The sequence below is a fragment of the Sebastes umbrosus genome, chromosome 20 (assembly GCF_015220745.1).
Source record: "Sebastes umbrosus isolate fSebUmb1 chromosome 20, fSebUmb1.pri, whole genome shotgun sequence".
Taxonomy (NCBI): domain Eukaryota; kingdom Metazoa; phylum Chordata; class Actinopteri; order Perciformes; family Sebastidae; genus Sebastes; species Sebastes umbrosus.
Window position 1 is genome coordinate 11,949,480 of NC_051288.1, and position 143,247 is coordinate 12,092,726.

General features: G+C 40.8%; 8 protein-coding genes across 11 annotated transcripts; 6 read left to right on the plus strand and 2 right to left on the minus strand.

The window, feature by feature from the left end:
• Positions 1–974: 974 nt before the first annotated feature.
• On the plus strand, positions 975–36,580 carry rab11fip3 (RAB11 family interacting protein 3 (class II)). 3 transcript variants are annotated; one of them, XM_037754431.1, is made up of 14 exons: positions 975–3,738; positions 12,254–12,347; positions 17,430–17,506; positions 21,086–21,258; positions 25,770–25,970; positions 28,632–28,769; positions 29,751–29,786; positions 29,913–30,006; positions 30,252–30,496; positions 30,990–31,071; positions 31,170–31,307; positions 31,484–31,639; positions 31,791–31,931; positions 32,738–36,580. In XM_037754431.1, exons 1-14 carry the CDS (start codon positions 3,631–3,633, stop codon positions 32,849–32,851), a joined length of 1,797 nt encoding a protein of 598 aa, XP_037610359.1. In that variant the 5' UTR covers positions 975–3,630; the 3' UTR covers positions 32,852–36,580. The 3 variants fall into 3 exon arrangements, with proteins under 3 accessions (XP_037610359.1, XP_037610360.1, XP_037610361.1); XM_037754432.1 differs by lacking the exon at positions 28,632–28,769 and having other exon boundaries at positions 977–3,738; XM_037754433.1 differs by lacking the exons at positions 975–3,738; positions 12,254–12,347; positions 17,430–17,506 and adding an exon at positions 20,050–20,375.
• Positions 36,581–39,262: 2,682 nt separating this feature from the next.
• Positions 39,263–47,425, plus strand: telo2 (TEL2, telomere maintenance 2, homolog (S. cerevisiae)). The gene is made up of 21 exons (XM_037754737.1): positions 39,263–39,401; positions 40,616–40,987; positions 41,069–41,346; positions 41,463–41,531; positions 41,635–41,782; positions 41,894–41,996; positions 42,079–42,147; positions 42,252–42,393; positions 42,533–42,669; positions 42,806–42,891; positions 43,727–43,813; positions 43,898–43,986; positions 44,074–44,165; positions 44,358–44,474; positions 44,609–44,680; positions 44,802–44,972; positions 45,055–45,146; positions 45,257–45,356; positions 45,525–45,589; positions 45,881–45,996; positions 46,577–47,425. Exons 2-21 carry the CDS (start codon positions 40,647–40,649, stop codon positions 46,696–46,698), a joined length of 2,496 nt encoding a protein of 831 aa, XP_037610665.1. The 5' UTR covers positions 39,263–39,401; positions 40,616–40,646; the 3' UTR covers positions 46,699–47,425.
• A 673-nt stretch (positions 47,426–48,098) lies between these two features.
• Positions 48,099–76,443, plus strand: ift140 (intraflagellar transport 140 homolog (Chlamydomonas)). Of its 2 annotated transcripts, XM_037754734.1 has the most exons (31): positions 48,099–48,256; positions 49,391–49,558; positions 50,156–50,377; positions 50,676–50,797; positions 50,936–51,066; positions 51,428–51,603; positions 52,293–52,384; positions 52,465–52,571; positions 52,782–52,924; positions 53,048–53,251; positions 53,406–53,478; positions 53,596–53,687; positions 53,772–53,899; positions 54,060–54,177; positions 54,998–55,119; positions 55,211–55,343; positions 55,561–55,692; positions 56,236–56,480; positions 70,266–70,443; positions 70,833–71,023; positions 71,129–71,224; positions 71,341–71,473; positions 72,043–72,186; positions 72,353–72,481; positions 72,659–72,841; positions 72,938–73,141; positions 74,033–74,245; positions 74,521–74,687; positions 74,810–74,951; positions 75,243–75,505; positions 75,713–76,443. In XM_037754734.1, the coding sequence occupies exons 2-30, from the start codon at positions 49,409–49,411 to the stop codon at positions 75,417–75,419; spliced, it is 4,347 nt and encodes a 1,448-aa protein (XP_037610662.1). In that variant the 5' UTR covers positions 48,099–48,256; positions 49,391–49,408; the 3' UTR covers positions 75,420–75,505; positions 75,713–76,443. The 2 variants fall into 2 exon arrangements, with proteins under 2 accessions (XP_037610662.1, XP_037610664.1); XM_037754736.1 differs by lacking the exons at positions 48,099–48,256; positions 49,391–49,558 and having other exon boundaries at positions 50,248–50,377; positions 50,657–50,797.
• tmem204 (transmembrane protein 204) lies at positions 59,955–69,570 on the minus strand. The gene is made up of 3 exons (XM_037754738.1): positions 68,215–69,570; positions 67,289–67,444; positions 59,955–61,300 (listed from the first exon to the last, which is right to left on the minus strand). Exons 1-3 carry the CDS (start codon positions 68,492–68,494, stop codon positions 61,056–61,058), a joined length of 681 nt encoding a protein of 226 aa, XP_037610666.1. The 5' UTR covers positions 68,495–69,570; the 3' UTR covers positions 59,955–61,055.
• A 2,420-nt stretch (positions 76,444–78,863) lies between the features above and the next one.
• Positions 78,864–85,574, plus strand: ccdc78 (coiled-coil domain containing 78). The gene is made up of 14 exons (XM_037754238.1): positions 78,864–79,017; positions 79,191–79,322; positions 79,854–79,940; positions 80,880–81,236; positions 81,837–81,887; positions 82,005–82,093; positions 82,383–82,461; positions 82,575–82,700; positions 82,789–82,985; positions 84,044–84,225; positions 84,912–84,948; positions 85,042–85,108; positions 85,239–85,339; positions 85,428–85,574. Exons 1-14 carry the CDS (start codon positions 78,946–78,948, stop codon positions 85,513–85,515), a joined length of 1,665 nt encoding a protein of 554 aa, XP_037610166.1. The 5' UTR covers positions 78,864–78,945; the 3' UTR covers positions 85,516–85,574.
• Positions 85,575–97,523: 11,949 nt separating this feature from the next.
• On the minus strand, positions 97,524–102,785 carry metrn (meteorin, glial cell differentiation regulator). The gene is made up of 4 exons (XM_037756051.1): positions 102,462–102,785; positions 101,332–101,765; positions 99,832–99,891; positions 97,524–99,231 (listed from the first exon to the last, which is right to left on the minus strand). Exons 1-4 carry the CDS (start codon positions 102,566–102,568, stop codon positions 98,918–98,920), a joined length of 915 nt encoding a protein of 304 aa, XP_037611979.1. The 5' UTR covers positions 102,569–102,785; the 3' UTR covers positions 97,524–98,917.
• A 20,617-nt stretch (positions 102,786–123,402) lies between these two features.
• Positions 123,403–134,556, plus strand: stub1 (STIP1 homology and U-Box containing protein 1). Its single transcript, XM_037754948.1, has 8 exons — positions 123,403–123,537; positions 126,751–126,991; positions 128,470–128,668; positions 129,577–129,742; positions 129,884–129,959; positions 130,076–130,132; positions 131,119–131,235; positions 132,634–134,556. The coding sequence occupies exons 2-8, from the start codon at positions 126,878–126,880 to the stop codon at positions 132,757–132,759; spliced, it is 855 nt and encodes a 284-aa protein (XP_037610876.1). The 5' UTR covers positions 123,403–123,537; positions 126,751–126,877; the 3' UTR covers positions 132,760–134,556.
• Positions 134,557–136,197: 1,641 nt separating this feature from the next.
• crp1 (C-reactive protein 1) lies at positions 136,198–137,799 on the plus strand. The gene is made up of 3 exons (XM_037754949.1): positions 136,198–136,314; positions 136,429–136,498; positions 136,945–137,799. The coding sequence occupies exons 1-3, from the start codon at positions 136,312–136,314 to the stop codon at positions 137,553–137,555; spliced, it is 684 nt and encodes a 227-aa protein (XP_037610877.1). The 5' UTR covers positions 136,198–136,311; the 3' UTR covers positions 137,556–137,799.
• The last annotated feature ends 5,448 nt before the right edge of the window (positions 137,800–143,247 follow it).

A 143,247-nucleotide genomic window follows, 5' to 3' on the forward strand; every position in this document is an offset into this window, starting at 1 on the left:
AATAAAATAGGGGATTAATAAAATAATACAACTTTATGACTTAAAGACAATAAAATAATAAGCATTCTTAATCAATTTTGTTAAACAAAACTGTTTGATTTTTCTGACTTTATTTTTTTAAATGTTGCATTTTTTTTGTGAAATATTGGTTACTTATGTAGATTATAATTTGTTCTAAGAGATCAGGAGCCACAAAGTTGGGTCCTGAAGAAAATAAATACCTCTGTAAAACAGATGGGGGCGCCAAAACATCACAATTGCAGCCATCTAACAATTACTATTTTCTCAAAAATAATAAATCTCCTCTTGTCCAGTGGTTTATATATTATTTACATCAACTGCTGAGTAGTTAATGCTTTGCAGAAACAGTCATTTAATTGGTAGACCAGTGATTTCACAGACAAACTGTGCTGAAGTGACCCTGAACTTTACCCTCTGTGTGAAGGGGGGGTGCTTACTTAAAATATATGCATATGATAATATAATATAATATATATAATATATGCATGTGAGTGCAGAACAGTGTTTTGAATATTATCCAGCAAGACACCTCAGTTAGTTCAGTGACCCTGAACTTTAACATCTGAGTGAAGGGAGGTGCTTACTTAAAATATATGCATATGAGTGCAGAACAATGTTTTGTATATATATATATATATGTGTGTTTTTTGTTTTTTGAGTTTATCTTTGTTTTAATGTTTGATGTGAAATTTGTTCAGTGTAATAACAACTGAAAAATAAATAAATAAAAAGTTTAAAAAAAAAAAAATATATATATATATTTTTTTTTTTTTTTTTAATCATTTTTTATATATATATATATATGCATATGATGCAGAACAATGTTTTTAATGGGTTTTGTGCACAAACACATCATAAGGTCCATTGATGGCAGCATATGAAGCCAGATACTGCGGGGTGTTTTGTACGCTTGCGTGCAACGTCAGTGGTGTGTATGCGGCTGAGGAGGAGGAGGAGGGAGGATGGGACACTGCTGATGCTGATGCGAGAGCTTTCAGTGTCTGTGATCAACATCGGTGGACTGACTGCCTGCTCAAACGATGGAGCTTTTTGCTCTTATCTTACACCTCTTTAGTTGTCACCGTTGGCTTCGTGCGACTGTGACTTGATGGTGTTTTTTTTGAGGACATAACAGAAGGATAACAAGAAGAAGAATCTCAGCGGTTTCGTCTCGTCACTCGTCGTCTTCTGGCCTGTCCTTGTGGACTGACACAGGTGGATTGTCTGCTTGGAAAAAACGGCCATCGAAATGAAGACATAATGGTGGACTATTATCTCCGTAGTCTCCTCTCTTAAACGGAGGAGTATCAACACCATCATCTGGTAACAGAGAGGAGGTAGAAGCTGGACTGGTAGCTAGCTAATAGGCTAATTTCGCTAGCTAGTCAGTTAGCAGCTTCTCAGTGGGATGCTGGAAGGAGGAGTTAACATCAGTTGCTAGCTTTAATCACTGTGAGGTTTGACTGTGGGTGTTATATTTAGTAAACCAGCTTATAATGATATATTTAACCTCATATCTGGAGGTGAAGGTGAGGTTTTGACTGGCCACGTTGCTGGTAAATGAGCTTGTGATGGATCCGATTTGGATAATCAGCTAAGAAAAGCTAATGTTGACCAAACTGGTGTGACTTGCTTGCCAGACGTTTTTTGTTGTCAGTTCATGACTTTATTTGCCAGCTTTTCAGGCTTCAGAGTGAAGCATGTTGTTGACTTTGGATGTGCTGAAGCTGTTTGTGGCAACAACAACCAGGAGAGGAGCTGTCATGGCACATGAGAGGCACATAGGAGGTCAAAACACAGCTTTAACATCAAGATATTAGTATGCATTTAGACACTGTTGTCAAGATGTGGATGTCAACTGACTGAAGTTAAAACAACAAATACTATTTGTTAATCTGTTGCCTGACTGACATTAAAACTACCCCTACTAGTTTACTTATTATTTTTCCTTGACAATGCTTCTAGGAATCCCACATTTGAAGGTGTCATTGTAAGATGTGTAATGCCATTTAAAAACATGGCATTAAAGCTGAAGAACTGGATCTCTACGGCAGCAGTGAGATAATACAGCCAGCTTTTCTGAGGGTTTTATGTAAAGTGGATCAAGCCAATATAAATGGAACCGACAGTCCTGTCTGGCCCTTTGGGGCACACCACACAGTGGGAGCCAGAACAGCCATTTCCTCTCGGATTTCACACGCTGGATTCAGACAATGGAGGTGTGCTCTGTCAAAACAAGGGTGGCCAGACAGGTTTCAGAAACCAGGATCAAACATCGGAACAGAGTGAGGAAGAAAATCCTTTCCAGGACCAGCCGGTAGAGTTGGACGACCTCATACGTATCGTTGATTCTCGTGTAGATCAGTCCAGTATTTCCAAAGCTTCTCTCCATGGTACTCATATAGAGGAATTGTCCTTTACAGAAAACCACTGAGCAAACTAGTGAACTGAGTGACTTCACTTTGTCATGGCTGTTTTCTCCCAAACTCACTGATGTGGTTGGGAAAAGCTCTGCCCATGAGGAACTCACGCAAGAAGGCCCTCTTGAGACCTCAAATGACCTCAGTAGTCAGGCTGAGCTAATAAGCCTCAGTGTACCGGTCTCTCCGTCGAAGGTTTCCAACACAGGGGATCCACTTTTGTTGGTAGATCTCCCCTCAAGTGAACACTCTTGTCTCCCCCCAGAGTCCTCGGGTGAGTGGAACCCACAGGGTGGTCAGCGAGGAGCTGGTAGACCTGTCCACAAGACCAGCAGGTGGGTCTCCCTCCCTCGCAGAGCAGGGAGGACATTGTCACCTGAAAACCCGAGACAAAGGTTTATTCCCTGATCAAGTGACTGTACCCTGGAGCACTACCCTGCAAGTTTACCTGAGAACTGCCTCACGCAATAAACACGTCAGCAGCACGCCACTGGAGTGTTTCGAAGGATCTGTGCCTTTGTTGGATTTAGAGGTCCCAGATTGTGACAGCAAGTCTGAGCCCTGTGCCCTGCCAGTCCTCCCTCTCTTATCTGCACAGGTGTGCCATTAGATTTATCAACACAGGAGTTCGGAGGTGGAACATGAAGGAGCTGCTGTAAATAGAGATGTGACTTCAGAGCAACCGGGGTGAGAATGACTCATTTGCTCTGGGTTTGTCAGCTTGAACCTTCATCACTGACAGTGCCTCTGGCTGAAAGATGCCTCCATCCGAGGTGATTTCACCAGTGAGAGCTGCTCTGTGGGAAATGAGTCAAATGAGGATTTGATGGAAGACAATATTTGTTCTGAAGCCAAAAATCAAGGGAATGAGGCAATGGCTTTGGATCTGTGCTTGACTACCGACGAGGTCCGCGGCGAGGAAACGTGGGACTTGAAACCTCGGGATGATGTACAGAACGGAAGTGTTCCCGATCCAAACGACCGAACAGAGGGAAGAGGAGAGTAACCAGCTCGAAGGATCCGATTGTCATGAGGTGGCTGTCTTTTGATTTTTTCTGTCCAGGACTTGCACACTTCTTCTCCCGAGGCGGATGGACTAGTGAGCAAACTGTGGAGACAATTTCTCTCTCTAAGATGGTGGTAGATGACTCACTGCCAATGGTCTCGGCTGTGAATACGAGGGAGGAAGATGTCTCCCCCACTAAAAGACGTATTCGACGCTTTGGACCAAGACGGAGATGGCTTTGTTCGTATCGAGGAGTTTATGGAGTTTGCTGCCGCCTATGGGGCCGATCAGGTGATGATTATTTTCCTGTTGACGTCCCTTCTCGTTTCCAGCTCGCAGCCACTGGATAATGCATGCTGAGTGAAGTTCTGTGTAAAACCATATAAAGCTCCATATACATAAATGATTTATCATTGATTTTGTGCTGAACCTCAGAGTGCTTCTTGCAAAAAGCCTGCTTAATTCAATCAACTGAAATCCATCTGGCTGATGTCGCTTTGCTATCAGTATTTCAAGTTGTTTAGCATCTAAATCTAAATCTACAGTATGTTGTTTCTAAAACAGGGGCCCTGATTATGAGTTTTTAATTAACTACAACAGGTTTATGTTGCCCCAGAGGTAACACAACCTCTGCTTTGGTGCTTGTTGTGTTTCCTACAAATTAGCTCCTAACATTCAGTGTACTACATGTGGCAGCATATTATTAAAACCATGCCTGGATTAGTTTGACATGTAATTTTTGGTGAGTGTTCAAGAGCCCGGATTTGGATTATCATCCGGATAAGTCTGCCAAGCATATTGGCTGTAATGAATTCTCTCCGGCCCCGGCACTCCTCCATATGTCAAATGACAAACACTCATTTGCATATCCTGCGGTTTGGGGATAATCTCTTGAGAAATGGTTTATGCTCCTCCTCACCCCACCCATGACCCTCACCCATTTGTTTGCTCATGGCCCAGCCTTTTGGGGAATAGTTTCACAGTTACTTGCAAATCAAGAGACAAGAAACAACACCTAAAAAGGAAACCTACTAAATTCCAAGGTGTCACATAATGACATTAAGTTGATTAAATAAGTCTTACTTAGTGAACAGCTATGAGCAGTAAAAGGGAAGAGAGTCTGTTTGCTTCTCATCACTCCATTTGAATTTGTCCTTTTTTGACCCTGTGTAAAGTCCTTGACTACACTGTATTACCCAGATCCTTTGAGCCCAGGTGTTGGTCTTCAACCAAAAGTGAATTTCAGAGTATAAACACTTACACACAGATCTCAAACGCTCCAGAGTAAAAAGAATGACATCAGTTTCTTTTCCTGTCAGACGAGCTTGTCTGTTTAAATGTTTTACAAGAATCAGACTGAGCTCAAGCAAGATGTGATCACACCATTTGCAAATAACCAGTAAAAGGGCGGATGCAAAGGATGATGTAACCTAACCGGTAGAAGAAATTAACATAAGCCCTCATGAGCTTGTATGAGATATCTTGTTCAACTCATGTATTGGTCTCTTTTTGTATTCAGTGAAGCAATAAGAATAATGTCACTTGCAGTAGTTTATAATCCATTTTAAAATGTGTCCCTTCTTGTTTTTAAATTTTGATTTTATAAATGGAGCGGATACAGGCAAACATTTTTAAAGGTATAGTACGTACGCATTGTCGGTTCCTGTTTGTAAACACACTGCATTCAAAGTTGGCCACACCTCCACAGCTTAACGAAAGGGAGAGAGAGAGAGAGAGAGAGAGAGAGAACAGCGATAGTCAAGTGAGCAATGGAGTGACTGAAGAGAGAGAGCGGCGTTAGTGAGAACAAAGCAGCAAATCGGAGAAATTAAATATTATTTTCTGATTGTTTCCTGGCGGTTCCGTTCTAAAACACACAACTAACTCTGCACAACCCTGCGGGAAGATTGCAGAGTTGCCGAATTTTGAATGAATGCAGACTTCCTGTCCGCTGGCTGTGGCTCAGCGCTGCTCTCGTCAAACTACAGATACTCACCGATCATAGCTGCACTCACTGCACAGAGAGGAGCAGGGGGATCACTGGAACACATGCACGTAACACAACCAATCTCATCTGGTGAAATACGGCTGTTTTGTATCTAACAGAGTAAAGGTTGGACTTGTAAGTCGGTATCAGAAGCCGATGGGCGTGACAAAGTGGTGGCATTTGACCACCTGAACGGGCTGCACACCCAGCGCGCTGTTATTGACTGGGGGTTACATCCCCACGTGGGGCCCAAAGGCTGTTTTCAGAAGTGATGATTGAGAGGGATTCTTTTTGTATCAGTCTATACATTGATTTTTAGGTTAATTCCTCGCACATTTATACCTTTTGATTTAGAACATATTAACCAATTTAAACTCTTTTTGATGACCGTTGAACGAGGCCTTTGGGTGAGGACGGGTACTTGTTGATACTCCACGCACACACAGAGTGTGACGCTGGCTCACTAATGCTTTTTAATCCTTCTCTCCCAGTTCAAAGCACCTCTGTCGCCCCCCGGATCTGTCCCATGTGTAGCCCTAGGTATCTGTGGCTCCCCAGGCATGGATTGTGAAGGATTAAGAGTAAAATGTATTTTCCTGAGTCAGAGGGCCTCCATGGTTTGGGTGCCATCCACCAACTGCCCATGAGCTTTTGTCATGTTAGTTTAATGTGAATCAATTCCACCTGTTTTTTTTGCTAGGCAGTGCTAAAGGTGAGACATTTACATGACACTGGGAGTTGATTTTATTTCATAGGTGTGGTCAGTTTTACTGTTATTCCATACTGTTTTGGTTTCTGGTGGAGTTTTCCGCCGCTGCACCTCCCAACTATCTAGATTCCAGCAGTTTCCTTTGGATCTTTATTTCTTAAAGGTTTTCCTTGGACTGCTAACCAGATTGTGCAGATTGATTACTTGTGTGCCTTTCTTTGTGTTTAGGCTATCAGATATCTGGTTCGCAAGAGCTAATTTGTGCCCTTACCGGAACCGTTCTCAGATTTCTGTCTTTTTCGTGATCTGAGAGGGAGACAAAGCCTTTGGCGTGTTTTTTGCCTTTTTCATTTACAATAAGTAAGCATGCAGCAGACAGACTTATCTTCAGAATTTGTGGAATGTTATATAATGCATGTAGCCTTTCAGTGGATTTGGCATTCATTAGCCGAGCTCAAGGACCAGTGGGAAAGTCAGGTCTGATCTAACAAGGCCGACGCGCAGCTGAAGTCAGAGTGCTGATTGTTTCTGTTCTGTTGCTGAGGTAGCAAATGGTTTACTCTTTTCATATCAGTTTGCAGTAGATGTTGTGCTTTTCATATTTGAATAAGCTTTGCCCTGATATGCCCTGTATTTCTGTCTTCTTGGGATAAAAGTGGTTTGAATAACTTCCATGCCTGAGTGGCTCAGATTAGTGAAATTGTACTGTGGACCATGGTGGTAAAACAAGTATTTTAGCAGTGTGGTTGAGAAAACCACTGTTTAATAGGTCATACTAATTCATAAGTACATCCATAAATAACACTTTAAAACAATAAAAAAGTTTTGCCAGTAGGGATGCACGCCAAGTGAACGTGTTGTTAAGCGGCTCAGGATGGCACAGGGAGTTTTTTTTTAGCTGGAATTATTTCTGCTTTCTGCTTTCCATGTTTCCTGCCGAGCTTATATACAACAGGCATTCTTCAGTAAGATTTTGTATTTGTAATTATATTGTCATCATAGTTTAGTGGAGGGCTAGGAGCAGTCCTTGCATGTGTATTATTGTGCACCACTTTGCAAATATCCCCAGCAACCTGTCAGGCACAGCAGGAAGGTATTCATGAGGTATTTGCATGCGTGTTCAGCTGTATGCTAAGAATACAAATGTTTCCTCCAGAATTATTCCAGGATGGGATAGTGGCCAGGTGCATACACACACATGCGTCATTGTGTGTGGTTTGAATATGAGCATCATATAATGTAGAATCTTAAAGCAGAATACAAAATATTATGGGGTGGGAATCACCAGAGGCCCCATGATGCGATATGCTGAGTATTGCGATGATATATTGCGATTTATTACCGTTTTTGAACTGCAAATGATGCAGTTTGTCTTCATTTACTTTATCTAATAAGATACAGCTTTCACTCTGTTCATCTCAGAGTTTTTTATTCACATATCTTGAGGTCAGAGGTCAAGAGACCCCTTTGAAAATGGCCAAGCCAGTTTTTCCTCGCCAAAATTTAGCGTAACTTTAGACGGTTATTTAACGTTCTTCCTGACAAGCTAACATGATATACCGATCGATTCCTTAGGTTTTCTGGTTTCATATGATTCCAGTATCTTCACTACGTCTAGCTTTAAGACGGAGCCCGCCTACAACCTCTGAAAGACAGCGGCAGTCAGATTGTTAAGAGGTTAATAATTATAATAAAAGGTCGTTACTTGACATTCTTGTATCGATAATATTGCCACGCAAAATATCGTGATACTAAGCTGTATCGATTTTCCCCCTACCCCTACAAAAGATAGTGTATTATATATCAACTTTTAAACATATTTCAACCACAAACCCGCAACAAGCGCTGCCTCTACCACTTTTCTGGGTGAGACATCTTTTTCAGGAGAACCCTTTTTGACGTAGACGTACCATTAGAAGGTTGATTTACCCACCTTTAGATGTCAAGTCAGTGTCTAAACCATCATGATTTACTGTAGTTTAGTGGGATGTCATGACTGTGTTAGGAACACTATACGACCTACTGTTTTAAATGCAGGTACTATTCTACCTTTTGATGAATACCAGAAAGAAATTGTCCTCAATTGTGAAATGTCCTGCAGGCATGTGCCAAATCTGAGAGTTCAGTGATTGAAAAGATCTTTCTAACTGGTTTCACTCACTGGTTTTGACCCCAATTCTACACAAAAGCCATACTGAACTGCATTGTGGTCGTGTCTCTCTTGTCAGTCGACACTCCCAACCCCACTTTGGCCAGCCAGCCACCCTCCCCTCACCCGCTGCTTTATGTACTGCCCCTCTAATCCACAATGACATGTCCCATGCCCTGAAACGTCCCCTCTCTTGAGTTCACTTTTTATGTGTTAATGTTATATTTCCCAAGATCATTCTGCCTTTATTTTTCTTCATCATCTTTTGCCAACCCACTAGGCTCATGATCATGGCTATCAGAGTTTTGTTTGAGGAACGGTTGTGAAATCCCCTCCAGGAAAGACTCTCACCAAAGGGTATTCTTCTCCATGGGGTTATGCACAACAGCGGTCTGTGTGGAGGCGGTCAGGCGTTCCCCGGCACTGATTAGACACAAATAGAGGAAACAGAAAAACCACAGAGTGCCTTCGATGCTCCGCTAAGCAGCGGAGCTGACAGAGTGGCCTTTGAGTTTAGTATTTGTCTGCCTTTCCATTGTCAAAATAGAATTATTGCATAAAAATGATTGTCTATCTAATACCGCAAATTACATTTTTAAAACAACAAAAGACAAAGAGACAAAGAAATGGCTCCCAAAGAAATAAGAAATAAGTATTTAAATAAATACTTGTCCAGAAAGTACCATTTATAAAATTGTTTAAAAGAAAAGTGTGTAGCATTTAGGGCAGAAATGGAATATGATATTAATAAGTCTGTTTTCTTATAGTGTATAAGCATGAGAAAATAAGAATCCTTGTGTTTTTGTAACCTAAAGGCCGTTACACACCGGGACCTTTTTGTTTTTGTGCGATTAATTTGCACGTCCATATATATTTTTTCGAGGGCTGTCAAAGTTAACACATTAACGCAACTTGTGCTCTTACAATCGTAGCGGTCTCAGTTTTAAAGCTAGAGTGAAGATACTGGCATCATATGAAACTAGAAAAAAACTAAGGAATTCATTGGTACTCAACCATGTCCTATTAAGGAGGCTAAATAATGCTCCAAACTTATGCAACATTTTGGCGAGGAAAAAACTGGCATGGCTTTATTCAAAGGGGTCCCTTGACCTCTGACCTCAAGATATGTGAATGAAAATGGGTTCTATGGGTACCCATGAGTCTCCCCTTTACAGACATGCCCACTTTATGATAATCACATGCAGTTTGAAGCAAGTCATAGTCAAGTCAGCACACTGACAGCTGTTGTTGCCTGTTGATAAGAGTATTAAATACTTGACAAATCTCCCTTTAAGGTAAATTTTTGAACAGATAAAAAATGTGCGATTAATTGCAATTAACTATGGTCAATAATGCGATTAATCGTGATTAATATTTATATCGATTGACAGCCCTAATTTGTTCTTATTGTTTTTGTCATGAATACTTTCACACAGAACGTGAATATTACGCGGTGAAAAAGCGGCATAGAGGCTTCGTTGTTTGAACCACCTTCCATTCTTACCTTTCAACAATAAAACATATAATATTTTCAGGCCAGTGTTGTTTATTCCTCACTGTGTAAAGGTATTTGGAATGAACCATTTATATCTAAGCCGTTTATATCTACATCTTCACAGAGCCGGCCGCGATGTTTCTACAGTAGCCCAGAATGGACAAACCAAACACTGGCTCTAGATAGGGCCATTTACGTTTTAAAGTTTTTTGCGTCGGCCACCGTAGTTCTCCTACACGCTTGGCACACGGGACAGTTGGTTGCAATCTGCAACCTCACTGCTAGATGCCGCCAAATCGTACACACTGCACCTTTAAGAAGACATTTTTAGCTTGCCTAAACTTTATGCCAGTAAATTCCGTAATTATATGTTGCAAAACCACCCATGAAAGAAAACAATAGAGGCGGTCAGCTGTACAAAGTCAAAACAAGAATGGATACATAAACTGATAATCCAGTGCACAGTGTTTGCAACAACATTAAATTAATTAAGTAAAAAGGTGGCCAGTTTAACAGCTGCGGAGGGGCTTTCCCAGGGTCTTGGGGCAAAAATACAAGCAAACTGAAATTATATTCACCTGTAGTTTTTAGGTTAGACCTAGGAATAGCCAACAGGATCTGCTCACAAGACCTGAGGGGCCTGGCACTGCTGTACAGATGTAGGCCATGGACTGCTTCCACATTATAGTAGTGCTCTCTGGTTTGTTTTGGCTCTTCATCCTGCTTGTTCAGTCGTATGTTATTATAGTATACTGGCCCAGTGTCTTACTGCAGACGCAGTAACTAATAATAATCCACTGCTTATTATAGCAGTTATGTAAAAATGTTCATAGATTCATAGTTAGTTTCCTATCGCACGTCAGGTTCACACCTCGCCCGGCTGAGGTGTCTCTGAATAGCTTCATGGAACAACATTATATTCTGTTAACTGCGATGCGCCATTGTGAAACTAAAAGATGTATTCTTAACGCCCACCACTGACCTCAGCCACACAGTTCACCAACCCTTCTTCAGCCTACAGTATCAACCGTGTGGAAAGGTTTAGCATAGCAGAGATGGAAGTTGGATGAGCCTCGAATCCACATGCTAAACTTAACATCAGAGTGTGAACCACCCTCAGTTAGATCAGCCACTCCTCTCCTCCTCTCTCTAAGTACAGCTGGGCTTAATTCACCAAACCCAGATCATAAGCCACGGGGGGTTGTCGCACTCCAGTTTATTAGAAGTTTCAGCCTTCTCAGCCTCCTGAGTCAGAGCTCAGCGTTGCTAAGCAGATCAACTTGTTTTTATGTGTAACCGATATAAAAACGTAGTGTAGAAGAGAGAGGCCCGCACACAGAATGGAAGTCTCTGTGAAACGACCACGTTCACATTGTGTGCTTCGTTTGCTCGAGGAATAAAGCGAGCTGAAACCACAGAAACCTCACCCGCCATACTCTCAGGCTCCTTCCCAGCTAGTTTTGTCAGTGATACACGCCTTAAAATTATACTGTAATAATGGGGTTAGTATAAGTTTGTGACGGATGACATTTGACTTAGTCTATTATTTGTGTGAATAGATTTCGTTCGCTCGGCGCCACCAGTAACTCATATCTAGTTCCCAGCTCTCTTTGGGAGCTAGATAACTAGTAAGAATTAAATGGGGCAATGTGCCAAGGAATTTGTACAGGTGAAGGCTCAGATCAGATTTAGTTTCACAAACACTAGGAGTCAATTTTCAATAAAAAAAAAACATGTTGCTCCAAGGTGCACTGTTGTTGTTTTTTATGCTCTGACGTCCTGTAGTTACTGAAGGGCACATCGCCCTGTTGCCAGGTTACCGACTGTAAGAATATACAGCATGTAGGTGCACTTATGTAACCCATCGAACAGCTGAGTGCAGCAAAGTTTCTGTGCACAAAAAGGCTTGCCTCACATTTTATACTGTACATGCATGCATTTTAATTACTTTAAAAAGTGTCTGTGTGGTGAAAACACTTCGTCTGCAACTGTAACGCTTTCAGTAACATTTTTATTTCTTCTATATAATAAAGTTTATACCCTTTGCACACTTTAAAATCCTGGTAAACTCACTATTGCCCGGAATCCAATAAAGTCAGAAAAACACTTGACGTCTGCAAAAGCTGATTTTCTTCAGAAGGTCAGAAGTTGGTTTTATTGCTGACTTTTTGCTCCTGTAATCATAATCTTTGGAGTACATGTAATTCAGCAGTTCTTAGTCGTTTTATGTAGCTTATGTTCAGCTCAAGTACCGGCTTGATGTTTTGCATGTGCTTTTCCATTGAAGTCAGTATGCAAACTTTGCAGTCAAGTCATTTTCCCGCTTGTGGGGAAAACTCCCCCTTACATAATTTCTGACATAATCTTAAAGCATCCATGCAGATCAAATGACAGGGTTATGGGACAGGGATTTTCTTCTGTTGCTATGATGAATATAATGTTTTGAATGTCACTTCTATCTTTCAGGTGAAGGATCTGACCAAGTTTTTGGATCCCAGCGGACTGGGAGTGATCAGCTTTGAAGACTTCCACCGTGGAATCACTGCAATCAGCAATGGAGGTGAGTCATGAGTTTTAACTCTCTTATATGTAACATGTCTTTAATTGTTTTTCCCTTTTAAGCTCTTCATCTACTGTTCCCTTTTTGTGGACTCAGTTGGCCCTGTTGCGTAAGACTCTGGGGGTTCTACATTTAACGATCCGTGAAAACTACCAACATAAAAACGTCCCACTTTTTTACATGTGTAATAAATACAGTAAGCTTTTATTGGACATATTTATACTTGCATCACAAATCAAAGAGCTGCGACACATGGTGAACTCCATGTTCTACTTACTGATGCTGGTATTTTATCTGGCTGTAGTACTCCATGTGTAAGAGCACATTTTCTCTTCTGTTCTTCTTTTCTATTTTATTTTTGGCTAACCTGCCATTAACCTAATTCTCTGCAGCGAGTTTTTGCACCTACATTTAGTCTCCAGCATCTGGCTCTATCTATCTGCATCCCCCACAGCGCCAAATATTGTTGTCAACACAGTATGTTCACATCCATCGCTCAGCTGACTTGAGGGATTTTGAAAGGAAAGGCAGAAGACTGACCCAAATTCTTGCTAACTGGACTCAAAATGCTGTTATTCTGTCTTTAACCACTTTGCTGCCCTCTTGTTCCACTTTATAGGCTTTTACAGCTGTAAGTTGTAAAGACTCAGCAATGTATTTCTCTCCTAAAATGGGAACAATTTATAAGCCTGTCTTGACAGTTATGTCACCTCAGCACAGCAGTAAATCTAATCTAATCTAACTCTTGAATGATGATTGACTTTAAATGAGGACTATTTTCAATGGTCATAACAGTAAAGTGAAGTGTACATGATGGATTTAGACTCCACAAAGTGACATCATTACAAAGAGTTTCAGCCCCTTCGGCAGTTTTTACAGCACACGCTGGTTGTGTTGACACACCGCACAGGTTGTGGTGACGTCATCTCAACCCGCCCAGCGTATTGATTGGAAGCACTCTTTCCCACTCTCTTTCTGGGTTGCACAGCTCCCGTTACTCTTGCCATTAATAAGTCATGCGCTGGAAAGCATGAGATGCACAGGCACATGGGCTTGTTGGCGAGGTTTCAGAGCGGGGAGTGGCAGAGAGATGAGGTTTGTGTCAGAGAGTCCTATTCACCTAAATTATTTACTGCCCTCTCTCTCGTTCTCTGCCCCGGCCTCTCTGTTTCACCCTCGTCACGAGTTGCAAAGCTGTGTGTTGTAAAGTCAGATTACAGAGACCTGCCTATGACAAGCTGTGCATATATATCACCAAAAAACATAGGCGATCTGAAATAATTGTCTTAATAGACATAAACAAATACTACGGCTGTCAATCAATTAAAATATTTAATTGCGATTAATCGCATGATTGTCCATGATTAGTCGCGATTAATTGCAAATTAATTTTTGTATCTGATCAAAATGCATCTTAAAGGGAGATTTGTCAGGTATTTAGTACTCTTATCAACATGGGAGTGGGTAAATATGCTGCTTTATGCAAATGTATGTATATATTTATCTTTGGAAATCAATTAGCAACGCAAAACAATGACAAATATTGTCCAGAAACCCTCACAGGTACTGAATTTAGCATAAAAGTGTGTCAGTGTGCTGACTTGACTATGACTTGCCCCAAACTGCATTTGATTATCATAAAGTGGGCATGTCTGTAAAGGAGAGACTCGTGGGTACCCAGAGAACCCATTTCATTCACATATTTTGAAGTCAGAGGTCAAGGGACCCCTTTGAAAATGGCCATGCCAGTTTTTTCTCGCCAAACTTTTGTGCACGTTTGGAGCGTTATTTAACACTCTTCCCAGCAAGCTAGTATGACGTGGTTGGTTTCCATGGTTACCAATGGATTCCTAAGGTTTTCTAGTTTCATATGATGTCAGTATCTTCACTTTAGCTTTAAAACCGAGACCGCTATAGCCTCCCAAATATTGATTAGGTTAATGCGTTAAAGAAATTAGTGGCGTTTAAAACGAATTTACCTTAACGCATTATTATCGGGTTAACTTTGACAGCCCTAATAAATACATACAATTTATTAATCCATCTATCCATTATCTGTAACCGCTTATTCTATTCAGGGTCGCGGGGGGCTGGAGCTGATCACAGCTGACATCGGGTGAAGGCTGGGTACAGACCTGGACAGGTCGCAAAACTATCACAGGGCTGACACATAGAGACACCCATTCACCCTACAATTTAATAATGAATAAATACATTTTAAAATAAATGCAAAATAAATACATTTAAAAGTTCATAAAAACAAATAAATAAAAGGGAAATTAAATAAAAGAGTAGATAGATAGGGGAATTGATACATAGGTAAATAAAAAAGAAGCTAATTAAAACAGAAATATCAATTTCTGTCACATTTTATCAATAAATTATTGCCTACATTAATTTGAGTATATTTATTTATTTAAAGAGTAATTTATTTATTTATTCATTTTTGATTTTGACAGGTTCCGTCCTCCATATCATTGAAGTTGTTTTGGTTTGTTTTGGTGGCTAACCCACACATCATGTAACCATGACGCCATGGGTCAGAATCCAGCCGGGGATCTATTGTCTTATGTTCCCGTTACTCACTGTCCTGTCTTTTCTGCCTCCCCGTCTGTGTTTTTCTGTGTGATGAGCAATGTGGAGAATGAATCATATATTTTCTGCTGGAAGACACTTTCCCATTAGTGTGTGAAGAACAGACCTCTACTGTAACTTCCCAGGTCACTCACACACTACTGACAGAATTCCACTGTGCTTGTAAAGGTGGAGTGTACTCTTTAGATGTCATGTTCTCTACCACAGTTTTCTCCACCACCTCTGCTGTAATCAGAGGGCAAAACCTGCTCTTCCAACTCCCAGCCTGTGGTCTAGTTTCATAATAAATGTCCTCGCACTCCACCTTCTTTTTTTTAATTTCATTTCTGCACCACTTGTTACTGGCAAGGGTTACCTTTAATAAAGGCAGGCCCACAGGCGATGGAAATGCCTTGCCCCCTGTAGTGGCTATGGCATGTCTGGAACAACAAAAGTTGGTCCAGAAAATATCTCTGTCGTCTGATATTTTGACATTACGCCAGGAGACTGCAGGTGCAAACAGAAGCCAGCTTCTCTTTTCACTTAAACGGCCTTCAATGTGTACGAGTCTCGAAGAGCAACGGGTTACGCAAGACCAGGGGGCACAAAAAACCCTTGGGTCTGCTGTCGGGAACACTGCTTGTGTTCTATTCTCCCAGTAGGGTGCTATTCACAGCTCTGTTTACTAGATACAGGAGCCATGGTGGCTCCATCTTGTTGGTTCGTCTCAGGTTACACTGCTTGTCTACGGGTGCTCTCAACAGAGGCCTTTATTGACAGATTTGAATTGGATATGGGTTGCTCTTGTCCTTTTTTTGTTGTTTTGTTTTGCCCATACACTTATTACATGACATTCTATAGCCCTTGAAATGAGAGTGTATAAGTTACACAATGTTTACTGTCGCATCACGCTTAGATTGCTGACTGTAAATATGCTAGAGTAGGGCAACGAGGACACACACGCTAAACTGTGCTGATTTCTTCCTTGAACAAATGCGTATCAGTTTGTCAAACACATTATTTACCATCGATCTGTTAGGAGTGGAGTCACATTTCTTCCTTAAATATAATAAAGAGAAATGGAAGACTTATATATATCTGCAGTTAAAATTGCCCTGTTTCATGGTTAACAATAAACTCATGTTAATTTAAATGAGAAATTAAGAATTACACAAAACATTGTAATCTATTATTAAATTAATATCTGGGCTGTCAAAGTTGACTCGATAATAACACGTTAACACAAATTAGTTTTAACTGCACCAATTTCTTGGTGGTGCAATTTTTAATTAATCTCTTAAAAATTGGGCCGCCTATCTCTCGGAGGTTTGTCATGGGCTCAAAATCTAGAGTGAAGGGCGCCCCGATAGCTCAGTTGTGAAGGGGGTTAAATAACGCTCCAAACACGCTGAATGTTGGTGAGGAAAAACTGGAATGGCTTTTTTCAAGGGTTCCCTTGACTTCTGTCCTCAAGATATGTGAATGAAAATGGGTTCTATGGTTACCCACCCCACGACTTTATGCTAATCCTATGCAGTATTTGGCAAGTCATAGTCAAGTCAGCACACTGACACACTGACAGCTGTTGTTGCCTGTTGGGCTTCAGTTTGCCATATTATGATTTGAGCATATTTTTTATGCTAAATGCAGAACCTGTGAGGGTTTCTGGACAATATTTGTCATTGTTTTGTGTTGTTAATTGATTTCCAATAATAAATATATACATATATTTGCATAAGAGTATTAAATACTAGACAAATCTCCCTTTAAGGTACATTTTGAACAGATAAAAAAATGTGTAATTAATTTGCGATTAATCATGATTAACTATTTTAATTAATTGACAGCCCTAATTAATATATAAAACATTCAGTGATAATGAAATTAGATTAAACAGTATATTACTATTATGCTGTATCAGGTGTATCAGATAAGTCTGAAATTAAAGTCACAGGCCTACATTAGCAGGCATCAGTAGGATGAAGAGCCTGGTCTACCCTGTCGCCTTTGTCACATCATAGATCATCTTAATGAGTTTGGCAGACATTTAAATGAACATTTTAATACTGTTAACCACAGAGTGGGACATGAATAAAGTAATATCCAAGATCATTATCATTATGTGTATTTCAGAATGAATACTTAGAGGCTCCTGGAAATTTAATTGTGCACTTCACAATGCAAAGGCATATTTTAATAATGCATCTGAATTATCAAGCATTAAAATCTTGATTGTAGGGGTTTTAATTTTTAGTCCAATGTTTTATAAATAAAAAGAAAATGAATAACTGTAACAATGGATTGTTCTGGTCTGTTAGTACTATCATAATACATTTTTATAATTCAGGAGCTGTGACTCCTTCTGTTTTCATAATGGCTGTTTGTTTGCACATGGGCATTGGTACTGTACACACCAGTGTTCTGTTTGTCGAGCCTCCTTTACTGTTTGACTTTATGTGTTTGTTCTGTGCACATTAAAAACCCGCCTTCTTCCTCTCATATCTACAGGTCCGGAGCCGCAGCTCTACAATGTAAACTATAGTCCGGGCGATGGAGCTGTGGGCTGTCCAGAGGAGTACGATGAGGTGAGTGTATACAGTAGTAGTTGGTAGTTGTGTATGTGGTCCAGTTGTGCCTTTCGGTTCCCATCGGCGCACACGGCAGCACAGCGCGAAGGTCACAGGCTGAACTCCCCGTGCACTCTTCACTCTTCCCACTGTAATTCACAGAGTGGCTTGCAGAGCTATCATTACCAACTCTGTGAATGTTCCACAGCCTGAACACCCTGGTTTGGCTGACACTAAATAGCATCTGGCTGGCTAGGCTTTTGAGTATTCTCTGACAAATATTGAATTAGCTGGAATGTGGAGTTTTTTTCACATGTGTGTTTTTACAGTTGTGGTTAGCATATCTGGGATTCCTGTCTCCTCTTGTGCACGGAACTTGTATATTTAACCATCATTGTTGCTGGCCTCCGCAAAATGTTTCTGCTATTGTGTGCACTTTGAGCACTGCTGGACTATGGCTGTTGTTTTAGTGGCTTTACACTGCACAGTATCAGCTCCCTCTCTTGGTATGGTTTAGAAGTGCAGGCCCAATGTAGTCAAGAGTGCAAATGGGTCCACTTCAATCCATTTCATGGGCTTCATGAGTCGATAATTTCATGATAAAATCAGGCATCCGTGTGAAATACTTTGGTGGAACGAGCAATGCATTCCTGTGGATTTTTATTGAGACTAGTAAATCTAATACAAGCGACACTAACACCATGCCTGATGTTACTGTACATTCTCGTTGGGTTTAATGACGGCCCCCAAAGCTCCAGGACACAGTCAAGGCCTTGTTTAAAGTTGTTCGTCACAGAAAATGGAGACATTTCATATATTATAATGGATAGGGTACCATCAAGTTGAGGGTGAAATTAAGATAATTGGAGTTTACGGTAACTGCTTAATGATCCGTATATTAAATTGCATGTGTCCAAAATAGTAAACTGATAAATAGATCTTCCTCTCCTGCATTTTCTAATAGATCCTGAATGATGCATCTGTTGAGGTTAGTTATGTTTAGTTACATATGATCATTCAATAAACCGTGAAAGGGATTTTTTTTTTTTAACCCAAAGAGACCCAACATAGACCAGATTTGTCTTTTTTAAGGGGGACAGGGGTCTGTAGGAGGAGAAAGCAGGTCAAATAGAAGTGATGTATATAATCTGAAAGCTGGGAACCTGAAGATTAATTTGAGATGCTCAGCTCAGCACGGTGTGTCAAGTTGTTCTAGTCATTAATCAGAAGTAAACATGAATTAATTTATTAATATAAATTGTGAAAGTGTATAAGGGTTTGGAACATTGTGATAGAAGTATATGATGGTCATTCCCATGCTCTATTATGTCTCATGAGTGGTTGAAGCAATTTCTGGGTTGATACCATTTCTTACACAGATTTTGTGCTAAATTTAACCATTTTTTACTACCTGAGAATTGATTAAAAATGATCAATAATCCATTCAAAATATCACATTAAGACACCAAGACCTTGAGGAACACCATAGACAAATTCATACTGTGATTTGGTATCAATCATTTGGCGATTTCAGCAATGATTGCATTTTTCTCTTTGACTGTTTAGGGACCCCAGTATGCAGAAATATTCAATACACAATTTTTAGAATAGTTGAAAATAACACATTCGTACTGTATGATTTTTGCCCAAAACTGCATGTGATTATCATAAAATGGACATGTCTGTAAAGAGGAGACTCGTGGGTACCCATAGAACCCATTTTCATCCACATATCTCGAGGTCAGAGGTCAGGGAACCCCTTTGAAAATGGCCATGCCAGTTTTTCTTCGGCAAAATTTAGCGCAAGTTTGTAGCATTATTTAGCCTCCTTCACGACGAGCTAGTATGACATTGTTGGTACCAAAACTTTAGGTTTTCTAGCTTCATATGATAGTAGTATCTTCACTCTAGCTCTAAAACTGAATCTGCAACAGCTGTTTTATTCAAATATTACCAAAACTAACTAAAAAAAAGGCCATTAACAATGTGTATGGTCCAGTGAAGTGTCTTTGCTGTTTACTGGAACCCGTGAGCAGAGTTTTGGGGAAGTTTGTGTTTATGTTTGAAGTAGACGCCACACCTGTGCCCATGGCCTTGTTTTTCCCTCCGAGTTTCTGGCAGAAAAAGGGTTCCTCTCTCTCAATGGCTGCGCTGTTCTAGCCCTGTTTGCTCTCAAAACAGGCAAGGTGAGGCTGTTCGGCCGAGGCCTGGCATGAGAGAAAAGCAACGCCCCATCCGCCCCGTTTTTCCTTTTACTAAATATTTTCTGCCGTTGCTAAATTTCACATTTCCATCTCACATTTTTTGATTCTTAAATAGAACCATGTCACGACAGTACTACAGGTTAATATTCACCTACTCTGCCTGTCAGAGTTTAACAGCATGTTAGTTTTTCTGTTGGCACATAGTCAGACAGTTATGACTTTGGTTGTTGTGATGTATAGCCCTCCTTCACTGTGCAGTGTGCAGCACTGAAGAACATGGCTTAATGATTTAAACGGTCACACTGAGCCAGGAAGCGGAGCTCCCAGGAGCCAGGAAAGATTAAACAGTTATTCAGCTGATCGTGTGGTGTTTTAAACTCAGGTCTGCCGGGTACAACGCTGGTGGATTGAGCATTACAGCTGCTACTCTTTGGACTTTGCCTCTGTCTCCTCCCATCTGACCACCCACTGGAGCTGAACGACGTGTTACAGTATTTTCCTTTTTTTTTTTTTTTTTCAAACGTGCTCTCTCTCCCAGAGTGGAGGTGAGGAAACATTAGTAGTTATTAGCTCTCATGGCAGGCCGGCTGTCCTGTCAGTGAGACCGTCCAGAGAGAATGGTTCTGGGCATGGTGGATAGCCCTCTGGGCCCTGTTGCTTCTCCTGACGCTGCATTTATAATGGTACGTTCTGCTCTCCAACGTGACTCACCTGTCTTGCCTTCATTATTGCTTTGCAGCTCTGACACCTGATAGCTTCAGATGTTTTTCTTCTTTTTGGCATAGATGGGGGGTTTTGTGCTTGAGCATTTGGTATTTGTCACTTGGAAAGCCTGAAGCTTGCTAATTGTGATTGAACTTGTTGCTTAGAGGTGTTGATGCAGCAGGTTTTGCTTTGGAACAGCCATCTGAATCACAGCAGACAGTCTCTGAAGTCTGTTTATGCTCTATGATTTGTTTGGTCGTTGGCGTCGGTAACTAACTGGCTGGACCTGAAGATCCAAAATAGGCCGTCTTTGAAATCTGTGTTTTTTTCACACTGTTTGATGAACCTATAGGTGTGCTGTCTGCCTCTTTGCTTCACGTTATCGCAAATAATCCTGATTTGAAAATACACCTGATGCCATTTAAAAGCCAGAACCAGATGTAATCAATGCAAAGTCTTGTTTATCATTATCATGATGTTTAAAGATTGTTGAGCACTACTTGTTTGTTTGTGCAGTGTTGCTGTAGTGGAGCAAAGTTTTCAATTTTTAATCAGAAAATACAGCATATACACTCTGTTCATGTTGTTACCATGGTGAATTATTCAGATCAGTATGGATTTGTCCTGTTTACTGCTTCATAGGCATGCTGTAATGTGTTTATTCAACATTCCGTTTCTGTTACCGCAGCAAAATGAGGTGACAGACAGCGCGTACCTGGGCTCCGAGAGCACTTACAGCGAGTGCGAGACCTTCACAGATGAGGACACGGGGGCCCTCGTGCCCCCCGAGATGCACGAGGAAGTGGAGACGGACAGCGGCATCGAGGCCACGCTGCACGACCCTGAAGACGGCGGAAATAGGTCGGTATAAATGTCACCTGGAACCATATACACACACAATGTCAATTTGCATGTCAACACGCTGATATTTCCTGGATACATAAACGTCCTCTGCTGTGTTTGATGCTGTGAAGGCGAATTGCGAATGACTTCCTTCCGTGACACATCATCAACTGTAATCCACTTGTCATGAGATCAACGTCATAATGCTGTTCGTAATCGCTGCTGCTGGCTGCGGAATTTACCGTAAATGTGTGTCAAATCTCCAGCCAAGGGTTAGCCTCGGAGTTGCCCAGCGCTGACCTTTCACACAGAGCACGTGGTTCGCGAGTCTTGCCGGCCCAGCGCTGGATCACTTGGGTTCTATTTGGGTCACCAGACAGACAGCTTAAACAGAGGCAATAGACAGCCACCACTTTATTGACCTTAAACTCCTCTGGACACACTGGTGGGTAGAAAGTCAGTCACAGCATCTTTACTCTTCTTCTGTGTTATGTTTCCTCCGTCAATTGAATGCAGCTCCTCATGTACTCCGTGTGTCGTCACAGGCAGTTTGAGGCAACACTTCACACAGTCAAGAGACATCGACAGTTGATGTTTTTCTGTACGTCTGAACAGGAAAGCTCATTTAGAGATAACTTGAAATGTGCACAGAGTGAGACCTTGAACACAGAAAAAAGCCCTTCCACCATTCTTAACTCGAGTGTGAGTGGATCATCATTTGTGTCGGCTGAAAAGAGACTTGAGATCTGCTCATCCTCTCTGAAGTCTCAGTTAATGGCATAAACTATTCATGATCACAGTGAGTGAAATATATTTAATGTTAATAACCCTTTGACAGCCGGATGTGTTTTGTCAGGAACCACTTGGGTTCTTTTCAGGGCTGCACGGTTTAGAAAAAATATCTAATTGCGATTAGTTTGACTGATATTGCAATATGATTTGCGATATTAGAGGAAATGATTATTTTTACACCATTATTCTCATTGTCATTGGAAAAACATATTGAAATGATTATAGTGTGATTTTTTTTCGGGGATCTGTACCAAAGAAAGATGTTTTCTTAAGTCTGTAGAATATGATGTGTAGGCCAGGACATCTCTGCAGTGCAGCACCAAATTATGTAATTTAAAATGGTATTTTGACACACATTTTACCTTTAACAAATATTGTGATTTTAACAAATGCTGCGATTTGAAAATTGCAGTAGGCCATATTGCGATTTCAATAAAATTTTGATTAATTGCGCAGCCCTAGCTCTTGTCATAGTTTTGTCACAACGTTATTCATTTGTCTTTTTGGCTCACGGTTGCTTTGGACTGGAGTCGGATTATTTTATTCTTTTCTTATAATGTTTAGTGGAGGTTAATATGATTAGCTTTGTGCACTGGAAAGTCCCCAGTTATCCCAGGCCCCCCCTCACTGCCCGCAAAGCAGTCAAAATAACAAAGGTTATCCTCTTTACTGACTACTATTGAATTCCAAAATCTGACTGGTGTGATAAGTTTGTGTGTGTGTCACAAGTCTTTTGAAAATGTATATATTTAAATCAGAAAGGGTTGGCATTATTAGGATTATTAGTATTGACTCTTTGGTAAAAGTAAGCTCTATTTAATTCTACCGACAAATTAGCACCACTACATTTGATAAGAACAGTAGTAGTGAGTCATTTTGGACCAGAAAAACAGTAACAAACTGTCTCTGTGCTGCTTTGATCCATTATTTGCATCAGGAAAGTATGATGAGTAGTAGATTTGGTATATTTTAGGGTGCAGATCAAACCCTGATCATGAACCCAATTTCTCTGTTTTTGATTGGTTTTGCAACTTTATCCTGATTTGAATTCCCTCCATTCTCTCTTAGAGTTAAAGACAGCTAGTTGTTTATCAGATGAGGTCTATATGTCTGCGCACGAATGTTCTTGTTGATATAGTATTGGGGGTAAACACGAGGGAGGAAGTGCACTGAGAACTGACTGAGGCCTTATCTGCTGACGCTGTGACCCATCTGTCCGGCTTGAAGGCGGCTTGGTGGTGGTCTGCCTGACATGGATGTGTTTGGACTTCCCATTCCATGATTGAGCCTTGAATTCCAGGAAGTGTTGAGTTAGCGCTTTTTTTTTTGCTGTTTTTCCCCTCTTTCTTTTTGTGGCGTTGGCGGATCTCATTCTCTGCCTCTCCACTTATTCATACCATCGGGAACCTAACACTATGACCTTTATATTCTCTCATTTTGCGCTAAGTCACCCCTCTGTTAATGGAGATATGTTCCTATGAAAAATATGGGCATGTTTGTCATGCACAAACCTTTAAGGGGTTTTCCAAATCCCAAACAGTGTTGTACTTACAGTGATTTAACATTGATTGTGAGTAAATGCAACCAAAAGGTCAGTATGTAAACAGAGATTTTGCCATCTGTTTGCCCAGCTAACTGTAACCATATTCAGGGTAGGAGTATATGCTATGCACTGGACTGGGGATTAAGAATCTAACAGGATTAGCCTCCCCCACCCCTCCTCTGTCCTACCCGTGTCCCCACACACACATTTGGCCCTTGGACGGTCAGCAGGACTGTCTGTTGGCCGTTTGCTTAGCCTCAAATCTGATTAACCCACTCCTAGGCCACCCTCTCTGGTAGTCTTTTGGGTGGCACAGACGATGCAACATCAGTCATGTGGCACCTATTGGCAGCTCATTAGAACCACAGACTTTTCAAAAAGCAGACCCTTTTTTTTTGTTTTCTCCTAACTGGAGAGCGGTGTTTTTTTGTTTTAAATCGGCGTAACCTGTGAAACTTCAGAATTCCACTCTGGTTGTCCGGTGTTTTGACTCCGGCTGCTCCACGGCTCACACGCCAGGGCAGCGGAGGGCGTTCAAAGATGCGTTCCCTCTCGTCGCCGTCCATCTGCGTGAGGGACCTCAATATGGGGCCAAGTAGTAAGAGTCTGAGTAAAGGGTAAGTGACTCCGAAATCAGTTGTGTTACTATTTAACCAACCCAATGTTTGCACAGGACATTGCTGCTGCTGAAACTGCATTGTTGTCTGGTTAACAGAGACTGAGGATGACGTGTAACACTATATGATTTTAGGTTTTCACTCCGTAAATGAAGGTGTTGTTATCGCTTTGAATCAGGCAGATGAATGTCATTTGTCTTGTAAACAAGCCACATGGGCTTTGTCATTGTGCGCTGAGAAGGCAAAGCTTTTCTGCTGATCTGGACATCCTCGTCCTGTGTGTGCTCAAGGCATCTGTCGGACAACAGGAAAGGCCAGCTTTCCAGCTTTCCTGTTTAAGGAATACCAAAGACTTTATTTACCGAAAACTTCACAATTCACAGCGAAGACTTCCAGATCCACCGCAGTAGAGTTTTGTTGAGTTGTGTAAGATAATCAGCCAATTATGAAAGCCACAGTCACAGCCCTTTCTGTCAGCGCAGTTAGGGAACATCTTTTAAGCTTGACCCGAAGGTTCGTCTCACGTGTTCTCAAGTGTTCCCATTGTGGTGTTGCATTACCAGCCAGACACAAGGCACTCTGTTTCAGCCAAAGCAGACTTTGGGATTAATGTGAATTAACAGATTACCTTTGAAGACAAGTGATCGTCAAACTTGTCCAGATTGCCGCTCTTTCTGGGGGAAGATTAATTGTTCTTGTTTAGGATTTACAGTAGCCTTGGCTCTAGTCATTTCCAGGCTTCTGGGTCCAACACACCAGCAACTTTTAATCCAGATAAATCACGATATGATTTTATAAACATTTTGCAATATGCTGAGTATTGCGATAAGATATACTGCGATATATATATCGATTTATTACCTTTTTCAACTGCAAATTAAGCAGTTTGTCAACATCTGTTTTATCTAATAAAATACGGTTTTCACTCTGTTCATCTCAGAGTTCATTCACATATCTTGAGGTCAGAGGTTAAGGGACCCCCTTTGAAAATGGTCATGCCAACTTTTCCTCGCTAAAATTTAGTGTAACTTTGGAGCATTATTTAGAGTTCTTACCAACAAGCTAACATGACATGGTTGGTATCAATCGATTCCTTAGGTTTTCTAGTTTCATATACCAGTATCTTCTGAGCCCTCTACAACCTCTGAAAGAAAGAATAGCGTCCGGGCTCGCCAGTGGACTGTCGGATTGTTAAAAGGTTAATAGTTTATATAATAACAGATCGATACTTGACGTCTGTGTATCGATACAATATTGCCACACAAAATATCGCTATACTATGCTGTATCTATTTTTTCCCCCGCCCCAATAGCATGTCTATTTTCTTTGAATGAAGTCAAAAGTCGGGCCTTGTTTGGTTTAGCTGAGATTGAGGTTTTGTAAATGGATGGTTACGTGGATGTTTATACCCAGTCGGACGTTCATTTTTATCCCATCTAAACTTGACACATTTCCCTCTATTTTTGTCTCTGGCCTGAAGTTAACTACGTTGTTGCTGTTGTTGTATACACAAGTGAGCACACACACACACACACACACACACTAACCACAGTAATCCGTTCTCATGTGCCCCTCAGGTTTTCCCTGAACTCCGAGCACCATAACCACTCGCTGGTGACGGTCATCGGCGGAGAGGAGGAGCACTTTGAGGACTTTGGGGAAAGCAACACCTCCGAGTTGTTACTGGAGAGCAGCGTGGAGGGGACCGAGGTGGGGGGCGAGTCCCCTCTCGCACAGCCGCCTGAGCAGATCAATGGCTCCTCACTGCTCTCTCCCAGGTATGAGCTTGTCTTCCCTACACAACTAAACAAAGTTTAAACTTTTTTACTCTAATCCTGTATGACGTCATTTTGAAATGTAGACAGCCTGAAGATTATTTAATGCGAATATCATTTTCGCCAGACTTTCTTTTTTATCAACCCCGTCCCGATAAGAGGTGTGACAGTGATGCATTCTCAGCTGTATTGTCCAGGTCTAAATGTTCCTATTTACATTCTTCAGAGCAAATGTTTCTCTTTCAACAAAAGACACTGAGGTCAAACGTTGATAAGAGGTATCTGGAGACGTCCTTCCCGCCCTTATCTGCCTCCTTTTCTTGCGAAGGGCGAAGATAAAGGAAGTGTACACCAAGTTCATTCCTTGAGTCTGTTGCAAAATATTGAATGATGTGGATATTGGGCTAAATCCTGTCTCTAAAAACTGTGCCTCCTTTCATTTGCCCTTGTTGTGTGATCCCTGAGTAGTCTTGAGTAAATGTTTTACTCTCACACTGTTTAAGTCTTAAGAGTGGCGCATGTTGCCAAGCTTTCTGGGACAGACAGAAGGTGAATGTTTTGTTGCAGACACCCTGAGAATATCTAACAAGCTTTGCCTCTGGGCTGCAGATAGAGGTTGACTTTAGCAGTGTGATGTGTCCGACAAACATGAAAATACAGTCAAATGTCTACACATACACACACACTCCTCTCTATGGCACCAGCCTTTTGTGTTCTAGCCTTTTCCCAGTCATGTTTTTCCAGCCCTCCTCCTCTGTTTTCATCAGAGGCTAAAAGCCGGATAATGCGTAATTCCCACTTGGGTGATATTTCCGTGATTTGCCTTGCCAGGAAGCTCTTAACAACTAACTGCCTACTAGTTTGTTTTGCCCATTGACAATACGGAAATAAGCTGGTTTTACTGGATTGGCACTAATAGTAATAATAGAGGTACAACCTTATTGTTTAGGATTTTTTAGGAATCTGTTTGGATACATAAAAGTAAAAAAGGATGTACAAAATGATAAAACAAATACAGGCTATTTATGCATCCTCAAATCAATAATCAAACTGTATTTGTGTAGCACCTTTCACACAGGTTAGTGCAGTTGAAAGTGCTTCACATGAAGCACTTTCAACTGCACTAACCTGTGTGAAAGGTGCTGCACAAATACATGACTGATGACTGAACAGCCGAAAATAGGAGAAGTGTGGAAGAACAAAAACAATTTAACAATTTGATAATCTGAGACCAATGAAAGCGAGACAATAAAATGATAAAAAGGTAATAAAATATCATTAAAAACAGTAATAGTTGTAAAACAGTGTGAAGTAATAACTAGATTAATGAAATAACAATAAAATATAATAAAATTATACAAAGTAGATACAATAAGATAAGTGATTAATAAAACTACAATTAAATATAATACAATTATACAAATTAAATACAAAAAATAAGTGATTAATAAAATAATAATAAAATATAATACAATTATACAAATTAAATACAATAAAATAAGTGATTTATAAAAAACAAGAAAGTATAATAAAATTATACAAATTAAATAAAATAAAATAAGTGATTAATAAAATAACAAGAACATATAATACAATTTTACAACTTAAATACTGTAAAATAAGTGAACAAAATAATTAATAAAAATCTTAATCAAAGCTCTGGCTGAATAGGTAGGTTTTAAGTTTAAGTTTATTTCAAATGATAGTTGAGAACCATAAATAATGAATTAATTAAATGTAATCAGTGAATTACATACTGCATGTGAAAGATAACATGGCATACAAGTTGGTGGTGGTTAGGCTTAAAAAAAAAAATCATATCCAAAAAAAAAAATAACTGCTTCCCACAGACTTCTCCCACTCGGTGTGAATGCGTCACTGTGTTTTGAGCCAACCGTGCTCATTGTTGGCGCATGTAGCAGTGCTGCCTACACACACGCCCCCACATTTATCTATCTACATATCACAGCGCTTTGACTACACGAAAACACGGCTGGGTTGCCTCTGTTCTACACAAAAACACGCATCGCTGTGAGCAATATTTAACAGAGTCATCCTTCACGCTGTCAGGGAGAAAAAAACGGCGCAGTACAACAGCGCATATGACCACCAAGTGACACTCATTCAAAGTCTGCCCCGCCATGTTTTCTGCCTACATAAACAGGAACCTGTGCCAGCGCGCTGCATAATTCAGACCCTGACTCGCTCCCTGAATGAACAATCAGCTGGCAGAGGTTATGTGAGGAGAGGGCACAGACAGTGAAATGATCAGCTGTGTGTTTTCCTTTGTTGTTTTTATTTATTTGACTTAACTGTAACCATTCTGTAGGTTTTCTGAGCTCGCGGCGAAGATGCCAAGGTTGAATAAACAATAATGTTTGGCAGCGGGGAAAGAAAATCTCATTAGTTCTTTCTCTGAGAATGTTTTGTCTCCTTACACTATCCGAAAAAACAAATCACAGCCACACTGCAGTCTGTCTCACGTCTCCTTCTCACTCACACTTTGCTCTTTCAAACTTCTCCTGTGGTTGGATTTCACTAACACCGCCCTGCACCGCCCCCCCAGAGGTGCTCCTGTCCCACCTCAGCGCACCCCCCCTTCTTTGTCCGTCACTCACCACTACTTCCTCCTCCTTCTTCCTCCCCTGTTTTCCTCTATTCCAGTGCACCTGCTCCTCTCCCTGACTGCTTTCAGAGCTTCCTCAGGGAGGAGGCGCTGGACTTTTTCTGTAGCCAGTGTCACAAACAAATAAGTCGTCTCGAGGACCTCTCCACGCGCCTCAATTTCCTAGAGATGACTAGGTAACTAGTCATTCACAACCCACTCCGACTACAAGCTGTGTGAATGTGTTTGCAGTGCTGATTAGATCACAGTATCATGCATGTTCTCATGATGTGTGCATGCTGTGTTGGACTGGCAACAACATGGTGTTATGTTACATTACAGATTGTACTCTCACACATCCATTGTGGTTCATTTTGTGGGTGTGTTTTAAGCCCACTCTTCCAAATCCTCTCTTTTTGTGTGCGAGTTGCAGTGTGTTAATATTTCACATTTAGTATTTAATCATTGATGGAAAAACTCTCTGTGGATATGAAGCACTTTTTAGACGGCGACAGCCAGCTTCCTGCCCATTCTTACCATTTGTACAAATTATGATTTGTCACTCATGCATAATAAACATTTTGCGCATCTGAAAATAAGCTTGATTGTACAAATATAAAACAATAACCCCAGGTATCACAGGTGAGTATTTTCTGCTTCTCCATGTCATTGTCCTCATGCTTCATTTGAGTTGTTGCAGAATGACTGCCGGTAGTGGAGTAAAGCTTTCCAAAGAGCCTGCTTTTATCGTAACAGACTTGCTGATCCAGGATTACTGACCCGTAGCTGTATTACAGAAACTTAGTAATCCTATTTGATGTGTTCAGTAACTGAATTTGCAAAAAGGGCATGATTCAGAAATTTATAAATCTTTAAAACTTTAGTTTTTTTTTAAGTTTCTGTAATGCTGGTCACAGGTCAAGACTGATCCTAAATCAGCACTTGTTAGACACTGTTAATACATGCTGTTGTGTTTGTGTTGCTGTGATGTGATGTGTGATTATCTTGTAGCTTTAGTTTCAATGAAGTGATTTATCAGTAAAGAACCACCTCAACATTTTCTGTGGGGCTCCTCTACTAGCAGAGAGAGGGACGAATACCAGGAGATGGTGTCTCTTTCCTTTATCCTTTTTCCCTCTTCCTGACCCTTTTTCCTGTTGTTCTGTCTCCCCATCCAGCGCTGGCAAGAGGCTGTCCAGCAAGAAAGTAGCAAGGTAAGCCAAACAGCTGCTCTGGTTTCAGTGTGATTGTTATAGATGGTTATGTTTGGCATACAAAAAACAGCAATTTGTCAAATGGGAACTGGCTCTAATGATTTTTTTTTTTTCCCCTCACTGCAGACATCTCCTCCAGAACAGCTCGATGACGCTGGACACTATGAGCGACTTGACGCGGGACATCCTGGAGCTCGCCGACAACGACATCACAGACAAGGTGAGAGCTCGTCTGTCAGTTAAGGTTCATCTTTTTCAGCAACACCTGCTTTTTCACATCCCTCTGGTTACGGACATTCATACCTGCGAGCTTTCCACAGTTTCCACCTGTTACAGTAGTTGTTAAAGCAAGAGGGGAGCATTTCATATTGGCATTTCAGCAGATACATCAGTACTGTTAATGCATTATAGTTGATTACTCTTACATGTGTCACTGACCTTTTTAAAACGTGCGCTTTTTCCTAGGTGCTCCTCCTGGAGCGTCGAGTGGCGGAGCTGGAAAAGGAGTCGGAGTCGTCGGGGGAGCAGCACACGCGGCTACGCCAGGAGAACCTTCACCTGGTGCACCGGGCCAACGCCCTGGAGGAGCAGCTGAAGGAGCAGGAGCTCCAAGCCGACGAGCAGCTAGAGAAGGAGACCCGCCGTCACAAGGAGGCCCTGATCAAGCTGGAGAGGGAGAGGGGGCTGGAGCTAGAAAACCTGCAGGCCAGGTGAGCAGAAAAGACTGCTTATGTTTACAATATCTTTGATGGAAGCATTAAGAGTCTGCACATGCTGCCTGGTTTATTAAGCACAGTTTTGTCCCTGTGTATATCATTTTGATGAGTAACAAATGCCTATAAACAACAAGAAATAAGATCTAATTGCCACCAGCTATTTAAATGTTTTTGATACTTTTAACTGGATATTTACAACAAAATCAGTCAGTGTTTGATACCCTGAGAAGTTTGTACTTTTTGGTGTTTATTGTATTGGATTTAATGGTATATCAAAAACATATTTGTTCATCATGATGTCAGTGGTTCACATGTTGTTTGTTGGATGGATCATGGCTCTACACTGCCACCCTCTGGCACTAATCTGCCACTGAATGTAAGCTGTTTCCCTGTGGTATGGCATTGTTTACTATCAACAAACAGCGTCAGTTATTACTTCGTTGCTGTACTGTAGGTTTCTGATGTGAATTTGCGTTTTGTTTCTCAGGCTGCAGCAGCTGGACGAGGAGAACAGCGAGCTGAGGTCCTGCGTTCCTTGTCTTCGAGCAAACATCGAGAGGCTAGAGGAGGTGAGAGCGACGATGACTCATCTCCTTGGTTTGCCTTCGTTGTTCCATTTCTCATCTCACTCCTCTTCATCCTCACCTTTTGTTTTTTAATTTTCCAGGAGAAGAGGAAGCTGCAGGATGAGACGGAAGCCATGTGCGACAAGCTAGAGGAGGAGACGGAGTCCCGTAGGAAGATGGCTGACAAGCTGAGCCACGAGCGCCACCAGAGCCAGAAGGAGAAGGAGTGCACACAGGAGGTGGGTCTGGTTTCTCTATGTACAAAATAAACAGCACTCGGCGTACAAAATACAACAGAGCGTCGAGTTTGACAACATCTCAGTCATGTGTCTAATGTTCCTGTCTAAATGAACCAAGTGTTTTTGCTTCCTAATAACTTTACTAAGTGATGTCTCTTGATTTGTTTGTACCTCAGCTCATTGAAGACTTGCGTAAACAGCTGGAGCACCTACAGCTCTACAAACTGGAGGCCGAAGCGAAGAGAGGGCGCACACCTGGAGCAGGGCTGCAGGAATATCAGACCCGCACCCGCGAGGCCGAGCTGGAGCAAGAGATCAAACGACTCAAACAGGTAGCACGCACATTCTGAGCATCCTCAATTTTCTGCTACGTTTTCTCTTTCTATCACTCTAACCAGACTGTTTTGAAAAACGGAAGAATGATGTAGGATCCGGCCTTGTAACTGTTTTTATGATGCGTTATGTTCGACTTAACCCCTCCAGGACAACCGCACCCTGAAGGAGCAGAACGACGAGTTAAACGGCCAGATCATCAACCTGAGCATCCAGGGAGCCAAGAACTTGATGTCGGCCTCCTTCTCCGACTCTCTAGCTGCTGAGATCAACAACGTGTCTCGTGTAGAGGTAGGTTTTAGAAAACAGGAAAGACGCCGTGAAACACATTCCTCGTCGGTTCACCTTTTTATTTGAATTTAAAGGACGGATCCTTCTGCATTCTTTTCCTTTTTCTTTCAAATGGAAACGTCCATTAGCAAACAGCAGTGACGTAGGTTATCAAAGTCAGCTATTCAACAAGGTTATGAACATTGTGAACGCTATTGATAGCGTTAGCTGTGCCAAGTTTGGAAATAATTGAAAGGGTTAGTCTGGACTCTTTGAAGTGGGGTTGTATATATACTCTAGTATTCTGCGCGGTAAAATTACTGTTTTTGTGAATGGAGTCTGGTGGCTTTGAAGAGAGTGATACAACGCCGTTGGTAAGGGCTGCCTGACAGCGAGGTAAAGAGGCTGTGGGCGGGAGCAGCAGAGAAACGTATTTTAGCCACCTAAAGAAAAAAATCATTATCAGTTTAAGTGTACGCTATATTTAGAATATTTTCACCGCTTTACCTCGCCATCAGACGGCCCTTTGCGACGGGGAACTATAGCTATTTTATCGCCGTCTTCAAAGCCACCAGACTCCATTCACAAAAACGATAATTTTACCTCGCAGAACACTGGCTTTGCTGGTCTACCGCTGCATCGATCGGTTTGTTTGTTTGTGTTATCGTGTGACTTTCTGATCCAAACTAACATTGCGTCCACACCGCGGTACATTGCTTTGCTTCACTTGGAAGCTACAGAATGATATAAAACCTCCACTTTTTAAGCAAGCGTTGTTCCGTGTTATCACTTTTGTCTCCACTGACGTCTGTTCTTCTGTTTTCTAGTTGATGGAGGCCGTCCACAAACAGGAGGAGATCAACTACAGGCTCCAGGACTACATCGACAAGATCATCGTGGCCATCATGGAGTGCAACCCCTCCATCCTAGAGGTCAAATAGATGCCATGCAGCCAGATAGCCAGCGCACAGTGACTCCTCAGGCTGTTAAAAAATATTGGAGACTTAAAAGAAAACTACCAAGAGAGGATGTAAAAAAATATTCGGACATCATTTTGGTAGGAAAACAACAACAACAACAACAACAACAACAACAACAACAACAACACACTCAACTCATCCAAAAAGGATTTAATTAAGATTTCTAAGAAGTCCATGGCTATCAGTGAAAAATAAGCAATTTTCAGTTGGATATCCCTTTGAGTCTGTGCTTATATGTGAGTGTATGTGTTCTAACCCTCCTGAGTACACTTGGGTCCTGGTGACCTCCATGTATTTGGCTAGAGGGACCCGAGTCTCCCCTGTCGACTGAGTGAATGTGTAAATGTGTGCAAGAGGGTCAGTATCACAAAGAGTAGAAAATCTTTCCCCAAAAAAACAAAAACAAAGTGTCAATGTTTGATTGAGTTAAAAAACAAGAAACAATCAGACGATTCTACAGTACCGAAAGGCCTTAAATGAAAGGTGATCCAAGTATTCATTGATTATGCATGCCATACATGCCTCAGTTCAGTCTGTGAAGTGTTAACTGGGATGATGGTGGTATGTGGGATGTGATCTCCTGAATCAGGCTGAATCGTGTTTTAAATCACAAAGCCGTATGAAGCGCTGGGCAGGAGATCGGAGCGGCAGCTTCCTCTTTTGAATTGAATGTGTTTTAAAGTTTGCGGTGCTGCCTACCGGTCCCTATAACCGTGTGTCCTGTCCTTTTAACCAAGTTCTTTCCAGCGAACCCAAGTGAGGGACGTTTCTAAGGGGTCGAGGATGAGAAATGCCCGGAGGGTTTTTGTGTGTGTGTGTGTGTGTGTGTGTGTGTGTGTGTGTGTGTGTGCGTGTGTGTGAGGTGTTTGACATTTTTTTTTGCGCAGTGTTACTTAAAGGTTTTGAAAAAGCTTGGTGACACTTGCAAGTAATATAAGCTTCAATGTCCCAAATGAAGGAACTGGGTGGTTTATGATTTGCTTCATCTCATTTATTGTTTTTTACAATGAAACAGGGTCCCGGAGCTCAGGTGGGCTGGAAACCTCAAGTGGAAAAAAACACTACATTTCCCATCACTCCTTGGCACAAATATGAAATAACTCAAACTGATCTGGGTACTGTAACTGACAAAATATAACCTGCTCACACTGACACATTCACTTTGTAAACTCTCCAGACACTTGAACTAAGCATGAAGGGAAACGTGACGAGTGATTCTGGGAATTGTAGTGTATTTTATTTTATTATTTTTCTAATAGTACAGCCCACCTGACCCCAGTGTTCTCTTGCTGAGTGAAAGTAATGGGGAGCAAGCTTATCCAGGTAACCAACCTTTTTTTTTGTCGCTGCACAAGTGATTTATTGTCGGTAAAAATGCATTTGACAAGTTGTATGTGAATAATCAAATGGTTGTACTTTGCACTAAGTTTTGATTTCATTATTGTTTTGTTGATAGAAAAAAAAAATGTTTATTGTGAAGGGATCAATTTATAAATGATGATAGTTTTGGTGAAGAAGAAAAACGCTAATTTTAATGTCATATCGAATTGGAATTATTCAAGAAAACTACATTTTGCAGCCATGCTTTAAGATGAGTTTAGTTACATATTGTATTTTTTCAGCCATCAGGAGTACAGATGAGCTTTTTCTGCTGGCTGTTGGCCAGTTTGATGGTTTTCCAGACCAGATATATATATATATATCACTGAAGAGACATGGCGGACTTTGGTAGCAATAATGCTTTGAAAGAAAGTGGACATTGGTGGAGGGCAGATGAAACAAACCTGCTCTTTTATTTCCTCTGCTGAAGCAACATCTGCTTTCTCGAAGATGTACGGACTGTTTTTGGACTGATGCCGTTCTTATCGGTACCTCGCAGCCATCATGTTTGGACTCAGAAACTGGACGTAAAAAACACCTGCCAGACGTCTTGACGGATTTCTAGTTGCAGGGAAGGTTGTTTTTGTCCAAACAGCATGGCGTTCTGCACCAATATGCTAAGGAAGAATTCCTATTTTTCACCCTGTTTCACCTCTACGTCACTGCTCTCCTTCACCTGCCACTCCATGGGAAAAAAAAATGGCCTTGGATGTAAATGACTTGTACATGTAAAGTTTTTTCTACACTCATTCTAGATTCTAGGTATTTTTATAGTCCGAAGAAAAGAACATTTCTTCTTCTCGTCTTATGCTGAGAGACAGCTGCCTGTATTCTTCTCTAGCATGTAGCGTGTACAGTATCTGTTTTCTTTTTTTTTTTTCTGTTTTGAAATCACATGCCGATATTTATTCATCATTTGACACAAAACGACAACTCACAACTCTGTGATCTGTTCTGCTGAATATATATATCTTTGTACATTTTTTTTTGAATTCACAAGGGGGAGGGGAGATTAATTCTGGTGGGAGAATTTATTGATTTTCGGGAGAAATGTTTAAAGCATTTGTCTTTGGGTGACTCGACCGTCGTGTGCGAAAGCTTGAATGTGACCTGCTCGGTTTGTTGAGGTCGTGGCGCTCTTCCATAATGCTGACGTCGCTGTGACCTCCTCAGGGTTGTGATGTTAGACATAATGGCAGAGTCTGCAGTTTCTACTGTTGTCTTCCCAGATGGAGTCAGATGGTCCTGCATGGAAACACCGATTTTTATTATATATATCTCTGATTCAGTCCTATGTTTTGACTGAGAAATCATATGCTATAATTTCCATTAGTGGAGTTGTGAGACCTCACAATGTCAACACGCGACACCTAAAACCTCATACCACGGCTTTGCTGAGTTCAGCTTCCTGCCTTTTAGTGTGGCAGGAGGTTTGCCCCAACAGATTTAAAACAGGAAATGGGATGACACTTGAACACAGCAGGCTATACTTCACTTAATTCTCTCCCTGCTTCATATTTTACTGAGTTTGACAGATAGTTTGGGGACTACGGCAACAGATGAACTAGACATCGAGACCACAGAGCTGACTAAACATTCCCTTTTAGCAGAGCTGAAGGTGACTGCACTTTAACCACCAAATTACTCCATTTTGCTTTTCAAAATGACCAAAGACAGATGTTTCAACTTTAAACTGATAATTTTATCTTATCAGGGTCTGTGATCTTTTGGTAACTTGTTCTAATAAATCAACCGACTCCGAGCTCGCCCTGAAAGAAAAACATAAAACTGGCCTGCTAGTCTAAACACTGTGCCTCTGTGTCTCAAACTTTGCCTCTTGACTAACCTGATGATGAGCCCTGGGGAAAGCACTGACCACGTGACTGTCAGTTTGTTAAATTATAACGATGAAAAACCTAAACTGTAAATATGAATTGTCATTTTTGTGAACTTTTTCTCTCTCTCTCTCTCTCTCTCTCACGCTCACTTCCAGTGTCCAAAGAAAGTTTGCTCAAGGCACAAACATCACTACTGGAGTAGTGCATGGCTTGCCATTACGTGACATGGGAAGATTAAAAAGAGAATATTGTAGAAAAGAGAAATTGTAAAAGTTAAATTTATTCCTATTTTCAAAGATAAATGTATAAATTATAACAGTATTGGTTACAGCTGTATATTATTTTTGAAGATTCCCCGAATGATCTAATCCTAATTGTTACTGGGGAAATATAATTTCAGTCATTGTAAAAAGAGAACAATTTAAAGGTAAGCAGTGAAAGTAAGATTAGAAAAATAAATGGAATAAAATGACCTTGTGTTTGGTTGCCTCATTTGTTTTTACATTGTACCATGTGTTTTCATGTATTGTATAGATTCTAGCAGCAGAATTGATTTTACCAAACATACTGTTAACACTGTTAAAGGGACTATTTGTAACTTTCAGAAATGCTTCTTAACAGCGACACCTGTGGCCGTGAAATCAACGAAAGTCAGCGTCGGGCTCGCGCTTGTGCTGGCTCTACATAGACATGAACGAGCATCGCTCAAAACAGTGAGGCGACACACGTCAGCTAAAACCACAATATCACTCTATATTTCACCTGCTTGGCAGTAATGTTAGCTGACCAGACGTAGGTCTCTCCATGAATCAATGCTGATACTGTGTTTGCTTCTCCTGCCTCAGCGCAGGCTGAGGCAGCGGGGCTCTGCAGCGAGAAACTCGTCTCCCTCCGCCCGCAGCCGGAGTGAACAGGGAGACACCGGCACCCGGTCGGTAATGAGACGACAAGGTTTCTCTCTGCAGAGTCCCGTCACTTCACAAGACACGGGAAACCTCTGTTGGTCTGGAGGAGCTGCAGCATTTATTTCTGCACAAACGTCCACTGTACATTCACTAGATATTCTCAGAGCTAAACCAGCTCTTCTGCAGTGTGGAGTGAGCGCGCGTTCATGTCTAGAGGTGGAGCAAGTACGCGAGAATGTGAGCGCGCATGTGTCCCGACATGGTACATTTATACGCTTAGAAAGTTACAAACAGTCCCTTTAATTTGGCAGAAATAAGCTCTGGGTGTTAACGCATGTTCTCTCATGTTACCAGCTCACTATGAGTCAAAGGTGATGCTTTAGGGGATTTCCATTTTTATAAGTATTTGATCAAGCCACAGGTTAGTATTTCAAAGTAATTCTTTTTTTTTTTTTACAGTTACATATTAAATAAATGAATGTATTCCAAATGGAAATATTTGTAAAAGGAAGATTTATTCCACTCTGACAAGTGTCTGCACTAAACATTATTTCCCGGTCCATGTGCAAGCTCCATATGATTGTTTTTTCAGTTCACCAGATACCTGACACTGGGTCCCTCTGCCTCCAACCGATCAGCCCCACCTGCAGGTTGTGAGTATGTACAGCATGGGCCCTCATCCACACCTTGAACTTGTCTCCAGTGTCACAATCTTGTTAATACCATCACCAGTTATCAACACTTTATTCACTCCCAGAGGACAGGTGTGAAGACCACCTGTCCCCTAATAGTCAACATGCCAGCTGATGCTCTACCAGCAACTATATAGATCTGCAATAATAAAGATTAATTTTCAACCGTTAATTTGTGTCATGAAACTTTATGGGGGCCCATTTGTATTATCATCATTCAGCTGACAAATCAATAATGAAGCATTGTGCAAATAAATGGATAAATGGAATTAATAAGTGAATTTATTAATAAGTGCTCGGTGACGTCATGTGTTCTAAATGCTCGGTGGCATTATTGAGGTGTTATTTATTATTATTTATTATTTTATTTTATTTATTTTATTTATTTATTCATTTTTTTATTCATTTTTTAATTTTTTAATTTTTTAATTTATTAGTTTGTTTGTTTATTATTGGTATTACTATTTATTTATACATATGATTGTAGGTTCAAATATGTGAAATAGAGTGTAGTAATATCAGCCATTTAATAAGTAAAAGTTGTTCATTTGTGCTTGTTTCCTGGGATAACAGTTAGCTTGTTGTTACTGTAACATTCCTCAGGTCGGCAGCAGAGGACCATTTATAAATTGTTTATTCCCTATTTAGAGCATGGGATTATGACACTTTCTTTTATTGTAAGGAATCCTTTGTTGTTTTGGTATAATTGTATATATATTGGTGTTATAGTCATTTTAATTTATTTTATTTCACATGTAAGTTTATTTTATTAAGATTATATCACTAAACAATCACAATGGGTGATATATCATGATAAACCAGCACAACTTGCTCCCAAAACAACATGAAAATCCTACTCTGCTATAGGTTTAACACTGTAGTCTTTACATTGTGATAGTATAGTGTATATCATTTTAATAAAATTCATTATACAAGTGAAATAAAATAAATTAAAATGACTGTGTACAATATCAACAACACTCTATAACATCAATATATAAGCACAGTAGAATGGATTACTTATAATGGAAAAGATGTGTCATAATCCAATTATCTAAATGGTTTTAGGGAATTATCAATTTGTAAATGGTCCTCTGCTGCCAGTCAACAAGCTCAAATGAACAGCCTTTACTTATTAAATGGCTGATACATCTACACTCTACCTCACATAAATAAATAAATGAATAAATAAATAAATGAATGGATGGATAAATAAATACAAATAATAATAATAATAATAATAATAATAATAATGAAAAAATGCAAATTTCCCCAATGCGTGACTAATAAAGGAATATCTTATCTTATCTAATAATAATAATACAAATATTAATAATAATAATAATAATACATATAATAATAAAACATATAATAATACATATATTAATAAATAAATAATAAAATAACACATAATTATTAAGTGCCTAGCTGTGCGCTAAAACTGGGCGAATAATGATCCATTTAGTTTATTTGTTAATTGTTGTATAAATGATTATGACATAATGAGCATCCAAAAGTGTTACAAAAAACGTTGTTGTCTTCTTGAATGCCTCACGGATCAGACTGTCCCCCGGAACTGTCCCCTCTCTCTCCTTCTTTGCTCACCACATCGGACGTATTTTGATGGAGCACACAGAGAGCGAAGCATGAAGCATGAAGCAGAGCGACACGGCGGGATGTTCATGATAAACTGACAGTAGGAACTACACAAATACACCTCTTAAAGAAACGTTTTAATGTCACAGTGACTGTAGAACATGTCAGCCTTATAAAGGTGTGTTATGTTGTTAAATTAAATGCTTAGGTGTGGATTAGTTTAGAGGTTTTGACAGGCTAACAGTTGAAGCTAATAGACTCCAATAGAGACGTGTGTGTGTGACCAGGGTCTGAAATTAACCTTTTTCCTCACCTGTCACTGTGGCAGGTCACTGAACATTTCTACTCAATTTGTTTTGTCTACCACTTCTGAAATCTAGGTATAACACTTTAAAATTGTAAACACTGAGTCAGTGGTACCAGACTGTAGAATTATGGAATATATCACCTAACCTTAATGCATGACTATATTTATTAACACTTAATTTTACAGGTCTGCAAATGTCATAGTAATTAGGTGATAATTAGCAAGTTACCTATTTGAAATTTCTTTGGAATTACTGCCAAATTACCCCAATATTTACCTCCAAAACCAAAACTAATAGAAGACACTTCTGATCAGCACAAATCTCACCATTGTGTGACTAATTGTCTACACAAATGTAACCTGGTAGCTAATGTAATGATTCAGGGAGTTTTTAAAGAAGTTATTTGTTAATTATCACCTATTTATCATCAGACATGGAAATAAAGCATATCAACTAACTTTGTATTCTTTTTCCTGGAAATGTATTAAATAAATTACCAGCTATTGGGAAAAAGCGGAATATAATTATTAAATGATGTTAATAGTAAAGTAATTTTCAATAGATGTATAGGTAAATATTTGGGAAATTTGGCAGTAATTCCAAGGAAGTTTCAATTAGGTTACTTGCTAATTATCACCTAATTACCATGAAATTGTTGACCTGTAAAATTAAGTGTTATAATATATTTAATTTAGGCTTTAGAATTGCTTTTTTTAAATAATATTTCTTAATATAACCTAACCTGTCTGCCATGGTGGCAGGTGACCTGAAATTTTCCCCTGCCACAGCCAACAGTTACCCTGTATTTGGCAGCTGGCAGGTGCTAATTTCATTCCCTGTGTGTTTATCTATTTTCATGGACAGCTGCTGTATTTTGAAGTCGTTTTAATCTTCTTGTGAACAGGGAAGTGTTGGTTTCTGTGTGGAGACAGATACATAAGTTACCTTGGTAGAAACCATTCACAATTGTTTCATTATGAAATGTCCTTTTAATGTTTTTGTTTAGGATGTAAAACAAGGTGGTTGCCATTTCAAAGATGGAGTCCCTTGCCCCAAATACTGAGGTTCGCCTAGCGGTGGCCCATTGTTTCCGGACCCTCACTACATCCACAGATACCAAAGACATCATCGCCACTCTTCAAACACTCCACTCCTACCTGGATGAAGGACCAGAGAGTGAAACCACTCCAGTTCAGCGGGCAGAGTTCAGGAGAGCTCACTTCACCCGAACCCTTCAGTTCCTCGTCAGCAACATCCAGGCTGACTGGTTGACCAGCCTCACAGCAGCCCAGCTCACAGAGTTATGGGACGGCCTGTTCCTCAGAGGCCCTCCAGAGCAGACGCTGCTGGTGCTGATGGAGGGAATAGGAGAGCTGAGGTGGGTGGTGGTGGTGTTGGATAGAGGCGTGTTCATCATGTTGTCTATTCACTAACTCTTGTTATTGTCACTCCACCCCAGAACCAGCACAAATCTCGACCACTTGGTCAGCATCACAGAGAGATTCCTCCAGAGTGGTCGACTCGCTGACCTGCTGTGGTCCTACTGTCTGGAGACGGGTCCCTCCGACTCCCCCCAGCTCCGAGAGACTCTGCTGGGACGTATTGTGGCGCTGCCGGACCTCACCGTCAACAGGTTACACCTCAAAAACAAGCCTCTTTTTCGTCCTCAGCAGTACTACCCACTGCTGGCCACAGAGATGCTCACTGCCCTGGAGCGGACCTGCCAAGCACTCAAAGGCGAGGGAACAACTTTTAAACTCTTTGCCAGCATGTATCTTATGTCAAAGATTTATTGCTGTGATATCAAAATGATAATTTCTCATCCCGTCTATTTGTCTGACTATTTTCAACAGATGGCACAGACTGCTCCTTGACTTTCGTGGCTCAGACACTTGGAAAAGTGTGTATCCAGGGCCATAGTGGTGAGTTTATTCAGTGAAATTACATAGTGATAATAATATGTAAGACAACAAACTTGAATGTTACCAACAAGCCCCATTATACTTTTTTATTTTCTACCTACAGGTTTGGTGCTGGCGGTGCTGGCTCCTCGGCTGTCTGCGTGCACGCGCTCAGACATGGTGTGGCAGCGGGTTTGCTGGAAGCTGCTGGAGAACGTTCCACAGCGGTGGATGGAGAGCGTGCTCACTGGACTGGTGCAGGCTGTCAGCGGGTAAGGTGGAGACTGGGAACAGACACATTTAAACAGCTAGCAGTTTATATGACCTCTAGCTATCAGTGTTCTATCTGCCTTTTTTTAAGTCTCTTGCCTCTTTTTTTTCAGGCCTGATGCCTTGGGCAGGATCATTGGCAATCTAGTGTTAACAAATAGAAAGGCCCAGTTTGTCATAACTCATAAACTGCTGTTACTGCAGTACAAGTACGAGGTAAGAAGATAACTTGCAGCCTGACAGTAAAACATATAATCTTATAAATATCATATAAAGCATGTGTTTTTTTTCCCCCCAGACTCGTATCTTGAGAATTGTTCTGGGTTACCTCGCAGCAGACAGGGAGCGCCGGCCACTGCTCATCCAGGTGAGTGCATTAGGATGTTCAGCAGTCAAATGATATCACGTTATATACTGTATATATTGATGATTTTGACATTTGGATTTACATTCGTGTGTATGTGTTGTCAGGTGTTACGGTCTGTGTCCCAGGCCTGGGCTAACCCCAGTGCAGTGAAGCACACACCTCTGGAGCAGCAGCTGTATGTAAGCAAGGCCTTACTGCTGAGTGTGAGTCTGCTGAGAGACTCTGAGTTACAGGAGCTCCGCTCAGGTACAACAAAACAATGAATCTCTCAGTAAACCAACAGTGCAAATACAAGTGGTTATGGCTCCACATCCTTTGTCTTATGTTTAATATGATCATATAAATTAACGGTTAAGGATATGGATTGTGTGCCTGTTCTCTTTAGAGTTACTTCAGTGTATGCTGGGCGGCATGCAGAGCCACCTGGACAGCAGCGTGGTGCGTATCCGGCGTATGGGCATGGTGGTGGGAGAGTGCCTGAGCTCTCGGATGGATATCAATAAAACCAAGCTCAAGTTTGAGGTACAGTCGGTAAAATATGTTAATTTGCAAGACACAATGCTTAGTGAGCCTAATTGGCTTCAAAATATTTAATTCATCGCTTGATTGAAATGCCATTTGAGACCTGTTTCTGAGTTTGTGTCGTGTTGTGTTGTAGTACGATCAGGACGAGGAAACTCAAGAGCTGCTTTCTCTGATGACTCCCATTACTGGTGATGAGCCAGAGGCCGAGCCTGTGAACGGGTAAGTCTCTTTACATCTCTGTAACTGATGAATTCTGAGGACTATTAACTGATATGCGACAAAGTCTGTCAGTTTAATGCAATTATACTGTTGGGTAAAATATTTATATTCAAAGCTCAATCAAGAGCTAAACGAAATCTAAGTTTCCTAAAAAATACATTATAAAGCCAGTTTCTTTTGGAAAAAATAATTGCTACAAACCACCAAAATGTAGCACAACACAACATGAAATGGAAAAACATTTGCTCTAGTGAAGAGTGGGACTATATAAAATATTAAATACGCTCTACCTGCCATTATGTATATTTCAGTCTCTTGTTATTTATTTATTTTTAATTTTCTTTTGTCCAGTTTTCCTTATTTTTTTTCTAATTTTGTGAGGTTATATTATCATGTCATCATATTGTTGTGTTTGTTATGTGTATTTTGCCTCTATTAAATAATTAAAAAACAGTCAGTTTTGTGCAAGATTTACACAAAGCAACTTACCATTATAAACTACCAAGCATTACTATCCCTATTTTTATAGGTTGTGGGCGATATGTACAGCTAAAAATACAGATTTACATCTGCTACATTGTGTTGCTGATATTTCATAGTTCAAATGTAAGAATCTGCAGTCTGTTTAATAGGAACTAAAAGCAGTTTTATAGCAGTTTAATAGAGCAGTGGAGAAAAATGAACTCCCACGGACACATATTGTGTTTAATCTTGGCAACTAAAATTCAAATGACATAATGACTATGTTTAAAGAACGGGCCAAATCCCATAAAACTTCACTCACTATATATTTATAGGCATTGGTTTTATTTAAGAGAATGTGTGTCATCCGCAGAGTTGACTCTCCTCAAGAGACCAGTGAAACAACTCCATCTACATCTCAAAAGAAATCCGAAGCTGACCCAGACTCCGACCTGGACAGGTAAGTGTTATTAGCTCATCTCTGTTATACTGAATGTATCTGTGGGAAGTGTCCTTATTAACTCCAAGTCTTTCACCGGTGCAGCGACGACGAGCTCACTCCGTACGATATGTCTGGCGATCAGGAATTAAATAAAGCGTCCCCGCCCCGCTACCTACGAGACTGTCTGGAAGGTATGGCTCCTTATCGATCACCTCTTGTTTTAAAAGCTGTGCTACCGACTCCAGCTCTAATATTTTCTTATCTGTCGACCCACCCAGCTTTAATTTCCTCTGAGGACCCGGTGCGTGTGGAGCTCAGTTTGAGGGTCGCTGAGGGTTTGGTGAGGAAGAACGTCTTTGCAACCAGAGAGGTATGACAGCAACAGAAATGTTCAGTGCTTCACATTCATTCATTTATAAATCTTTATCATTAAACTGACACAGTGACAGAAGGTGTTGTTCCTTACCTTGCTGTTACTGATTGTAGTACAGGGATTTGAATATATTTTCTAGTTCTTACAGATCACTTTTCACACTACAGTTCATCATGTTTGTTTGTTCAGATCAGTGTCCAGCTGACCAAAGTGCTTCTTCACATGGAGGATAAATACACCATAAATGGCTTCCTGGGACTCAGACAGGCGACCATGGTGGCACTCACCGTCACCGACTCTATCCCTGTATGATCATCACTTTAGTTTCTACACGGTTTACCTTTTCACATCAAAATTTATACTCATTACCTCACAGCTTTATCGCCATTTTTAAGCATTCTTTCTGCTTTAAATAAATGTCTCTTTCCTTTCTGCGATAGGTGACTCAGTATTTGACCACAGAGTTTTACTCCTTGAACTACAGTCTTCGCCAGCGGCTCGATATCTTGGAGGTGAAAACAACCACTTCTCCATTTTTGATAGTGCCTTCGCTAAATAAACTTCGATTTGAACTGTTTTGATTTATCGCCAGCAGGCGTAATCACAAGGCTGTTCTTGTTTTTGGTTTCTCAGGTCCTTGCTCTGGCAGCGCAGGAGCTCTCTAAGCCAATCACTGAAAAGAGGAACCCATCTCTGGGTGTTTCTGCCAGCACTGATTTGATTCCATACCCCGGCGACAACCCCGTTCACTGGCGACAAGTTGTAGAGAAGCGGATACAGAGCAAGACGAAACGCCTCACTAAGGTAAATAAAGTAGACCGGTATATTGACCTGTCTTTTTTTGGTATTTACCGAAGCCTCTTCAGTAATTTCTCTCGTGCTACAGGGTGCCACTCAACCTCCAGCTAAGGCCACCCCTAACCGTTACGCCCCTGTTGCTGGACACTTCTTTTTTCCTCTGCTCAGCAATTATGACAAGTAAGTAATGTTCTTTTGTGCAAATTTCAAAGCTCAACACTCATCGTGTTTTTATGCTAAAGTGTACAGTTGAATATTTGTATTACTGAAATGTAACACCTTTCTGGTAGGCCTCAGGTGACCTTTGACCTGTTGGGCGGCGATCATCTTGTACTGGGCAGGTTGATCCACACCTTGGGCCTCTTCATGCATCTAGCAGTCAATGCACCGGTAATTTTATCCATCTAGTCATGCTATCAGAGGATCACAATGTGACTTAATTGTGCTATCTATCTATCTATCTATCTATCTATCTATCTATCTATCTATCTATCTATCTATCTATCTATCTATCTATCTATCTACCCCTATGAGATTCCTATGACTTTTTTTTTGCAGATAGCTTCACAGATGGGTTGTGCTTTACTGGACTTTGTGTGGGCGGTGCGCTACCATGTTGACCAGTAAGTATGATGCATATCAGTGTTTTAGACAGTTAATCTGAGGAAGCTAGCTGTGGTTGTTAACTGCACTATAATGTAGTATTTAAACAACTGACCAGGCTCAACATTAATCAGGTACCTGTGTGGCTAGTCTTTTCCTAGCAACATGTTTATTTTTCACATGGTTGATGAAGAGTTAAAACAGTCAGACAATAAATAACAATAGACCTAAAGAGACTCTATAAGGTCAGGATGGACAGGGTGTTTTGTTATTTCAGTCTAAGCTGTAACCTGGAATCTTGTCTGTTAAAGGATGGTGAGACGAGGCGTCCTCTTCGCCGTTTGCTCTGTGTTTCTGAGCATGCCCAGTCAAAACCTGCTGGTGGACCTAAGTGATCAGCTGTTTGAGACCAGAACTTGGCTGGCAGGTAAAAAAAAAAAAAAAAAACTGGTTCCTCTTCTTGAAATTTTGACATTAAAATCTGTCCTTATGCGTCGAAAGTCTTTGTTCCAATTCTGTTATTACAGGGCCACATTTCCAAAGTATTTAATTTAGTACTGACACATGACTAAATCAATACATTGTTTATATGTTACTAATAATAGACTAACTCTAAAACACATGATTCTTGTAAATGCACAAAAGGTCTGAGGCTGCACCTGCATAATGTGATCCTGTCAGGGACACACAAACTCGCACGGCACACACACATGCACAGCTGGATTGAGCATTTCTGGGAAATACTGTAGATGAGGAACAAGGATGTCCTGTACCACCGTCCATGACGTGATTGGCTCAGCAACAGTTGGATGTCTCTTTATCCCCCTGAGGATAAAAGTAGTTTCACATTGCAGTGACCCGACATGGAGCTGAATGACATTTTTCTTTTTCTTTCACATTGTTAATTAAGCAAAGAAAATGCCAGGATTATGTGCATTTGATTGATTTTCCTTTTTTAATTATACTGTAGCTGCTTTTAATAATTTGTGTGTTGTTAATATCCACAGATGTGGCCGAAGGAGACCCCGACGCAGATTGCCGGAATCTGGCTGTACAGAGTCTGGTACTGCTGGATAAGAGCCTGAAGAAACAGCTACAAGATCAACAAGCGCTGAGCGCGGAGTCATGATCCGCAGCATCAACAATGAACAATGAAATACTGATTGTGTCTCCGACGCAGGGCGGGCTTCACCGTACCTCCGTGTCGTCCTCGCCGAGCCCCGAGGTCGATGGAAGCGATGTTCCGGATATTTGCCGACACATTTTCATATCCTGAGAACACACACATCCAACCAGTGGGAAAAAAAGGAGGGCACACGTCTTCTCACAATGTCTTTCTGCATAACTAAATCACGCACACACAAACATTTCAACACACTGTATTGTTTAGATGAAGATATTGTGTGTATGATTTATGAAGCAGATAAAATATTGATTGAATGGAGGATAGGATGCCATTTTTGTCCATGAGTAAAATGTAAGTTATGAGGATATCCTTTTCAACCTCTTTCCTGTACTGGCACATCTCTTGTTTGTTTGCAGAGGACATCCTGTGAATATTCACGTGAATTCACAAATAATGGAAATACTACTACTACTTCCCCCCTGTGACATAAATGAAACATGTGTTCATCTGTATTTTTCTGAACAATGGAACATTTTTTTAAATATACAGTTGTTTGTAGTTTTATTGGTACTGGCCTTGACTTGATTACCTTGGCATTATTTGCGGTCAATACAGATTGTTGTATTGTAAAGTAGGTCAGGAAGTACAGAAGATAATCTTATGATTGATTTGCACTTGGCAGCAGTGAACAACTCATACAAAACATGAATAAAATACAACATTATAAGAATGAGATTGCAATCAAATTCCATTTAGATTTGTGGATGTGAAGATAAGATAAGATATTCCTGTATTAGTCCTGCAGTGTGGAAATTTGCAGTGTACAGCAGCAGAGGGGATAGTGCAAAAAACAAGATGCATCAGCTAACACAGTAAAAAAAAAATAGCTAAACAAAGTGTAACAAAATATGAACCATTTAAATAGAAGGAAGTATAAAAAAATAGTCTGTCTGAAATACCCATACCTGGAATTGATCAGCAATTATTTAAGAAATATTTAGGCTACTCACATCTCAAAACCAGCAAATTACAACATCAAATCAAATCCAGCAATATGCACATTTGCATTTTTCTTTTGATAAAACTGAATGAATTTGAGCATCATGAAACTTCTTTTGACTCTTTATTATTATTATTATTTATTATTATTATTATTATTTATGCTGAATATCAACAGTTCCTCTAAACATGCTTGTAGAGTGAACTGTGTTAATTTCAATGGAATTAATATCACTTTAAATTAGCTGACAAGAAACTGTGGGAACAACATGAACTGGCATATTATTATATTGGTGAGATTAGACCGGATACGACTTCCGACGAACGACTCGGGTTGTGTTCGTTGTTTTCCGACAACGACTCGGATTGTGTTCGTTCTTTTCCGTAACTCCTCCCCCTGTCCCGCCTTCGGGGTTGTCAGGGGCAACTGGGAGAGACGCTTTTTGCCCTCGCTGTTCGGCTGCACAACACAACAACACTGGAAGTGACGGTCGATGTTTTAAGTAGTTTCTTCTTGATTAAACAAGTAAATTGGCATTAACCTGAAGAAAACGACAGTGAGGTTTGTCTTCAGATAATCTAACAGAGCGGTTAACTTCATTTTACAGCAGCGAGGGCTACCAATGAATGCTAACTCTGGCTAGCTCACCTAGCTTAGCTAATGCTAGCAGCTAAAGCTAACTTAAGCATTAGTCACATAACTGAGTAATGGCAGCTGATAGTGTGAACTATTGAGGTGAATCCATAGCTAAGTTAAAGCCCACGTTGTTTATCTGTAACATTACTCAGTTAGCTAAGTCAACTACCTCTAAATATAAAGTGAAATTAGACATTTGGGATCATTGGATGCTGTTTGAGGGGACGTTCAGGAGTTAACTAGTGATTACCAAGCTTTTACAACACCAATTAGCAAGACAGCTAAGTAAGACATTAAGCTGCATAACAAATACAAAAACGTGAAATCAAAGAATGCAACATTATGTATAATATTGGAGGTTCCACCTAGTTCCTTTCCTTTGTTCCAGCTGCAATTGTTCATTTTAATAAGTCCTAGCAGCTTTTAAGATGAGATAAGATAAGATAAGATATGATATGATGAGATAAGATAAGATGAACCTTTATTAATCCCCGGAGGTAAATTCAGGTGTCAGAGCAGCAACATCAGCAAACTGAGTGAAACACAGGAGAGGTAAAAGTATACAAAAATTATAAAAACAATAATAGAGATATAAAAGATACAGAGTGAATGGGTGACATAGTGTGTGCAGTCTGTCATTCAATACATGTAGTATGTGCAATAAATAAATGTAATATGTACATATGTGCAGTCTATAAAGTGGTATATAGGATGTATAGTGTAAAGTAAGTGTAAAGTGTGCCAGTGGTTAGAGTCCAAGATGGGTACATGTTTAAAGTGCACATATTTATGGAAAGTTTATCCCTTTTTCTCATTTTATTGTGTTTTTTTTATATTGTTCTTGTGGCCTTCTTTTTGCTGGGTCCTGATCCCAGTAAGCCTTTCGAGTACTCTTTGTCATGTTTTTGGTATGTCTGTTTCTTGTCTGTGCTCTACCTTATTGTCAAAACGGATGCCATCCTCTATTTTTGCTGCAAAACAAATCTACCTAAGGGTACAAATAAAGTCACCTGAACCTGAACCTAATTCTCATCCCCTGTTTCTTCTCTCAAAATCCAGAGAGGAACAGTGGGGGACATGGCGGTGTATTTTGACCACCGTATCGAGGCCCCTGAAAGCAGTGATGTGCCCTCTCAGTTGACCTGGCACTCAGCTCTTCCTGTACTGGCTGTGGCCTCGAGCAACTCCACCACTGGGGGAGGAAATGTAGACCTCTACCTGCAGCAGGTAAACACTGGCACAAAAAGAAAGACCACTACTAGATAGATAGATAGATAGATAGATAGATAGTAACTTTATTGATCCTGAGGGAAATTCAAGTTTCCAGCATCACAGTACCATAGTGCAAAACATGTTAGTAAAAAGACAGTAAAAAAGTTAGAAGTACAAAGTACAAACAAATATACCAGATATAAAAATACAGGGTGATGAAGAAAACTGTTAAAACTGAATATAGTGCAGGCTAACAGCTGTGATACACGACTATTAAAAAAAGTGAATATAGTGCAGAAGAGACTTTTAAAAATGAGTATAGTGCAGGGTAACTCCAGTAGCTTAGTCTATGAAAGTGCACTGTGTGCATTAATATCTGTCCTGTAGACCGTCCTCCTTTGCCCCCCTCCCCCTCCCTAGAGAGGTGTTGTACAGTTTGATGGCTCGGGGGATAAAGGATTTCCTGAGTCTGTCTGTGGAGCACTTGGGGAGCAGCAGCCTACCGCTAAACGAGCTCCTCTGTTTGGTGATGATGGCGTGCAGAGGATGGCTGGCATTGTCGATTATGGCCAGCAGTCTGTTGATATATACTTCACCCCTGTCTGAATGCAGGGAGAGTATGTGGAGAGCCACCATTTGGAACGTCCTCACCAGCTCACAGTGCTGCGCTGGCATCCCACAAAGCCAGTGTTGGCGCTGGGCTGGGAGAATGGAGAGGTAGTGCTGCTGACATACCCCTCCAAAGGTCAAGCAGTCCTTCCCAGCACACATGAAGCCTGCATCACGCTGCTGGAGTGGAGTAGCTCTGGCAGCCGCTTAGTAACTGGTGATCAGGTGAGTGTATTGCAATGATTGTTTAAACAGGCACTCTTGCATATATATACTGTGCATGTCATATCGACATACTCATGCATTCATAGCCGGTGGATATGCTGGTGGGCCTGATTTCCATACATGATATACCTGCATTTTTCTGAGAATACTTGGACCAAGTTTGGTTTAACAACATGGCATATTTGGTGTAAGCCCTAGCAGGGTAATCAAGAAATAAACTGGATGAATTGTGTGGACAGATGCAAACCATTTGAACTTACTTACTTAACTTAAATATAGTTTAATTATTTAATGACAGACTGGAGCGCTAGCAGTATGGAAGGTAGATGCTAGAGGGAGACTTCAAGGAAACCACCTTGTGAAGCATGAATACAACAAACCCCTAACTTGCTGCATCTTCAGACCGGCCACGCCTGGGGAGTAAGTAAACAGGACGCACTGCTCAGAGGCAGTTGTTTCTTCTTGCCAGTGAGATAATATTGAAAACATTGTGATATCACTATTCCCTCTTGATCTGAATGCTGCGTTGCTGATATTAGGACCTAACTCATTTTACAGCGATGTGGCGATGCTGGCTCGGGCATCAGTTAGCGGAGATGAGAGTGCTCTGGACATGTTCAGCTGGAAGGGAGCACCTCTCAAGATGGGCCCACAGGAGGGACTCGCTTTCTACGTCAGCACTGCAGATGGTATGGGACTTTTTTTGTTGTGTGCAGCATTTTAAGTATATTGCTGTCTTAAAGTATTTTTGTACCACAGTGAGTATGTATTCTTTAAGCCACATTGTATTAACCAAAGCAAATCTAGAACGATTTGAGAATCAAACTGGTTTAATGAATATCATGAATAATCCATGTTAATCCACATTAGACTCATTTGCTGTTTTTCAGCTCAAGAAAAAAAACATCAAGCCTACTTTAGCAATTTTTCCATAAATTTAAGTTGTTAAATATGAATAATATATGAATATATATATAAGCATTTTGTGCTATGAGGAAATGGATATCTCACCATGTTTATAATCTTTAACCCTGTGTACCTTCTACATAGGTACGGTCCACTTTGTGGATGAGCATTGTAAGACGAGCACACTTCTCAGTGTGGAGGGGACAGTCAAGAAACTGCTCTACTTCGACAAAAGAGAGGCACTTGCTGTGATCACAGAGACCCTGATGTTGTCACAGTACACTCTCGGACCTGAGGGAGAAGCCCAGGAATTTATGAAGGTATTGCATTGCTAGGCAACAGCTTGGGGCCATGTTTACTTCCTGTCAGCTTGGCTGCATCCGAAATCACATATTATGCACTACATACTCAATATGTGTACCATCGTTCAACATATTTTTGTGTGAATAAGCAGCAGTACTGCACTGAGCAGTAATTTACGTCGTCCCTTCCTGGGAGGCTCCTTGCAGGTTGGAGACGTGTAACCATAGTAACCAACTTCATGTGACCAAACGACGGTTTGTGAGAATCAAAGTCTGAAGTAAATTTAAAAAATATATTACGCCAAGCAAAGTGAGATCTTTAACTTACACTTAAATTGAAGCATTATTTTCGTTACAGAGCTGTCCAACAACGTCTGTTATGAATGTTGTTGTCACTACCATATTGCATTACGCGATATTTATGCTGCCGTAGTGTCCAGTGTTTGCATGCTGTAAGACTTCACCGGAAATAGTCTGCTATTACTATTGGTTGCATATTAAGGATTCGGACATACTAAAAAAGTCTCACATACTGCTTTAGTGTACTAAATAGCATGTTAGTGTGGAATTTCTGACGCAACCCATATGTCATTCACATACACTGCAACAGGAAATAAACTGGGATATACTTGGAATGTTTACTTTACAACTGTGAAATGGTCAATACAAAGATCAGTTTGGTTTGTGAACATGTTTTTTCATGTCAGGTGAAGTTGAGCAGCAAGACCGGGCAGAATGTAGACATTGTCTGGACAGAGAACGGCCTCCTTATCACAGCAACAGGAGAACAGGTTATCAGGTCAGTGTACACATACTGTTTGTACACATATACTGTGCGTTCCTATTTTAAACTTGAATATTTGTCTCTTTTTTTTTTAGGCTGTGGGATCTGGACGGAGGCGATAACTACGTTTTGTCTCTCGATGAGACTCTGGGGTTTGAGAGAGGAGAGGTGATCAACTGTGTGTCACACTGTGCAGGAAAAGGTAACTTCTAAATATTCATCCTGTAGTGCGAACAGTATAAGTTCTGTTTTTTTCTTCACATTCCGGTGGATACGGTTGTTTCAAGATTATTTATTTAATCACATTCTCAAACCTTCAGTAGACTGATTACACTGAATCCGTCCCCTTGATTACCACAATGTGTTACCACTTGTTTCAAACCTCATTTATATAATGTTGCGGCCTCCCCAGAAATCTTGGCCGCTGGTACCAGCCACGGGCGCATAGCAATGTGGAAGATGGTGGCGCAGTTAGGCGGCAGCAGAGGTGAAGCCAAGGACCAGTGGAAGCTACAGACTCCCACAGAAATACAAGGAAATGTCATTCAGCTACAGGTACTGTCTGGACTAAAATGTGATATTAGCACATGAAAATATATTATGTAAAATGTATTATCTAATATAAACGTATACGTATAGTATTCTGCTGGGAAAGTTCACTCAGACCTTCCATTTCAGTGGGGCACGAGCCTGAATCTGCTGGCGGCCAACAATTCGAACACAGTGCTGATCCTGTGTGAGCATGTGATGTCAGCCCACTTCGGCCAGCAGGTGGCAGCGGTGCAGCTCACCCCGACCCAGCTCAGCATCACTCAGTTCACCACAGGAGTGCACCTCGCTCTGCAGTCTGACTTACACATCAAGGGAGTTTGTGTTACTAAGGTAAGTGTGGAGTTGAAAAGGGAAAAGTGTAGAATCAACACTTCTCTGTACTTAAGAAAAGACCCTTAATGCTTCTACAAAGAGTTGCTCATGAAGACAAGTACAAATTTAAATTGACATCATGGTAACAGGATGTGTGTTGTCATACCAACAGGATTCAGTGACAGTCTGGAGTGGCAAGCAGGTCACTGTGTACGAGCTTTCAGGGACAGCTCTTCGCAATACAGGTACAAGACTTGAGCAAAAGCCCACTGAACAGACCAAATTTATAGATGTGATATTTTAGAAGCTGCACTGATTCCCCTGTACTTCTTTCTCCACATCCCCTCTTGCTGATTTCCCAGGATCGTTTCCTTGTGACACCCATGTCGCAGCTGTACATGGTGAGAACCTCTACACTGTGGAACCTAACAGGGTCCAGATTCGCACGCCACAGGTCTGTTGTCCCACCTACTATCCATAAGCCACTAAACACATGACAGATGTGTGAGCAAGCTGTTTTTTCCTCTCTTTTCTTCAGGGCACCGTGAAGCAACTGCTGACCTTCTCCAAGGCAGAGGGCAACCCTGTGCTGCTCAGTGTGTGTCAGTCTTACCTGGTGGTAGGCACAGACACAGCACACATTAGAGTATTTGACCTCTCCCGAAGGTATGTAAATGTTAATGTGGATGTTGGTATCACTTCAGTTCTGGTATCCTTCAATTATAAAAAAGACATCCAGCTAATTTCAATGTTTTGTAAATGTCTGTTTGTTGTTCCAACTACTTTTTTTGTCCAACAATGCCTGTCTTACTGTACGTCTTTATAGAGATGCCAAAGCTCACTGTAGTGCTAAGAACCTGGCTGACCAAATTGCCAATCTGGGAGCCCTGAGATCAGTCAAATGTAACGCCAACAGCAGCCAAGTCAGCATCCTAATCTCTCAGGTGAATGGACAACATACAACCCTCTCCTTTGTTTTTGAGAGCTGATACTAGGGCTGTCAAAGTTAACGCGATAATAACGCGTTAACGCAAATTCGTTTTAACGCAACTAATTTCTTTAACGCAATAATGCATTCAATCAATCGGAGGTTGTAGCAGGCTCAGTTTTAAAACTAGTGAAGATACCAGTATCATATGAAACTAGAAAACATAAGGAATTCATTGGTACCAACCATGTCACACTAACTCGTCGGGAAGGAGGTTAAATAACGCTCCAAACTTGCACTAAATTTTGGCGAGGACAAACTGGCATGGCCATTTTCAATGGGGTCCCTTGACCTCTGACTTCAAGATATGTAAACGAAAATGGGTTCTATGGTTACCCACGAGTCTCCCCTTTACAGACATGCCCACTTTATGATAATCACATGCAGTTATGGGGCAAGTCATAGTCAAGTCAGCACACTGACACACTGACAGCTGTTGTTGCCTGTTGGGCTTCAGTTTGCCATGTTATGATTTGAGCATATTTTTTATACTAAATGCAGTACCTGTGAGGGTTTCTGGACAATATTTGTCATTGTTTTGTGTTGTTAATTGATTTCCAATAATAAATATATACATACATATGCATAAAACAAGCATATTTGTCCACTCCCATCGCAATTAAATATTTTAATGATTAAAAAATAAAATTTAAATGTAATCGATTGACAGCCCTAGCTGATACGTCTATATATATTAAATATTCCAGTATCTTAAAATGTGACCATTTCATGTGAATCTTTCTCTTAACTGAGCTGTATGTAACTCTTCCTCTTAGGTTAATGGGCGACCAGATCACAAAGTGTACTTTTACGACGTTGAGATGGACACTGTGACACACTTTGACTTCTTCGTTGGCAGACCGTCCAGCGGTATCTCACAGCCAGAAGAAAGTGAAAGGTAGCTGCTTTTAGCTGTATTTGTATGCTGCCCGTGTAGTGTTTTTTCCTCCTGGTCGTCTTATGTTGTACGTGACTGATCTGTGTTTCAGACAGCAGTTTCAGGGAACGGAGCTCAGCGGTCGCTGCCCTGTATCTCACTTCTGGGACGAGAGTGAACCTCGTCTCTTTGTTTGTGAGACAGTGCCGATCAGCTCTGAATCCACATCGACTGTTACGGATACGGTAAAGACTGCTGCTTAACATTGAGATAGTCCTGTACAGCTCTATCAGCAAAGCATGGCGCACGCTGGTAGTTTTGACTTCCACCGGGACTACTGGTGCTAAAAACTATATATGTTGATTTGTGCATGTACAGTATCTTAGATGAGTGATGATGATTTTAATAAATGCAATGTATATGTAAAGTAGTTTGACAGTGTCTTGCCTTCCCTCTGCTCAGATGGACGTGTCAGTAGTGACACTCTTCTGTACACAGGAGCATGGGCTCCTCCTTCAGGACTGTTACCCTAAACCTTCAGGTCTGCAGGCGCTCCTCGCTCTGGACGTGCCGTACTATTATTTCAGCTGCAAGGTGAGGATGGAGAACACCATGTTCTGCTTGTGTGTTGTCTCTTCACTTTTTGATTGCACCATCACTATTCTTATGTGAAACTCTGTGTGTTTGGTCTCGCACACCCCCAGCTATTATTTCGGAGGGGGGTTGTCTTTTTACCAGAAGTAAGTGTGTCTGTGCCATACAGTCCGTTCAGAAAGCTTCTTGACTCCCAACAACTGTGGTCGTGTATGCCTTGTGCTGCATTGAAGCAAAATTTAAGCATTGGCTCCCCAAGATCAGCAGCACAAGTGCATCCCTGAAATATCTAGACGTCACTATGTTCTGTCCAGTTACCATCCACCTAGTCTCGATGAATATATTCGTTCTGTGATGCTTTGTTGTTGTTTGGTTCGCTCTGCCTCTTACCCATTCCCATAACCCATGTTCTCCCGAAGCTTTTGCATTTGCTTTACTAACAATGATCGTACCTCACAGCATGCTGCATTCATTTACTGGCTGTGAATCGCGTGTTTACCAATCTTAACACCATGTTTTCCTGCCTGGTCAACCCCTCCTCAGCCCGGTGAGAGAGATCCGGGGTCAGCAGAGATTTCAGCCACAGCATCAGCACCTCCACAGCAGACCCAGCCATCGAGGGGTTCTGCTACCCAGTTCCCCAATATGGTGTCCAGGCGAGCTCTCAGAGACTTTGTGGGCCTGGAGAACTGTGAGAAGGCCACCCGCGACGCCATGCTCAACTTCAGCTTCTACCTGACCATCGGCGACATGGACGAAGCCTTCAAGTCTATCAAGCTCATCAAGAGGTAAGGCGTCATTACATGTGTCAGCTCATAGAGAGGAGACGTGCAGGATAGTATGTGCCCTTTTGATCGCTGTCATCACTTCTTCCAGCAGCCCTTTCCACTGGGGCTTTAGTTCAAAGGCTAAGCAAAGGCCACAGGGAGAGCATTGTTGCTACAGCCTTGACTCTTCTCAGGATGCTCTACAATGGTTTGCAGCAGCAGAGCTGTAACTATTCTCTTTGACTTACATTGAGAACATTTTTGCCTCTTGCCACCTTTGACTGTTGAGGTCAACATGGAGGAAAACTACCACAATAGTTTTGTAGCCTTAAAGGAATAGTTTGGGTGTGTTTTGAAGTGGGGTTGTATGAGGTACTTATCCATAGTTAGTGTATTACCTACAGTAGATGATGGTCGGCACGCCCCCAGCTTGGAGAAGCAGACAGGAGTTACCGCACGGAATCAAAGCAATGTACTGCTGTGGATGGGGCCGAAAGTATTTTAGTCTCCTAAAAGAATCAATATAACAGGTTAGTTTGTTTGTGCTATTGTGTGAATCCGAACTAACCAAAGTCACACGATAACACAAACAAACTAACCAATCAAAGCAGCAGTAGACCAGCAACTCCCGTGTTCTGCAAGGTAAAATTTTAAAGTTTTTTTCAATGGAGCCTGGTTGCTTTGGCGAGAGCATAGATAACAGCTTCAGTTCCCCGTCAGAAACATAGACTGTATAGCTGTCTCACAGCAAGGTAAAGCGGCAAAAATATTCTAAATATAGCATACACTTAAACTGATATGGATTTTTTTAGATGAGCCTTTCTTTTAAGTGGCCAAAACATCCCTAAAGTAATACGACCAAAGTAGGCACTTGACAAGTTAATGAAAAGAAATGCCACAACACTGTATTCGTCTTTGGAAAGGCCTGTACATTTTAAATACTGTATATACAGAATTCCATAATATATTAAACTAAAGTCCACAGTTTGTCTTCAAGCGTATCATATCTTGATGCTATAATCAATCAATCCCCCAGAGCATAACTTTTATTTGTTTATTTAAGTACATGAAATAGTATTTTAAACACAGGACATGATTAAGGAGTTTTTTCTGTGTCTGTGCTTAGGGAAGGAACTCTTCAACGTGTATATATGTGACTGTTTCTGTTAGTGAGCGGGTGTGTTCGGAGGGGATGTACTTTTCTAAACACACTGGGACTTACACACACACACACGCACACACACGCACGCACACATTAGGTCCCGCTGCCAGTTTGGTCCAAAAGGAGTGCCCTTTCCATTCTTGCAAACATTGAATCAGGTCAGTAAAAGGATGTGCGTGTCTGTTCCTGTATGTGTGCGTGTGTTGGGGAAACGTATGTGATTTCAGCAAAGATCTGATATTATCTTCAGCTGAATACGTGATTCAGGGCACTCGGTCTGGACTATGCTGTAGTGTTGCTTTCGCACATACAAATATTACGCAAATGGGCAAATAGCATATCCCACTGGCCGGATATTCCAAAAAGTTTAATAGGCACGATGACAGCTTTACTCAGTTCCTCATTGATGACTATTTTTACTGCTGCTTCTTGTTGTTTTTTTTATAAAAAGATCAGCATTGTGTTAGATTCCCGCATATCTCCACCCACAGGAATATGCATTTCCTGCAGCGGTAACCTGTACCTTCTGGGACTTGTCTCCATGGTGCAGATCTTTGAATTGACAAAGACTCTTAAGCTTGAGTCAGAGACTGACTCGCAGTCAAGGAGCCAAGCTTATTTCTTGGGGCTTTATTCAGCCTCGTCCCTGGATGTACTGAATCAGTGCCTCCCAAAGCAGACGTGTGTCAGATACAGGTTGGAATGTCTTTATTCAGTCCAGACTGTGCTACTTCCTCTCATTCATGTTGTCCTTGACTTCAGGTGACTGAATGCTGTAGGGTTATCTGCTCACATTGAATGCAAGCCTTCTCTCGCTGTCTTTTTGCCACTGCATTTGCTATTTAAAAGCAAAACTCCCCCTTTCCATCAGGAACAAGAACACCCGAGGAAGTGTTCAGGGGTGAAGCACAGACTGATGGATGATGTTGCAGTCATCATAATTGGCTGTGGTACATGTGACCCTCGTTCTCTCAGTTTAAGCCATTTGTCATAGGAAAGTAAATAATTCACTGCATGAAACCATTACATCTCTTTCCACTGATGTCGCTGTTGTCATTCTTAAAAGAAGCTTTTCCCCTTCCCTGAGGCAAACATTGGAATTTGAAATGTACAAAACTGTAGATATCTATATTTATCTTCAGTAGTAGTTGTATTAGTAGGTCAGTTTTCTTAAAATGATGGTGTTAGAATTAAAATGATTCTACCAGTGCACTCACTGATGATTAAGATAAGAGTGTTTCTGGAGGATAGCTTTAACACACAACACCTAAAGCAATATACAGTATGTGCAGCACTTTTTCTTATACTATACTGATCAAATATATATACATATTGTATATAATATGAAATATCGATACACATGAGTATTGCGATATTATGTTTTGCAATGCTGTATCGATTCTCCAAAACACTGTATCGATTTTTAATTAACCTCCTAAAAATTCAATGGCCTGCCATCAGGCCCGGCCACTATTCGATCTTTCAGAGGTTGTAGCGGGCTCAAAAGCTTTAAATTGAAGTAAGTGGCATCATATGAAACTAGAAAACCTAAGGAATCCATTGGTACCAACCATTTCATACTGGCTTGTCGAGAAGGAGGCTAAATAATGCTCCAAATTTATGCAAAATTTTGGCAAGGAAAAACTGGCATGACGATTTTCACAGGGGTCCCGTTAACCTCTGACCTCCAAGGTATGTGAATGAAAATGGGTTCTATGGGTACCCACGAATGTCTCCTTTACAGACATGCCCACTTTATGATAATCACATGCAGTTTGGGACATAAACCATGCAGTTTTTTGCATGCAGTATAAATGTGTTATTTTTGCATATTCTAAAATGGTTTATTTCTGGTTTGTTCTTTATACTATGACAGTTTTCCAAAAAATTTGCTTACAGTATCACAATATATTGAATCGTTACCCCTGTATCGTGATACTTATCGTATCGCCAGATTCTTGCCAATACACAGCCCTAATCTTAAAGATGACAATATGTATCGATGTTTTCACTTTGCATCTATGATATTGGATCGTTGATCAATGAATTGATACATCGATCCATAACGGTGTATCGTTACACCCCTACTGTACATAGTACTGTACTGAGCAAATTCTAGTTGCTGAAAACCGCTGTGATATATGGTCAAAAGCTCTGGAAAAAGTAAGTAAACCTTTAGTTTAGAATATCACAGATGCAGTCTTGAAAGTCTGTCACTAAAGGTTACACTTATACAAATATACATGTTATAGCAGTCATTTTCAAATTTTCAAATTAATTTGTCAGGTGTGGTGTTGGACACCGAAACAGCAGCAACAACAAAAACCACTGTGTTTGAATATTTACCAATAAATTTATTGAATTTGTATGATATATTATTATTTTAATGTGCCCCTATGTTTGGCCCACAGTTAGCCTGGAGTTCTTTGCAGAAGTATGATGTGGTCACAATAATAACTACTACTACTGATAGCACTGTTCTTTACACAACTCTGTTATATTAATTTAAGTATACAGTATGTACCACAAGCTAGCAGAGTTTTGTATGGAAGGCATCATGAAAAATGAGCATTGAAATGTGTATGTCATTTCAAAATGCAGTACGTCGGCAAAACATTTGTTACCATCAATTTAACAAATACTGCTTAAAAAATAATCCAAATCACTTCTATGCATTAATTGGCAGGTCATTTGTCTTTTTTATTTAATAATAATATTTTACAATGACTGATTTAGAGAGAGTGAGAATATTCTCTCATTTCAGTAGGTTCATGTTTATTTGATCAAAATATCACCTCTCATTGGCTGTTTTAAAATGAAATATTATCACTGATTTGGTTTAGCCCAATCAAAAACCATGTTAGTTTACCTACTTACTTGCAAAATATATCATTAACATTAATATGTATTAAAATTGTAATGAGCTTTAAATGGATGAAAACAAATATGAGGTATTCTGGTATTGCATTTTCAACATCTTTTTCATAATTTTTCCAATTTATAATGATGCAGGAGGCCATTTAATAAGCGCACATATAATATAATAAAACAGGTCAAGTTCCAGCTTGATCTTTTCAGAAGCAGGATGATTCATACAAGACATTCCTCGTCCAAATTCCATATTTAGCTACAAATTAGCTCACCAAAGCATGAATAAATGACACTTCATACAGTTTTGAATATGTTTGGAAGTTTAGGGCTGCTTTATACATTAAGTTTAGTTAAATTTGTGCACTAAGCAGCAAAATAATTCTGATATCTTTGTTTATGGTGGGAGAAGTTGTGAAATATAGAGTTTTACAATTGCAGGTAAATGTTAGTCCAGCTGTTGTAGAGCCACAGGGATCTTCTCTTGAGAGTCACATAGCTGAATAGTTGAGAGTACAGCCTTGTCAGTGTCGTCTATTACTCCTTTATTTGCTTGGCTTATGACATCAACAAGGCGACTCCACATAGTCGTTGTCTAGGCGTGGGTGGAAAGGTGATGCCAGTGAGCGACTGATGATTATAACTCGAGGTGCAAGGCAGTCATCGCGGCGGTGTAAAATGTTCCAGATGAGCATGGCCGCGGCCATCGTGGCCAGCAGGCAAGCGGCTATGTCCAAGTAGCAGGAGTAGGACAGGTGTGTGTAGGGCCCGATCCTGTAAAAGGTCACCAGTCCAATCACCAGCACAAAACCTGTAGAGAGAGATAAGGCTTCAGTCAGTGAAAATGCACCGCCGTTCTCATTTAGCAACATGTCATTGTACAGTGAGGTTCCAGTTGAATATATTTATTGAACGTTTAGCTGCTGGCGTGGTTAAAAACTGCCCACAGAAAAGAAAATGTTCTTCACTCTAAAGCAGAACAAGGAGAAACATGTTCTGAAGAATATTTTCTTTATTTTATATTTCTATATTTCTATATTTTCTTCTCTTTATTTATTTGTCTATTTCAGGTTTAGTATTTCTTGGATATTGGGAAAGCCGTACATTAAATGTACAGTAATTTAACAGAGTGCGTGCAAGTGAATCTAAAGTGTCTTTTTGAAATCCCACATTCTCACACAGGGGTGCCAAAACTGGAACTTAATGGTGGGCCACGAGCCAAAAGCATGCACCTATTGTATTGTATTGTATTGTTGTATTGTTAAGATGCAAAATGGTAGTAGGATCCCAAGTTCCCCAAATATAATATTCTTCTAACTTTTGCATAGTTAACCCCTTAAAACCTGCTGAATACAAGTGGGCTCATTTCCAGTCAATTTATGCACTTCCAAGACTGTTTATGGACCCCAGCAGAAAAATTAAAATACACTATTTTTAGAACATGCGAAAATAACACATTTATACTGCATGCAAAAAACTGCATGTTTCTGCCCCAAACTGCATGGGATTATCATATAGTGGAGATGTCTGTAAAAGGGAGACTCGTGGGTACCCTTAGAGCCCATTTTCATTCCCATATATTGAGGTCAGAGGTCAAGCGACCCCTGTGAAAATGGCCAATGCCAGTTTTTCCTCGCCAAAATTTAGCCTTACTTTGGAGCGTTATTTAGCTTCCTTCCTGACAAGTATGACATAGTTGGTACCAATGGATTCCTTAGGTTCTAGTTTCATATGATACCAGTATAGCTCTAAAACTGAGCCTGCTACAACCTCCAAAAGAGAGTAAAATCGGTCACGATCACCGGCTATCCCGCAGGTCTTTTAATTAAAGAAAACTAAACTTGCTAGAAACATCTGGCGGGCCAAATCAAACCTTATGGCGGGCCAACCTTTGGCCCGCGGGCCCCACTTTGGGCACCCCTGTGCTCACATGTATACTTCCATCCCTGTAGCCTTGTATTACACAGTTCAGCGGGAGCTCTGTGTGGGGCCTTTGAATTTGGAAATCTGTTTCCTCCTCCCTAGGAAGAACTTCTGAGATCTCGAGATCAAAGTTCTCGATAGCATAAAAATATCAGAGCATGAATATATGCGCGGAAAAGCCTTTGAGATGTTTTATCTCGTGATTTCTTTGATTCCCAGTAACTCACGCGATGAGGAACTCCTGTTTGCATGTGAAGATAAAAATAAGCCATGGCCTTCGATTCCATGCTGTTTATTTGATCTTTGCTTTGTTTTATCTGTGGAAAGTGATTCACTGTCTCCAAAGCCCACACCTTTCCTTATTCTTTAGAGGTGTATATGAAAGCCAACAGCGATCAATGATATCCCTGAGTCAATCCCTCATTCAAGTGTAGTCTGGAGCCATGATCCAATAGTTCAACAATAATACATGTCTGAAAATCCCCATCCACAGTGGTATAAATACATAGACCAAAAATAATCACTGGAAATATGGATGTTGGTGCTTTAGGATATGAATCAGTCAGTTTCCTGAAGCAGTCAGCGGCACCGAGGGGGGAGTTCATTTGTATTTCTTTCTCTACCCACACAGTAAGAAGGCTGTCATTGTTTTAAATGAGGATGTGGATAATTGTGTCTGTGTATCATTGCGTGTCTACCACCGCGCTTACGAACACAACTGTTTGCTCAATCTGTTCGTGTTTAACCTGTCTGGCTCCTTATCCAAGAAAATGAATAATCTCCTGTCCGGGTTCCAGCCAGGGTGGGCTGTGTGAACCTCTTTTTTTGGCAGAGACTTATCTCTCAGACTTCCTTCCCCTTCTTCCTCTTTCCATCCTTCCTTCCTTCCCTCCTCTCCACACCCTGAGCTTCGAGGTTAATATATTTGCTGGACATTTGACATGATCTGTCACAGAGGAAGTTTTATCATAAGGCCGGGTCTTGGAAATTCATCTCGCTGCTTTGTTTTCCTTCCAGATAGTTATGCCTTAGTTTATTCTTAAAGGGCATATACTTCATTAGAGTGACTGAGCCTGACTGGAAGTTTTGCTCAAACCTTTACCACTCCCTTATTAGCAGGAATCTCTTGAGCCACATATTTCTGGGGAAAGTGTGCCTCCTTCCTGAGCCAGATTTCAACGAGATCTGAATTGAGCTCCACAGTTCCTCCAAATCAAAAGAAATGATAATGTGCGTCTCAGAGGGACATGACCTGCAGTCATGACCTTTAACACGTTAGAGCTGGGTCCATTCAGAAAACACATTCCAGAGTGAAACAACCAATATTGCGCTTTCAGCCCGGACCTGCCAAAACCGCCGAGATATCACTGAATGGAACTGGATATTGTTATTCCGCAATCTGCTTGCAATAGCTGAGCATTTTGGCACGTCAGAGAATGAAAACATTCCTGAGAAAAAGAGTGATGGGTAAAAATATCTCTATTCATTCAGAGCTGAAGCCCATTCACTGACTCCATGGGGGAGGTCTAACGTAGGAATGGATTACTGATTTGACTGAATGGTAAAAAGAAACTGTCTGCACTCGGAAAACAAGGCCTCTCTACTTGGATATGAATTTTGTAAAGGAATACCATTATTAATGTATTTTTGTAGCCTTTATTTTCAGATTTTTTTAAATCCCTTTTTCTTATTTAAGACGACTAACTATCTTTAATAATTGATGAATCTGACAATTATTTTCCTCCAGGGCTGCCCCTCTTAGTCGATTTAGTTGATCAATCGATCGTTTTGCTCTTAGTCGACCAAGATTTCTTTTTTATGCTTTTTTTTATGCCCTAATTTTCTCTATTAATCAATTCATTGTTTAAATAGTAAAATATTTGCCCTTTTAATTTTTCTCAAAGCCTCAAATCATATTGCTTGTTTTGTCCGACCAATAGCATAAAGCCCCAAAAATATTCACTTTACTATCAGACAAAGGCAAAGAAAGACTATGAGACAAAGAATTGTTATTAACCATGCTAGTGTTGTGTCTCTATGGATGGCAATGTCAGTCTGTTGGTTGGTTCACCACTTTGGCCAAGAATGAATTACTATTGGATGGATTCCCCGTGAAATTTGGTACAGATGATGCCCAAAGTGTGAATCCTAATGGCTTTGCTTTTCATCTAGCACCATCATCAGGTTGACCTTTTTTGAGTGAAATGTCTCAAAATCTATCAGCGGGGCATCAGGGCAAAAGATTTATTTGCCCATGCTTTGGTTTACTCTTAGAGTCGGTAGTGTGGCTGTAACCTCTTAAGTCTTGTTGCTAGAAAGACAATTAATCGGTCATCAAAATAGTTGCAGATTATTATTCTGGCGATTGACTCGATTGAATAATTCACTAATTGTTTCAGATCTAGATTCAAAGTAAATTCTTCTCACCTTAGAAGGTCATTCTTGACCTTAGAAAAAAAATATGAACTATTATAAACTACCAAACTACTATTTCTTTGAAAAATCTGCTCCATCTGCTGATGAAGATTGTCTGATAGGGTTGAAATTCCTGGATAAAGCTAGTAAATGGCCATTGAGTAGGAATTGTTTTGTCTATTCTATTGCTTAGGTTTGTATTTTATTAAAACTCCCAAATGATAAGAAAGTTAAATTCATATAGACAGGCATAGGAACGTTTGGACATAAAACTTATTTTACCTCTTCCCACTCCGATTGTCCACATAGTGCCTAATATAATGTTTTTATCTGTTATCTGTAATGTTTTTATCTTAATTATACTCTTAACCTGTTTTCGGTTGGAAGCATCCCATATGCCAAGATAGATGTCATCTTATGACTCAGCAGCTTTGTTGGCCTTATATGGTAAGAGAGTAAAATTGGAAGATGCCGTTTTTCCATTAGAGCCCTCCTATTTTTAGATGTCAGGGAAATAGGTGTGTACTGTTTATTACTTAAATCGACTCTGTCACTATTGTTACTAATGCCAACATTTGCGGACGTAGTCTCATAGGGTCATCACATTATCAAAACAGCTATAAAAGTCCACCACGCACGTTGGAGATAATGATTTATATTTGTTTTGCCACTGTCTTTGTTAGTCAACCTTTGGTGAGATGAGTTCCTGATCGCAGAGATTTGGCTCGTCTAATATTGAATAAATACTGTAAAGTTGGGTGGGTCTCAATCCTCACGCCAAGGTCTCCAGATAAAAGCCCTCACCCCTGCTTCAATGTGTGCCGAAGACGCTAACGATGAAGAGGAGATTCTTTATTTGCCGCTGCTGTTGGACATTTTGTAAACACAGACATAAAAGCTCGGCCAGCCTATCTAGACGGAGGCAATTCCCACCCTGCTGTCTTGTGTACCGCGGGACATTTCTCTACCAAAACACACTATAAACACACACAGACCCGCATGCACATAATCCCTCCTGCCAGTGCACACACAAACACACAGTCCCTGTCGAAACTGTCTTTCCCGTCCGTTCCCCCCTCCCCTCTTTTTCCTTCTTCAGCTCGGGGGTTTGCATAACAGGTAGTCACAGACATTTCCTCGTCCTGAGCAGGGATATCCTGGCGCCCGACAGTCGCTCCCTGGCTCGCTGCAGCTCTGGCCCATTGGACTGTGGACTAGGACTAAATTTAGACCCAGAGCAGACCCCCTTCACGCCGCCCTGCCACAATGATACCAACCGGCTGAGCGACCACACTGCACACAACAACACAACACACTTCCTCAGCAGGAGCACTGTTACCAGGCAGCTCTTGATGTGGCACAGTGGGACGGATGGGTGCTGGTTGTGAACCCTCTTTCTATTTTCTGGTTTCCCAGTTTCTTCTAACAATGTAAGGTGGTTGCGCACATCCAAAATGTAGTAGGCCAGTGCTAGACCATATGAAAAACATAGAAGAAGGTCCGCACACTGTAGTTCCCTTTAAGTGCAATTTATTGGCACATCTTAGTTAGTGACGTTTCGAACACAAGCTCTTCTTCAGACTTAATAAATCTACACAGAGACGCAATCTTAAAGGTGCTCTGGTCACATGATAGTGACATGATACCGCCAATGACCCAAGTTATGAGCTGAGAAGTACTTACCTATATTATTAATTGATAAATGTTTGTATATGAATTTCTGTATATATCGTTTTATATTATGTATATATGTGTTTTTCTTAATATACTGTACATGTAACATGTACATGTATCATTCGACCAGAGCGTTTACCTTTAAGATGGCGTCTCTGTGCAGTTTTTTTAAGTCTGACAAAGAGCTTGTGCTCAAAACGTCCCTAACTAAGATGTGTTAAAGGGATCTACAGTGTGAGGACCTTCTATGTTTTTCATTCCTAGTTTCTTCTCTCTTAGTTGGCTGGTTTTATTTGGTTTATTTATACTTTTTTTCTTCTTCCAAAATCAGAAAAACTGTGGTTTCAACAGCCCATGTTTAAATGAAAATGATGATGGATGGAACAGTCAGTTATAACTTCCACTACTGTGCACTTATCGTCACATTTGATCTACATTATCTACATTTACCACGGATTTGTTAAACATTTTGTAAAAATATTTTTCTAGCAGCCATTTTCCAAAAGTTTATTTTTTACTGAAAACTCAAAGCAAGAGGTGTGCTGCCTTTTCCTTGAGTGTCCTCCTTGCACTATTTGGCTGATCTTCAGTGTTGGAGAGTCGGCCAGTCTAACTCCCTCTGTGATTTGATACCCTCTCTTTGGCACTCTACCAGAGAGCATGTGATCTTTGCCCTGCAGCATCTGGATTTCCCTCTTTCTGTGTGATATTATGTGCATAGAAAACATGTTTCTCCGAGGCTTGTCTTTCTGCAAAGCAAACAAGTTGTAGAAACGCTGGTACTCACTGGCTAGCTGGAAGAGCGCAGCGATGGCCTCCTCCCACCACTGGGATTCTTGCGTGATGAAGGGCAGCTCCATTAGGCCTAGAAGGAAGATCAGCTGACCGGCAGTCAGGGCCAACGTCGCCATCAGGTTACACGCCCGCATCATGTCAAACTGCACTTGAAGGACCAGAGGAAGAGCTGTGTCATTTTTCCTGCACTTTGATCTACATGCATACGTTAGATACTTTGGTTGAGTCTAAAACAGAGGTCTTGATCTTAATACAGTATACGTTTGTAGCAAGGTGATTGATTTTATCGTGAATGGTGAGGCACGTCTTTGTTAGTAGGCGGTGTTGCCCATTGTGCCCAGTAAAGTTCCTTCCCAGACTTTTTCTTGAATGAAAATTTCTCAATGGAGCTTACTTTAGTAAATCAGGTAACAATGACTCTGCCTGATAACACATACAGATAGTGTTTATACTCTGTCAGCCCAACAAAATGATGCATTTGGCTTTAAAATTGAATTACATACTATAAATGATTGGCTGGCTGCCATGTGCCATTGTTTACACTAATACATCAGATTGCCATTGACCTAAAGCAAAGCGCTTAGATTGGATTTATGGATATTGTACATAATTGATAATCCAGTGAGTTAAGTATTTTATGGTATGTTGTTAATCATCTCTTCTTCTTCTTTCTTTACTGACTCAGAGTGAAATTCTTCTGCAGTTTGTTTCATCTGTAAAGGAACAAAAATGACTTCTATGACCTGACACCTGTCACAGAAATACCCCTAGTACAGCATTTGTTGCTGTTGATAACTTTTACATCTTGGATATACCAATCAATCAGTCAACCCGTCTGATGAGAAAGAGATTAAACACTTTGAAGTTTGCTAGAAAGCAGGCATAAATAATGTTGCACTTTCAATCAAAACTACTTACATTTGACAGTGCTGCGGGATTCTTGGTAGCCTGCGTAATCAGATCCCCATCCCAGGCCTTCGCACTGCCTCTGTGTCCCCTGCCCCCGTCTCCCAGCCTGGAGATCATCGCGGCCTCTTTCCCCACCAGCGGGGCAAAACCACCATAGTCCCACGCTCCGCTTGCGTCCGTCCTCCAGGGCCTGCAGGACCCAGCTGGGGGTGAAGGCTGCGACATTGTTAAGGACCAGGGACAGCAGGGCTACCGCCACCGCTGCCGCCACCAGCCTCTGCACGGCCATGCGCGGCCGGGCGCCCGCCACCTCTTCCCCTCCCTCGTGTCCGTCCACCGACCCCTGATCCTCTGCGGTGTCCTGCCCGCTCCCGTGCCTCTCCTCTGGGGCAGCAGCACCAGCAGTGCTCTGGGCCCCCTGGCTCCTCTCCACCTCCTCCTCCTCCAGCTGTTAGCTGGTGTTGTCCCCAGCTCTCACAGAGGTGGAATGTGCAAGAGTGTTGTCTTGAGGCTTAGCTAAAGAACATCTCCATTCATCCTCATTCAGGAGTTGGTTGTCGTTGCAGCCGATCCTCAGCCCTCCTCCTCAGACAGCACTTCGGGTACGCGGGGATTAATCCAACTTGCACCGAGGTCCATTCCACTGGCTCCGGCTGGCTGCAGCTTGACTCTTGGATCTTGCTCCTCGCTTGATTTTCTTGCTCTTTTCCTTCTTCAGTGCGATGCTTATTGCACTGGTCTGACTTCTGTGTGTGCAGCTGGCTTCTCTGTTTAGGCAGTAGATTGTTTTTTTCTTTCTTTTTTCCCCTGCAGCCACTTCACATTGTCTTCAGAAGAGTACAGTTGCAAATAAGCATAGATTCTCCGAGCTGACTCGTCAGTGGCTTTACTGAGGCTTACCAAGACTGTGTCTCAACTAGAAGAGCCCCCACTGCCTGACTGGAACAAGAAGTCCTTTAAAACACACCTCCCTCTGCTTCTTTCTGTCTTTCCCTCTCTCCCTCGCTCACTGTTTCTCTGCAAAAATCCTTGAGGTCAGAGTTGAAATGTGGGGGAGTTGCTGTTCGTCATAGTCCGAGACATCAGCTCACAACTGTAGCAAGCTTTAAACAGACAGCCCCCCCCTTCTTCATGATCACTTTAAATGTGTGGGTGTGTGTGTCAGTGTGTTTGTGTGAGAGAATGTCCAAAAGACCCCCCTCTTAGACGTCACTGTTGTGTATTCTTTTGTCTGGAGCCCAGGGGGCGTTCGCTAAAGTCCTCTCTCTCGTGTGCAACAAACATATTGGCCGCCGCAGTCGGCCAGCAACAGGATGTGTTTCCTGAGAGGAAAAGAGGATGGGAAGAGGGGCCAAATGTAGACCTGTTCCTTCTCTTGTCTTTCCTATTCTGGCTCTCTAGATCTTGCCGCCCTGTGTGCAGCGCTAGCTTTATTTTTTCTCAAGTATCTCACATTTCATTTTCAGGGTTGGTTTTCTGTGACCATATAGAGCAAGATTTTGGCGAACCGTTCCTACTCTTGCTTTCTTTTTCTTCACTTGTCTTCCATTCCCGCCGCTTATAGCAGGGCCCCTAAAGATTTGGGGTATTTCCTGTTGCCTAACTTTAATAAACAGCCCACATCTGTATCAGCTAAAGCAAGGAGGAGGGAGGCGGACGCAAATAGAGACCAGATGGCTGTGGAATCTTAAAATTGGAATTGAAGCAAAAGAAAAGGGGGTAGAAGGGGCTGATTTACGTCAGCAGGACAAAAGGGAAAGACAGAGATAGAAAGCACGCATGTTGCTTTGTGTTAAAGTCCTGCACACATTCATGTATTTCCATGCTTATATCAGTGTTTGGAGGTCTTTTTGTGGACATTTCTTATAATTGTGATAAATGTTGAAATAATACTAGAGGTCTGGTCTGTGAGAACAAAGAGTATTTACATATTTGGGACAGCTTTGTCACTACTTTTACACACATACCAATGGAATTGTTTTCACTGTTGAATAATAAAATACCAATGCGGTGAGCTGCACATTGTCCTCGCAAACAAGCCATTTCTCTTTTCTCTGTAGTAAAGCGGTATGGGAAAACATGGCACGGATGTGTGTGAAAACCCGCCGCCTGGATGTGGCACGCGTGTGCCTTGGGAATATGGGAAATGCCAGGGCAGCAAAAGCACTGAGGGAGGCGGAGGCTGAGCCCGAGCCAGAGGCCCAAGTGGCTATGTTGGCCATTCAGCTCGGCATGGTGGTAAGATATTCAAGTGTTCGAGTGTAAGTGAGCATTGATAATGCCTCACTAACAATTAGTTTAGCTTAAATTTTACATTACAGCATTTGAAATTGAAAATATGACATGAAATGTTTATTTAGTGACGTACTATTCTGTCTTTTATTCAGCCGTTCTTTCTGTCAGCATTTTTTTTTATTCCGAGAAATACAACATACATTCAAAAACAGAACAAAAAACCTCGGACAGATAACCCCAAAACCGTAGTCACCGTCACATAATGCCACATCCTTTGGCTACAAACAACACGTCCTCATTTTAGGTCCAAGCAGTGCACCACACAAAGACCACGGGACTTTCCGCACCAAAACCCATTTATCCTTCCATCATCTTTTCCTGTCCTCCAATAGGAAGATGCAGAAAAGTTGTACAAGAGCTGTCAACGCTATGACCTGCTGAACCGCTTCTACCAGGCTTCTGGCCAATGGCAGCAAGCTTTAGAAACAGCAGAGAACCACGATCGCATCCACCTGCGCACCACTTATTACAATTATGCCAAATACCTGGAGTCCATGGGCGACAAGACCCTGGCCGTCACATAGTAAGACCGAATCTGTTGTGGTTTTTACGTCAATGATGTAGTAGTTTTGCATTTTAGTATTTGTGACATGGAAACAAAGTGTGATTGTCAGCCCTGTTGTTACAGCTATGAGAATTCAGACACACACAGGGTGGAAGTTCCCAGAATGCTCCAGGATGACACATCGTCTCTAGAGATCTACGTTAACAAAATCAAAGACAAGTAAGTCCAGAGTCTCTTGTGGGAAAAACCTTGTCATCGGAAGAGCATATCATACTAAATTATATGCATACACTAAGTTATATTTAAACATCAGTCCTATCATCTTATCCATCCAGGAACGTCTATAAGTGGTGGGCCCAGTACCTGGAGAGCCGCTCAGACATGGATTCGGCGTTGCGTTTCTATGAAAGTGCCCAGGATTACCTCTCCCTGGTTCGAGTCCACTGCTACATGGGGAACATTCAGAAGGTGACTCAGTTTGTATTAGGGGTGTCATGTAACACCTATCATTCATTTTATTGAAGATGATTACATTTTACTCATTCGGGGTGTTGCACACAAGAAATTCACTTTATTTCAAATATAGATATGGTGATTTAAAGAGGACCTATTGTGCTTATTTTCAGGTTCATACTTGTATTTTGGGTTTCTACTAGAACATGTTTACATGCTTTATTTTTCCGCTATGCAGGTATTATGCAAATGTGTTACTTGGTGACATCACCATGTTACGGAAGAAAAGGCAGGACTTCAAGCAAGGCGTTTCAGGTAGTTCAGGATCAGTGTTTCTGTGGGGGAGATTAACTCCCTTTGGCGTGGACTTTGGGCTTTGTAACTTCACAGACCTTTTACATGCACAAAAAACTATATGACACACTAAAGGAAAGGGAAAAAGCCCAAAAGCATAATAGGTCCTCTTTAACTCTCATTATTTGCACTTGATCCATAGGCACGTATTTCAGTAAGAAACATACATTAATAATATTGATATAGTGAGTTGTCCATAAATGTAAGAATGTATTTGTTTGTCATACCAGGCATCTGAGATAGCCAATGAAACAGGCGACAGGGCAGCGTCATACCACCTGGCCAGACACTATGAGGGCCATGAAGATATCAAACAGGCGGTCCACTTCTACACACGAGCCCAGGCCTACAACAATGCCATACGACTTTGTAAGGTAAAGCACTCCGCTGTGTAGTTAGAAATCTCTGTGAATACCCAACATACAGGTATTTATGCTGAATATTCTATATTTTTCTAACATGTTTGTTATACGTTGTTATTGCTGTGCTTCAGTCTTTCTCTCAGTGGGTTGTTGACTTGTCTATGTCGTGTCTAAACAGGAGAACGGACTGGATGACCAGCTGATGAATCTGGCTCTGCTCAGTAACGCAGAGGACATGATGGAGGCCGCCTGTTACTACGAGGAGAAAGAAACCCACATGGACCGAGCTGTCACACTCTACCACAAGGTTCCCTCACAAACTTTTTCTGAATGACTGAGGTTGATGCATTCTATATCATTCTAGATCATTCCACAAGGAGGCAGCGGTGCACCATATATTTAATCTGATCTATGTTGATGGGTGAAATACTGAATTTGTTACAGCAGTGTGTTTTGTTTTTTCTTGCTCATCCCTCCACTGTAGGCTGGTTACGTCTCCAAAGCTCTGGAGTTGGCCTTTGCAACCCAGCAGTTCTCTGCACTCCAATTGATCGCTGAGGATCTGGATGATCACTCTGACCCGGCCCTCCTGGCACGCTGCTCTGACTTCTTCATCACGCATTCCCAGTATGATAAGGCTGTGGAGTTACTGGTAGCAGCCAAGAAGGTACCTGTTTGTGATACATCATCACCTATTCATGGAAATATCACTTCATATGTGCGTACTTAATGTCTGTGTCTTTTCATTTGTGTATGAACAAAGTACAATCAAGCCCTGGAGTTGTGTGTGACCCAGAGCTTGACCATCACAGAGGAGCTGGCAGAGAGGATGACTGTTACTGAATCAAAAGACTTGTCTGAAGAGGCCCGAAAGGAGCTAATGGACGGGATAGCCGACTGCTGCATGCGTCAGGGAAATTACCACCTGGCCACCAAGAAATACATACAGGCGGGCAACAAGCCCAAGGTAATGCTGTGGTGTCATCTGGCATCACCAACATGTGCAATTAGGTCTGTCAAAGTTAACGTGATAATAACGCATTAACACAAATTCATTTCAACGAAACTAAAGTTCTTTAACGCATTAATGCAATCAATCTTTCGAAGATTGTAGCAGGCAGAGTGAAGATACTGGTGTCATATGAAACTAGAAAACCTAAGGGATTCATTGGTACCAACCATGTCATACTAGCGTGTCACAAAGGAGGTTAAATTATCCTACAAAATTACGCAACATTTTAGCGAGGAAAAACTGGCATGGCCATTTTCAAAGGGGTCCCTTGACCTAAGTCCTCAAGATATGTGAATGAAAATGGGTTCTATGGGTACCCACGAGTCTCCCCTTTACAGACATGCCCACTTTATGATAATCACATGCAGTTTTGGGCAAGTCATAGTCAAGTCAGCACACTGACACACTGACAGCTGTTGTTGCCTGTTGGGCTTGACTTTGCCATGTTATGATTTGAGCATATATTTTTTATGCTAAATGCAGTACCTGTGAGGGTTTCTGGACAATATTTGTCATTGTTTTGTGTTGTTAATTGATTTCCAATAATAAATATATACATACATTTGCATAAAGCAAGCATATTTGTCCACTCCCATGTTGATAAGAGTATTAAATACTTGACAAATCTCACTTTAAGGTACATTTTGAGCAGATAAAAATGTGTGATTAATTTGCAATTAATCCATATTAATCATGGACAATCATGCGATTAATCGTGATTAAATATTTGAATCAATTGACAGTCCTATGTGCAATGTATATACACACAAAAATACATGCACATGCAAGTCAAAATAGGACACTGTTAAACCCTATTAATGTTTTAATGTATTTTTTTCTAAACAGGCCATGAGGGCACTCCTCAAGTCGGGCGACACAGAGAAAATAGTTGTCTTCGCCAACGTTTGTCGTCAGAAGAAGCTTTTCATCATGGCCGCCAACTACCTCCAATCTCTGGACTGGCGGAAAAATCCAGAGATCTTGAAGACAATCATTGATTTCTACACTAAAGGCAGGGCACCCGACCTGCTGGCTGGCTTCTATGAAGCCTGTGCTCAGGTAGAGCATTACGTCCTACAAAATATCTGTCCATTTCATGGTGTTTATTATTGGTACTTGTCTGGTTATGAGTTGACAATAAACATTTCAGAAGAAGTCTGTTAGATTTAGGGCTGTCTTAAATGACAACAAGGATGTTCTGTAGGATAAATGCAGTTGTTTTAACATAGAAATTCTGCTTCTGGCGATATGTCATTTGTTGCAACGTCAATCCAGGCAAAACATATGTTTCAAATAACAGTGTATGTGTGCTGCTCTTGTTTACCATTGTTAAGGTGGAGATTGATGATTACCAAAACTATGAGAAGGCTCTAGATGCTTTGACTGAGGCGTTCAAGTGCCTCTCAAAAGCAAAGGACTCTTCAACAGGACCACAGGAAGTGAGACTGGCTGACCTGCAGAATAGAATCACCATGATCAAGAAGTTTGTCCACGCACGCAGGTAAGAATATAACTCATATTTGTTCTCTTTTGTATCTTAGTAAGTCCCTCTTTTTTCCTAAATTTTCTTGTGGGTAATTATTACTGTGACCTTCATCTGAGGTTTTGAGCTTTTGTCTGCAGGTTGTACACGGAGGATGCTGATGAGGCGGTGCGGTTATGTGAAGCCTTGCTGGAGGAGCCAGAGTTGGACCCTGCTGTCAGGATCGGAGACGCATTTGGTTTCCTGGTGGAGCACCACTGTCAGCAAGGCAACTTCCAAGTGGTGACTATCATTTTTTTTTCTAGCTTTTTTTTCAAGTGAAATGACACTTTGGTAAAAGACAATATCTGCATCCTGTCAAAGAACGTGTTCAATGTCAAATCATCTCGATTGTTAATTGATTTCTTGTCAGATTGTAGCTGCTCTTCCTTTTCTTTGTGGTAGTTTCCATCATATTCCGCCCAATTCTGCATAACTTGTGACTTTGCGGTGACTCTCAATTTTCTCCGTTGGCCTTTTTTTTTTTAAGAAAAAAAGAGATTCACATCTCTCTTTTCCGTCTTTCTTCTCCAGGCCTACCGTAAGCTGGAGGAGCTCCAGAAGCTTTTGCCGTCGCAGAACGTCAGGTACTATGTCAGCCAGGCCAGCCTAGAGTCCCTGCAAAAAGAGATGGGTATGACCATGGATCATGGTGATAGCAGGCACAGTGGGAAGGAGGATGAAGTGGAGGAGGACTTAAATCTATCTTAAGTCTCACTGATGATTTTTGTATTTTGTGAAACAATATAATATATATTTTCATATATATGTGGAATCTTTATTCATGTGTATGAAGAATTCTTATTTTTTTTTTTTTTTAAAGTTATTTTTTTGGGGGCATTTTCCATTTTTATTGAGAGGATAGAGTCTTGGAAAGGGGGGAGAGAGAGAGTGGATGCGGAAAGGGCCACAGGCCAGATTCGAACCCGGGCCGCCGCGGTCAGGACCAAGCCTTGTTACATGGGCGCCCGCTCTACCAACTGAGCTAACCCAGGCGCCCAAAAATTCTTATTTTGAAGCGCATGAATAGTCTGCACTTTGTCAGACCGGGAACGACTGTGCAGTTGGCGTCAGCGTTACAAACACAAGTCACGTTTGTAAAACGAGCAGAGTAATCGGTTGTAATAGAAGGCACTTAATTATCAAATACATGGACAAACACTGTGGAGCAAAGACAGAAGAGACGGGGGGAGAGAACGCTACACCAAGACCACATGAGGCTTTTTAAAAATCTTCCATACTCACTAAGACAGTTGACCTGAGAGGATGTCTCCTACCTCATATTTTGACCTGCAATACATTAAAATGTCCATCCTATTTTTCAAAATGTTGAACACGAGTAATCCTTAACTTATGATCTGTAAAGAAAATGTCTACATTAAACTAAATATTCTACCTTCAATCCTGAATTAATTGTACAGCTGCAGAATTGATGAATACAGATTAATCGCCTTTGACCTGAATTTTATATCTAAATTTGTGCTGTTTGTTATAGATTCATCCCCAGATCTGATTGTGTGGTTTATATGCATTTAGTACAATGTATTTTTTATTCAATTAATGTATTAAATATCCTCTCAGTGTCAAAAGTCATATCTCTGTAAAGCGTTTTTCAGCTATTTTTGATAACTTGTGAGTCGATTTCTACTTTGCACATATGAATTGTGTTTTACAGTACAATGCATTGTTCCTATACATTGAAAAGTTGCTATAATAAAACATTTTTCAAGTTAAATTTCACTCTATGGCCTGAAAGGTTTTATATCAGTAGTGGTTTTCATATTGATAGGATTGTATTAAACTATAATAGACCAAAAAGACTTGTGAAGCTGGCCAGGATAGACATTTTGACTTGTCATAGTAGTAACACTAATGATGGATCCCTTCTATTCAAGTGTGACAGTGAGCCAGGATCCTGATACGTGGGCACCAAAAGTGGTGGGGTCAAGGGGCCATTGGCCCCCCCCACTTTACAGCCCTGTCCAACTTTCTTTTTAAGGTCGCAAATCACTGTATCCCCGCAAATGCCCCTATATTCAAACACGTTAAAAAGACATTTCAATCATTCCTGTCCACTCTGTGTGTGTCTAAACTGGAGGGTGTCAGAAGTGTTTTTACTTTACAGATGTGCTTTCATTTTAATCTGTGCAGCAGGGCTCCATCTCAGCTGTGTTTCACGTAACCATAACCGGGACTGAAGCGTTTACGTGCGATATTACGTGCGTAAATGCGAGGTTGATGCCCAGTAAAACATCACTGAATAATATATATATTTATCCACATTTTGTAATCGGCTGAGCAGAGTGTGCTGTGGATCTTCATCCAATCATAATTAACCATCATGTAGCCTAATTCAAATGAAATCAAAGTGATCTGACATCCAGCCCACTGCAGTTTCATAATGAATCGGAAATTGGGCGCATCGTCTGGTGCGCCATGACCGAGTTCTGCTTGGAAAGGGACTTGGATCTCGCCGCTGCCCGGGGCCGTTGAGGGCTCCCTGTGGGGAGGGACAGGGGCCGCGGTGCGACTGTCCTCAGTGCGAAGATTCTGCTGCGATGTCGGCAGCCTGTCTCGTTTATCATGCTTAAATGCTGTGTGACTTTTTGCTATCAGCATTCATAACAATACAAACTTTTGGATTAAATTGTTTACTAAGTTCTTCATAGATTTAGCCTCATAATTTTGTTCTCAAATTGCACCAGATTCATGCATTTAACTTTAAAACATTTAAAAAATTTCTCCCGGGGGAGCATGGCCCCCGGACACCCTCGAAGGTCCAAGGTCAACCCACCACAGTCTCTCAAAATCCTGTAGGAAACACTGTATTAGTCTACGTCATCCAAAGCTGCCCCCCCCTCCCACACTTGAAAACTCATTCCAGCACCGCTGCCCTGATATCACAGCAGCTAAATGGAATTCGGCCATCACTAATTTTATTATTTACACCTTTGATTTACCTACTGTGACAAGTCTAATGTCTTCCGTGAAAAGGCTTATAGTTCGGTTTCTATTAAAGGTCCCATATTATAAAAAAGTGAGATTTTCATGTTTTTTTATTATAGAGCAGGTTTAAGTCCTATATAAATACTGTGAAAGTATCGAAACACTCAATCCACAGGGAAATACACACAGCCCGTATACAGAAACTCTGCATTTGAAACAAGCTGTCTTTTTATGCCCATTCGTGATGTCACGAATATACAATATTTAGACCCCTTGACACAACTTTAAACGTACACATTAAATATGTCCCAGTTTATTTCCTGGTTGCAGTGTATGTGAATGTCATCAGCTGACAGGAAGAACACATGGACCCAAGCTGTTGCCTAGCAACGCAATTCTGTTGCAATTCCGTCAAAATGCGCTAAAACGGAGCGTTTAAGATAGAGGGTGAAAACAGGCGTATTCAGGCTGACAGTATGAGGAAAATAAAGTTTTTTTTAACATTACAGCATTTAAACATGTTCTAGTAGAAACATAAAATACAAGTATGAACTTGAAAATGAGCATAATATGGGACCTTTAAGTTCTCCAAATATGTAAGCCTGTCACTCCCAGGTCATTATTTAACCATTACATGAAGTCATAGTTACCACTGATATACAATAATCTTTACAGTAACATGTTGGTCTATCGATACTAGTTGTTTCCAACTGTAGTCACAAGATGGCGCTGCTGTCAGCGACATTTACCAACCTCCAACCACTGAAGAAGTGGCTGAAGTACATTTAGCTGGAGAGTTTTGTTTTTTTTAGGTTGAAAAAATAAATATATCACATGTATACCCCCCAGTGGCGTTCTTACTTTGTAAATGGCAACTTCCGGTCGCAGAATATGACAAAAAAACGGGGCGTTTTTGCCGTTTCTGTCTTCTAGTGATTTTATTTTTTTGTTTTTAGAAAAAGAAATGAAAATCAATCCGTCTTTTTAAATTTAATTCATCCCTTTTTGTCCCTGATAAAGAAAAACGCCTTGTGTTTCACTTTTATTTTTTGTTTTTTAAACAAAAATCAAATAACCACTTTTTTTTTTTTTTTTTAATATCCGGTTGTGAAAGGAAAATCAATTGACCAAAAGACACACTGACTCTATTCCTTGTCCTATAAAATAAAGTATGCAAAAAAAAAGAGAGAAACAACAACAACAACAGTTGTTTCTGTGTTGTGTAGCCATGGCAACATGTTGCTGGTGGATACAGTCAGTAACTCAAACAGCTGTTAGCAGTTGAGTAAAGATGGACACACAGGAGCACCAGACAACTTCAGATGAACTTCAGGAGCAACGTCAAGCTCTGACAGGAGAAAATGTAAGTAAAATACACTAGTCAGTCATCATATGCAGGGTTATATGAATTTGTCACTCCTGAGAAAGGTCAGTTTGGGCTATAAAGTTAGTATGTTTCTGAAGTAAGCTACCTGCCCAATGTGCTTTTGTCTTCTCATTCCAGTAAAGTTTGTTTTCTGTTCACCTCACTTTTAGTTGCAGCTGCGTGACAAATATGAACGCATTTTCACCAAAGTGGGCTACCTGGAGAGCAGACTGGGCCACCTGGCCAGCTCCAACACAGACCTGTCCTGCAGGCTGGTCAAGAGTGAAGAGGACAAACTCAAGGTAGAGTTCATGAGCTATGTGAAGCATTATATATATATACAGTATTTATATTTTGTTATTATTTATTTATTTGCACATATATAAAACTGCACAAAATCCAGTCAATGAAAAAAAACTAGAGGTGTCAAGGTCAGGAGAGGTCAAGAAGCCACAGGCTTATACAAAGGAAAACAATAAAAAGGAAGAAAGATCTAAACTAACATAATTTTAAAAAATACAACAAAAGTTAAACAACAACAAGAAGTACACAAAATGTGCAGACAAACCGAACCAAACAGTGGAAAACAATCCAATAAAAACAATGAAATACATACAAAAAAACAGTACAGAAAAATATATCTAAACGTATCAAAAGATAATTAGACATCATGAATTAAATGTGATGATAATTTCCTTTTAAAATGTTCTAAGGATAACGAGCTCTTGACAACATGTATTTTGGTGTTCCATATTTGTATGAACTACAAGTTCTGTGTATCTGTTCAGTGTAGAAACCAGAGGACGTTGTGTTCCCTGTGTCTCATCTTTCAGATATCTAAGGAGCTTGTGGAGGAGAAAATCCAGACAAACAAGCTGAGAGAGCAGTTTGAAGAAGAGAGGTTTGAGCTGAAAAACAAGGTGAGGGGTTTGCTTTAAGTGATGTAGAGGTGAATAAAAAAGTGGGTGAAATGTAGCCTTTATTTGATCAGTGAGGATTTCAGGACAAGAATATGTAATAATAAGCCTTAAAAGGTTTGGGGAAAACCTTTTTCGGGGGGGTTAAATTGAGTTTTTATGGGTTAACTCTCCTCGACATGCCCTCATACAGTGTGATCCTGAATAGGGTGACCAGGTGTCCCACTTTATGAGGGACTGCACAGCATTTTTTATCCCACATCCCACATATTGAGATGATGTCCCACATTTTCATTGGCTCTAGTTTTCAAAAGTCAAAACACTGCAGGACAGACTTTTTTTTTTTTTTAAATCTGTGAAAAAAGCAGGGAAGGCTGTCATCACAGGGCTGTTTGCTGTCAAACTGTGCACAAGTGGGTCAAGTGCAGGTTAACATTTCACCGTCTTTGTTACACTATGCAACGGAGAAAATTGCAAGTCACCGCAAAGTCACAAGCTATGCAGATTTGATTTGATGGAAACTACCACAAAGAAAAGGAAGAGCAGCCACAACAAAGACAGTTATACTATACTTATAAGTATTTATAAGCCAGTAGAAGACGATTCTCATTTTCTGTGAAATTTCACAGTTATTTTTCAATTTCACACAGGGGGGGAATACGACATGAAGCGACACAGTTCATGTGAGTCTCACAAGAGACGTGCTGCTCAAAAAGAGATGTGCCGATCTATGGATGCATTTGGGCAAAGCATAGAGATGTTACAAGATAAGGGGCAGAATAGAAATGTTATTATTTAAGTTAGATAGTCATTATATCAGAATTGTAGACTACCTCTCAGGCTTAGTAACATGTCCCACAGAAACATACTCTTTGTCCCACATTTGGTTTGTTTGGATCTGGTCACCCTAATCCTAATCCACACTTTCTTTCCCCTTGTTAGATATTGAACCAAGCCGGAGGAATAACAGAGCTTGAGATGGAGCGAGACAACTTGTTCAGGGAACTCCGGTCTGCTGAGGCTCTTCTGAAAGTGGGAGAGAAGCGCGGCCGAGACCTGACAGAGGAGTACGCCACGCTGAGGAAGAGCTACGTAACTCTGGCTAATGCCCGTGATGAAGAGCTGGCCCAGACTGAAGAGCTGAGTGCTGAGCTGCTGGAACTGGCCAAGGCCCAGGACGCCCTCCGTAGCGAGCTGGAGGAGCAGCAGCAGAGCGTGAAGAGCACCACCCAGGGCCTGCACAGTGAGCTGGACAGGGTGCGGGCCTTGATCAGCCGCATGTCATGTAACAGAGTCAAGGTGAGACCGTTTCTTCAGATGCAGAGGAAATGCAAATAGGAATGGGCAAAAGGGACTTCTAGTTCCTAGTTTAATTCCTGAATTAAGTTCACATCACTCCATAGTTCCTGGAACTTTGGGGGCTCATGTAGTTGCCCACGCCAGAATTAAAATGTTGTCAATATTGAAACTATTCAGTTTTGTTGGAAAACCAAACATAGATCATGTTAGTCCCATCTCGGCTATCCAAAAGAAAAATGTCATTCAACTCCAACATAAGCAGAACATGTTCTCGTCCGTGTATAAAACGATAAAACTAAATTTGTCTTGTGAGGATCATGTTTCTCACATATCTTCAAACAGTTCATGCAACCATTGCAACATGATTTACTGTACCTTTGGGTACACAAGAGTAATATTTCCCACATAAGTTCCCATGTTCAACTCCCAGACAAAGCCTTTGGTCGTGCAAGAAATGTGCAAATGTGTTTTTGGAGGCAAAAAAACATTTTCTTTTGACTTCAAAAAACTTTTGAATTTGGGGTGAATTAAATCTTCAATTTTAAATAGTATACTTGCCGTTGTTTTATTTTAAATGTTTATTCATCATTGTATTTACAGCTTGAGGATCTGGAAGCTTTGGAAAACGAGCAAAAAACTATGGAAAAAAACGTAAGTATTTTTGTACAAAACATATATATCATTCTTGAGAACCGTGGCCAACATATACTGGGATCATTAAACCAACTTACCTCCTTTACCCATTTGTTCATATGCTCTCTCACATAGCTACTCGGAAACCAAGATGAGATCAAAGACATGCTGGAGAAAATGAAGAACAGCTACGAGTTGCAGCAGAGGAAACTGGAGGAGAAAGTGTGAGGCCCAGAGGATTGTTTGTCATTTACTCGTGCACAGGCTTAGTTAAGATGAAACATCATTATCTTTCCATTTCCAGTCATCAAACGGCCAAACCCATCAGGATCAGGATGTATATTTCCCAGTGTTCATCCTTCGCGCATCTGCTCTGTGGTCCCCCTCTTTGATTTTAGTTCTAAGCTTTGGCTTTATTTGCTGTGTGTGTGTGATGTGGTCTCTTTGCGTTGCCCCTGTGATGTGGATTTTGGTCGCTACTCTCTTGTTGTTGAGCCTGTGTTTGGTCATCAGGGTGGAAATGGGCAAAGAGCAGCAGGAGAACAAGAGAGTGATCCGTAATCGCCAGCACAAACTATCTGAGCAGAGGGGGGTGAGCATGAAACAATCCCATACTCAAATGATGTAGACACTATCACTGTTTTGCAACCTCTAAATGAATGTTCACTTGGTGGAAATGTGTCATGTTTGTTATTTCTGTTCAAGGCCCTGATGTGCTCTCAAAGCCAAGTGAGAGAGGTAGAAGAAGAGAACTCAAAGCTGCAGCTTCAAGTCAAAGAGCTGAATGAGGAATACCGTGTGAGGCTCGTGTACTATTTACAGGACTCGGCTGTGAGTTGCAGTGCTCACACAAGCATGTCTAAAAAAGCGTTGCGGAACAATGTCTAACACAATATCCGTCTGTATGCCTTTCATTTAGGAGTACATTGACGCACTTGAAGATGGTAAAAGCCCTTCAGAGACTTCTAAGATGAGAGCACACGTGGACCGCATGCTCCAGGATGTTCGTTCATCCTACAGGGTCAGGGAGGAACAGCTCGCCTATGCTGCTCGCTCGTATAAGAAGAGGCTTCAGAAGATCACCAAGACCCATCATGCTCTCCTTATTGCATACAGGTGAGACTTCCTGTGCGCTTTACTGTTCGTTGAGACACAGGTATGTGTCTTTTTATGTCCTGCTTTTCAGTGTTTATACCTATTCCATAATCATGCTCCAAAAACGTGCTACTACTCGCTACATGTTTCCCAACCTTTTTTGCTTATGACCTTTTGATACAATGCCATGTCTACTTGTGACCCCTCATAACAAGTTGCATATAGTGGGCAACTCGGGGGTCGGAGAAGTGAAGCCAATGAGGAAGTGCCTTCATTTTGCATTCTTTCTAATAGCCAGCAGGGGGCGACTCCTATACAGAAGTCTGACTGTATAGAAGTATAGAAGATAATGATCCTATTTCTCACTTGATTTATTACCTCAGTAAACATTGTAAATATGAGTTTATGGTCTCAATCACTAGTTTCAAGTCTTCTTCAATACAGCATGATGTTCATTTAGTAAATTATGGTCCCATTTAGAGTCAAATAGACCATAAAGCAGGGGATGCTTCAGGGCGTGGCTACTTTGTGATTGACAGGTCACTACCACGGCGTTGTCCGTGTTTTTGTCTTACAACTTTAACCCTTTCACAGTGTGTTTTCAGTTCATGAAAGTTAATTCTAACCTTTTTGGTCGCTTAAAAATGTCTCATTCAGCGTTCGGTTGTACTTAACTCCACCCTCTCGTGTCACCACTGGTTGCAAATAACCAAGGTGGAGACAGCCAAAAGCCAAGATGGCGATGGCTTATTGCCGAACTTGTGGCTTCAAATGGCAGTCCACAAACCAATGGGAGACGTCACGCTGACTACGTCCACGTCTTATATAGAGTCTGTGGTTGCATATGTATGAGTAAGTGAGTGTTTTTCCTTTGAGAGATGATGAATTTTGAAATATTTTAGAAGCCTGAAGAGGTTAACAATTTTGGTATTTTAAAAGGGAAGAAAGCAAACATTAGAGATTCAATCCAAAAACACAACACAATTTTGAGGGGTAGGTCACCAGCGCTGCCATCATGAGCAAATTCCCAGTTAATCCATAAGGAGTAACTGGCCACGTCGATACACTGTGATCTTTAGGGTTCAAAGGGAGCAGATCTTGGCCGAACCGGAGAGCGGTCTTGCACCTGGACCCCCAGAAGCCAATTTCAGCATGGAGCCGACCGAGCTCAGAGATGAAACTGAGAAGGAGCTCCAGCACCTTCGCCAGGACAAAGCGAGGCTGGAGGGTCAGCTGCAGGCGGCCCAGAACCAGGTAAACGCCAAAGAAAGACGGCTGCTTTGAAGTGGGTTGATCTGCTTTTGTTTTGTCTGGTGAATGCTTGTATTTGGTCTGTGGGGACTCTTCTTTGTGTCCATAGTTACTTCCCTTATAAAGCCAAAACAGCGTTTGTTTTGTGAGCGGTGAACCGGAGAAATTACTTCAAAGTTTGTGTCCTACGGCAACAAAAAGCTTTACTGCTGCAGATCATGTAGCAGAACTGATGGGTGTGAAATTTGTTGTTATTAAATGTTATCGATGGTAGCAGTGTCAGCAGTTAATGTTTATTTTAAGATGTGTTTTTATAGAAAATGTTTGCCTTTTTGGAAATACGCTAATTTGTATAGTAGAGCAACCTGTTTCCCTTTGTTTCCAGTTTTCATGCTAACCATCTGCTGGATGTATCTTCATATTTATCATACAAATATGAGAGGTGTAGTAGAAATTTATTTCCCAAAATGTTGAACTGTTGCTTTAACGTGTTAAGATATGTGTTTTCGGCAAAGTTGTGTGCCTCCTCCTCAAATGAAAAACCTAGAAATAACAGTTGTTTGCTTATTAGGAGCAAAATATTGCAGCTCAGATTCTGTTTATGTCACACACTTCACATTTGTATTTACATTGCCTCATTGTTTTACATACATTAATGTGTTTATGGCGAGTCAAGACCCTTCACCCTGACGTTTCCGTTGCAGGTGCCTGTTCCGAAATTTAGCCATCAGGAGTGAGTGTCAGTTTTGCATTTTTTTACCAAATGACAAATGTGGTCAGCTGTGGATTGTGTCATTAAAAGTTATGACATATGAATCTTTATCAGGCCGGCATGCGAGGGATCCTGGTCTGACATAAGGAAACAGATGAGGGAGATCACCGAGTCTACACTGGTAAACAAAACTTTAAACTTTGGATTGTCAAATTACATCCCACACACAAACCTCACTTAGAAACTTTAGTATGAGGAAACAAAGTATTTTCTGTGATGAAGGTTGATTTGATTTCCTTTCTTTAAAACAGGTGGGCTTTGAGAAAGAGCGTGCCCTTCTCATCACCAGGGCAACAGTTGCAGAGACGCAGTTGACGGAGTTGCAGGACTACCTCGACAACCACCTGGGCAGGTCAGGAAGTCGCTCGATGTGTAAGTCATAAATGTCATAATGTTCACTTTCAGAGGAGCGTTACATTGAGCTTTACCACTACCTGCAGGTATAAAGAGGAGATCTCACATCTATACAGAGTGAGTGGGATACAGGAAGCCGGGCGTACCCAAAGTGCTAATTCATCACTCCCTTAAGAAAACTGGCCGCAAAATCTGAACTCCAGTCATATATATTAAAATGTATATTAAAATGACACAGTTTAAAACATTTATTTAAGTGAAATCATACACAAACCAGTGATTGTAAGGTGGTATTATTCAAATTAAAACATTTAATTCCTTTTTAAGTGGATGAATCTATCTGAATACCTTGTTTTTTGACCAGAGAACATATGTATGGTGTGCGTTTAAACCATCACTAGGTGGTGCTACTCATACTGGTGGTTTTCTCTATGAAAGGCCCCCAAAGAAATCCGGCCTTGAGAAAAAAATGCTTGGAATGTTTGTAAAGCTTATGTCAATTTCACGAGCTCGGGAGAAGAAAGCGTGGTGACAATGAGGGGTCACCCTGGTGAGAATAATGTCATTACATGTTACCCAGACACATACACGCCCGTGAATACTTTCCCCTCAATGCCGTGCTGAGAACTGTGGCGCAAACAAACCAGGCTTTTTTTTTTTTTCCAGAATGAGGGTTCATATTTATAACCTCAGTGTTGGCGTGAATAGGCATCTATTCCCTTTAAATTCATTTAACAGTGAAAGGCTCTGCATTTTTTTCTGGTGTGTTTTGGTAGCTGGGTTTCTGCCATAGCTGGCATAACTTTAACATTGGGAATTCCTTTTTGGGAAAAAGCACTTTAAATGTTGAAAGGTTTGGTTAAAAAATGTCAGTAAGATTTATGTTTTACGTCGAAAAAGATAAAAATACTCTGGGGAACGATGGGAAAAGTGGAGGAGATGGAAAGAGTCATACGCATGTCACCCCAATCCCCTTTTCAGGGGGCATGCCAGCCGTGGGAGGGAGGGAGCAGGGGTGTGAAAGTTTGAGAGGAATGGGAAGTGGGATTTTGTTAGTAATGTATTACACTCCCAGGGCCCTGGGAAAAGGGGTGGGGGGTGTTCAGCTTGGGTCCGTGCCAACATAGTCACTGTGCCAAAGCGCCGGGGTGCTGGGGACCACTCCTCTCACCGGCAGATCTGTGGGAAAATCAAAACCAGGTTGTTCTTTGCTGCTCCGCCAACAAAGACACGACGTGCCTGCAGAGGCCTCTGCAAACTCGTACAAATAAAGTGCACTCTGAATAAACAAAAAGCAAGAAAAGTAGTAGATAAGTAGAAACTGTAACATTGCAAGTAGAGGGTGAAGTCTGGTGCACCACAGCTGGTCTCCAAGGCAACATGCCAAGTTTTCTTCCCAACTTATGGCATTTTGGAAAAGTTCACTTCTTGGACTGTGAACAACTTTTTTACTAACCACTATAAGTGGTCACTATTATGATGCAAATGCTGATCATAATAATGATTATATTATATTAAATTAGTCTAATAAATGTGGCAACAAAAAAACAACTTAAATTTAAATATTTGCTGCTATGTTGAATAAGACAAACAAAGATATTGTTTAAATAGTATAAAAAAGTCCCATTTTACATAGGAGTGGTTGGTGATATCATCTGCTGTTAATCTAATATGAAACATCTGTTCAGACTTCAGTGAAACAACCAGAAGATTGTGGCTTTTGACAAGTTTAGTTCGAAATCTAATTGATTAAAAACTTAATAATGACAGTGAGTTCCTCATTTTCTCAAACCAAAATGCAGACAGTTCCAGTGGCATTTATCACCCAAACCCCCAAACCTACATACGAGAAATCGGTTTATGTGAAGCAGTAATTGAGTGATAAGATATTACTTGTGCGTGTGGTGAATGTCGGCTCAGGAGGAGCAATAGAAAGAGTTGGAAATCATCCTACTGCATTTTTCACCCACAGATGTGAAAGCCAGCCAGTTAGACACAAAAACATGGGAAAATAGGGTCCAGGTTGAAAAATACAGTTTTTACAGGTTAATCTTTAATGATCGTTAGATGTTTTTTATGTCTCATGTCTTGTTGACTTTAGTCCTTCAGTATCATACATTTTAAACTTCCTCAGAAATGACCTTCAGTCCAAATTGAGTCCTTTCTGACTGTCTAATCAAAACTGAGCATTTTAATCTTCACATAGCATTTATTTCAGGACTATTCATGCATTGCATTCTGTAATATTGTGCAGGTGTTGCCTCTGTACTAAAGAGCTCATGTCCAGCACTCTCCAAAGATGATCACCGTCTCGTCCACTGAAATGTTCCTAAATAGTTTCATATCATCTCAAAAAGCAAAAAAAAGACTGCCAAAACGAATTGTTTTTTTCTGTCCTTTTGGTCTGCTACAAAAATGTCTGTTCCTTTTTGTCATGTGAAATAAAATAACTGGATGTGACTTTTTAAATTTCAAACTAAAGTTTTACATTATTCATTTCAGGGTTCAACATTAATGTTTTTTTTCCTGGGTCAGAAATCGACTTGCCCGAAGTCAATTTTGACTTGTCCCTATACAAATAGTTTTATTTATTAACGGTTATCAAATTATATAAAAAGACCAAAGTTAATTGTCATGTTTAATCTAGATTTAAGTGAATTAATCTGGAATTTCGCTCACATCCTCTAACACGCCCCAACTAATAGTTGCTGATTAATTGAATAGTTGACAACTAATCGATAAATCGTAGCATCTTTATTGTTGAGCCCTGCATTTGTGAGTTGAAAACTATTACCTACCCAATAGTGCTATGCTTGTCTTATAACACAGTCCAGTAAAAACACTAAAACACACTAATACTTTGGTCGTCGACAAATGACAGTCTGCGAATTCATAAAAATATTGTGAATGATTTTTTAACAAAAATACAAAGACCATTAGCATTCTGGTCGATGTGAAGACCCTGACTTAATCAACATCACAACTGCAAGTAAACGTTTGATGCTTTTTCACTTTCTCTACTCTCTTCTGTTTTGTTGATGATGCTTTGGGCCCAGATTTTGTTTTGTGAGCAGTACAGTGGGAAAGAGGTTGGATGAATGTGTCGTTCCGAGGATGGGAAGCAGGGTGGAGCGATGCAAGAGGAAGTACCTCACATGGCCTGCGATGGGCCGCTCGTCAAGAGGCCCTTTGTTTTAGGAGGTTAATGCCTAATTGATACAGGCTTAATGAGAGCGGCCTGTGTATGCAGAGTGTGTGAGCCGGGGGGCTGGACGGCCCTGCCGTAATTGGAACGGACAAGCCTTGTGTGGAGGAGTGCACAGGGAAAAGATTTATGGGAACGTAAGGAAAGTAGAGGCCGAGTGGGAACGAGGAAGAAAAGGTGACAATGAGTAGGAGGAATGTGGAGGCAATGGGAGAGGAATCCGGTGTGATAGTGAGAGTATTGCAAGATCATGAGAAAGAAATGGAGTGACAATGGAAACGTGAGCATGAATGTTCCCATGGATGTTTAGTTAATGCTCATTCAGGTTTTTCTGGGTTGTTTCTTGAACTCTCCCATGATACTGATTGATTTTTAGGTTGCTGCAGTTTGTATGCAATGCACCAATAGATAGGATTAGCCCAGTTCAATTTTTATGTCGGCTATTAATGAAAAAAAAAATGCCAACATAAACTATGTAACTGTCTCTCTGAGACACCTGTCTTTTCTTTTCTGATGAGCTGTCTTTTCGACCCCCTCTTTCAGTCTGACAGTCTCAGACTATTCATGCAAGAGTCCCCAGCTTTCCCCCCAGACAAGCTTTCAGTATGAAGGCTAGAGAGGCATTAAGAGGGAGGAGGGAAGGGGCAGGAGAGTGGAGCACAGAAGAACTGTGCACTTCAGAAAACCTTGAAGAATCAGGACTGAAAGCTATGGAGATTCTGGGTGGCTAAGAGAGAGAAAGAGGGGGAAAAAAGAATGAAAAGAAGAAAAATAAAGGGGGTCAGATGAGAGGGGAAACAATAGAAAATGGATTTTTGAAAGTGATGCTTGAACAGAGTGAGCTGCAAAAAGAGACCAATTTGAAGGTATAAAATGTTGAGGAAAAGACAGAATATAGTGTGAGAAAATGGAGGAGGAAGAGTTACAGTAAGGGTGAGAAAGACAGGGGAGGGAGGCAGCTTGATGAACAAGAGCGAGTGAGAATGAGGCTGAGTGTCGGTGAGGGAAGGAGAGAGGGACAGACCCTCTGTTTTCCCACACTCGGCCGGTTCCCACAGCGGACCTGGCTAATCCCTGTCTTAATTGGGGGAGAATTCCAGCGCACATGTTCCCCTGGAATGAGCGTAGAGCGAAGGGAGAGGAAGGCTCGGGGAGCTTCTGACACATCAGACAGGCCACAGCGGCTGGGCTGATGCACAATGTGTGAGTGCACTTTGTTGGAATATAAACACGCCGCCTGACTGTCAGCACGTCTGGCGCATAAATGGCTTCACAAGTTCCTCTGTTTCTTTTTCTTTCGCGCTCGATTCCAACATGAGAAGTGCTCTTAGCAGCCACTTAGCATTGCTTAGTCACATTGCACCATGTGAGAAGCATGTAACTTGAAAGTTTCATTTCATGAATGTTAAAAGGAAAAGCCATCCTAAAACACTCTCACGCTGTTAAAGGGTCAGTTCACCCAAATTGCAAAAACACATGTTTTTTCCCTTTTACCTCTAGTTTAATCTAGTCATGAACAGTTTCAATTTTGTGTCAAGAATTTAAGATATTTATCTCAAAGATTTATGGTGATATTCAATACAACATTGGTGAATGGGATTTTGGTTATGGGGCAAAATTTAAAGAATATTGACACCATTTGCCAATTATTATTATTATAATTGGGGCTTCTGGAAAGACTAGTTGGCAAACATAGTGGAGCATTTAGCAGCTAAAGAGACAGATATTTCCTTTAGGAGTTGGTGGAGACCAAATCAGAGCAAACAGAAAGTGAATATTGCACTTACATTCATCAGGGGAGCATAAAGACAACTTAAGATAAATACTACTGTTGTGTAAATAGTAGGGCTGTCAATCCATTCAAATATTTAATCACAAATTAATCACAATTTTTTTTTTATCTGTTCAAAATGTACCTTAAAGGGAGATTTGTCTACTATTTAATACTTTTATCAACATGGGAGTGGGCAAATATGCTTGCTTTGTATATATTTATTATTGGAATTCAATTAACAACACAAAACAATGACAAATATTGTCCATAAACCCTCACATGTACTGCATTTAGCATAAAAAATATGCTCAAATCATAACCTGGCAATCTCAAGCCCAACAGGCAACAACAGCTGTCAGTGTGTCAGTGTGCTGACTTGACTATGACTTGTCTCAAACTGCATGTGATTATCATAAAGTGGGCATGTCTGTAAAGGGGAGACTCGTGGGTACCCATGCAACCCATTTTTATTTACATATCTTGAGGTCAGAGGTCAAGGCACCCCTTTGAAAATAGCCTTGCCAGTTTTTCCTCGCTAAAATTTAGTGTAACTTTGGAGCATTATTTAGCCTCATCGCGACACGCTAGTATGACATGGTTGGTTACAATGGACTCCTTAGGTTTCGTAGTTTCATATGATACCAGTATCTTTGTATCTCCTCTAGCTTTAAAACTGAGACCAATACAACCTCCTAATACTGACAGCCCTAGCAAATAGGCGACTGTTTGGTATGTTTTTGTAAGTTTGGTGAACTGACCCTTTAAGAGAAGAAAAACAATAACAGTGTTTTGGGTAGCTTTCAATTTTAATATTCTCAAATCACCAAACATAGAGAACATGACATCATACTATGGTATTTCCAAAGCAGTGGTTTGAAATTGTTTCGATGAGCTAAAACCAAAAGTAAATAACAGGTTTTGTTCAAGGTCACAGAGGCAATCTTTCCATCAACAGCTGCCTCAATAGACCAGAATGCAATGCAGCTACAACACACGTTATAGAGTAAAGGATTTGAATCAAAGATAAACGACATTGTTCATGAGTTAGTTTGCTTGCTTGGTATCTATCACATAATGCCTGTTTCCTTATCTTTGATTATAAGCAATAACATCACCACTTTTCTCTTGCGATTGTTCAAATGAATCCTGGGAAATGTAGGAAATCATTACTTTATGTAGAAGTTAGAGAAGCTTGAGAGAAACAGGAGAGAACTACAAACCGTAATATACATGTAACCAATTGATCATATAACACAATTTCCGTATGAAATGATGTGTTTTTTTCCCTTTAATAGTAATAAATGAACACCTGCATAAGTTTCATAATAAGAGCACCATTGAATAACATCATGTTTTCACATATTTCACAGCACAGCGCACCAGGCGTATCTGTTGACAAATCTGGCCCTGAAGCTGCGCTTTGCAGGAGAGAAATGCAAGGGGATACTAGTAACATAACAAAACCACCGTGAGTGGCAGTTTCGTTCCTGCCTACCTCTCTCCATAAACAATTTGAACAATAGGCACAGTGCAATATGTCTCTGAGGAGGTAACCCAAGACGACTTCTCTGAGGAGTGAGATAACAGGCAAAAAAAATGGGTGCAGAAGGGGAGGCAGTATTGCAGGATTAGATGGGAGAAACACAGAGGTGGGTGGCAGGTAGCGAAAGAAGAACTGAACTGATCTGCCAGGGAGGTTTCTCCCCTTTGTGTAGACAATCAGACAGGTTTAGTCAGAAAACCATAATCCTCGTTGGTTAATTGGCAGGGTTGGAGAGCCCTTCCAAAGACAGGTGTGCTCTCTTGTAGAGAGTAGACTCTCAGTCTGGGGTTCACTATCCAGAGGGCTGACGTCAGCTGTATCAGGAAGTAAGATAGAGAACTCAAGAGTATTACAGATTTCTGTTTATAGATGAGGATTTTAGTACAGGATGAACTATAGGAAAATGAAAGTTACCCTTAGGACATGATCATATTTTAAAATAGGTGTTAGTGAATATTTAATTTTTTCGTCATGCTAACAGCGTGGCTCTAGAGATGGCAATCTGTCGGTCAGTCCACCACTTGGTCCAGATTGAAATGTCTCAGCATCTATTGGATGGATTGCGATGAAATTTTGTTCTGACATTTATGGTCCCCAGACGATGAATCCTATCGACTTTGGTGAGCCCCTGACTTTTCCCCCAGCACCACCATGGGGCTCACATTTTTGTTTTTTAATAATTTTTTTCCACAACTATTGGATGAATTGTCATAGAAATTAGCTTCAGGCATTCATGTTCCCCCTAAGGATAAATTGTAATAACTTTGTTGAGCCCTTTAAGGTGCTAAATATGGGATTGGGAGTTGAGCAAGTCAATCTGTGTGGCACCTTTCAACAAAAAGGCTATTCAAAATATTTTACAAATACATACTATGAAATAAAATAGAGAAAAGCAGCATATCCACACTTTTGAGAAGCTGGAATCAGCAAATTGTTAGGCATTTCCGATTGAAAAATCACTTAAACAATGAATGGTTTATCAAAATAGTTACAGCTGATTGACGAAATTGATTAATTGGATCAGCTCTATATGCCCATATTCAGTTATTACTTCTTGATAGCAGACAAAGTATACTTTGAGCACAGCTAACGGTGCTAACAGTGCAAACAACGCCGAAAGTGCTGACAGAGCTAACAGTGTTAACCTGAGGGGGAACCGGAGGGTGGGGGCCACAACGACGCCGTTGGTCATGACAGCGTTATCAGCTGTAACCGCCATATCAGAGCAGTGCAGAGTGGCGGCTGTGTGCACGCTCACATGCGCGAACATGTACAATGAGCACGGCCGGCCTGGCAATGTCAACAAAGCACAGAGAAGCTCTGATTACGACACACACAGAGGGAGAGTGACTTCGTTCTCTGCTTAGGTACACATTACTCCACTATATCTTTACATAGACAATAGTTGTTTGCACCATTATTAGGTCAAAATTGATATTTGTCCAATACTTTCATTTATCACGAAATACCTACAAATCTAATTCCCATCAGCTTCTGCTCTACTTTGTGTTTAATGCTAATTGAGGAATGTCAGCTTTGGTTAACATGGTAAACCTACCTGTTCAAACATCAGAATCAATCGATCCATCCACCCATCCATCTCTTTGCTACTATGTGAGCCTGTTTCACCTCGTCCTGCCACAGTGAATGTCTCTAAGTAGCCTTATTAGAGTATGATGTCAGTGTTTGGAGGTTTTTGTGGTTGTACCCCCTGCAGGCGATGTCAGCCCCAGGATACGGCGAGGAGATGGCAGCTGTGTTCATCTCAAACGGTGGGGTAGCGAGCGGGCCTTCGTTGGAGGGGGTCGCAATTCATTCACCCTGTCTTTCCTTACAATACTTTTTTTTTTGGCGGGAAAGCACCAAAGACGCTTGTTTGACCCAACTTGTGTTTCTTTGCGGGACCCCCTCCCTGAGAGACGTGTCGCCCGCCTCCACTCTCATACACCATGTCCACCCTGTCTTGATTGATTTTCAGTGCGCATTTTGGAAGGGATTACAGCCATCTGCAGGCTCTTGAGGAACAAAGGGGGCTCCTCGCTCTCCTCCCTTCAGTACTTCAGAGGGATAACATGGCCAGATAAACATGCTTTTGCACCGCTCTGCACTTGTTCTCTATTCTGCCTTGACCTCTCAACCCACCCAAACTGCCCACTCAACTTTAAAGCTGACCACGTTATTCTCTCCTGCCCTCCCCCTGCTCTGTGAATAGAGGCTACTCATCAGTTTTTGCAAATTGCTCATTACAAAAAGATGAATATGAGTCAGTGCCTTATAAAAAAAACTGTTGCACTGAAAGAGTTCTGCCATCACACATGTTGTTTGGTTACAGCTTGCATTTCTCTCGCCTGAAGATACGAGTCGTGCATTGCAAGTTGGCATTTTCTCGGATGTGAACATTCACAGTTTCCATTCGGGTATCATCACTCCCAGCTGTGCAAGGGCGTTATGGGAACAAGGAAATTGTCAGCTGGGCATCTGGGATGCCAAAGTGGTCATGGACTTCAGGCTCATTGTCAGCTGGTACAGAGCTGATGGAGAGGCAGCAAGATGCGCAGCCGCTGAGTCACAGGAAGAGGTGGACACACCACTCGGCCTAATGTTGAGTTGCAGTGGGTTGGCTGACTAATAGGGCAAAAATATTTGTTTATGTGGAAAATTAAGGCCTGATGAGATCAACAGCTGTTTGTTAATCACTTCTTACTAATCTAGTTTGTGCAGAAATTGTGTGTCAAGTGTGTTGCAACCGCTGTTTTGGATCCACAAGAGCAGCTGTGGACCAAGCTGTGGGAACGATTAGATGATAAAGCCATGAAAAGACAATTCTCGTAGAGAGAGATCCAGGTGACGGACCAGTGTGAGAAGAAGAAGCTCTGTTATGCACCGAGCAAGGCTATAGGACAGGAATGAAAATGGATTAAGTCATTACTGTAACACTGTCAGAGGATGTTAATTGCTATATATAAGAAACTGAAGCAAATTCACTGATGTTCCTGAAGTGAAAATGTAAGTGTTTTGCAATTCTGTGGACAAAATTACATTTTCAAACAAAGTCAAATGTTTTGGTAGAAGCCAAAATAACAGGAGAAGGATAAACCCTGGTTGACACAACAATTTCGCTACAACTTCTCTCTGTTTTGGAGATTTTGTGAGCTTATAAACAGCAGTCCTTAAATATGAACAACCTCAATTCCATGATAACTGTGTGAACTCGATCCACTGAGGAATATCGTGTGATACAATTGAAAGCTCCAAAACAATAATGGACCTTTAGTGTACTGTTTAGCTGTAAAATGAGAAAGTTTGCTCTGGTTGGTGGGCGGTGCTTGGTATTTCCTCAACTGATCTCAACATGACGGCCGGTTCACAAACTTTCTCATTTTACAGCTAAACAGTACACTACAAGATGTTTCTGAAAACATTTTAGGTGAGAAATAGTCATTACAGTAACAGAATATTGATTCATATTTGATCAGCGCTGCCTAGTTTGATCGTTTGAGTCACAGTTTGCGAGTGATTGACAGTTGCTCAGAGACGGCAGGCTCAAGCTCGGCTCTGATTGGTTGTTTTCTTCCGGTCTATGCAATCTTGCAGATGCCATTAGGAGCACCAAAGGACATGATTTTTTTCTTTTCAGATTACCTGTCTCATGCACTACTGTCAGGATATTGTGACCGTTTTATAAAATAACTTTTTGTTTTTTTAGCATATTTGCTCCGATCTCGCCTACTTCAGCTTTAAGATATATCCAATATTGAGGAAAAACTCTTCAAAAACTCTTTAAAAACTTTAAAATTGCAATGAATGCAAGTAGATAAGTTCAATATCAGACCGGATTTGCAGGTTTGATATCTCTCAGTATCAGGGGGTTTGCAGCTCTGATTTGTGGACCTTTATATAGCTGGATAACAGGGAGAGTTTCTGCTGCAAACATAGGAACCTGTGCTCCGGTCGGGTTGGGTGTTGTTGTGCTGGACTACGAGGGAGTGTCCAGGAGCACTTTGCCCCCGTATGTGCTCTCATCTCTGGAGCTTTGTCTCCGGCCATTTCCCTCAAACTCCCCCAGGGGCTGACGGAAGTCCACACCCGACCACTCTCTCTCCCATCGCTTTGGATTCCCCTTTCCTGAGTGCTTCCCGCCTTGCCGTGTCCATACCTCACCTAAACAACACAACATGACAGAATAAAGAGAGGACGGGGGGGGGAGGAGGGTTTATTGTGTGTCTGCAGCACTCTGGAAAACAAATGAAAATCACTCCTAGCATTAAAGGAGTGCGTGCAATCATCAGTGGTGTGCGATATGATCATATACAAGTTGTTTTTTGGATTGTATGCTATGTGCATACATTTAAACAGTAGTAATTGCAATAGCTTTTATTTATCAATTGCAAAGATAAATTGTGCCACTGTTTCATTGTGGCTGCACTGACAGTAATACTGCTGTTTTGGGGGTTCAAGCTGGGGTCACAAAGAAGTGACAACAATGCAGGAAGTTGAGCTTTGTCAAAAACCGCACATGATGTATGAGTCGTTAGTATAATTTGAGCGCTCTTTGTTTTGGCTTATCAGGCCTGCAGCAGTAACCTCAGATGTACTGCAGGGGAGGGGGCAGAGGTATGTGTGCGTGTGTGCGTGTGTGTGTGTGTGTGTGTGTGTGTGTTTGCAGGGCCGAGCAGCCCTATAGCTATACGGGATGTTTTAAAGGAGCACTGAGGCAGTAAATAGCTGGGGAGGCTGGAGGTTCAGTCACACGAACTACTGATGCGGTGGCGAGCCGATGTCATGGTTTCTATGGGAGATACATGTAGCTCGCCAGACACGGAAGGCATGTCGAGCTTTTGTGATTTTTTTTTTTTCCCACATATAACCCTAAACACCATGTAAATTCCCCAGCTGCTCTTTTTCAAGCGGATTTACTGCGTGCAGTAAATCTGAGATTTTACAGAGGTGTGTGCATGTACATGGTTCTGCAGAATTTTGCAAGGAGGAGAAAACAGGTGCTGAATTTATCATCAGAGGATCAGTAATATTGGGGTTTCTGTATTATCTACCATGCAGCTCCTGGGTAACAGATATGGTCTGTAATGCTGTAGATAACATGCTGTTCAGGTTGGAAACTAACTTTTGCTCCAGGCTGAAGGTCTTATTGGAAAAGAGATTTGGTTTGAATGTGTCTTCGCGCACACGCGGTCAGGATAAAGCGAGCGACTGTGTGGCACCTCAGCTCGGCCGAGTCTGCCACGCCGCTCCCTTAATGGCAATTTATTGCTTCCTGAATCCTGAAAATGGGAGGCTGAGGACAACAGAATTCCAATCGCTATTTTCTACCTCCTTCCCCGTCCGAGCGCCCTCAGGGTCCTGAACACTCCTTAAATCTCTCCGGCCTTTTTAGGCCTCTCGCTCTCTCGGGCACGCCGTTTGTTCTGAGCTTTCATGGTTCTGATTCATGGGTACTTGAAGTGACTTATGTCTGAGAAAAGTTTACCATGCTAGAAACCTTTGGAACCAAATACTATAGTGTTGGTTAAACTGTATTGATGTGTTAGGCGAGAGCTCTGATAAATGAATAATCCAGCTGCATAATGTTTGTGGAGCATGAAATGACCAAAAGTTCAAAGTGAATATATGAGAAAAGAAGAAAAGAAATACATGAATGTTTTCTTACAGTATATTTTAATAACAGACAAACACAAAAATAATCCACAATACTGAGACAATGTTGTTTTTTTCATGCCGTTGTTTCTAGAATTTCTTATTAACATATTTACATTCTATTAACATATAAATTCACATACAAATAAACAGCAAAAAAAATGGCAGTGTACGCATTTAAGACATACCGCTCCAGCACATGGCGGTAATTTGGTATGAACACCCTCCTCTTGTTGATATAGTGCACATTAGATATGAAATAATGTAACAGAACAGAATTTATAAATGCATATTTGTGTGTGTTTCTCTTGAGCAAGCCTTGTCCAATGTACTCCACCAAAAGCTGGCTAGAGGATTTTATAAACATTGCTGATTATATACAGGTGAATATCTCGTGTGATAATATCAGCAGAGAGCAGTGAATGACTTGACAACAACAAAACGTATAACTGCTTTGGCAACACTGCTGCAATTCCACTCCCACCATAGTTTTTAAATAATTCTCTTAGAGGTCGAATTAGTTAAATTTTTGCAGATATATTGCATGACTACTGAAATGTACTGTGATACAGGCCTGCATCTCCTTTACAGAAGCAAAATCTCAGAGGTGGCTAGCATATGAAAGAAGTGCTCTCAGCACTAGTTTGAGCTGTGAAAGCTGCTCAGGTAGCCTTTAGCTTTGTGTCACTACTGCTCACATCATCTGTACATATATTAAATTCTCCATCGCTCCGCTATGCTACATATAGTTGCTTTTTATTTGGTTTTCAGTGCTTGCAGCATCACACTTTTCCAGATCATTCCCTTTCCGTTATCAGTGCAAATATATAACATGTTTTTAATAATCTCCTTAATAATAGTAACACTGAGGATGACCCCCAGCACAGGGGTAGCCAGCAAAACATCGCTTTCCCATGGCCTGAACAAAAAGGTGTATCCTCAACGGGATACCAAGGCAGTAAGCTTTCTTTAGAACTTTTCATAAATTTTCCTGAGTTTCAAAGCGATGACTCTCAATAGGCCTGAATTAATGGCCTTGACTTAATTTATCCCGAATGAAAAAGCTTTTCAATAGATTTTTTCTGAACCCGCATAATGACATCGCTGCGTGTAAGAACTGTCCAACACCAAATGCTTCATTTCAACCACGTCTGTCGTGTCACAACCGGTGTTCTTTCTGACCCGGCGACTGCGTATTGCACTGAAATGGTGCTGGGAAAAAAGTCCATTTCACTCCTCAGACCTTTTGGGAAGTCGGCTGGTGGCGCCATGGCTGCGTCGACCAACGGTTGCGCACCTGGCTTCTTCCGAAACATGGAACAGGTTTGTCCATGAGTTTGACCTGGCGTTCAAGTACGGCCTCAACTCTGAGCGGTAGACAATCTGCTGCAGAGCTTTGAACTCAGTCTACAGGCAGCTCGCAGGGTATCTGCTGGGCTGCTTTGGCTATCGTGTAAGCCCGCTGGAAGTCCTTGTAGCGTGGAGCGCAGCCCAACCAGGCCTCACCAAAGTGGACCCGGCCGGTGAAGAGAAAGCTGCCGGGTCCCGGTTTGACGCCGCACTGCAGCAGAGTCCTGACCTCGCCCCGGGTGGTAAGTCGACTGTTGCCGGTGAACAGGGCGTACTTCTGACGAAACACCCGGGTGGCGCTGACCTTGATCACCGCCGCTCGTAGGGTATCGTCTTCCACCACTGATCGGATGTTGCCTCGCACGACTGTGGATAAACAGGACATTTTAGGTTAGTTTTTGCAGAACTTTGTGGTTTTGTTAACTTTTTAACTGTATTTTTGTCATGTTGCACGTTATATCGTCCTATTGGGTGATTCTTTGTTGACCGCCAACTGATGGTAAAAGCTGTACGAAAGCCGAAACCTGCTCACTAATCCCTCTAACTTTTGTTGCTATCTGAATCTGAACTCCTCAGTGCCATTACAGCTCAATCAGAGGCCTGCAGATTAGTCCACTGCTCCTTCTTATGGGGGGTGAGGGGGCGTGATGTCAGGATTAGTCCACTACAGTGCCTCCAGTAGGGGTTCCTGTGTGTGTTGGGGGTTGCAGAGAGCTGCTGTTTCACCTTTAACCTTTGCACTTTTGAGAGGAGCGGATTTGGAGGCACCAGGGTGCTCTGCCTTTAAACCGATTTGTAGATCCTGACAAGAAATCATTATGTTGCTGCCAGGACGTTTTGGTGGTGTGGTTTAATTTGTTAATCTGGGGCTGAATTAGAGGGGTGGATTTCTGAGTGACAATGACATTTCATTCCTGTTTTTTTCTGGGTTAGATTAGGAGCAAGTTGTTATGTCAGGTAACTTACCAAAGTCACTGGTGCAAACGGCCATCAGAATCTCAGTGTTGTTGCAGGGTCTGCAGGCCTCTGGAGAGGGGAGGAAAGAGAGAGGGAGAGTCAGTTGGTGACCTCATGTAACACTAGAAAACACCTATATGCAAATACTTATACTGAGCCGAAATCAAAGACCGCATTTCCAGATCACATGCACAGGAATGCGAGATGTGAATCCGGACCTAAACCTCTGTGCAACAAAGGAGAGACCAACCGCTGCGTTCTAACAGACAGCTGCTACTTTTACAGTTGGCAGAGGAGGACCGGTGGAGCTTTAAGGTGCGAGGCTCTTCCACCCCAGACGATTTAAAGGCCAGATGAAACGTCCCCACCCTTAAAGCCTTTCAGGGTGTCTACAGTCACACCTCATCAAAGCTTGCTAGACAGGGGCCGAGGAGAGGGAGCGGGGGTCGACTTCAAAGATTTTTTTTTTTTTTTTTTTTAAAGGAGCACAATCACACTTCCCCAAAAAAATACTCTCCTTTCTTTCCGACAACTTTGCTTGAAAAGGAAAGAAAAAAATACAGTGCACCTTACTTAACAGGATTTGTGATGGCCACAAAAAAAAATTCAAACCAGCAAAGCTCTGTCTGTCTGTCTGCATTGACTGAACTGAACTGTGGGTAGAAAGAAAAAAAAAAAGTCCTGGCATTTTTTAAAGTTCTCCTTGTGGTTCTTTGGAGGCCCCTTTGCCCACCCCACACATTCTCCTCCTCAGTGAAAACCTCTTGATAAATGAGATTCCTTCCTCTCTAGTCCACAGCAAACCCCCTTCCAAGCCTAATCAGTGTGTGTGTGTGTGTGTGTGTGTGGGAGGGGGAGTATACTCCTACAGACAAGTCTCCCCACAGAGAGGCAGCTCAACAAAAGCGGAGAGCATCTCAGCTGGGCAGAGGCCTCCCTGTCGCCTAGGCGACGGCAGTAATCCCAGAATACTCATGCGGCACCCATTCAAAGGGCTCTGGACTCTGGAGAAAGCCCCCACATACTGTGCTTTTGTCCCCCGCCTCCCCACTCCCCTCCTCTCCTCTCCTCTCCACTCCACGGCTCCCCTTCTCCTACTCCAAACCAGCACGCCTCTGGGGAAAGTTTGGCCACTTCCTCCTCTCTTGCACTCTGCTGTGGAAAGTCCAACCAGCCCACAGAGGCCTGTTATGAATTATGAATCATCTACAGGGGAGGATTTGATGGTGTGTAATATCATCACTTGCGTGGTTAAAACCTTGCATCCGCCAGACTTTTCAGGAAGGAAGAAAAGGGAATTTTTTGACCACAGTTTTGTTTAAAATTCTTTCAATAAAGAGAGACAGAGATAAGATCATTGATGGATTGAAATAGAGAGAGCTGAAAATTAAGTTTCAGTCGCAAGGACTGGCCAAAAGTTCATAACATTTCATAGTGTCTCCTTACTTGACCTCAAGTAGCCACACTCAAACCAACATTGCTGACTCATAATGCCTCTCACTGACTCACCTTCACTGCTGATGGGGTTGGAGTCCAGCGACAGGCGAGCGGTCCAGTCCCCCCTCAGCTCGTAGCGAAAGGAGGCGATCCTCCTGCTGATGTCCTGATGAGGCGTAGCCTGCAGGAAGAGAGCCACCTTCTCCCCGGGCAGCCGGCTGAAGCAGCGCACCCTGGGCGGCGGGGACGACTCCAGGCGGTCCCCCACCAGGAGCTCCAGGACCCCGTCCCTCTCCAGGTACAGCTGGGCCCCGTGGAACTGCTCCGAGGGCTTGACGCAGGCCGTGATGAGGCCCGAGCTGCTGCCGCCGGGTCCCACCGCCACCGAGGGCAGGCGGGGTGACAGGGTGAGGCGCAGGGCCCCTTTGGGATACAGCCAGTCCAGTGTGCCCTCGGAGCAGTGGAGAGAGATCTGCTCCACGCTGCCCTGCTGCTGGGACAAACCACTGTGGAGGAGGAAACAAGAGGGAGGAAAAGGTTACATAAAGGTTTCTGTGATGTTTTTCCAGGCAAAGAGTTGGTCTTAAATCATGAGTCACTAACATCAGCATCATCGGTGGATACTTTATTGAAACAGCTGTGCTGATTTGCAGATGATGCCGCTATGTGAGCCCTGGAAACTTAGGCAACTTAAACCAAACTTTTCATGAGAAATGAAACAGAAGAAGACATTAAAATATAAGTAAAACTTTAGTGGATCAAGACACACTGAGAGAAGGCGCCGCCTACTGGCAGTCTGTGGTAGCAGGGGCCACTCATGGCATCTTAAGGGCCAAACTTTTATATAAAAACTCTGACTTCTGCATGATATTTGAACAGCATATCTATAATGTAGATCTATAATGAAACTACCCTGCAGCATGTGCATGCACAACAGGTTTTTTTTCCTCCCAAGTCTCAGCATTAATCCTCCAGTCTCCTCTCTGTCTGGACCCCCCATGCCTCCTGCAGACAGCCCGGAGGCGCCATCACAGCAGAGCACTAAAGAAACATTTTCTCTGCGCCCTGATGTGCAAGTCTCAACATGTTGCATCCAAACAAACACTGTCCTTTTTACTAGAGAGAGAGAGAGACACCTGTAGCATCTTTGAGCGGCAAATGCACATATAATATAATAAATATAAATAATAAAAAGTACTTGCCTTCCTCTCCAGCTGCACTGGTCTTCAGAATAGCTTGTAAAAGCCACATCAAAAATGGGAAAAAGTAAAATCCAAATTGCGTTAATCCAAACCCCGAAAGCAGGCATTTTTTCAACTGGATGATGCAAAGTAAAAAAGAAAAAAATAGAAAAAAGATTATTCCAAACTCTGCGAATAAAGTTCCCCTATAAAACAAATATGCCTCTATCTGTGGTATCCTCCATAGTTTAGTATCCTCTTACCCAGATGTGTAAGATAAGAGAATACCTCTAAACTCTCTCTACTCTCTCTCCTCTGGACTCTCCTGGCTGCAGTGCGTCAGAGAGACGCAGAGCTCTGAAGTTATTCCCCTTCAGAGAAACTTCACCGACCAATCAGAGGCCGAGGAGTGAAACTTTAAACCACTCACACGGGGGAGGGGGAGGGACGTCTGACCTGCAGGATCAGTAACACTATGCATATGCAACAGTTAAACCAAGTCTCAATTCACTATTGTGTTTGACATGTCTGCAGAGAAAATACTAATTAACTGACATGCTGAGCGAGTTTAAAGAAATATTCATTTAATTTTTTGTTATTTATTTTTTTGTCTTACATTAATGGAATTGTTTTTTTTATCTATTTTATTATTAAATGTAATAATTTTATATTTTTTTTATTTTTAATTCGCTGCCTCGTGTGAAGCACTTTGTAACTTGAATAGTGCTCTATGAATAGATTATTAAGATTATTATATTATTATTATTTAAAGACCCCCTCCAGATATGTTTTAAGACAAATACAAATACTGTGCATTGAATAATAATAATGTATTAATAATAATAATGTACCTGATATGTAGGGCTGGGCAATATGGCGATATATCATCAAAACGATATATAAAAATGTCTATCATATATATTTTTCTATATCCTTTCTATTGTGATATAAGCTAGGCCTATATTTATTACTTTCTCTATAATTTCACTTAAAACTTTCATCTTGGAAGTTCTTCAAATGAGAAAATACTCCGTACTTTTCATTTGCCAAGTATTTAATTCACACGGGAGTATAAAACAATAGGCTTTAAATAAATACAAATATAAATAGGGACAGCGCAATATGTTAAATAGAGACAGTGCAATATGTTAAATAGGGACAGTGCAATATGTTAAATAGGGACAGTGCAATATGTTAAATAGGGACAGTGCTATATGTTAAATTGGGACAGTGCTATATGTTAAATTGGGACAGTGCAATATGTTAAATAGGGACAGTGCAATATGTTGCATCTGTGTAATATTGGGCTATTGTCTGTGCAATATGGGCAAGATGGTAGACGGTGCAGTGCACTACCTGGGTGCAATACCTGCCATGGTGTGTGTGATAGTATGTGCCATTATGTATGTGGACTGTGTATGTGTTGAAACATCTGTTTCTGTGAAACTGTTTCCCTGTCTTGTGTGGAATCGTTTATTATTGTTGTTGAAGCTGTTTTAATTTAGTGTTTGTATCTGCAGTTGGACGGAGTCCAGGAAAAATTTCCCCACAGGGACAATAAAAGTATATCTTATCTCATCTTATCTTATCATACCATACCAACACAATATAGAGTGTTTATTTATTGGCTTACCAGAAAACATGCCATAGCGTGACATATCGTTATCAAGATATGAAATTACCTATATCATGATAGAAGATTTTGGCCATATCACCCAGCCCTACTGATATGTTTTTTCCACTAAAAAAGTTAAATAAACTAATATAAAATTCTTAAAATGTCATCTAGCCTACTCCTCCTTAAAAAAAATCCAGATTTTACAAATGTACAAATCATTTCAAGAGTTTAGAGGCTTTAAGTTGCCCAGTTGTGATTAAGATGAGTTTGTGTAAGTTGCATATTGGACCGCGATTGGCTTACAAACTAGTTGTGATGTCACAAAGTCATACTCGTATGCATGCGTGTTAAAACTAAGATGTAAGCAAGCGCAGGGAAACTTTCCATTCTTCTGCAGATCATTGTCAAACTCTCTTTCCTGTGAAGCTCAAACATCCAAGTGAAGTAACAATAAGCAAAACACATTTTTGAGTGGAGCGAGACTTTAAGTACACCATAAAATGCTTTATGATGCAAGATTTTATAGCAGAGAAATCTTGGTTTTCAGGATATTCTATAACTTTTCTTTCATACCCACTTTCTGTTGAGAGAAAATCCTTGTTTTAATTATAATTAATTGCCTTTTTTAACATCCCAAATCCACTGAGTTTATAATAAAGCTTTTTGTGGATGTTTTGATCAGTAGCATACTTTATTTGCTTCAATCTTCATGAGACTAAATCGAATGAAAAAGAGGACACATAAAGCACTGGTCACAGTTCAATAACCTGATTTTCAGACGCCACCATAGGCCTATATGATGTTGGTGATGATGATGATGAAGGTTTTGCCTCCTCTGGTTGTCGTGCCCTCTGCCCTTTACCCCGCTGGGCTTCTCTTTCATGTTGTGGTATTTATAACCAAATCAAATATTCTTTTGTGCCAACACTGCCATCCATCTCCCCGAGCCACTGACTTTCCGTGTACGTGTGTGTGTGTTATTGCATGTGTGTGTGCGTGATGAACGTCTAGGCCCCGCCGATGGAGTTATGACAAGGCCTCAGACCAACACAATGGCACATGTGCAGAAATCCAGCTGCTTTATTGTTTGCGGCAGGACGGAGCTTTGTTTTCTGCAGGGCATTTCAAAGCAGCAGAGTTTAAAGTGCGGAGCGATGGGGGGGGTGTCCCAGTCAAAGAAAAATGAATACATTAATGCCTAAACTTAGTTATGGACGTCACGAATGTGTCATAGCGTCCACGTGTGCACAGTGTATTCAGACACGGACAGTCAGATTTACACACTTTGTCAAACACATCAGTGTGCGTGTGTTCATGCACGTGTCCATTAAAACAATAGCACACACACGCTTTTGTGACCCTGGTACGACCTGAACTACAGGAGCATATTCATTGCTTTCATGTGGCGTGTGTGTGTATAATGCACTGTTACAGTTCAAACAGATAAAACTCATTTGATGTGGTAATCGACTGATCTATAACAACGAGACATTTTATTCCTACTCTTAGTTACTGGGAGTTTTCATCAGCCAAAAAGTCATGGGGTATGGGTTGGAGATTTAGAAAAAAACTGCATGAAAACGACATTAAAAGGGATAGTTTGGGTGTTTTGAAGTGGGGTTGTATGACGTACTTATCCATAGTCAGTGTATTGTACAGTAGATGATGCTTGGCTCGCCCCCAGCTTAGAGAAACAGTCAGGAGTTACCGCACGGAAGCAAAGCAATGTACTGCTGTGGACGGGGCCGGCAGTAAAACGTATTTTAGCCACCTAAAAGAAAGGTCCACCTAAAAAAAATCAATATCAGTTTTGGTGTATGCTATATTTAGAATATTTTTACCGCTTTATCTTGCTGTGAGGCAGCCCTTTCCGACGGGGAACCGTTGTATCCGTCTATGCTCTCGCCAAAGCAACCAGACTCCATAGAGAAAACCTCTAATTTGACCTTGCAAAACACTAGGATTGCTTGTCTATACCGCTGCCTCGATCGGTTAGTTTATTTGTGCTGTTGTGTGACTTTGGTGAATTCGAACTAACCAAAGTCACACAATAACACAAACTAACTGATCAAGGCAGCGGCAGACGATAAAGTTACTACTTTTTTCAATGGAGTCTGGTTGCTTTGGCAAGAGCATAGATAGCTGCTTCAGTTCCCCCGTTGGAAACAAAGACCATATAGCTGTCTGACAGCAAGATAAACTAAAACTAAAAATATTCTAAATATAGCGTACACTTAAACTGATATTGTTTTTTTTGTTTTTTTTTAAGCAGGCCTCTCTTTTAGGTGTCTAAAATCGGTTTTGCTGCCGGCTGTCTGTTTCTCCAAACTGGGGGCGTGCCGACCGTCATCTACTGTAGGTAACACACTGACTATGGATAAGTACCTCATATAACCCCACTTCAAAACACCCAAACTATCCCTGTAATTTAGTTTAAACATGCATTAATGCTTTCACAAAGTACTGTATGTAACATTTTAATCACAAAGTGGATGCCTTGGTACCAAAGTAATGCACTCTCATGTCTGTCCTACAACCAACAGGCGTTTATCTTAGCTTAGCATAAAGACTGGAAACAGGGGGAAACAGCTAACCTGGCTCTGTCAACAGTATCTAAGTTACTATTAAGGGCCAGTCTGAGTGTGTGTGAACCATCAGACCTGCTTGTTTCCGTTCTGCACCCAGAACAATGCCATCTTTCACTCGAACGAAACACTGTCTGCTTGTCCTCATACTTTAACCACTGAACCACATTCCCGCAGAGTCTTCTCTGCTCTGTGTCCACTCACTGTATTCTCACCGGCCCGCCAATGAGAGCGTCTTCAAACAGCGCCGCTGTACGCATACGAGAGTTTGCGTGCACCTGTTAGCGCTGTGTCTATTTACTCGGTATACTGTATTCCTCTATGTGTGTGTGTGTGTTGGCAAACACGGGAGGATGTAGTGACGGTGTGGTGTCACTGGCATTTAAGAGGCCTTGACATTCTCGCTGTCTGTTCTCGCTGTCTCAGCCACAGACTCTTTTCAAACATCTTTATCTACCATGAACGCTGGAATTCCCTATAGCCCACACAGGGTAACGTGTGTGTAATCCAGGAATATTTAATGTGCTAATTTGAGTGTGAAAAGTAAAATTTGTCGCACTTTTGTCTCAACAAAAGTTCAACATGGCTGACATCTAGAAACCCAATCCTGTAGCTGGATCAAAGCCTCACACAGTATTGGTCTATTGTCATAAAAGGGAGTGAACACATCCTCTATATATGACATGCTGCACCAGATAGAAGGCCGACGGGGTCTACAGGTTGTATATTATGGCGCAGCAGCAGTATGCTATCTATAATGCCCCAGCTGAAACACCAAGAGGGACAACCTGTTCCGAGTTGAGAAGTTGAGATGTCCCCGTTCCCAGACTTTTCAGCAGCTTCCCATGGCACCTCGGTGCTAATCTGGTTGATCTGACATCGCCGCTGTTTGTTTTCCTGCACAGAGACATCTATCTGCTGGTAATGAGATCTAAGACCTTGTCAGGATACTCTGATAATCAGCCTATAGGCAGAAAATATGCCCTTCCCGCTACAGGATTGTGCTGAGTCTTGTGTTAGTTTGAGGTTAGTCCTGGGAAATAATGTTGAAGTGGCTGTGGAATCAGGGTCACAATTGTATTCTGAATTGTTGTGGGGTCAAATGAGAAAAAAGCTTAATACCCTGAATGCCAGAGTCACATATTTTAACACTTGCTGGGTGAGTGTATTTAGTTATCAAACTGAAAATAGGGCAAAAGATAAGTACATACTTGGATTATTTCTGTTCACAGCATGCAGTAAAAGCATTTGGATTTTGTCGCTGTTACGACTATTATTTCTTTTTCAAGTATTATAAGCTGTAACAAGTCATGCTTTTGTAAAAAATACAAATAATGCATATTTTGTACATCAAATCAGAGTTTTAGCTGTAAGTGAGCTTAATAGTGTCATATTTAGCAATAGGATAGAGGCTGTTTTAATAATCCCTAAACTCCACTGGAGTTTTGTGTTGTGATGAGTCAGTGAGAGCGGTGAAGTTGGCGTTTTCCCACCTCTCCATGCAGGTGAAGGACTCCTGCTCTGCATCAGAGAGTCGAATGGCGACCAGAGGCTGCGAGAGCAACCGATGCTTACAGGGGGAGCTCGGAAAAAAAAAACTCGCCCTGATATTTACCCTCCGAGCCCCCATGTGAAAACTGACACCTGCTCTCTCATTGCACTTTCTCAGGATCCCGATTGTGTATGTGTTTGTTTGTATGACAGTAAATTTCTCTTAGTGCCTCTCATCTCGGCTTGTGTGACCGTGTTAGTGTAAAGCCCAGTGGGAAACTGAATACAAGAGGGCCCTATAACAGATAAACAGTGTCAGAGAGGGTTGATAGCAAACGCAGCTGGAAACGCGCAGAGACACCCTGAGAATGCACTCTAATGCTATTCTAAACATGTAATAGATCACTTAGCTCCACTGTCTCAATACTCTCATACGGCCCTTGTGTGCTTTAATCTTCTCCATCGGGATCTCGCATAACTTTTGCACGAGTTATATTCAGATGATTTAGTCAGAATGACACAAATCACAAGAGATTTGTTTGTGGCAGCTGGGATTGAGTCTCAGTTTACACATTTTCTGCAGCAGTCTCACACATTTGCAGCAACTCTCTCCCCTTTCTGTCTCACTCTCTCTCTCTCTCTCTCTCTCTCTCTCTCTCTCTCTCTCCTCACATGGTCTTGTTTTAGTTTATTGTACTTGCTTGATCTCATTCATCATTGTCATCTGTGTTTGTGTCTCTTTGTGACAAATTCATCTTTTAAAAAGCGCTTTGAAGATGTTCCCTTAAAACTTCTTTGTAGCTCCACAACATTGGCAATCCACTTTTTTTGCGTTCAGCAGCTCCAATATAACCTAATTATAGTGTCTGGGGTCAGGGGTCACAGCTGGGTGCCCTGGGGACTTTTCAGTAGCAAAATGGAGCGAAGAGGCTGCAGGTGCCTATAATGGACCTCTCCATCTATTGTGCCCAAATTTAGGAAGTTCTTTATCACACTTAACTTTTAGGTTTCGGGGTTGTTTACTTTTTTAATCAGTTTTTCATATAATAAATCTACTTTTTTGTCATTTTAAGCTTAGTGTTTGTGCATTATGCATTGTGTTGAATAAGCATTTTGACATTTAACGAAACAGTATTACCAATCCTGACTGAGGAATATCAAAACTCTTTTTCTGCAGAGGTGGAATTTAAGTACACTTACTCATCTACGCTACAATTTTGAAGTACTTGTACTTTACTCTTACCATTTTATGATGAAATGTTCTACTTTCTCTACATTTGACAGCTACAGTTATTAGTTAATTTGCAGTAACTGCAATTGCAGTAAGACATCAGAATTAATGGTCTTTAAATATAATACATAATAAACTCACAGGGGACAGTTTTCTGTATGAGAATGAGCGATTTTACAGTTCATATTTTAAGTTAATTTAGCTGTTAATACTTCTGTACTTTTACTTATATAAAATTTTGAATGCAGGACTTTTACTTAATTAAGTACTTTTATGTTGTTGTATCGCTTTTTTACTTTAGTAAAAGAATTAAGTACTTTTTCCACCACTGCTCCTAAATGGAAGAAACAAATCACTGGCACTCGCAGATAAAAGGTCTTTCTTAGTTTATTCTGGGCAAAAAGCGGAACGTGTTTCAGCTACAAGCCATCATCAGCGTAATCACTCAAGCAGTAATGCCAGTTTTAAACATACAGGTGAGGCAGAGACATCAATCTGAAAAGATGTCTGTATAGAATAAACTAAGAAAGACCCTTTATTTGTGAGTGCCGGTGATTTGTTTCTTCCGTTCTTACTACTACCAGGCTTGATTTGGAGCCGTGCTCGCCGCTACTTTCCACTTTATGCTCCTAAATGGAACCAAACACTGGTCTGATTCAACCCTGAAATTGTTTATCAATGCAGCTTGAAGTGCTGATTAAAACAGCAGAGAGCTCAAGATGCCAGTAAACCTCACTGCAATATCTGCCAGCTAACTCCAGATACATCTGCAGACATTTATTTTCCCTTCAAGCTTTTTTTCGCTCTCCTTTGTTCACTTGTCAAACTTTGAGCATATTGTTTATTTCCTACAACATTTAAATTTAGATAATGTAACGGTAGGGTCAAGGAATTCATTTCCTCTGTTTATGAACCTCACAGCTCCTCTAAATAGTTTTCCTCTGAAAGTGCTGTTGTTGTAGAAAAATGATTATCCTTAAAGCCTAATATTGATGCATCTTTATCTTGACAGAGAGGCTAGATCCAGTCCCTTATCTTAGTGTAAGCAGATCATGATAGTAAGTGTCATTGAACTGACTTCACACAGGGCCAGCGTCAATACTGCAGCCAACCTTGATGTCCTCTACGTTGATTCTCACATTCCTCATTGTTCAAAAGCACACAAGGGAATAGTTTAGCTGGAGGGTAAACAGGCCAGATTCTTTTTAAAGTGGTTCTTCACATAGTGTCTCCAGCGCTAACTCAAGAGGATTTTACTCTTGACAGTCCGTGCTTTATTACGAGCAGCAGGCTGGGATGCAAAAAAAAGGCAAATGAAAACACATCTCGGTCGCCGCAGAATGCACAGGAAGTTTCCTGTGGTACGTGAGGTTTGAGGATATATTTAGACTACAAAGCATCAGCACTCGGCACCGCAGCTTTTGATTGTAGCCAGATTGAAGCGAGCATGCTCCTTTATAGACGCTGCGTTTCCTCATTAGAGCATTAGGAAGTGTGTGTGGGTGAGCTTGTCATGATTGCCTGGCATTTACTTGCAAAATCAGGTCTGTGTGTGGTTCGGCATGTCTTGTTTTTGGAGGGAAACACTTAAGTCGTCGGCCTTTAGAAGACGGCACCTCCAGCCCCTTTCACTTCACGTTTATGACTCTCATTACCGGCAATTAACAGAGCATCTCCCAATCCCTCTATTAGAAATCCAGATGAGAGTATTGTTATCAGCAGCACAGCGGTGCTACAGTGATACCTCAGGCCTGGTGAGTTTGATAGGCGGTGTGTTGTTGGAGCCCAGCTGGGGGTCAGACAGAGGTTCACTGCTGTCTGTCTTGTGTGTTGCGCTCCCACCCCCCACACAACTTCTAATTGGCTGAATCATTTTGGAGGGAAACTTAACAAGAAGCAGGATCCCTCCAAAATTGACAATAGGTATAGTGTTTTACATATGTCCACAGGAAAGACAGATGTTTGCTTTTGAGCACATCCACATTTGAATACCCTTATTTGGATACAATGGGAGAGAATACAAAGGGTAGATATTTTGGCGGTCAAGGCAGATGCATAATTTTGGCGGCCAAGACGCATTGCGATAGACTTTCGATGCTGTGGAGCGTATGGCTTTTAATTCAAATGACCATTCAACTTTTTGATTTTAATACGTACTCAATGTCTACATCTGTGTCACATCTGGTTGTCAACATCAGTCACATAGAAAACAGGATGGTTTCCTGTCAAACATAGTGACTTAAAGTCTTTCTCATCTTGAAAATGGGTTACGCTGCAACGTCATCCTTTACAACTGAGTTGAATATGTGTTTTATAGTTGAGAAAATGGCTTAACTCAGTCATTTAAGAAGTATACGGTTCTCACTGCTTTCAGTTCTGAGATATTGATCTTTTTTTGTGTGAAAACGTTCAACATCCGTTAAGTTAAATGGGGATGGAGCTTTTGCTTTAAAGAGCCTAAAAAATCCCTATTAAAGAAATTACTATTAAAAGAATATTAAGACATTTAAGGGATAGTTTGACATGGTAAATACGACTTGACCTGAATATGAATATTTGCTTTTTTGAGAGTTAGATGAGAAAATCGTTACCACTTTCAAATATTTGAACGGTTAATATAGAGCTTCACCTCCAGTCTTTATGCTGAGCTAAGCTAACTAGCAGCTGGCGCCAACTTCATATTAAATATATCTTGACGGATATGAGAGTTGTATTGATGTACCTATCTAACTCTCAGCACTAACACAAGTAAGCGCATTTACCAAAATGTTGAACTGTTCCTTTTATATGCACTCACATAATAGACATTAAAAAAATAAATAAAAATAAATCCTCATAATTCTGCGGTCACAAATGTTGCCATCACACCACAAAACATCTTATATGGACAATTTTATGTAGCCTAATAGAATGTATCAAAAACACTATATAACATATTATTAATATATTAATAACTATTGCTTGTTATACTTAAAAACCATCACACACACCACATTTTAGAAGACACACATGAGGAATTTACCACTTGTAAAATGCTACAAGCTACAAAACAAAAAGAATGGATGGTCAGTTTTTTTCTGTTGCTGCCTGACTGCACTCGATCTCCTCCTCCTCCTCCTCCTCCTCCTCCTCCTCCTCCTCCTCCTTCTCTGCATCCTGCTCTGTGAATTAAGTTTGGCCAGGCTAGGTCATCCTTGGCTGTGCAGAATATAATTAGCCTGCCTACACACACACACACACAGACTTTAAACTTTAAACCCCCTCTATACAATGGCCCTCTCAGACAATAGACACATGCCAATACTATGACCCCCTCGGCTATCTCCCCGTGCACAAAAAACTCCCTGTTCAACCTAAAAACCCTCTGCCCCCCCCACTCCTGCTCACTCAGCAGAATAATGAGACTGATAAGATTACTTTTTTACCTATCACATTTCACATCGTATCATAGAAATAATACTGAGCTTAACAGGTGCTAAATCTCAGCTGTTCCTGTGGAGGTTCGAAATCTGGCCAGTGGTCGGGATTACACATGACGTCTCCTCGACGTATTAAGTTTCAAGTGATGAAGTTAATAATGTGTTATGGTTTCATAGCTGGATGCTGTGAAGTTTGTAACCAAAGATGGAGCTGAGCTTTACCTCCAGAAACCATTGAAAACAATGACCTGAGGCCAACACTTTATACTTTTCCAAGTAGCATTTAAAACTGCTGCATGAAACACTTCTTGCAATAATTTGCCAATATTACAAAGTGCTAAACAGTAATAAAATTATATAACATGATGGATAAAATGCACCAAAGTGACAATGAGAGGCTAAAAAAACAAGATTAAGGCTTTAAATGGCCGTGAATGTACAAGGATAAGAAGTGATTGAGTGATCATTCGTCCAGCCTTAGCAGTAATCCAAGAACCTTTCACATCTCAGCCTCCAGATGACAATTAAAATCTCTGAATAGGGGCCATAATTGCGCACCAAATCTGAATCCAGAGCGTCTTTCGTCGACTCCATTCAGACTCCAGTGTTGACCTGCAGCTCGTCCTTGAGCCCCTTTTGATCTTTTTTTTTTTTTTTTTTAAATGCCATCGCACACGAGCTGCCTTCCCCTTTGCTCTCTCAGCACCTGCACTCCAGCGTCCTCCGGCTCATCAATAGAACCTGTCTTTTAAAAACGTATACATCTGTTGCAAATGAGGTAGCTTTTGTTGGCGGGGGAAACCCTCGAGGGCACCGCCAAAATTTGGTGTCTCCCCGGCTCCATCATTGAGTAAACCCCAACCCCCAACTCCTCACACACATGCACACACACACCTCTTACTTCAGGGGTATCATATCACCTATCCCTTGGGGTATACTGGCTGGATGTTCTCATGACAACAGGTGTATTTGAATGTAGACAACAGGTGGGATGAATGCCGGAAGAGAAGTTTTTGGCGGTTTTCTTGACTTTAACATTGTTTTCTATACGGGTTTCATTTTAATGAAGCAACGCTTAAAGCTTCAGTAGGCACAATGTTTTTGGCATCATTGGGCAAAAAATCCATAATAACCTTTCAGCATATTCTAATTCAAGTGTTGTCTGAGAGAAAACTAGACTTTTGCACCTCCTCATGGCTCTGTTTTCAGGCTTTAAAAAATCTAGCCCGTGACGGGAGACTTTGGCAAATCACAGGTCATTTCAGAGCGAGAGAGCGTTCCTATTGGTTGTGCTCCAGCTGGTGGGCGGTGCTTGGTATTTCCTCAACTTATCACAACATGGCTGTCGGGTCACAAACTTTCTCATTTTACAGCTAAACAGTACACTACAAGACGTTTCTGAAAACATTTTAATCGCGATAAATAGGCATTACAGTCACAGAATATTGATTCATATTTGATCAGCGCTGCCTAGTTTCACCATTTGATCGGAGTTTGCGAGTGATTGACAGCTGCTCAGAGACGGCAAGGCTACAGCTCGGCTCTGGTTGGTTGTTTTCCTCCGGTCTTTGAAATCTTGCAGCTGCCGTTAGGAGCACCGGAGGACACAGAGGCACGTGATTATTTTAACAAAATAACCTTTTTAATCGTATTTGCTCCGATTCTGCCACAGCAGCTTTAAGTATCTTTTATCACACACACTGGATTTAATGAACGATTAACAATGTTTATGTTTTCATCACTTCCATTTTAAACAAGACTTTGGTTGAAGTGGCCATTAGCTCCTGTGTTTCTGTGTTTTTCTGCAACGCATACCAGAGGCAGTAAATATTTATCCCAAAGCTCCGTGTGGTTCTTTGGCTTTATTTTCTTCATGACCCACGACTGATGAACGGAGGAAGCTGACGGAGGTTGGAAAAAGGGGAGAGACAAAACGGAGTCTGTCCTCTGACTGAGTGACTCTATAGAGGTGGTTTCTTTTCTGCAGTGAACTGTGTCGTCCTGCAGAGAAGTGCAGACGAGTGAGAAAGCAAAGGAAAAGGGAACTTGCTGATTAACTAGAGCATGGAGGATAGTCCTGAATTGCCTGACACATTCATGCATGCACACATATGCATGGCTGCCTGCGCCCACACATACTTTTCCTCTCTATATACGTGCACAAACACACACACACGCACACACATGAAAACGCACATTCCTACATAGCCCCAACTTGAGGATTTTGGGCCCTATCTGCACATGTATGCCGGCTAATCAGGGCCTCTCCACAGACAGAAAGCAAAGGGTCAGTCAGGGTGAGATGTTTGTGATGGAAATTTGGACGGCAGGCGTAGGAAAACAAAGCTAGAGACAGGACGCCCCAGAGACGACATACTTTACACATGAGATAACACACATTGAGGAGTTACAAAAAAGGATAGGATCAAAAAGCCTTTCGCACTACTGATAAAGAGCTTTGCAGGCACTTTCACGAAATTATGAGAGAATAGATGGATTTAGAAAAGATTTTGTCTGTAGATTTAATTCTGAGAGGGAGGAAAGGAAAAGCATTTCACCAAGTTCTACGATTAGAAATAGCATTAAGGGGAATCTGTACAGACAAATACACAAAAACTCATCTTTATGTTGACGTGAGTTGCACAGCAGAATGCATGACTTTCTTATTTGACTTTTTCTAACATTGTAAATTATTTAAAACATAGTTTCCTTGCGTCAAACAATTCATATTACTCTATTTTCAGCTATCTGCATCAACCAAGGAAACACAAACTATTCCACTCATGATCGTCCCGGTCATTCCTTCACTACTGGAGCCTAGCTTTTACTGGGCGTGCATAGATCGGAGGAATCCGATGGAACCACCGCGCCTCACTGAGAAATCACACAAAGATGGGATTTAATGGCCCTTCGATTGAGCGGTTTTGAAAAGCCAACCTCCGACCCCCAGCCTTGACCTCCGGCAACCCCTCCCATCCTCCAGGGTCCAGTGCTTGTCATTGGTCATTTGTCAAACTCGCCGCACTGATCTGATTACCGTCCAATTTGGGATCCGCCGACTACACACTTCTAGGATCAAGACAAGCTGCTTTCAGCAACTTTACATGACAACAAATAGCTGGATTGTTGCGGGAAGAGTAAAGGGACGAGTTTTTGTTCCATTCAGGCGATAGAGATGGACTTTAGATAGACGCCAACGTTGGTATCTACTAATGTCTATACAGTCTTCGTCTAAGTAGGAACTAATAGAAAAAGGATTTGTACTTAAACTGTTCAAGAAAACACCCTGTAGTCATATTTCATACTGAATCATAGGCCAACAAAACAAAGACAATAATGTAAAACAGAGGAAGAGAATAATCGGATGAATCATCCAAACTGTCTCACATTGATCCCGTCCAAAATCTAATGACTAACAGCGTCCAGACGGGAACATCCTCTGTGTTGATCATTCAAGTATGCCAGTATTTATATTGGGCCAAATCAACACAGTTGCTAAGACTGTTTTCAAAAACACAGCCCAGAGCCATTTTGCATGTGAAAATTCAAATTGTAAAATGTATTCACAATTTGGTGCATTCAAAAATGTCGAGAGTGGAGCAAAACAATGTAGTGGGTGTTGTCTGCGTTTTCATCTTACAACTTTAACCATTTCACAGTGTGTTTTCAGTTCATGAAATTTAATTGTAACATTTTTGGTTGCCTAAAAATCAATTATTCAGCGTTCAGTTGTATTAAGCTCCAACCTCGTGTTATATCCGGTTGCAAATAACCAAGATGGCGATGGCCAAAATGCCGAACTCGAGGCTTCAAAACGGCAATCCACAAACCAATGGGTGACGTCACAGTGACTACGTCCACTTCTTATATACAGTCTATGGTATCAGCATCCAAACCTAGCATTTAAACCTTTTGTTCTCAGCATTGGATGTCATTTCATTCAATAAAAGAAGTAACTGAAGTGAGGGGAAAAAAAAGCTCTCCGAACTAGCTAGCTCACTAACTGTCAGCTAGTGTTAGCTGTCAGTTCTCTATGAATCTCTGATGTGTCAAAGTAGAACTTGCTGCTAAAAATGTACGTGTATATAAATCCATTGATTGCTGCGATTTCTTTGACGTAAATTGTGTGGTTTTAGAGTTTAATAACTGCCTATTATTTTGAACAAAAAATGTCTCAAATAACAAACAAAATTTATAGTAAAACATGTAACTTGTAGGTCTGTGCCTGCTGTATGTATATATGACTGTATCCAATATGTAAATATCTATATGGGGAGCAGTGTGCGTCACTATTCATGTGTCCTCATGTCTGACTGCTCTGAAAATCTACTGCAAAGCCCGTCAGTCAAATATAACACTCGCCAGTTCCTGATCCGCCCTGAAGGACTGTGCACGATCACACACACACACACACACACACACACACACACACACACCACCCCCAAAACAAACCTCTGTCTGGCCAACACACACACACACACACACACACACACTCACCCACACACAATTAGCCCATAGCTCATTATGTCTGCCTTAGCTCTTTTGGATTGTGTTGGTGGGTGGGGGTTGGGGCAGGGAGGGGTTCGGTGACCCCGGAGAGCATGACCTAAGGGGACATTAAGGGACTTATGGAGGGGGTATAGCAGTGAGGACAGGGGGATGGGACGTGGACGTCCAGGGAGGGAAAGTAACTTACTTCTTGGTGCCCCTGCTGGTTGTGTTCACTCCTGTGAAGATCCCCATTGATTTTCTAAAGTGAAAAACACACTGATTAGTCATCACTAGGGAGTCGCATGAGCTTTACCAGAACAGTTGCTTTTGAATTGATAATGTGATGGGGCACAACTAAAAACAGCTCATTATAATTAAAAAGAAACTCACTCTTTTGTGTCTATGCGCCCTGCAATTAATGACAATCAGTAAACAAATATTGTTTCCATCTGGAGGTAGTTGTCGGTTCTATTATTGGTTAACTTGTATATAAATGCAGCGGAGGATGGAGGAGGGGAGGATGGAGGAGGGGAGGATGGGAGGATGGATTTCCCTCCGCATATCTGAGTTGCTCAGGCTCAAGAGTTTTGATTTCCCTCCAAAAACTCTTTTGTAAAACTTCTCCCCCGTCATTTATACAAGCTACACAGCAGCCGCCTCCACCACCCCCAGCCGTCACACATCAATCCATGGTGTGTGTGTGTGTGTGTGTGTGTGTGTGTGTGTGTGTGTGTGTGTGTGTGTTTTGGAAGTGGGGGTGTCTCAGCCAGCGTGCTGTTAACCCCCCAGGGTGTAAAAGATTTTTGGACAAACACTGCAAGTTTCAAAAGCAAACTCTTTGATTTCAGTTTACTTGAGCTCTCAAACTAACAAGACGTTGAGATAGACACTGAAGATCATTTGCTTCCAGTCTGAGGAAAAGATTAATGTATTGACTGCATAAAGTTACTTAATGCACATGTGCAATTTTAGTTGTTGCTGCTAACAATATCTCTTCAAATCCGGTGATACTTTGCACAGGATTTTGTTTATTTGCATCTTAAAATACAAGTTTTTACTTTACGATTTAAAATGTGAGCATCAGATTCACCTCTCCTTAACATCCACATTTTGTTGGCTCCCTGTTTGTGTGTGTGCAAGATCTGAATAAGATGAGTTATTCCGCCCCCTCCCTTTGTCAGGAAGCTTAATCAGGGCTGCAGAGGTGTGTGGGGGACCTTTGACCCCTGGGTATCTCTGGCCTTTCTCTTACTTGCCTTTGCGTTAGCATCAGGATATCCCTCATTTAACTCTTAACCTAAGGAGTCAGCTTTAGCAACCGGTGGTTCAGAGTTAAAGCATGCATACATGAAGGTACATTTTACACAGTCACTATAAATGATTGCCAAAAACTTCTAACCACTAACGAACTAAAGTGATTACAAGTCAAACATTTCATTCATCCCTGTTACTGTAAACAAGTAGCCTTTCTGTGCACCTTTTATATTTTAGAGTCAGTCATTTTAATTAAGTAAAACTGAAGAACAGCACTTAAGCTGGAGTTGAAATAACTTCTATTGGGAAGTAAACTTGTTGTTATTAACGAGCATTGCAAAATGGATGTCTGTAGGGCAATTCGCAATTGATAATCAGTTTGAAAAGAAAATAATCCGTTATTTAGTGCACTTTATTTTTGTAAATTACATTTATCTCATCCTTCTGAGGTCATTATGATCACATCCAACTATGTCGCTATTCTATAAGGTAACTCAGTAACTTCAGGTACATGTCAAATTATTATTTTTTTATTTGGAATCCATTGTGCATTCAGATCCTCCTGTGTGTAACCTGCATTACTGCATTAGTACAGATTAGCTTTGATTACTTGATGGACATTAAAGTTGCAGTAGGCAGAATGTTTTTGGCATCATTGGGCAAAAATTCCATAATAACCTTTCAGCATATTGTAATGCAAGTGTTCTGAGTGAAAACTAGACCTCTGCACCTCATCATGGCTCTGTTTTCAGGCCTTAAACAAATCTAGCCCGTGACGGGAGACTTTGGCCAATCACAGGTCATTTCAGAGAGAGAGCATTCCTAGTGAGCATTCCTATTGGCTGTGCTCCAGCTGGTGGGCGGTGCTTGGTATTTCCTCAACTGATCTCAGCATGGCTGCCCTGTCACAAACTTTCTCATTTTACAGCTAAACAGTACACTACAAGATGTTTCTGAAAACATTTGAGGTGAGAAATAGGCATTACAGTAACAGAATATTGATTCATATTTGATCAGCGCTGCCTAGTTTGATCGTTTGATCAGAGTTCGAGAGTGACTGACAACTGCTCAGAGACGACAAGCTCCAGCTCGGCTCTGATTGGTTGTTTTCCTCCTGTCTGTGAAATCTTGCAGATGCCATTAGGAGCACCGGTGGACACATTGTTTTTTTCAGATTACCTGTCTCATACACTACTGTCAGGATATAGTGACCGTTTTATAAAAAAAAACTTTTTAAAATCATATTTGCTCCAATTCTACCTACTGCTGCTTTAAAGTTTTAGTTTGTATCTGCACTCTGGCACAATGTAGATTACAGGGCTGTGTAAGTGAATGTAAAGAGGGAAGCTGTGATTGACATAGGGGCAAGTGTTTGCATGTGAGTGTCTGAGTGAGCAGTTTTCTTTGGTGTCACAGTTTGATGGTTAATTACAGTGTGTAGGCAGGCGTATTTTAAAAAGTGTGAAACGGGTATAGACACAACATTTTTTTTTACTAATAAACCAACATGAAATGATTTATACTGACAGTGTGACAATATAAGCACACGTCTGACTCCAATAATCAAAATGCACTGGCGACCTTCCTTTCATTACATTAAAAGACGCTGTTTAATCAGTTGAGATGTAAATTGATACAATAATTTCCTGCATTTCCATCTTCTTTCAGTTAAGACAGTGGAACTATTCTTTTACTTTTGTGTGCATGTTGCATTCAGGCCCACTTGAACAAACTGCATTAAGTCTATGAGCCTTTCCCCTTCCCGAAATGAGCAAACCCACCAAACAAAGGGCCACCATTGTGGATAAATACTGCTTTTGTTTTACCCATTTGAACCTGAGGTTTCCCTTAACGCTAAGGAGAGCGTGTTCACCCTTTTTCTCCTTTCAGACGCTTTGGCGCTGAATAGCGGAGACCACTGCCAAATGGGAAAACGACTACACAGGCAGAAAGAAAGACCAGAATCAATCAGGAAGTGGCTGCTTTTCAGCTGTGCCAGAGGAGCCGGGCAACTTCCTGGTCTCGTTGCCAAGGTGACTGGAAGCTCAGCCAGCTGGTGCAGCGGGCAGCAGTTGGGTTTGATGGGGCGGGGGGGATGACGGTTGGGATATTGGACAGTGGGCAGAAAGCTAGTGAGTGACGGTGAGGCAGTTTAAATGTACACACTTCAGACTGCTTTCATATGGACCATCACAATGTGGAGTTTCTATTCTGTTTATAATCCTTCGCAAACAGTCACCTAATCCCTCCAATTACTCCCGGCTTCTGCTATGGCGTTTGTTTGTTCACACAATATTTTGTTGGATAATTTCGTATAATCTATAACCTCTTTTTATGGCAGACAAATACCCTGACATTATATGAAAGTCAGATTTTCACATATTGTTTCTCTTAGGAACACGAGCTTAAGAGATAATAGAGTAAATACGGAATAATGCATCAGAAATAACCACATTAACTCTGAGCAAGCAAAGCAGACGTAATGTAAAAAACGATTCTGGCATATACTGAGTAAACTTTACTCATATCAATAATGAAAAGTTATGTAGATATTATTCAGCAACACCTCTATTGAGATGTCAATCAAAGATTTGGGTCAGTCAAACCAATATGACGTCCCCTAAATGATAATATGTGGGATTATAATTGTGTCTCAATTCTGATTGCATGATGGGAAATTGGCAACAGTTTTTTTTTTAAGAGCGAGTCCATAGGTTTTGGTGCAGAAATTTGAGTAAAACTGGGTGACCGAGGTTATTATCGTGCACTTATGGATAATAGCAAACATGCAAATACATTTATTTCTCAAATTAGTCTTTCCATGATAATATTTTCTCTACCAAATATAACCGAAAAAAAGATTTGTATGCTCTACAAATGTCCCAGGTTGTATGCCATACTCTAGTAAGTGATTAATTGACTGATTAAAGCTTCACATCCCTGAATCTAGACTTACACCATTAGTGAGTCTCTGTCTCTGGTTTAAAACCCCGCTTTTACAGAGATGGGACTGGGGGCTGGCTGGGTAGGTGGGTGTTCTGGGGGATCAGAGGACCAGACTGGCGGAGATAGGTAAACACAGCTGGGGACACACAGCTCTGGTGGCTCTGCGGCTCAACGGCCCCCTTCACACATTTATCAGTGTGTTTGCTCAGGGGATGTGCTCTAATCTTCACACGCTGGTCTCCGTGCGGAGCCTTCCCAGCGGCCCAACAAGCTGGGATGAAAGTGACCCCCGTCCATGGCCACAACCTTGCTAATTCCTCCATGGCTAAACTTGAATGTTCTTCTCTTTATAAAAGCCCATAAAGGTCATCTATGGATCTGTGTCTGTGTGTGTGGTTGAATCTCTCTGTGGGTGGGATGTTCCTGGTAATATATACTAAATTCTTGATCATAATCTGACCAATTTTCTGAGCATGCCTCCTACAAATGAATAGACCATTGTCGTGAAGTGTCAGAGTTTACAGGGCCCCCCAAAAGTTATCTGTGACATATATAATATTTGCAATATTTATGCACATACTGCTTTCATTATCCTTACTTATTAGGAGTCACAATCTTAGTCTATCTATCTATCTATCTATCTATCTATCTATCTATCTATCTATCTATCTATCTGCTTTTCAGTGAACATTTTGCACTTGTGTCAGTTTTCAGGTTTGGATAAAACTTTGATTATAGAGTGCCATCTGCTGGCGATTACTTTGTGTTGTGGTCTTAGTTGTGGTGCTCTCCTCCCTTTAAAGATGTCTATTCACATGGGAGCATCATCATTACAGTATATCAAAATGGAACATTTTACACATTTTATGCTCAATCAAGGACATTGACATTCATTTTATGTCCACTTAATTTATATTTCCTCGGAGAGAAAAGATTATTCTAGGTGGTAGGCACCAATTCCCTTACCAAAAGAAGTTTATTCAAGTGTGCTATTATTAGTATACTTCTTTTAAACTTCAAATAAGTTAATTCAGTTAATTTTTATGTACTTATCAAAAGTATACGTAAGTATACTTGGCTTATACTGACAAGTATACAGAAAAGTCTAAGTATACTTGGCTCATACTGACAAGTATACAGAAAAGTCTTAGTATACTTGGCTTATACTGACAAGTATACAGAAAAGTCTACTTGGGTTCTGGGCCTACTTGTACTTTATCTTTTAATTGAGATATACTCAAGAAAAGTATAATTAAGTATTCTTGCCTTATAGGCCTACAGAAAGGTATACTTGGCTTGTAGTTGTGCTTGCTTTTTGATAGAGTAGCCTACTAAAGTGTGTTTAGTGCATAGGCTGTTAAGAAGAAGGCTTTAGTGTCTATTATTATAATAATTATTATTATATTATTATTATTATTAATGTCTATTTAGTGTCTATTTTTCCCAACTGCCATAAACCTCCTGAACTCTGACGTCTCCTCTGTCTGAGTTGAACACGTGCAATGCAAATGTGCAATAACACGTTGGTCACTTTTGTGTCACTTGTTACAATGTAAATACTGTAAATCTACTGTTATGGATATGTGCAATAACATGCTGATCACTCTGTGCAATAATTATATGATGCTGTGCAATAATTATATAATTATCTGACGGACACTTTGTGCAATAATCTGGCAAGACTGTCATCTCATCAATATACATATTGTATTTTTACATTTTATATTGTATTATCTTTTAATTTTTTTTTATATTTATATTGCACTATCTCTTTTTTATTGTATTATCTTTTTTTTTAGCACCCATGTGGTGTCACAATCTAATTTCGTTGTACTTACAATGACAATAAACTTGAATCTTGAATCTTGAATCTATTTATTGTTAGATAGATGAGAGAGAAAAAAACGTCCTCTCGGCTTCCGTCGACGTCATCACGTCAGCGCCTTTGACGTCAGCATAACAACAACCTGACATGACAGCTCGTTATGGGTGAAAAAATATCGATTAAGCTATCAAACCATATCAAATCCATTTCACCTGGATGTAACATTCCTTCTATAAGGTAAGTTGTGGAAAGATCTCAGAAAACAAACCCTAACTTCCATGTAAAGTAGCAAAAATGTAGAAGCTGTGTGGAGCAAAAACAAGCTAACCTAGCTCCATGCTAATGTCTGTTTTCTGAGGTTTTGCTCATCAGGGTTGAAGAGATAAATCTAATAATAACACCTATAGTCCTATTAATTGATGATTACTTTTGTCACTACAGGTGATAGAGCTGTGCTGAACTGTCCTCTTATTAGCCAAACACCCGGAACATAGCTCACTATGCTAGTTTAGCCAGCTAACATCTAGCTAAGCTAAGCCCCGATCTCTGTTTCTGCTGCTGACTAAAGCTCATTTATTTTATTTAAAAGGGACCATGTACAGTTTAAAACATAGATGTCACCATTTGATGCACTGTACCAGATTATAGCTTTAAGATAATCCACATCTGTAAGTCCCTTGGCAGGTCAAAAGACAAAGAAACATACTAAGAAGAGAACATACAAAACAAAGAAACATACAACAGTCATGCAAGAAAGAACATACAAAACAAAGACATACTACAGTCATGCAAGAAGAGAACATACAAAACAAAGAAACATACAACAGTCATACAAGAGAGAACATACAAAACAAAGAAACATACAACAGTCATACAAGAGAGAACATACAAAACAAAACATACTACAGTCATGCAAGAAAGAACATACTACAGTCATGCAAGAAGAGAACATACAAAACAAAGACATACTACAGTCATGCAAGAAGAGAACATACAAAACAAAGACATACTACAGTCATGCAAGAAGAGAACATACAAAACAAAGAAACATACTACAGTCATGCAAGAAGAGAACATACTACAGTCATGCAAGAAGAGAACATACTACAGTCATGCAAGAAAGAACATACAAAACAAAGACACATACTACAGTCATGCAAGAAAGAACATACAAAACAAAGACATACTACAGTCATACAAGAAGAGAACATACTACAGTCATACAAGAAGAGAACATACAAAACAAAGACACATACTACAGTCATGCAAGAAAAGAACATACAAAACAAAGAAACATACTACAATCATACAAGAAAAGAACATACAAAACAAAGACACATACTACAGTCATGCAAGAAGAGAACATACAAAACAAAGACACATACTACAGTCATGCAAGAAGAGAACATACAAAACAAAGACACACACTACAGTCATGCAAGAAGAGAACATACAAAACAAAGAAACATACTACAGTCATGCAAGAAGAGAACATACAAAACAAAGAAACATACTACAGTCATGCAAGAAAGAACATACAAAACAAAGACATACTACAGTCATACAAGAAAGAACATACAAAACAAAGACACATACTACAGTCATACAAGAAGAGAACATACAAAACAAAGACACATACTACAGTCATACAAGAAAGAACATACAAAACAAAGACACATACTACAGTCATACAAGAAGAGAACATACAAAACAAAGACACATACTACAGTCATGCAAGAAGAGAACATACAAAACAAAGAAACATACTACAGTCATGCAAGAAGAGAACATACAAAACAAAGACATACTACAGTCATGCAAGAAGAGAACATACAAAACAAAGAAACATACTACAGTCATGCAAGAAGAGAACATACAAAACAAAGACATACTACAGTCATACAAGAAAGAACATACAAAACAAAGACACATACTACAGTCATACAAGAAGAGAACATACAAAACAAAGACACATACTACAGTCATACAAGAAAGAACATACAAAACAAAGACACATACTACAGTCATACAAGAAGAGAACATACAAAACAAAGAAACATACTACAGTCATACAAGAAAGAACATACAAAACACAGCTACACACAATAGCACATCACAACTTGTCAAGTAAAAGCAAGTCATGCAGACCATGCAGTAAAGATCAGAGAGTACAAAGCTGAGCAGCTTTCAACAGAAGTTGGTTTTTAAAGATCTGATAGAGCTGCAGCTCCTCACATCGTCAGGCAGGCTGTTCCACTGTTTTGTGGCCTTAACAGAAAAAGCTCATCACCCAAAAGTTAACCACATTGTCACTCTGTCTCTATGCTTGCTACTGCAACATCTCAAATGTTAGTGGGCCTTTGTTTACAACCTCTAACTAGCATTGTGTCTAGCAGCTGGGTGTAACGTTACAGCTTTAATAGCCTTGCACTAACAAGTTTCAAGTTTTATTTGTCATTGCATTTAAAAGTATAGTGTACAGTGAAATACATTTTATCCTACTCTCTCTCAGCCCTTACAATATATAAATAGTACAGTTGATAAATACTACAATAAATAAGACAATACCTGAGAATAAAATTATAAAACATCCATAAAACAATCCACAGCTCTGCATTCATTTAGTGCTACAAGTTTCAAGTCTCAAGTTTATTTGTCATATGCATTTAAAAGTACAGTGTACAGTGAAATGCAATGAAATGCATTTTTACCCTGGCTCTCTCTCTCTCTCTCTCAGCCCTTAAATCTCTGTTTCTTCTTTTAAATCATGCCTCAAAACCTACCTTTACAGGAAGGACTTTTTTATAGCAATCCCTTGTTTTAAATGTCATTACTGTTGACTTTTTCTACATAAGTCTTTATGTTCAACATTTTATTTTGGCCTATGTTTTTATTCTGTATTGTTTTGATCTTGATGTTTGCACTATTATAACTCATGCAAAGCACTTTGTAACTATGTTTGGAAAGGTGCTATACAAATAAAGTTTATTATTATTAAAATCTATAAATAGTACAGTTGATAAATACAATAAATAAAGACAATACCCTGAGAATAAAATTATAAAACAACCTTAAAAAACATCCATAACACAATCCACAGCTCTGCATTCATTTAGTGCTACTGTCCAGTACAGTCTGAGGGTAAAACTGTCTCTGAGGCGAGAGACAGGGAAGCACCGTGAGTGTGTAATGGTTAGCCTAGCTAGCTGTGCTCCTCATTTAGTCACCAGTGATGCTCCTCGTCACATGAATAGTTAATTCGCCGGCTCAGTCTAGCCACCTCACTGTATTTTATGTGAGCTGTGTGTGCAAAGTCAGCGAATTTAAACGGATGCTTTTTTTTTTTTTTTGCATCAACATCAAGGACTGCACCTCCTAAAGACAGACGCGCAGTGCAGGTGCATTGCAGAGTGTGTGACTTTAACTTTAACAATGCACTGTCTGATCTAGCGTGTGAGGATCCAGGAGGCGACGACAGGGCATACTTGGGACCTGTCAGCAGTCTTAGCCAGCCGAAGAGACGGGGAACAGGATAGGGAAGCAGGGCGAGGCGGGCCCCGCGGAGCCGGTGGAGAAGATGGCCGGCAGCCCGGAGAAGAGCTCTACCGCGCAGGAGCTGAAGGAGCAGGGGAACCGGCTGTTCCTCTGCCGCAAGTACCAGGAGGCTGCTACGTGTTACAGCAAAGCTATTGTGAGTAACCAGTCATTGTCTATCTGTTCATTGTCCTCTGTTTTGTTTATTTTAAAAGGCCTCAGAGTCCTTCACACTTGGTATGCTTTATGTGAGGAGTGTCTGAGTGTCTGGAGGTTAAAGATAAAGATGATAGATGTTCCTGACTCCACAGTCTGAACCCAAGTGTTAGACACAACCACAGGAATGAAGGCAACATTGTTTAGCTTCCTCCAAGGTAGTGTGATCATGTGATCCTGGTTGAAGCAAATCTAGCAGCCACTTGCATATTTTATCAGCACTTGGCTGGTGCTAATTTCCATCCCCTGACATGAACATTTGAAATTCATGACTTTTAAACTACCAAGTTAGGTAGCCCTTTGGATGATGAGGAGTACAGTAGTGGGCCAAATGAGTCTGTGCAGAAAACTCACAGCAAAGAACAACAATAACTAGCCACGATTTAAGCAAGAAACGCTGTCTTGTTATGTATTTACTTCGGCTTTTGATAAGCTTTTTCTGGGTTTCTCTCAATATCTTGTACAGAATCCTGCGATCTCGCTCTCATTTTAACACAATTCGGTCATTTTCTCATAAAGTTAATTCAAAGTGGTTTGTTTGAACTGCATTTAGACTATGTCTTTATTTAGGTTTATCTATTTAACAAATGTATTGTATGGAAACAAATAATGGCCATAAAGGTTTGAGTCAACTAAATACCTAAATTTGAAAATGTATGACAACTGAATATTTAAAGTTAAACCTTAAATACCACCAAAGTATTTTACTTTGAAAACCCCCTGTCTGGGGAAATTGTCAGACATGAAGACATTTAAACGTCATCATGAATGTATTATTTGTTCATTGTCCTCTGTTTGGTATTTTAAAAGGCCTCAGAGTCCTTCACACTTGGTATGCCTTATGTGAGGAGTCTCTGAGTGTCTAGAGGTTAAGATAAGATGAAGACATTGTAGCAGTTCCTGACTCCACAGTCTGAACCCAAGTGTTAGACACAACCATAGAAATGAACACAACATTGTTTAGCTTCCTCCAAGGTAGTGTGATCATGTGATCCTGGTTGACGTGGGAGATCCTGTATAAGGCTGAGTGACTCCTATGTTACTTTAAGTTTTTGGTATGACTGCGTCTATGCATGCTGTACCAAGATCTTCTCTGATATCAGATTTATGTTGTATTAAACTTGAGGCTCATCGAGTTTGTTCTATTATTCATCCAAGTGAAGACTGACCTGAAGTCATCACCACCTATCTGAATTTATGTGGTCTGAATTTTCAGTAGTCAATTCAAAACTTAATTTCCCGTGTATGTATTTTAGTCATAAGTATAATGTATGACTATTATACTGTAATACTAATGGTGAGAATGGCTATCTAAAACAGCATCATCCTTTGTTAAAGAGTGGATGTGAAAGTCTTACAGTGCCATGATGTTATACAGTGCATGTTTATTGTCTGGTATGTCCTGTTGTGTTCTCCCAGAACCGTAATCCATCGGTGGCAGTGTACTACACCAACAGGGCTCTCTGCCATGTGAAGCTGCAGCAGCATGACAAGGCTCTGGCAGATTGTAAGCATGCGCTGGAGCTGGACAGCCAGTCAGTAAAGGCCCACTTTTTCCTGGGTCAGTGTCACCTGGAGCTGGAGAATTACGACGAGGCCATCGGCAACCTGCAGAAAGGTCAGCGCAAAACTACTGGAAGATGGTGAAAGTTTTGCAACGTTTTGCGGGTGGTGTGTGGAAGCAGCTTGCTCATTATACTGCACAGTGTTACCTAATTTATATTTAAAGGTCCCATATTATAAAAAAAGTGAGATTTTCATGTTTTTTTTTTATAATAAAGCAGGTTTAAGTCCTATATAAATACTGTGAAAGTATCGCAACACTCAATCCACAGGGAAATACACACAGCCCGTGTTCAGAAACTCTGCATTTAAAACAAGCCGTCAGGAATTTCTGCCCATTCGTGATGTCACAAATATACAATATTTAGACCCTTGACGTAATTTTAAACGTAAACATTCTAAATTGACCCAGTTTATTCCTGGTTGCAGTGTATGTGAATGTCATCAGCTGACAGGAAGTACACATGGACCCAAGCTGTTGCCTAGCAACGCAATTCTGTTGCAATTCTTTTGCAATTCTGTCAAAATCCGCTAAAACGGAGCGTTTCAGACAGAGGGTAAATACAGGTATATTCAGGCAGACAGTATGAGGAAAATAAAGGATTTTTTTTTTTACATTACAGCATGTAAACATGTTTTAGTAGAAACACAAAATACAAATATGAACCTGAAAATTAGCATTATATGGGACCTTTAAGACTTTCTTTTTAAACTCTAGTGGCTCTTTTATCAGCTCTTTTACTCTGAGGCGCTTTATGGGCACAGCATATGTTTGCAGGGATTTCTTACAGTATGCTTTGTCAGGGTTTTCTATCATTGGAACAATAATATTCAACAGCGAAAGGTATGGGGAGTTTTATATATCTAAATCGTTGCTACGTTGTCTATGGAACAAGAGATGTCAGAAGGAAAGAAAACACTTAAGTGGTAAACCAGGGTTGATGTCATGATGTTTTTCTACAGCTTATAACCTGGCTAAAGAGCAGAGACTGAATTTTGGAGATGACATCCCCAGCGCCTTGCGCATCGCAAAGAAGAAACGTTGGAATAGCATCGAGGAGAAGCGCATCAACCAGGAGAACGAGTTACACGCCTATCTGACTAAACTCATACTGGCTGAGAAGGAAAGGTGAGACGGTGGAGCGGCAGTCAAATATCCAGCCGGATAATCACTGGATTATCACACAAATCCCTAGTCTGTCATGTGGGTATCATTATTATTTTGTTCTGAGTGGAGGTGTTATTTTATAATAACTTTGTATTTATGCAGAGAACTTGAAGAATACAAAGAGAAACAGGACGACAATCAGAATGGAGGGGATTCTGCCAAGATTGCATCAAAACATGTACGTTTTATATATGTCTTGGACTTATTTGTTTATCATGCTTTTAATGAACAAATATAGTAATTATATATTCCATCGTGAATATGTCTGGTAACATGGAAATGTGACCTACTTAGGACAAGTATCGAATGGACATGGATGAGCTCTTCTCTCAAGTGGATGAGAAAAGAAAAGTGAGTATGAAAATGAAGTCATTGTTATTACTATCAATTGAGCATGTAATAGATTAGAATTGCATTCATTCAGTCAGTCATTTCCATATACCCACTTATTCTAATTATAGGAGGAGTTTATGGAGTTTATACTAGGATGCATTTGGGAAAAAAGCAGGGAAACATCCTGGATAGGTCACCATCATTCCATTACAGGGCTAACAAACAGACAGGCACGCACTGATCACAGTCACCCACACAAATGCATCTTTACTAACAGTACACACCTACTTCACACCATTCTCCTTTGATCGTTGACATAGCAACAAGAGAAATAGACTCGAGCACACTTTCAGATCTGTGTGCAGTTACATTTCAGATTTGTTGTTTTTCAGCATGTGGACAGTCTTCCTGCGTTGTATAATTAAATTATCTGTTACCATCAATGCTTGTGTCTAAAAAAAAATGCACCTATACTAAAGACAGACAGTTTATGTCTTATTTCCAGCCCAAGCTGTTTCTATGGTAACCATCACTATTTGTTTGCCAGGGCTTGTAGTGTTTAATTATCTTTGCTGCTATAGATAGTTGTTGACTGAACAGAGGTAGTTGTCATGTAATTGTCAGTTGAAATGACACCACTCACTGCCAACAGGGTGTTTGTCTTGTATGTGTTAGAAGGTGTGAAGGCCGGGGTTAGTTCAGTATAGAACTGGGAAATCCTGAGGAAAGAATTTTCTTTTTATATTACCTTCATTTCAACAATTTGATGATATTTTTAGTATGAGCTTTGGTTCATATAAGATCTCATCTAATAGTTGGACTAGGTGATGTGGTTTCAGAGGACATTAATGTGGATAGTATTGCACAAGCAGCAGTTTGTCTTTAAACTATAACGAACCCCGTAAGTCAAGATCCAAGCTATATCGCACTGTTATGGTATTATATTCATACATCTCTTGGCATTACATCAGCGTGACTCTTGCTGCACTTTGTCGTCCGTTCAGAAGCGGGAGATCCCAGATTACCTGTGTGGGAAGATCAGTTTTGAGCTGATGAGGGAGCCCTGCATCACACCCAGTGGGATCACATATGATCGCAAGGACATTGAAGAGCACCTACAGGTAAAACCATCGTCAGCTGCATGCAGAGTTTACTTTTTATTATTTTTTTTTTATTATTATAACCACTGATTTAGTAACTTTTTTGTCCTCCTGCCACTCAATAGATTACCATTGTTCTTTTTGCTGGTGAATGAAGCAAATCTAGCAGCCACTTGCATATTTTACCAGCATTTGGCTAGTGCTAATTTCCATCCCTGACATGAAGTAAAGTTAATTCAAAGTGGTTTGTATGAACTGCATTTAGACTACGTCTTTATTTAGGTTTATCTATTTAACAAATGTCTCGTATGGAAACAAATAATGGCCATAAAGGTTTGAGTCAACTGAATACCTAAATTTGAAAATGTATCACAACTGAATATTTAAAGTTGAACCTTAAATACCAACAAAGTATTTTACTTTGAAAAACCACCTATCTGGGGAAATTGTCAGACATGAAGCCATTTGAACGTCATCATGAATGTATTATTTGTTCTTTGTCCTCTGTTTGGTATTTTAAAAGGCCTGAGAGTCCTTCACATTTGGTTTGCCCTATGTGAGGAGTCTCTGAGTGTCTGGAGGTTAAGATAAGATGAAGACATTGTAGATGTTCCTGACTCCACAGTCTGAAACAAGTGTTAGACACAACCATAGGAATGAAGACAACATTGTTTAGCTTCCTCCAAGGTAGTGTGATCATTTGATCCTGGTTTTGAAAATGCACAACTTGAAGTTAGAACATTTTTAACAACTAAACTAAACATACTTTGATATCGGTGTTTTTCAAAATAAAATATTTCAGTGCTAGTGGTTAGATTTCAAAATAAGGTATTCAGTTGCTGATAAGATTCAAATCTTTATTTCCCCCCCTATTTTTGTGAGCCCGTATGATATGTGTTTACAAGCTCTGGTTCACTGGTTACTTGTGGAGGGTAAATGAAACATTGTATTGTAGGTGTGGTTGTACGATGTATAAAGAGAAATGGATACAGTGTTGTAGGCAAGCTCCTGTACATTCCTATGAGAGTTGCTCAGTGGTGCATGAAGCCAAAATGGCCCGACTGCTGAGTGATGAAATACCCGCATCATTTGGCAATCTTCCGCATCCATTGGGCTCGTAGAGCAAGCACACTAGCGTTTTCTTTTAACTCCGCCTCCCAGCCCTATTATCTGCTGAGTTACGGACGTCTCTTTCCCAATGTAAGTCTATGGAAAAGTCTTTTTGGACCCAATGGCGTCACGTGACGGACACAGAAATTGTAATACCAACATTTGGCCTTAACGAAAATTTGCTTCACAGCCCGGTGCTCTTCCTGGGGGCTTGGTTGTACCCCAAATAAAATGTTCTTATTTGCATATATTATTTATAAACTTCAACAACAGATGCTAACACTAGCATTTAACCTGCTCTCCGTGCAGCGAGTGGGTCATTTTGACCCAGTCACCAGGAGTCCCCTGACCCAGGACCAGCTGATCCCGAACCTGGCCATGAAGGAAGTGATCGACGCCTTTATCCAGGAGAACGGCTGGGTGGAGGACTACTGAATGGACCCTCCCATCTCTCCATCATACCCCCCCCAATACTCCACATAAAGCCTGGACAACACAAGACTGTAGAGAACAGATCACCCCCTTGCCTGGATAAGTACTTTACACAAGCGGGAAAAGCCACACTATATGGACTACCAAATGGGAGCCATGTATCTCGGTCTGCCTCTTCCCCTCCCCACATTTTATCTTTGCTGTAAAACTCCCCGCTCCTACGTTCTGAGGCTCGGCGTTCATGGCCTGCTGCTCCCTTTAAAAACCCCCTTTCATTCTGCTCTTTCTCCTCTTCCTTTTCTGTCATGCTGTATCAAGTCTCTCCCTTCTTTACTCAAAAATAAGGGGCCACGTTCTCAGGTCTCTCTTTGCTCCCTCTCTACTCTGCCTCTCTTTCTCTCTGAGTGCCACAATCCTTGGAAAGCATCAGCATTGCACTCCAGTGTTTCACAGAAACCACCAATATTAAAAATATTACACACGGTGGTTGAATACATTAAGACATTGGCCTGTTATTTGGCATTTACTCCAGTATTTCTTAGGCATTTTTTCATTACACATTGGAGCCTGCTTCTTAATGTATATTAGCTGAAGTGGTACCTAAAATGCCAAAAACCTGTTTCTCAACGAGGGTGACTACTAGTTTGTATGCAAGTTTTACATGATGATAACTGAAAAATAGTCGTAGGAAATCAAGTCCCTTCTCCACCTCCAGGTGGCGCTCCAAACAAACCCACCCATGTCACCATACTGTAAGATTTTGAGTAGATTTTGAGGTTTTTTTTTTCTTTGCATATCAATCACAGCCCATTACAGACAATTTAAATAAGTTGAATGTATGCATAATATACTCTTTAGGTTTAGGCTTGACCTACAGTAATTCAAAATGTTTTTTATCAGGACAAATAAAAGGTTTTTCATGAAAAGCGGCCTTGAACTGGATGCAGAAAATGAATGAAAAACGACAGCTGCATACAAAAAAAAAAGGTTTCACATTGCTGGATATTAATTGAAAATGTTTGAATATTGATAGAGGACATCAGCTGTTCGAGTTGATGCTAAAAAAAATGCTTGGAGAACGGTCTGTGCTGTCTGTGTCGTTCATAAAAACAAAAAAATGTGCTTGGACGTTGTGTTTGGCTCGTGCTGTTTGCCTGGAATGGCAGTGGACGCTCACATCACGCATGAAGTGAATTTTCTTTTCCTTTGCAAAGGCAAGATGATGGTTGTCATTATTCTCACCTTTTTGCTGTTCATTTTATGCACAATGGTTGCAGCTTATGTGAACCGGTGTGAGACTGAGTTTAAGGTGTCTTGTTGCAGGGATTTGAGGTTCGCTAGCATCACTGTACCAACCTCCTCCGCGTTAGAAATGCTGGAAAAGTAACGACCATCTTTATCTCCTCCATTACCTCGGTCCAAGTTTTTGGGTGCTGGTTCACTAGCATTCTCCCTAAAAAAAAAACAAAAAAACATTTTCATTTCAGTGCTATTAGTTTACAGGTTTTCCAGCCGAATGTGTGTCTGTGGTGAATTAGGCCTGTCGGTGGTTCATGTCGGGGTGCAGGCATGGTGTAAATAATTTGCTTGTGTATCTCAGATTTTATTTCTTGACAAAATAGGTTTCTTTTCTTTTCTTGAGAAATCCTAGAGCTTGAGAAAAACTGTATTAAATGTAGATATGTTGATAACATAAATGCCTGGTTAAGTTTTCATTTGTCCCCCATTAAACCGTGAACTTTTAGTTGGTTTTGTTGTTTTTGTGACACTACATTATCATTAAAGAGATACCAAGTATGATGACGTCTGTACTGCTGCTCATTAGAAACCCGTGAATGGGAATCAAATGGTTTTCCAATAACAGCTTTGCAGTACAATCCATGACATGAATCCTACAATAAATGCTAATTTGGTGAAGCTAATATTTGTTTTTTTGACTTGATGCCTATTTTTGAGTGTGTAGTTTGTTACAAACAAAATGTCCCATTAACTGTTTTTGAGTCAGTTTTCATAAGGATTGTTTCACGTTTCTTTTTCTTTCTGCTGTATTGCATACTTTTCCAATCGTTTCCAATGATTTGAAATTCATACAGCAACTGTTTAGCCTCTTAATACCTCTTTAAGTCGCCATGTGTTTTCTTGAAAACACATAATCAATTCTTCACGAAAGCAGGCCTGACATCTGTATCACAGCTCGACTGATGAATCAGCCAAGCCAGTACATTGGCTAATATGCAGATATTTCATTATTGGTTTATATGTCAACAAATAAGTCACCATTACAGAAAGTGGTTTATCTCCGTCACGTTTCTTTTCTGTTTTTTTTAATGTTAAAATATCAACTGATATGTCATTATTGAATTTTAAAAATAAATATCAACATAATAGTTTTGCCTCAAAAATCTCGGGCCAGTCGGGTCGCACAGCATAAAACTGATGTATCCTTGAAAGGACCATCAGATGAGAACTGTTTATAGTTAATCAATTGCTGGCGTTTCTGTTATTTGATCCACTCTGTCATGATTAAATTATCACTGTTAGACATGTGTTGCCCTGAGATATGACATTGATTTAAACAAATGCAGATATTTAAAGCCCATCATGCTCATGAAATAATGCACATTTGCATATTTATTTATTTCTCATAGTCCCTTCTGACTGTTAAATAGTTTTTATATTGTTATAAGTTTATTATAAGTTTCAATATTTGGGTATTTCTATTCTCAATCATCTCAAAACACTGGCACATCCAAGTAAAAAAAAGTATCTGCATGGCTAGATACCACTAGCAGTAAGTGAAATAATATGTTCTTATTTAATCTCGTGAAGGGCTCATTGCATGGGTGGAATATATTCTCAAAAAAGTGCAGAATGCAAATCTCCTTCAAAATGATCTAAGACACACGGTAGAGTTTGAACAAAATTAAAATGCTTTTTTTCCCCATGGTAATAATTGTTTCATCTGCACATTGATTATGCTATGGCATTACATTATGAGCGAATGGGACATGGCAACCCTAACACCCTGAAAGTCATAGTGTTAGAAGTTGTTGAAAAGGACATCAGTGGAGACGACCGCCTAAAAAGATTACTCCAACGAGAGACTTTTTGGATCGTACAACTAAAAGCAACAAAACACCCCGGCCTCAATGATGAGATAGACTTTTCTCCTTTTCTGTGAATTATCACTTCAGGAATAACTCTTTATTGAACTAAAGAAGGGTAAGGTTATTTTGTAGACAATATGTGTTTGTAGGCATGCATAGAAAAATGTGGAACAGGCTAAACTGCAGAAATCTCTGTCATGGCTGACATCTGCTGTCACAGATTGTTCTTGCCAATGTGCAACACTCATAGGTGAAATGACGTGTGTTTACATCAGTCACATGTAAAAGGACAGTGTCACCCAGCCCTCACACACCGGGCCTATTGTCAGAGCATCCGTTGAAGAGCTGACGTCATGGCCCGTGCTAGGAGGGAAGAGGACTGGGCACGGGGCATTAACAAGTGGGACTGAGTTAAAACAACATCGAAGAACAACAAAACAACATCAAAATGGTAAGAAAAGCTGTTTTCTTTTATAACTTTTAACATAATTTGGTCTCTGATGTATTCAGAGATGGATAGGACTTCATGTTTGGATATTAATGGATGTCTTGTGTGTGTTTAAAGAGTATCAACGCTGTGAGGTTTGCTGTGGTTGTCTTTGGATGGTCTCTGACACTCTCCTCAGCCACCCAAGGTATGAATTTAACAGAATTTCATTAGAAAAAAATGGGAATTTTACTTCACTTTCAAATGTAAACCATATTATGTTGTTTAAACACTGAGGTTTTTTTTTTTTTTGCTCAAAGTATTTTTATTGGTATTCTGTACAAAATACAATCCCTATAACAATATTACTGCACCATTAAATAAGCAGAGTTAATTTCATAAACAATTACATTTATACATATAAATGAATTAAATCTGATAGCAGCATAAATAAAACATATACCAACAAACAAAAAAAATTATAATAAAAAAATAAATAAAAAAGGAAAGGACCAAAAAAAACAGAAAAATAAGTAATTAAAAATAATAATAAATAAATAAATAAACTATATATATATATATATATATATATATAAAAAACACTGAGGTTTGATGCCTTATTAACTCTTATCTTCCCTATCTGTGTTGCTCCAGTGGGTCTGAGTGACAAAGTCCTGGTGTTCCCCTATGAGACAGACTTCAGCTTCGTGGCCCTGATCCCTCAGAAGGAGATGGGGCTGAGGGCCTTCACTCTCTGCATGCGTGTGGCCACTGAGCTGCCGGAGGACCGTCAGATCATCCTGTTCGCCTACCGCACACCCGACTATGACGAGCTCAACGTGTGGCGTGAGAGGGACGGACGCGTAGCCTTCTACATGAGCGGCGACGGCACCTTCTTTCACCTGCCGCCCCTCACCACCTTCCGCACCAGCCTCTGCCTGACCTGGGAGTCTCGCACAGGCCTCGCTGCTTTCTGGGTGGAAGGGAAACGCAGCACCTACCAAGTCTACAAACCCGGGCACACTATCCGTCCAAAGGGTACCGTCTTCCTGGGGCAGGATCAGGACAAACACCTGGGGGGTTTAGAGGCCGTGCAGAGCTTCGTAGGGGAGGTGACCGATCTGAATATGTGGGATTTTGTGCTCTCCAGGAGCATGATCCAGGCCTGGCACTACGGGCACAAGGTCCCCAAGGGCAACGTCTTTGACTGGGGCACGATGGAGTACGAGCTGAACGGGAACGTGATGGTGGTGGATGATGACTGACTCGGCGTAGAGTCGAATGCAGAGAGGGTTGAGGCTTTAGAGAGCTGTGTTGGACTGATACTGATTTTCTTTCTTAGATTCAGTGTTTTATGTTAGGGCCTTTCAACTGTTCTTCCATAAAGTCCACCGTCAGGGGGCAACTCCCGGCCAATGCGGAAGTGGCTTAAACTTAAATAGCCTGAATAGAAGTCTATGAGAAAATGACCCTACTTCACACTTGATTTATTACCTCAGTAAACATTGTGAACATGACTTTATGATCTCAATCGCTAGTTTCAAGTCTTCTTCAATACAGCATGATGTTCATTTAGTAAATTATTTTCCCATTTAGAGTCAAATAGACGATAAAGCAGGGGATGCTTTAGGGCGTGGCTACCTTGTGATTGACAGGTCTTTACCACGGCGTTGTCCGGTCTGGGTGTTGTCCGTGTTTTCGTCTCACAACTTTAAACCTTTCACAGCGTGTTTTCAGTTCATGAAAGTTAATTGTAAGGTTTTGGTCGCCTGAAAATGTCTTATTCAGCGTTCGGTTGTACTTAGCTCCACCCTCTCGTGTCACCAAAATGGGTTGTGTCTAGAAGGTAAACCGTAAATTTGCAAAATCTGATCTGAAATCTGCAAAATCTTGCAAAAACTCTTGCAGGACTTGCTGCCCGACAACCTATCCTAACCTTAATTATTCAAGATAATGAATAAAGTTAGGCATTGACCTTGAATGGTAGGCATCGACCTCGAATAGCAAAGGTTGTCAAGCAGCAAGTACCGCGGGAGTTTTTGCAAGTTTTTGTCAGATTTCGCAATTTTGCGGTTCACCTTCTAGACATGACGGCCAAAATGCAGAACTTGAGGCTTTAAAATGTCAGTCCACAAACCAATGGGTGACGTCACGGTGACTACATCCACTTCTTACATAGCCTTCAGTCCATGTCCACAAGTCTCTGTTTTAATATTGCACAAAGAACCTCTTGATGATTAGGTAAAGAAAATAGAAAGGATCTTCCTATATGTTACCTGTAACTATTTTCAGCGGCAAAATGCCCTGGCAATAAACGCAATACTTGCACCGAAGTCAGTTGTTTTACACAAGTAACCTTTTGCTAAACAGTTTAGAATAAGTATCACTGTTCCAATACTGTTATCACTGTTCTATACTAGTCTTCTTTGTATCTCAAAGCTTCATCCTGAAACAGGTAAATATCACAGTGTGTTGATGTGCCAGATGTATCCATAGGGTGGCACTCTGCACTAGTTCACATCAAACAGAAACTCGTGTCAAGTGAAGCATTATCATGCATCCGCTAATGTGATTTGGCACAGTTATGAACTGAGGTTATTATTAACGAGGCCACCAATAACTGATTAAAATGTTGGTCTTATAATGTATTTAATATCAAATTTCAACAGCCTTTAATAATATGCATTTATATGGACAACAGCAATGCATAGAAATTAAAAAAAAAAAAAGTTAAAAAAAATTATTTAAAAAATATCTCTTTTGTCAGAATTGTTGTAACAAAAGCAGGCATATTTCTAAAAATCTCATCACGCATGCAATTATACACATTTGTTTGTCCAATGCAAGTGATGATAAAAATGTGAAGGGGGATATTAAAACAGCAAACTGGGAGATGCATTATTTCTACTGTGGACTTAATGATTTAACTGCACTCAGAGACAAATAGCAATTATCATGTTTAATATCCATCGCCATGATGTTGCCTTCGGTTAGCGTACTCACTCATGAATTTTCCATGTTTTCGACTGATGTAAGAACGCTTTTGGGTCTGAAATAAAAATCTTGCCATGTGCATAACTAATAATGTTTGTAATTAAAGGGAATATTTCGTCTTTGAACTCTCGCAGCTTCCTTTTCTTAATCATCTTTTTTTTTGGGACACATTTTAAAAGGAATAATAACTTGTATACATAATTCCAACAGGGGAGTTATTAAACGTATTTTTTTTGTGTTTATTTTTTATTATTTATTTAGGAATTTAAAAAAAATAATTTCACTCATTCGGCTGGAAGAGGAAGGGACACCATCAATCAGTTTTTACTGAGAAATCACTGATTGAATTTGACTTTATCCAACTGTTTCTTGGATGCATACTGCCACTTTCATTGATTTTGTAATGCTTGTGCTCCATTGATAAAATGTCATTTTTCAAAGGACCATTTTTTAACTCTATGTACCTCTTCCTTATAGTCCTTTGTCTCTATATTTATAATATCTCCATTGTTCCTCAGACAGAATAAGATGGTTAAAAGCAGAAATCAAGTCATATGGAGCTGCTTCACTAACAAACCCCCCTCAGAATAAGCTCAAGGTCAGATCTTCTCCATCCGAGTGTAACACAGTAACCCTGAGTCCCAGTGTTGCCGTCTCCGTTTGTCTCCACAGCTCTGTGCACTCATCCTCCCTGCCTGCACCGCCATCCATCGTGACCTCCTTGCAGAGACGAGGGGAGAAGAAGTTTCCAGCGCGCAGCAGCCCATGCAGGCTCCCTTGAGGGTGGGAAAGTGCTGCGTTCTGCATGTGTGTGTGTGTGTGTGTGTGTGTGTGTGTGTTTATTCCGACCAAATCACCCGTCGGCTCTCTCGCAGCAGCTAAATAAGGAGAAGGCAGGGCCAACGAGTTCTGACTGCGGGTCAGCAGCCAAATGTTCCACCTTCTTGGATGTTGCAATGCATCAATCGCGGTGCCCACTCACTGTGTGGTAACACCTTTGTGGACCATCTGCCCAAGCCTGCCTTCTCAGCCCTCTGGTACACACACACACACACACACACACACACGGTCTGTTATTTCCTTCTTTTTGCATCCCTGCCCAAGAGGGGTACTAATTCTTTATATACACACATGCAAAACAAATCCCACTTATACATTAGTGTTTCAGTAATTTACATTTTTAAAACATCTCTTCTCAAAATGTGCAGAATACCCTACACAGATCATTATTAAACATCACTACCTTACTTTTACCAACACATTTCTTTTATATCATGCAGACATGTTCATATTTTGGGGCCACACCACTTTTTCTGCACCAAACAAGGACTTTAAATGTGTAACAGAAGGATAAAAATCAGTGGCTGTGCCTCTTCACAGAGTGGATAATTATTCCCTGTGTGTCACTCCGTTGCATGTATTATCCAACTAAGCAAACAGTCGCAGGGCCCCTTGTCCTGCTCGCGGACAAGGCCGCCAGTGTGTGCCTCTGAGATCTGCATATTGGCCCGTGGTGGTTTAAGCTGTCTGAGGCAAGGCGGTGCCACACTGACTGTATATGTCCATGCGTGTGGAGCTGGTGAAAATGTTTTCCACGCGAGAGGAGATAGACGGCAAGAGGGAGCCCCGCGTGAGCCGGCGAGGGGGAGACAGAAGGAGGGCCGTTCTGGATTCCTTCGAGCAACTCCAAATAGATTTCCAGGCAAAACATATTTGCATACGCAAGACAGTGCTACGAGCTATCCGAGTGAGCCGTGGCATGTGTGCATTGAACAGATGGATAATTTTTTTAGAGCTTTCTTGCAGAAATTTCAAGCCCATTAAATTGAGATCTCGGGCATTAGTCAGCCTGCTTTTGTTCACGAAGCTCATAAAGAATCATCGAGATCAAGTTGCTCTTGTTTATCAGATTTAGTGCATGATAAGATGAATAAAAAACAGAAAAATCATGTTTTAAACATCAACTTCTGGGAATCCATGCATTAACAAAGCCATGATGTGCACAGAGAGCAGAGCAGTGAAGACTGTGTGCTCTTTTTTTCTTCAAATTGAGTCAAAAAACATTTCTGCAAACACTTCTATCACCACAGAAACTCCACTGGACTGCAAAAAAAGCACAAATTCACCCTTAAAAGTGAACCTGTCAGAAGGATTACAGTTCGCTGGCTGTTGTGTGCTCGCTCATGATCATCTTTGATCTGCTATAGGCCACACTAGAGGTCAAAAAGATGTCTCCTGATTCAAATATTTGTCTTATTGTTTTGTTGCAGCTTGTTTTTCTTTTCCAGAAAAAAATATTTTGTGGAAATTGCACTTTCAAAGGGACGTGATTCAAAAATCTTGCGACATTAACTTCTATTCACTTCATCTTTCCTCAGCAAATGTGCACCAAAAGCCGGATGGAGGTTGAAGCTACGACCTGAATGTCAGGTTACACCTTCACTCTACCGCTCTCTCTCTCTCTCTCTCTCTCTTAGAGGTTGTAATCTGCCAGTATGGCCGCTCGTCCTCCCCCTCTGGGCTGTATGAAAAATTCACCAGGCCTTCCCATTAGAGTCAGTCTGAATCAGGGAGCAGGCGTTACAATGGCCGGGCACATGACACATTTTTTATCACTCGACGCTTAGCAACACAAATATAATGTTTATAAAACACAAAATCACAGCAGACGCCTTTTTTTTTTTTGCTGCAGGTCAGGTCAAGCACATACCGTGTGTGTACTGTACGTACAGATGCATCAGCAGTCCTGAATAGTTAAAAGCAGATGGACTATACCCTTTTCACTGCAGCTTTTCACACTGATGGTGAGAGACCTGACCTTTACTGTGTGGTAGTGTGAGAGCAGTTGGCTCTTTATAGTGCGATACGTCCAGACAGTATAGGCTTCCTAAAAGCACTTCCAGTGCTAAAAAAATACAAACATCGACATAGCTTCTTAAAGCTGCAGTGCGTAGAATTGGAGAAAATATTATTTAAAAAGGTTATTTTTATGAAACGGTCACTATTTCCTGACAGGAGTGCATGAGACTGGTAATCTGAAAAAAAAAAAATCATGTGCCTCTGTGTCCTCCGGTGCTCCTAATGGCATCTGCAAGATTTCACAGACCGGAGGAAAACAACCAATCAGAGCCGAGCTGGAGCCTTGCCGTCTCTGAGCAGCTGTCAATCATTCAGCCGGAGCAAACTTTCTCATTTTACAGCTAAACAGTACACTTCAAGATGTTTCTGAAAACATTTGAGGCGAGAAACAGGCATTACAGGAACAGAATATTGATTAATATTTGATCAGCGCTGCCTTGTTTGACCGTTTGATCGGAGTTCGCGAGTGATTGATAGCTGCCTCCGTTGAATGAACAGCCAATAGGAACGCTCTCTCTCTCTGTAATGACCTGTGATTGTCCAAAGTCTCCTGTCACCAGCTAGATTTTTTTAAAGCCTGAAAACAGAACCATGAGGAGGTGCATAAGTCTAGTTTTCTCTCAGAACACTTGAATTACAATATGCTGAAAGGTTATTATGGAATTTTTGCCAAATGATGCAAAAACATTCTGCCTACTGCAGGTTTAACCTGCTTTTAATTGACCTTGATTATGAGTCCCACTTTACCCCCCTACTAAGACACCCTTGCACACACACACAATAGAGATGGACAAATTAATTAAAATGTTCTGATGAAAAAAATGTCAGAATCAATCAGCATCTAAATGTTATAATGCATTATTATTTGTAGCCAGTTTTTAATTAAATGTGGCTATATGTTAAGTCCTAAAATGAATAAATTAAAATAAATTAATCAGGTATAGCTGCTCAACAATAAGGCCTTTATGCATACTGTATTTTCTGGTGATCTTTGAAATATAAGAAGCTATAAGAAATATGAATCTATTGTAATTTAACCTATTTCTATTACCTTCCCAGAGTTAAATGGAGGTGCAGTGAAGGAACAGACCTCCTGCCAGTGCA

Excerpts from the sequence above, each read along its gene's own strand:
- rab11fip3 (XM_037754431.1), top strand. The coding sequence starts at position 3,631 with ATGTCTCCCCCACTAAAAGACGTATTCGACGCTTTGGACCAAGACGGA. Across the intron at positions 30,007-30,251 it reads ACAACGACATCACAGACAAG|GTGCTCCTCCTGGAGCGTCG; the intron begins GTGAGAGCTCGT and ends GCTTTTTCCTAG. Across the intron at positions 31,932-32,737 it reads ACAACGTGTCTCGTGTAGAG|TTGATGGAGGCCGTCCACAA; the intron begins GTAGGTTTTAGA and ends TCTGTTTTCTAG.
- telo2 (XM_037754737.1), top strand. The coding sequence starts at position 40,647 with ATGGAGTCCCTTGCCCCAAATACTGAGGTTCGCCTAGCGGTGGCCCAT. Across the intron at positions 41,347-41,462 it reads GACCTGCCAAGCACTCAAAG|ATGGCACAGACTGCTCCTTG; the intron begins GCGAGGGAACAA and ends TATTTTCAACAG. Across the intron at positions 44,475-44,608 it reads CCGTCACCGACTCTATCCCT|GTGACTCAGTATTTGACCAC; the intron begins GTATGATCATCA and ends TTTCTGCGATAG.
- ift140 (XM_037754734.1), top strand. The coding sequence starts at position 49,409 with ATGGCGGTGTATTTTGACCACCGTATCGAGGCCCCTGAAAGCAGTGAT. Across the intron at positions 71,225-71,340 it reads GTTAACAAAATCAAAGACAA|GAACGTCTATAAGTGGTGGG; the intron begins GTAAGTCCAGAG and ends TTATCCATCCAG. Across the intron at positions 73,142-74,032 it reads AGGCGGGCAACAAGCCCAAG|GCCATGAGGGCACTCCTCAA; the intron begins GTAATGCTGTGG and ends TTTTCTAAACAG.
- tmem204 (XM_037754738.1), bottom strand. The coding sequence starts at position 68,494 with ATGGCCGTGCAGAGGCTGGTGGCGGCAGCGGTGGCGGTAGCCCTGCTG. Across the intron at positions 67,445-68,214 it reads ATCCCGCAGCACTGTCAAAT|TGCAGTTTGACATGATGCGG; the intron begins GTAAGTAGTTTT and ends TGGTCCTTCAAG. Across the intron at positions 61,301-67,288 it reads TGCGCTCTTCCAGCTAGCCA|GTTTTGTGCTGGTGATTGGA; the intron begins GTGAGTACCAGC and ends CTCTCTCTACAG.
- ccdc78 (XM_037754238.1), top strand. The coding sequence starts at position 78,946 with ATGGACACACAGGAGCACCAGACAACTTCAGATGAACTTCAGGAGCAA. Across the intron at positions 82,094-82,382 it reads AGGAAACTGGAGGAGAAAGT|GGTGGAAATGGGCAAAGAGC; the intron begins GTGAGGCCCAGA and ends TTTGGTCATCAG. Across the intron at positions 82,701-82,788 it reads ACTATTTACAGGACTCGGCT|GAGTACATTGACGCACTTGA; the intron begins GTGAGTTGCAGT and ends CCTTTCATTTAG.
- metrn (XM_037756051.1), bottom strand. The coding sequence starts at position 102,568 with ATGCCTGCTTTCGGGGTTTGGATTAACGCAATTTGGATTTTACTTTTT. Across the intron at positions 99,892-101,331 it reads CAACCCCATCAGCAGTGAAG|AGGCCTGCAGACCCTGCAAC; the intron begins GTGAGTCAGTGA and ends TCCCCTCTCCAG. Across the intron at positions 99,232-99,831 it reads CGTTTGCACCAGTGACTTTG|TCGTGCGAGGCAACATCCGA; the intron begins GTAAGTTACCTG and ends GTTTATCCACAG.
- stub1 (XM_037754948.1), top strand. The coding sequence starts at position 126,878 with ATGGCCGGCAGCCCGGAGAAGAGCTCTACCGCGCAGGAGCTGAAGGAG. Across the intron at positions 130,133-131,118 it reads AAGTGGATGAGAAAAGAAAA|AAGCGGGAGATCCCAGATTA; the intron begins GTGAGTATGAAA and ends TCGTCCGTTCAG. Across the intron at positions 131,236-132,633 it reads ACATTGAAGAGCACCTACAG|CGAGTGGGTCATTTTGACCC; the intron begins GTAAAACCATCG and ends CTCTCCGTGCAG.
- crp1 (XM_037754949.1), top strand. Across the intron at positions 136,499-136,944 it reads ACTCTCCTCAGCCACCCAAG|TGGGTCTGAGTGACAAAGTC; the intron begins GTATGAATTTAA and ends GTGTTGCTCCAG.